This window comes from Trachurus trachurus (genome assembly GCF_905171665.1).
Source record: "Trachurus trachurus genome assembly, chromosome: 4".
NCBI classification, from domain to species: Eukaryota; Metazoa; Chordata; class Actinopteri; order Carangiformes; family Carangidae; genus Trachurus; species Trachurus trachurus.
The window spans coordinates 23539023-23683201 of NC_139898.1; the positions used below are offsets into that span (position 1 = coordinate 23539023).

Below are 144179 nucleotides of genomic sequence, written 5' to 3' on the forward strand. Positions count from 1 at the left end.
TTGCAGTAAATTGTCCATATCATCTCTATGAATGAGTCACCCGCCCTCAAATCACCTGGGAGGAGGAACAGGAACATTGCATTTTGGTTACCTGCAGCAAGCGACACTGGAAAGTTTTAAGGTGAAGAAGACAGAGTGTGAGATAGAAGACAATACTCTCCTCATCCTGGGAAAAAAAAGAAGATATGCCCCAATCAAATGGAAATCCTCTCTGTTAAATAAACAATATCAGCAAAAAGAACACAAAAAGTTTGCTATTGGTTTAAAGCAGCAGATCAGTGCAGAGAGCCACTTTTAGAACAATGGAAATTCAACGCGATTATTAAACAGTTTTTCTACCAAACAGACGTGGAAGCATGCGTGTTGAACTAGAGGATCTCTGGGTGCAGCTCCCCTCGCAGACTGATGCATTACTTTTCATCCATCCATCTAATTATTCCCTCAGAAACCTGAAATTTGAAGATACAAAAGACCGTCCCTATCTGTCACTGAGCGCCATTGATCTTATTGAAAGAAAATGTGGGTGTAGAGGAAACCCAATATAACTCATGCCATTAAATTCCACGCAGCATTATTCACATACAGAATTGACAGATTTCTGTGAGACGTTTCTTTTAATCTTCAACTGTTGTTGAAGAAAAAGGGGGAGAAATCCCACACTCCAGGCATCTCTCCCTTTTCCATATTTGCAGTGAGGTTAACAAAAAAGGCTATTGAAGTAGGGAGAAAAAACACAAACCTACCTAACTTGTTGATTATTAACAATGGGGATGGGAAGGAAGACAGATGTGTTTCTTGTGTATCAGCAGTGTTTGAATTGTCAGTCTGAAATCAGCGCAGAAGCTTTTATCAAAGCAAAGTAAGCTGATCAATTCCAGATGCTCTCGCTGTCCATGCGAGTCGATCTGCAATACCATTTTTGTCAATAAATTCTCATGATATTCCCAATTACAGATGGTGTGTGTGCGCCATGGGATGTGTGGGTTCTCTGCATGCATACTATATGTGTGATAATAGCACGCAAGACTTTGTGTGGATCTGTGTGCGTATGACTCTGTGTTCAGGAGAATCCATTAAGCCTTAGCTGCCTCTGTCTCTCTCCACGCTCACACAAACTTACACTCCCTCAATGAATCCTCACACGTATATTTAAACTAAGTTGGAAAAAAAAACCCTCAGTGTTTTTGTTCTGTTGCAACTTAAGAATGCGTCTCCTGCAGCAGGTGAAAACAAGTTCATTTACCACAGCACGCAAGATTTGGAGATAAGAAACTTGTGGTTTTCCTCTCCATCTCAATCACATTCATATTTATACTGTTATACTTTTTTTTTTTATCTGACAGCTAATGTTCCCGGGATTTTACGAACAAATCATGATAAGCAAATAAAATATGATGCATTTTTAAATAGATTAAAATACCAAAGTGTATGTTTGGTATCTGACTACCAAACAGCAGCTCCATTTGTTGATGGAAACTGTGAGATGATTAACATGACAAAATGTTATTAATGATAGGCAGAAGTGTGGATTACCAACTAGGTAAATGCAATAAACTTTCTTGGGGTTGCAAAATCACTATATTCCTCAGTGATTGTAACATAAGGGGGAAATATTCACTACTTGACCACAACGTCAACTTCAAGAGAGGTTAAGCCAGTTTTGGCTCTTTTCAGTAAGATCATGTCCAGGTTGTACCCTCATATAATTTGCCCTGAATTATGACCATATATCTGGCTTTCTGGGCTCACATTTTGCCACCAATATATTTATGCATGTGTGTGTGAATGTGAGTATTGTTTTTAGAGGCTGCACTGGTAAATTGCATTATGTATTCAATTGCACAATGACAATAAAGTCTTATCTATCTAATGTTTTTTTTCTCTCAAATTGTTTATTGAGCTTTTTATATATTAACATAACCACAAGTACTACAATATTGGTCTACTAGTCCATACCCAAATAGTAGGCCTACATATGTCTTTGAATATTCTCATTGTTCTCTCTCTCTCTCTCAAATTGAATCATAGGCAACTGGACTTGTATTTGTCTAGGACAACACCACACCAGTGCAATGAATAGAAAACAGCACATATTACCGCCCTCCCCTGTAGAAGAAAATGAATAAATAAAATACCCCCAAATCACAATTATGGGAGTCGCACATTACAAGGTTGCAAGTACAGAGTCATGAGCAAGACACAAGGAAAGGGAAAGGGCCAAGGCTAGCCAAGGACAACAAAACTGAAAGATGTGGTGTGTCCAAATGCTATCTAATGTTTCTGGTAAATACTTGTCACCAAAATATTAGGCCTCATCATAACAAATCCACAGCACTGCATTTAGAAGTCAAAAGCTGTAAAGTGAATCTTTGGTGAAGACAACTTTGTCATTTGGGTTAAAATTAACTTTCACACTCACCATCACTCACTCTCTCTCTGTGAAATATAAGTTTTTCATGCACGTTCAATGGGAGTGAAAAAGATTTAAAAATGAGGGCTGTGTATGTTTGAGTTTCTCTGTTGAATCTCGCGGTATTTGACAGCTTCCCTCCACTCTTTGACACTTGGCCCCTCCTCTCTGCTGCTGCTCCGGGAATGCTGGGTTGTTGTTTACATTACTGGCACACGGGTCAGGAGTGTGGTGATGAAGGGGGGCGGTCGGGTCGGGGAGGCCTAGTGGTGGAAAGAAGAGAGAGACTTGTCTGAAAACACGTAGCTACTCATCTCGACTGGCTCCAGAAAGTTTTCAACTTCGCACTCCGTCTCGGCAGCAGCAGTACTGCCACGCAGGAAAAAAAAAGAGAGGCCCAGCCAGTGAGTCGACTTTACTTACAACAACAGCAACCTTGGAAAAAAGAAAAAAAAGGGAAAGTCAAAACAAAGACAACAACCGTAACCATAACCCATCAGGAGAAGAGGCGCAGCTCTCACCGTCAAGAAGGATTTAGCCTAGCAACGCTTCCACTTCCTGGTAAGACCTGACACAGCGTTAGCTCACTGTGACTTTATTAAACTCAAGCTACAGACAAGTTTTACCTTTTTATATGTATAAAAGGGAAAGAAAAAAACCTTAAACCTCCGTTTAATTTACAAAAGTGTGTCCTAGTTGTCGCTGGTAGTTGTTTGTTGTTCTTGAAAAAGTTTCTGCGAAGTTCGTTAGCTACATTAGCCTGCTAGCTTGCTGCTAACATGCTACATTGCTAAACTTTCACCTCCTCCAAAGTTTATTATGCCACCGTCACATTATGGTGTCAGTGTGCTAGAGAGACACTTAAAAGTCCTAAAGCAGCTTTGTAGTCTTCGTAACCCATAAACATCACAATACAGTGGAAAACAAGACGGTGGTTAAATGAAATTGCTACTTATTGATGCCATGCTACACTGATACATTGGAGTTACAGTAACACTATTGCATTTATTTAGCTAATTCTTAACAATTAACTTGCGTAACACGTCTCTTTACTTTGAATATGTTGGTTGATGACCTATTTCCATTATAGTGAATGTATTTGTGTGTTGCTTATAATTGTTTTTTTATTTATATAATTTAGAAGCTGCTACTTATTGATGCTACTTGCTACACTGATACATTTGAGTTACAGTACCACAATTAGCCTACTAATGCATGTAAGTTTTGTTATTGAAGTTTTTATTTATTTAAACGTATAAACAGACTGTTGTTTATAGTTACAAGACAACCAAGGGCCCATGGTAAATGCTCATATTTAAAACAACCAGCATAAACATTCAACAGTTATATCGATATCATTGCAGTCAGTCAAATCATCACAGTGTCATTACAGTATTACAAGCGAGAAAGCGGTCCCACGACTTCTTGAAGTTATTCACATCATCACTGATTCTAGCTAACATGTGTTCATATACAACCTTGTAAGTTTTATTCTTAACGATTAACTTGCAGAACATGACTCTTTACTTTGCATGTGTTTTTTTGATGGTTGATGTCTCTTTCCATTAGAGTGAAGGTAGGCTATTTGTGTGTGGCTTGTAATTGTTTTATATTTTTTATAGAAGTGGTTAAAGCAGAAGTAAGCGATCCGGTCATTTTGGCTAACTTCTTGTCAGCCATGGAGTTAGCAGTCCCCGCCCTCGTCCCTACGTCACCACATTCACGCGCATCCCTTGGCTGCACACACAGAGAGGACCGCCCCTTTATGCCGTTCTCTCTCCTCATTGGATAAAGGTTGTAGGATACAAGGAAAGTTTTCTCCTCGGCTCAGAGCAGAGTAGAGTGACTGACAGACCCGTGTTTCGGACCAAACACTCTATATAAGTGATTGCTGTCGGAAGATGTAACTATTTAAGACTTATATTAACACAAACATTCAGCTTACTTCTGCTTTAAAGTTCTCCATAGTGAACTATCTATAACTGCTACCATTAATAAACCTTACCTTAGGTTACTGAAATGAAATGCATTTCAGTCGATGTTGGTTACATCTTTTTTTATTTTGTGCAAACATGACGTGGAGTTTAGGGCTGTGATGTGTAAATGGACACATCAACAGACTCTGCCATCAAATCAACAGGTCTATGAAGTAGCTGGCCAAATTTGCTGCGTGTATCTGTGATGGTTTGTGTTATGTATGAAATGGATAATGTCCATAGGCCTTTTTAAGATGTTATTTTTGTGTAATTTTAATATTTCTTGGACTCAATAACAACAACAACAAGGAGAGAGGGAGAAAATGTGTACTGAACCACATTTGCTGAGGTTACGTAGCATGTGGCCAAGGTTCCCCTCTACTTGTATCTATATGATATTTTACCTCCACATCCCGAAACAAATTTGCCTACTACAACCACTAATGAAACTTCACAAGTGGAGAACAGGTCGGCCTACCTCGGTTATCAGCACACATTTCCACAATATCTACCAGGACAACGCTGTGTCCAGTTGAGTTTTCGGCCTCTCCCAAATAATCTTAAGGGCCTTGTTTTTTTTTGCCTGAATGGTGGAGCAAAAAGAAATCCCAACTAAATATATTTCCATTAAATATTCCTTTAATATTTAATGCCAATAATATTGGCAAATTTGAACATTTTCAATTTTCACCCTTATCAAGGAGTAATTAACAATAAATATGTTTAATAAATGAGTGATTAAAAAAATGAATCCATTATATGTTATCATTAATTAAAATCTAAAAGATTAAAGAGTTAAACCAAATATATGATTTAGTTTCACCATTTCAATGCCAGCCATAGATGTGGGAAATGTAGACACCAGGCCAGCTCTGTATTTCTCCTGAATTCTCAGACACAGTTCTTGCTACCGAACAAATGGGCCTTTGACATTAAGTAATTTTCAGCAGAAGTTGTGTCAGTGTGCTTTTCTAAATCATACAGTTAAATGTGTGCTGATCCTGACACATCTCTGGAAAAAAAACCCAATTGGCCTCAGTGTTGTTTCCAGCTGCCTTTTTTAGACTGTTGCACACAGTAAGAATTATAGCTCTGGAGGACAGAGTTTATTTGAAAGAGAACTACTGGTAGTTGTAAAGACATGGTTCATTTGAATGAAAAATAAATGTAGAAGTCTTCTTAGGGGGCCAAAGTTTGTCTTATGTGACTCACTGCTTTTTTTGTGAGTCAGAATGGTTATTGCAAAACCTTGTCACACTGATTGTACTCACAGTTGTGTTCGGACTTGAGTGGACCACTTTGCATTGTCTCATCTTTAACAATAACAATCATCGTAGTGATAATAATTGAAAAGAACAGAAAAATAAGTCCGTTCAGGTATTAAGAGCCGCGCCTCCCTGGCCTAAACATTTGTGGGTCACACAAAGGTTGAAAACAGTATCTCATGCCATGTTGCTGTCGCTGCCTATCACAGCCAAATATTTCAGGCGTCATACTATCACATTTGGCTACGCTGCAGAGAGATGATTCAGACAAGAGTTAGTGGGAACTGACATACCTTGTTGACCCAATTATTACTCACTTCTCTGTTGCCACATTCGATCATCGTCAAAGACAACAGGCTTGAGTGTGCCAGCATCATCAGGTGATGGAGATGAACACCGGCTGGCTCTGTGAAGTTGACTATCAAGGAATGTGTCATGAACCGGATGATCAGCGAACCGCTGCCAAATGTTTGTATCACTCTTTGTGGCGAGGGATTTCTGCCAGTATATCCCACTTTGAATTTCAGCTGATGAGAGGTGGATTATTTTTGACAGGCGTTGGCAAAACTTAACGATTTAGCCTTGTTCTAGTAGTAAGTGTAGCCAGAATAGGAAGTTGTTATAGCAGTGATGATCAGCAGTGTTTAGCCTGATTGAATGACAACTCCAGAAAATAGAAGTACTCAGAGATGTTGACATGAGGCTTCATCCCACTTGACTTTTTCCCATCACAAGTTATTTGACTTGATTAATAGAAGAGGCACTGATGATGCCGTTACTTCATGAGAAAGAAGTTGGATTTCTTGGAAGCACAGACAGGGCAAAGGCTGGTAAATATGTATATGTATAAGGTATACATATTTACCCCATATCTTATTTAGCCTGGGCTAAGATGCATCAATATTGGCCAAGGCCATACAGTTCACATCTTCTCTTGGTTTTAATGGGTTTCTGCTGCAAAGATATTCACAGAGAGACCTAACATGCTATTCATTGGTGTGGAGAAATCTGCCGTACCCACAGCAGTGATTTAGTGTAGTGGAATTTACCAAATCGCTCTATCCTGTGAGAGTTTCCTGTTTTAGCCCTGGAGCTGGCCCCTCTACTGGATTAAAGATCAGAGACATTTGTCATCTGACCACTGTAACAGTCATCTTGCCTTTGGGTTTTCACAAAGAACAAAAAAATGTTGGCTCTTTTTTTTTTTCTTTCACAAAGCATATTTGAAGGAAGACGCTTCCTTAGGCGATTTTTTGAGCTACATTAAACACTGTCTTTTGCATGATGTCAAAGACCTTGGCCAAGCGTTGTGCAGAAATGATGCTGGCAAAGGTAGCAGATCACTGCTCAGAATATAGGCTACTTATGTGCTCTGGCTTTGCAATTATTTGTTACATTATGGGATGATAAAATGCAAGAACATATAAAGAAAGAAAATACAAGCTAGATGCCCTCCCCAGAAGAATTCAGAATTGAGTCTTTCCTTTCCCGGCTCAGTTTGGTTAGGGTTTACAGTAAGGTCTTTGGCAGGGAGAGTGGGCTTTCTGAGCAGCTTCTTACCCTCCCTTCACACAGCCAGCCTGTCAATATTTTTCATATCCATCTCCCTTCTATCTTATGAAGGGTCACTGATGTTTTAAGCATTCAAATATCCTTGGAGGATGCCTTGCGGCTTCTCGCGTCACGTGAAAGTTCTCAATTTCACTGTGGCATTGATGCCTTTTCTCATCGGGCTCCATAGTGCTCTGGGGGGAAACAGACTACAAAGACATGCAAACACAAAAATTACTGACCTAAGACCCCTTTTAAAGTTTATGAAACGCTTACAGTGCCCCTTGGTCAGCTTATGTCATGACCACACAATATCAGTGGGTTATTTCCCTGCAAAGGGTGACTGAAAAGGTTTTATCCATGCTTATTTTTTCACAATGTGGTCTTCTCTCTGGCTCCTGCTCTGTGTACAGTATGTAATGGAGTTATGAACCTATTAAAAATAGTGGATTAATTAAAACACTAACATAAAAGGCATTTTCCCGTTTACACTAAAGAGCCTTTAAGCACTGAAAAAAAAGATTATTAAACAAAGAAGAAGAAATAAATAGCCTCATTATGCCTGCCTTTTCCAGTGCATACTGGAAAGGTTAAAACAAGGACTACTTAGAAATTATGTTACTATTATTAATATTATCATTTCTACACAGAAAACAAGTAGATACTTAATTAATTTTGACATGTTGATAAAAAATAGCATGCTGGTTACTGTTTGCATTATTTGGAGATACTGACTTGACCGAACAGACTCTGAAAATGAAGTATAATTATTATAAATCTGATACTGATTTGTTAAAGTACACTGAGTCTTATCTCATTTCACACCATCTAGCACATATTGTTATTTAAGAGTCAGCCTGTATTTGCTATTAGTGGGCTACCTACTCGTGTGTTATGCTGTAGATGTCTATCTTTGCCTTTAGTATATAGATGTGGCTGTAGGTTACTGCTTGTTGAGGAAGAAGCTGCAGTTTGTTGCCATCTGAACAAGGCTACCAAAGTCGTCTTGGCATATTGTGAACTACACTGGCAAGATCTGGCTCTTGAGCAGTATTTTCCTTTACTATTGGAGATCACTCTCCAATCGTCCCCTCTCCCACTCTATCTCTTTTGATTATCCACATGCAAAAATACAAGTCCCTCAGGATACAAATTCACTTTCACAGAATAATTACAAGATGCTGTATGCCACTGTAAACACCACATCAGTGACAGTGACAGTATGCATTTGTCATGAGATGAGACAAAAGCAGAATGAATTTGCACTCATGAACAGAATGAGAGAGGGAGATTTTTTTGTTGTTGTGTGTGTGTGTGTGTGTTGCTTGCTGACTGTGCTATGGGCGTTTGTTCCAGCCTCACCACAAATGAGCGTTAATGTTTCACACGGGATTTGCTCCAGAAGAGAGCAAATTTGTATGAGAGCATCTTGTTTTGACAGACTGTCTGTTTTACCCTCCCCCTTTTTCAGTGTGAAAAGCCAGGGACATTTTACTGTCTCTCTTGCACTTTTTTTTCCTCCTCTTTTTTTTACGTTCTGTTTTTTTTCCTGTGACGTCAGAAGTTGAACTTCAAGATAAGGTGCAGGGTTTATTAAGGCATTTTAAAAATCTGATCTCAGATTACTCTGGGTATACCAGCTGTTGGTGCACCTTGTCAATGCACAGTGTTGCAAACAACTGCACTGCTAAACTGCTCAAACAATAGTAGTTTCAATTAATGGTATTCACGTCGTCATTGTTCCTCTACTGGTGGAGAGATCAAACACAATGTTGTTTTGTCTCACTGCTGCTGTTCCTTGAAAACTGCAATAGACCACAATGTTTTGCTCGTGCTCTTCCTGTCAGTCCTTGTCACCGCATCTTGCAATGATCCAAACCAACACACTCACCAACAATTATTATACAGAGTACAGTATAATATCATTGGAAACTTTTAAAAGAAAAGATTGAGATGCAGACTGTATTTAATGCTGTTTTCTATTTAGCTGTATAATGTCAAACTTGGATTGGCTTATTTTAAAATAGATCAACTTTGTGAATACAACGTGCAGATGTATTATAAAGGAGAAATAAACATCAGTTTTTTTTTGTTACATGATTTGGATCACAGGAAAAACAAACTTCCTTCCATTCAATCCATATTCCTTTCGTTGTCAGTCTCTTTGTTTCATGCTGCCTCATTTCAGTGACGGGGACATCTTCCCCCCCTTCCTCCCCTCCTCTACTCTGTGTTTGTACCCTGACTCACAGCAGTCTCCCATCGGTCCCTCTGGCCTCTTGGTTTGGCCTGGGGCTTTGAGGTTGTGGTCAAGGCCTGGGGGCATGAAGAAGGGAGAGGGAGTCATAATGAGAAACTCCCCTCATGTCCCGCTGCTGCCGAACTTGTCCTCGAGCCCCTTTTGTCTTGCCTCCTCTCCACTTCCGTGCCACCCATCTCTGCTCCCCTTCCGGTATTATATCGCCACATGTCGTAGACCCTTGCTCCTTGCTCACCAGCCATCCTCTTCCCTATTCAGTTCTCACCACGTCTTGCCTTTTTCTCCAACCCCTCGGTCTCTGTGACTCCTCCGAGTCTGTCCCCCCATTGCCTCCGCTCTCCTCTCCTGGGGGTCCCCTCTCCCCAGGGCCTCCCCTCAGCCTCCTCTTCCCTGCCCAGCCTGGCCCTCTGTCAATGGGAGGCAGGCAGCCTGACTCCCTCAGAGCAGCAGGAAGCTGCAGCAGCAGGGGTTAGGCCTGTATGGCGCTGCCGGCTGGCTCTGTCAGAAGTCCTGCCAAGCCAAGGATGAGAGACCTTTGCCAGTGCGGTATTGGGGCACCGAATAAAAATATTTTACAGATGTCTGAAGGCAGGCATCAGGAGCCAGCAGAGGCTTTACTCAGGCCTAGAGCAGAGGTGTCTTTTAAGTACAAATGATGTGTGTGTTAATGTATTTGTCTGTATATATGATAAAGAAAATTTACCTTAAGTATGAAAGCAGGAGGAAAGGCGTAGTAAAAGGGTCCACAGGAGACGAGGCGCTTCAGGAAGTGGGCGTGTGGCAGGAGGTGGGAAGTCGTCGGGTCTGACTCTAGATTGGCTGGAGAGGGAGTGATTGATTTTGTTGGTTTGCCGTTCGAGGAGGACGAGGAATCTAACGCTACTGTACTGTGAATGCCTGGCTGGGTTCCCAACCATTTCTGGCTTGACAGTTTAACAGTGAATATTTAACATTGCGCCACACTGCGGGGCTTGGCTGTAAACAGCAGTCAGCAAGCAGCATAGAAGCAAAAGCCTGCGTGACGCTGGGCCTTGGTTGTGAAGCCCACCTAAAAACAACACATAAGCAGAAAGCACATCTTGAAGTTCTGATTTTAGAAAAAGGCAGATGGCATGGGCTGGTGGTGTCACACTGTAAAAAAACACCAGGATCCCCTGATGAAAGCAGCTCCCGCTTGCTTTGAACAGTGAGTCTGTCATGGTTGGTGTCTGCTGTGTGGCTCCAGGTCAAACTGTGATACGCAACTCCTGGAATTTGCGCTTTTTAAGTTTTTCATGTTCAAATCGTCTAAGGGGAAAAAACAGAGGGGGGAAAAACAGGAAGTCTCATTAATATTAATATTCTAATATGTGAAGGAGGCAGGGAAGACCTCTTTGGTTTAGCTGCTTTCAACCCCTGTTGTGGAGCTTTCTTCTCTCTCTTTCCGTCTCTCTTGCTCTCTTTCTTCCCCTCTGTCTGTATCTGTAATTTCAGTAACTGCTGTTTTCATTTACTGATTATTGCAAAGTCTATTCTGATACAGATGAGCCTCAACTCAGATTCCTGTATGATGCTGTGGTTTAAAAATATTTAGTAGATCACACTTTTTATGTGTAGAAGTATTGTCAAACCTTGGTGTTTATCGTTATATTATGTTGTATCTAACAAGACAGATGACTAATTGCTGAATGAATGACCTAAATGCCCACCTCAACTCAATCCTCGACACATTAAAAAAAAAAAATTATACACTTCCTAGAAAGTGAATTATAGTCCCTTTAGACCAGTGATGATGCTTGGGGTTGTGATCAGTTTTTGGATGTGTGGTAACTGGGGATGACAGTTATTTTTCATTACTGATCAGTCAGCAGATTTTTGTTTTTAATTAATCATATGATTTGGCAAAATGAAAAAATGCTACTTACAATTTCACAGAATCTTAGATGATGTCTTCAGATGTCTTGTTTTGTCCAACTCACAGTCCAAGAGATTCAGTTTATTGTTCTACATTTAGTAGATGAGCTGTAAATCCTGCTGTAGGAGGGCAGTAATGTTTCCCATAATGATTTGAAGAGGAAGGTTCTCATTGTTTGTGCTGCTGCTGATGACAGGGAGACCTGTGGCAAAGGTTATGATGTTTGAGTAAATGTAGATAAGAGATAAGAAAGAAACAAATTGATCTCATAATGTTGAGGATGGAGAGGGATGGATCTAATGACAGGACCCAGAGACCATGTATTGCGAGCTAGATTAAAGTCACTATCCACAAGGTTGTGAGATTTTATTATTTCTTGATTGAAGAGAAAAAAATTATGCAAGATTTTTTACCTCAATTAAACATCTTCAGAGTAATTGTGATGGTTAAATGAGTTGTTACATGGAGAATAGAGGCTCTCTGTCTTCTACTTAGCGCCTCTTGGCCAAAAACAAACCTTGCGAGATCAGCGCATCCGACTTGCTGTCCCAGCTCTCGTCTTGGCGGCACCACGACACAAACACACCCCGTGATCTGCAATCTCTTGTTTATGACAGAAAAGACACAAATATACACATCGTAAAACGTAGATGATATATAACATTATCCACCGCTCCATGGATTGCCTTGTCGCTGGCTTTGTTGAAAACAAATGCACATGGCCAGATGGAGGGAGGAGGGTTAGCAGAACAGCCAAAAACAGACTTGCTTAGTTCCCCATTTAACTGGGCCCTGAATGTTAGAAAAGTGGTAATTTATTGAGTTCATTTATTTGGGAGTCTACAACCAGCTGATAAGCATTGATATTCACTGGGAATTATGTTAAAATAAACAACGTGTTTGATATCAAGTCAAAGACATCTTTTATTTCGCTGTGGTCTTGAGAAGCCTCACTCGGACGTGATGAGTAGAAATGAGTCTGATTGGTGGAGGCTTACAGATGTTGGGGCGAATGCAGGGCAGGGTCCAGCCTCTGTGTGAGGGATGGTGGAACAGGTCTGACATCTCTCCTGAACTGCAAAGGGAAATCCCTGCAGGCACGGAGCAGAGAGGAGGGATAAGGGAGGAGGGCGAGAACGGAGAGAGGTGCGACCCCTAAGGGGTAACGTTATTCTCTGATCGTCAGCTCCTTACACACACACTCGCACACATACTGGGATGCTCTGTCGGTGTGCTGGCTGATGCACTCATGCAAAGACGGATGAGCGCCTGAGGAATAAAAATAAACACGCCTCTCATATGTTCATTTATGTGCCTGCCTATACGTGCATGTGCTGTGCTCATGAATTATACTTTATATACTTCTATAATAGTATGTTTCCAAACGTATATTTTTGTGGCCTTTGGCTTGTCCTCTTGGCCCAAGTTATCCGGAGTGAAACAGTAGAATAACCTTCATTTCTCACTTTCTCATCCCATTGCACAGAAATCAGACAAAAGAAACATTTCTGTCCCCAGAATATTGATAAATGGAGAAATGGGAAGGAAAGGAAAAAGAAGTCTGTCGATTTTATTTTCTCAAGTACCGGCTCGAAAGATGTCGACTGGCTTTTATATAGTCGTATTATACCTGATTTATTTTCAGTCCCAAATTTTTTCCTCAAAGGTACACCTACTCTTCAAGACAGAGCCATATGTCTAGAAATGAACAGTGCTTTCCTGTCTGCACCTCTGTTATTAATCATCCCACCGTTTCTGTTTTTCAAATTCCACATTCAAAAGTGTAAAAACAAAACCTTGAAGAAAACCTACTGCTTTGAGCTGCTGATTTCATTTTGCTTTGTACATTACATTATGTGGTCAATGTGAATTATGTCTGTGTGATTTGATTGTAAGACAGGATGCATTTTTACTACCGGAGTCAGCTGAAATAGTTATTGTCGGTTTCATAGTTAGGAGTCATCTTATATGGCAGTAAATAACAACATGGGTGTATACAAGCTCATGCAGCATCAAGACTGTGTTTGACCTCTGATTGCATAGCAGTGCTCTGGATCTGGTTAGAAGATCGTGTGTGTGCGTGTCTGTGTGTGTGTGTGTGTGTGTGTGTGTGTGTACGCGGCAGCCAGCAGGGCCCACCACAGAAGCCACAGCAGGCTGAAACCGAACCAGCGCCAGACCTGAGATTGATTTTTGTGGAGCCACATTCCCATGGGTCCACTATTAGTATGTGTTCAGTTTATGCGTTCAGTTCCACATTTATTTCTGAGCCGAGTTTGTGTGCATGACATTAATGTGTGGACCACACTTTGTGTTTTCGTATCTCTTTCTCTTCCAAGCGCCACGGTTGCACTCAGGTTGTTTTGTTCCGGGGTCTTGGATGTGTTTCCATTACCGACTGTGGAGATGCTGAGAGGTTGTGGTCCTGTTTCCCCCGTCCCCCCTTCAGTGTATACGAGAAGGCTCGGGCTCAGAAAAGCCCCAACACGAGCCCTTAGCCCTCACGTTAGCACTCAACTATGTAACGAGACATGCCTGGGAACTGCTCCTCTCACATTACTAATGATTTGGACATCTTGCTCTTGTCATTTCCTTTTAGACAAACTTCGATGCTGACGCAGGGTAACTGCTTCAAACTATCCAGGGAGAAGGGGAGGGGGGGGGGGGGACTGCTTGAAGGGAGTATGAGAGACTCCTGGTTTTTTTTTGTGGAGGGAAAATATACTACATTCACCAGATGTTTTTTAATGGTTGTTTCATAGATGAGAAACTCAAATGACAGGCCTCATCATCTCCAAACAACACAGAGATGGGTCAGCAATTGCAGCTTTGACATCGTTGTCCTAGAACTCAGTCACAGCATGAGCTGCATGCAAGGTAGCTTTGTAGTCTCCCCGAATAAACCCATTATACTGTAATTTCTAGTGTAAACAACACATGACACATGAAGTCTTTCATGGCCTTTGCGTGTTCAGCTAAATTATTTATTCGCTGGTGCACTACAAAAGATTCAAGTTTCTATAATCGTTAGTAGTTTACTTTTACGAAATGTTCAATTCACATGAGCCACGTCAAGCTGCCTCCTTCTTCTTCGCTGCTTTATAGATATTGCCAGAAGACAAAGACGACTAATGTCATTTCAGACTCTGAATGCTCCTCATATGAAGATGATGCTCTCATCTGTTGACTCCTGTTAGCGTGATCAGGAGGTTAGGCTTCAGAAAAAACAGCTAAAGACCGCGATGAAAACCAGGCTCGCACTTGAAATGCAGTGTAAAACAATCCTCTATTTAGTGCATGACAAAGAAATAGAAAAAAATAGAGCAGGGCATTCCCTTATTTTGTTTTTTTGTGAAATTTCCTCATTTGTCCCCGTGTTGTGTCTCTGTTTCTCTGTCCCATGTTTGTTTTATTCACTATAAGCCCTCTAGCCTCGCAGACAAACAAAGCCCCCGCCCTGCGGTACCGAATGTCACATCTGATATCGTGGTGCCAGAGGTGATGAAGCTAATTTAGTGGTCAGTCAGTGACATGGTTAACAAAAAAGCCCTTATTGGTCCTGGAGCACTGGGAGCTCTGCTCTGCTCTGCACTGCTCTGTTTTGCATTGTGAAAGACCACGAGTTGTTGCCACAGGGCACTAATGCAACATACAGACTTGGGATGTTCGTCATGCTGTGGTGTGTAAATCTGGGTGTGGATGTTCAGTCCAAATGTTTAAATGAACTGAGTTATGTGCATTGAAACATTTAAATAACTTCTTTTTAGGCTTGTCACGATATACCAGTGAATTTTCACGATTCTCAATACTCATTCGATACCACGATAAAAATGAAAATACAAAACGCATGTACATGCTACTTTATTGAAAAACTATTTCACATCAAACCTTCAAGTATTTGCTTCAACAACTTCTCAAATTGCACAGAAGTTAAAGAGCAGGCAGTAACATAAAATTAAGAACGGTGTTTAAATGGTAAATATGGCTCAACACAAACAGAAAGTAATGTAGTCATCACTGTGTCCTTCAAGTAGTTAAACAAGAGAGCTGTTGTTCTCCCTAATGAACTTTTAGGGTCTTTTCACACATACTGGTGCGACCGAGGGTAGACCATTTTTCAGCTCGTATAGTTTACGTTCACACACGTTTGTTTTCACTCTGGTCCAAACGCCGCTCCACGTTTCCATGATGACTGACTGGAAAAAGAGGCCGGGTACGTCATGTTTACATGACTCAATCAAACTTGTGGCGTACACCAGGCCAGACGGACTGCACCAGAGTTCGACTGTAGCCCCTTCAGACTCACGCGTCCGTGCTGCCCCTCATTCGACTCAAAAGTTGTATATCCGTTATTCACGGTACTGAGGAAAAAGCAGGTACCGACGTATTTTTTTGCGTATTGACATCAAGTTGGTAGCGAAGTATCGGTTCTCATGACAACCCTTCTTTTAATAATCCGATGTAAACAGTCATTCTTGTTTCCAGCTATGTTTTACTGATGGCTTGTGGATCGTTAGTTGATCACTTCATAGAAGCTTTATGGTCTAATATTGTAATATTGCTTTTCTTGGCTTGATATTTAATATATGGGCCGTTGGATGACAATGAATTCAATTAATTCAAATCATTCTTGTTCATGAACAGTAATTATTTACAGCTTTACACCTGTGTCTGTTCTAACACCCAAAAGACGTCCTGCTAATCTATTTACTGCCAGAAACTTGAAGTACATCCATTATTACACTGTTTTTACAGCGGGAGATGGGGGGGTTGGTGGGACAAACTTGTCTTACCCATTGAGTCCCTCTCTTACATCCCGAAAACGTATGGCATCGTTTACAGCTAGATCAGCCAGCCCAAATGAAGTGCTCTTGATTTTCTTTCACATATAATTATGCATTCAGTTTCTATTTAAACCGAGGTGTGATGGTGATATGGCATTTTGAAGGGGCTGTGAATTCAGTGAGGATGTGCAAGCATAGGGCCAAACCCCCAGGGTCCCCTCTCCTGCACGCCTGGGGGGGTTCTCTCCTTCACACAGCCTGCTCCGTCACTCACTGAGCTGGTTTCTGAGGGATCACACAGCTGTCTTAAATGCAGCTCTGTCTTTGCATACTTTACCCACACGGTTTTTGTCTTTCCTTACACAGTCAGCAATTTGTCAGTATACCTTGTTTATTCTCAGTGATTGACAGTATGAATTGGTTTCACTAAGGAATAAAGGGGGGGGGGGACTAAAAAAGAGAGAGGGGTAGTGTGTGGCTGGTGGTCTTTTTTGCGACTGTTACCATGGCTGTCTCACTCTTCTTTTATCATTGAAATTGGAGTTTATCTTTTACAAGCTTGAGTGGAATGTTTTTGTTTTTCAAGTGATTATTAGCATCCTCCTTGGCTGCCGTCTCGGGCTGATGAAATGAGCACATCAAACGGCGCTGTGCACTAACGAAGCGGTGCGGGCTGGCTGGCTGGCTGGCTCCTGCCTTTTGCTGTAAGGCACCTGCTGAAGTGACAGGCTGGCAACAAAGGGTCCCTTTGCCACAAGAGAGTCGTCAGTGCCGGTGCGGAGCGGGCAGGACAATAGAGCAAGAGAGGTGGCCTGGGCTTTCAGCCACGTGCCAGCTTGTGTCGACAAAACACAGGAGCAACAGAGCACGGACGGAGGGGAAGGGGATGGGGATGGAGGGGAGAGGGGAGGAGAGTGGCTGACACCTGCATGTGCTTGAGTTCCTTTCTCATTGGTGGTGGACGTCTTTACTATACATAGCGGCTGAGGATGCAAAACGAAAATTTGAGATACAAATGTGCAGGTGTGCATGTACAGATGAAGACAGAGGAGAGTCCATGGTTGTTAATGGGATTAGTGGTTCATGGAAGGTCAGATGATGTGTTTATTTTTTATTTTCCAAGGGGCTGCAGTAGGTGAAATGTACACGCACCAGAGCAGAGCACTGTGCTAGTTTGTTTAGGTTATGGGGGGAATAAATCAATTTAGGCCTCACATGAAGCCCATCCTATTTGTGCTGCGCTATTTACTTCTGGAGTGAAATAATCATTAGCCTATAAAAATGTGTGTGAAAGTGAAAAATGTAAAGAAGCGCTATAAATAGTTGGCAAGCAGCATTATGGATCACTGGCCTTGTAGAGTCCCAATGGACCTCATGGTTTTCTTTGTCTTAATTCCCTTTTTTCTTATCATTTTGTTCTCTTGCATTTGCTAGAGAGGCTGAAGCATACACACACACACATATATATGTAAATACACAGCAGAATCATCACAGAATTAATTCATTAACCTGTTCCTTGGTGGTGTGAACTCTGTTATACCAAACCAAAGTCACAAACACATCAATGCACATCCCTTACTTCTGAGTTGCAATAAACCAACTGGGCTGCTACATCAACCGGTTTAAGTTAGTTGTAGAGGCAACATGTCAGCGTCTGTTTGCCAGTTTGTAACAAGTAAATGCAATTAAAACAGCCAGATGTTGATGTCATTTTGTTTTTCAGTGCATATCTTAATTAGAGTTATTCAATAACCAATTTCAGGAAAGCCGTATCACGAAATGTTTGCTTATCTTCTGTTAATAAACCACAACAGTAGCTTCAGTGTTATTAGAGCTTTTGTACAACATTGACATCTGCATTGGCCTCACATCCTTTTTTTTTTTTTTTCTGTAGTTGGAAAAGCCTAAAAAGCTGCATTTAGTTTGATCAGATGCATTGATTTGTACATTACGCTTCCAACATACTGAGAAAACTAGACATGTACATACTTTGTGCAGTCAGTCAGAAGGCACCCGGTCATTAATCCAGCCATGTTCTGCCTGTTGAATAATGGATCCTGTTTGATGTCCCTGTTGTTGTTTGGGGCGTCTATCTTGACTATTTGAGATTCTGTAATATTCTCATGGCGACTTGCTCCCTGATTAACTTTGTGCTTTTGTAGCCAGATTTGTGGAGACGGGAAAAGTCTAAATGGTCTGACTCTGTAGTGTGTTTGGCTGGCTTTGCAAAGCCTATTTTCAAAGCTTTCTCCTTTATCTTCATGTTGTGTTTTTTTTTCTCTTTTAGATTTAGAGACAATAAAGTTTCCTCTCTTCATTTCCTATTCCATCAAGTCTTGTACCGTCTTACTCAAAGTCCTCAAAGACTGGCTCACATGCTGAGGTGTAATTGGTCCTCTCCCACTCTCAGCCTCTCTCTCGGCTCTTGGTCCAACGAACGCGAGTGCTCGCACATTTGGGCTAATGATTTTGAATAGTGATTAAAATGAATTGGAGAGTGCGCCCGCTTCTGTAGTATCCAGACCCCTCCATCATTAGTGGATCTCTTTCTCTCTCTTCCGCTTTTTCTGTTTCTGTATCATCAGTGTTAGTCAAGCAGGGGTTTGTAGACGAGGCCTGGGGTGGGCTTTCATGAACACAGACTCAAAGATTTCTCCACTTCTTGTAATCATGGACACCACTCTTCTAGCACTTTTTACTGTCATCTTCTGGCTTCTCAAAGGTGCCTTTGATTCCCTCACATCCTACACCCAGGCCGGATAGTGTCACATTATATTTTTCCTCTCTCCTTTTTAAGTACCCCCCCCCACACCCCCCACTCCTCACCCCCTTCCTTGCCCTTCTCTTTTCTCTCTTCCTCAGACCCTGGCTCATCAAGCGTGCGTTCATATTTATTGTCCTCGATCGGGAGCTGATTTAGCACTCTTCTTTTTGGGACCGCTTAATTCCAGGACCCATCCCCTTTACTTCCCCCCTCCCTCCCACTTTGCCTTGATCCACCTTTTTTATAATCGTCTCCCGCTCTTTGTTTTTCCCTCTTCTCCTGTTTTAAATGAATAATGCAGAAGGGAGGAAATGGGGATTAAAGAGGAGCTAAAGCCAGTGCCAACTTCTGTGGTGCACAGCTCCACACCGTCTCTCACATGACCAGGAGCACATCAGGGCTAACAAGCTTCTTTTTTTCCTCTCTCCTGGCATTTTTTCTCAGTTCTGCATCTGTCTTACTCTGTCCTACCTCATCCCTGCTGTGCCCTACTCCCACTCAGTTTTTGCCCCAGTTGACTGAAGATATGCTCTTTCATATCCAAGTTAGATGACTTGTTGTCCACCGTGTTTGCGAAAATCCAACTTGTGCATAGTGTATTGATAGGTTGAACACTGTGAATGGCTTTTTCCAGGTGAATGCTTCAGTTTAATAGTATGTCTTGAAGAGAAGTCAAATTCTAACAACCAACTCCAATTTAATCCAATTAAATCCACTTTTAATTGATTAATAATTCAATCACTCTGGGAGATGTCACCAACTTTATGAATGTACAATACTAATGTGTGTCACAGCAAAAAAAATGATTTTAGGAGAGTAAAGTCAGGCTTCATGGAGATGCTGCTCAAGCAGGAGAAACAACATTTATAAGTTTGATGTGTGCTGAAAGTGTAAGAAGAAAGAAAGCTGAAAAATTGCTGAATAGTCTTGTTTTTCTTTCCTCCTCCTGCTCTGCCTCACTCTGTTTCTGCCTTCCTTCGTGTATCATATAATTACCTACGTGTGATTGGGCCTGCTGTGAGGATGTCGGGCTGGAGTCTCACATTAGATGGAGCGCAGTGAGAAAATATTGTTTGTTTACACTGAGTGGTTGGTGGTCTGGATGGGAGAGTTTTTTTTCTTCTTCTTTTTCCTCAACAGAAAAACAACCATCAGTTTGTCTGAGAGAAAAATGGGGTTCTTGGTAGCTCACTCACTCGATGTGCTGTCGATCTCCACAATTTTTTATCCGCAAAATTAATTCTGTATTCATACTTGCTGAACTAACTGTAATGGAAGAGTGGTTATAGATCATTTGTTCAACTTTTTAACAAAGCAATATGATGAGTCTAAGATCTTCACTTCACAGCTGTGAGATCACTGAAACATCTAGATCTAGTCTAATCTGAGACTTTAAATGTATACTTTATAATTTTAGGTACACACACTATCTTCATATTCTGTGTTCCCATATTTTTTTTAGGTTTATTTGCAGCTGTCCTACACCAAAGCTCCACACAAGCATCTATGAATAGTTAGGGGATTTAGCTTTTAGCTGCTGCTGCCCCTGTTGCTGCCAAAATCTGCAGCCAGCCAGCCAACCAGCCACCGTTTCTCGTCCTCATGACAGAAATACAGGCTGACTGGTACCTTAAGTTTCCACTGCTGTTTGTGCCAAGCAAATGTTTTGGAAGTCAAAAATTCCCTCCTGTGTTGACGACAGGACCTTTTGTTGGGCAGAAACAATGGGAGAAACAGTGATGTGGGAGTTGCAGCGAGAGTCATTCAGGGAGATTTAGAGTTAATTTGATGAAAGTTTTAGTTTTCATGTGTTTGTTGGATTGTTCCACTCACTAGGACAAGGCTTTGCTTTTTGTTTGGTTGCACATTACTTGAACTGTGTGGAAATGGGAGCCTCGATAGTGTGACTTTGCCCCGTTTACTCCACTTGATTGAGTTAGCTTCGTTAGCGGTGCCATTTGTTGGTGTGCGTTAATCTAACATGGCAGTCTTAATTGATCTCGTTAATGTGGGACGTGGGAGGCGAAAGAACGTCGGGGACCTCAGATGCCTCCTGGTTATTTTGACACGTAGACAGTCAGAAACAATAGAGGGTTAGGGAGAGGAGTGAGGGTGCCAGCCCCGATGTAACAAAACACACGGCTGAAGTGCAAAGAATCACAACAAGAGACAGGAGGGCTGGCTGGCTGGCTGGCTGGCTGGCTGGCTGGGGAACTTGTAAGTCCCCTGTGACACCAAAATCTAAATACCACAACACCCAGTCAGTCAGCCTCTTTCTAATAAGCCCCACTTTTACCTGGTATTTAGTTCCTTGTAACCAGGATGTTTCCAGATTATCTTAATAGGCCCTAAATATTAAAGTTGAAGTTCATATTTATTTATTCATGAGGGATACAGTTTTACCCATTTTATAAATAAACCTTAAAGAGACCCTGAGAAGTTTGCTTTTGGTTATAAAAGAGTCTCATATTAATGTGGATGAATCTATGTTGCCCACAGTTGTTTATGTGTCCATTTTCGTTAAATACATTGTTTTGTCTTTATAGTTAGTTTGATGTTATTATTTAGTGGTTGACTCGCTCAGCATTTCCTGGTTTCCTGGTTTCCCGGACGCTGCCCGGCGGGTCATGGGAATAACGCCGCAGCCGCCATTTTTGGTTAATGAAAACATTCTTGGCAAATGCTTTTGCTTTTGTCTGTCTTGCGCCGGTCCAAGAATTTCACTGTGCGCGCGGAGGCTCATGGGAAATGTAGTGTGAAAACACTTACGCTTTCCGAAACTCCTCGTAGTCCCTTTAAATATGAAGACAAATATTTGGCCGTCAGGTTACAGTTCATCACTAGTGTTCTGTAATGCTCTCTGTTTGTGTTGCTCAGTCAGAGACAACCTGTGTAGATATGCGCGATAACTATTGGTACAGATAATTGTCGGCAAGTACATAATGACATTTCTAGAACCAATTCTTATCAGCTGACATTTCCTTGGTTTTGCAGATTTTCAGTCCGTTTGCCCCCTGAGTTGATTTGAAACAATAGTAAATGTTAATTTTTGGAGAGTCATAATAACTGTTCTTGTTTTTGTTGTGATGACAGTAGTGATATTGGTTATAGGCAGAGGCAAACTATAAATTATAGTTTATATATAATAATATAATTATAATAATGTTTAATCATCTTTACTCACTCGCCTCTCTTTACCTCAGTTGTGTAAACTATTAAAATGTTATTGACATCGGTTATGAGAAGCGGTAAGTTATCTGTATTGGTGGAAAAAGGAGTTATCGTGCATCCCTAGTAGATATGTATGTAAGTAAGGAGAACTGTTTTTTGTGATACTACTACTCACTTTTAATGCGTTATGTACATTATGTCGGTAGCACTCTGAGGGACACTAAAGGTAGCTTGAAATATCCTTACATTGGTGCTGTCATGGAAATGGTCAAAAAGTCATCATCATGAGTGGCAGTGTTACAGTTAAGCCCTGAAAGTCATGGGTTTTTAATTATTTGTCTTTGTTTAAAAAGTCAAGAATGAGGAGTAAAAGATTCTGGGTGGGATATTTAACTGTGTTTTTCTAGTTTGCCTCTTTTGCCTCCAGTGGTGGATGCTTTTAAATCCTCATTATTTTGTAGACTCCCTTTTTTTTTTAAATATCTGAATTGATTTAAACTTGTGTGAAACAAGCTTTTAATGTAAATTTCAGGAAATAATATTCCCAATATAGTCAGTGCAATCCCTGGAGAACTAGTGTTGTGCAAACACTTATTTTCATGATCTTCAAAGCTCACACGAAGGCCAGTGAACCCCCTGAAAGAAAAGCTGAACTAATCTAAAATAAACAATCACAGTATCGTTACAATACTTGCTTGCTCATGCGCACACATTGTATGTCATCTTACATACACATGAAAGCCCACACGCACACACGTACTTACAGCACCATTTATTTATCTATTTACCGCGGGTGTCTAATTAGCATTATTAACCTTAGGTGAATGGAGGCTCCTTTAGTGCAGCTCTCCTTGTACCAGGGGATTTTTAATTGGCCTGGGAGGTTTGAGGTGACAGAAACAAGACACTGTCTGTTCCTGACACACATATATGACACACCGACTGGCCTCCTTCAGTCTGGTGGAAAAAACGTGTGAATGTCCCACTGTGTATTGTGTCCTTTTACCCTTGTATGGAACTTAAATGTGTATTTCTCAATTTCTACATGCATGTACAGTGCTCTTGTAATTAGAAACATCACATGTAGGCAACAGATAGTAGCAGAATCGGTAAATCCCTTAACCAGAATCTGAATTGGCTAAATCAGCCATATGTTATGTTAGTAGTCCTTGGTCATTTCTCTCCCTCCTCCTGACTGAGTTTAAATAAGCAAGCTCTGGACTTTTTTTCCCTACCTCTGTCGATAGCTTCAGCTTGTTATTGCTTCACACAGCGTTAGCTATTTCCATTTTCTCCGCAGGCACCTACTGCGTGCGCAGGTGCATACGGCTGCATGTGCGTACACACACACACACACACACACACACACACACACACACACACACACACACACACACACACACACACACACACACACACACACACACACACACACACACACACACACACACACACACACACACACACACTCACACGTACACACACGCTCGCCCAAACATCACAGCAGATTCATGCACGCACATTTCTTTAACTTAATTTTGTATACATGAAAACAGTGTAGCTCGCATACAGTATGTATTTGCTTGCGTGTGGCATAGTTGCTGTTATGCATGCATTGTATCATGTGTAAATTATGGGTAAGTTGGTGTTAATTGTTGGATCATGTAACCACCTGATGTGAATTACAGTATGCACTGGAAAGGATCCTGGAGCATCTGTCAGAGTCTGAGCTCTTCCCACATATATGAGCTGAGAGGAGACTCTAAAATCATAAGCTAATTGCATGTGTGAAAATAATTTTTGCATCATACTTTTTTTTTTTTCTCTCCAAAGATTTGTGTGAATTATTCATTCAGGTAACATTTCATATTATGGCACTGTCTGTTTTAAGTGCGGTGATAAGCCAAGCAACTGCTGGTGGAGATTCTTATGCAATTAGCTTGCTTCTAGGCTACATGCCAGAACATGCAATTATACAGCACCATGGCATACACTCATACCCAACACACTCACCTCTGTGTGGCCTATATTTTCTCAGTAAACAGAAAATGAAGTAGAACGGCTTAAATGCCGGTATAACCAGTAATTCCCAGGAAAGGCTCCTTGGAGAAATGCCAAGGAAATACAGAGCGGCATTATCTCTGCTTTGTTCAGATTAATATCGCTGCCTGCCATAGCTGTGCCATGCTGCAACTTGAGAAAGGACCCAGACAAAGAGTGTCAAATCCACAGGCGTTAACACGAGATCCAGTTCAGCTGTAACTGGACACTGCAGCAGCAACCAGCTCTCAGTAGTTTGGTGCTGAACAACAAACAACAAACATTTGGCCAGTTGACTGAGGTCATTATTTTCTGCTCTAATGTGTTACAGTATGAATGTTCTTTTTAGTTTGAGGGTTTTGTCTGATGGTCAGCGTTGAGTCGGCTAACCAGAAGTTCGATTTTTTTTTTGTCTTCTTGTTTCTTAGAGGTGTGAAGGATCAAGCTCCTGACACCATGGATATGGACACGCAGCCACAAGGACAGCAAGCAGCTGTGCCAGTGTTTCAACCCCAGGTAAACACACACACACATGAACAGAAGCCAAACTGCAGACTAACTAAAATGCCATACAAAGTAAGGTAATTAAAATTTGTCAGCTGCTGGATATCTTGTCATACCTTTGATACTGAGGTAAATCTCAATATTCAAGATGCAGTCAGCTTAATGTCTATAAATAGTTTCTGAATGTAATGTAAATGTACATAATCATCGTGATATATAGAAGAAAAAAACCCCAGAAAATGCTGTGATAAAAGATTTTACCCGTGATCACACCTAGTGTTGTGTGCTTCCTGTCAAAGTATAATAATAAAGATGGTTGGGGTTACAGGTTGTTTCCCTGTAGATAATTGACAAGAGGGGGTATTCAATAATAAATGACGACATATCCCTTTATCCATTCATTGTTACCATACATTCTGATAAATAAATATTCTGTATGCCCCCCCCCCCCCCCCCCCCCCCCCCCCCCCCGCATCAGTCGAGAGATGTGCGTTTCAGTCCAAACATCCTTCACACCGCTGTGGCCTGCGTGTGAGATAGACAGCGGTGGATGAATGTTGAGTTGTTTCTATTGATCAGAGCTCTGGAGGCTGGCAGAGCCCGGCCTCCCCGCATGCTTCTCCTGGTTCAATACAACTCAGGTTTGCTCCGTGCAGATCTGGTCATTGTTGGATTTTAATACCGCCCTCCAACATCAGGCCCATTGATTTCTCTCCAGAAGGATGTTTTTGCCTCCATAACTATTGAATAAACTTTAAACAAAGAGGATCATCCATATGCCCCAGAGTAAAAATTTTTTCTCCTTTTTTTTTTTTTTTTTGAGAAAGAAACAACACTAAAAATAGGCCTATACTCTCAGTTGTTGTTTTTCTTGCGTTTGCAAGGGCACTGCAACATTAACACTGGAATTGCCAAGGGGGTTAATTTATTCTAAGATTTGTAATTGCAAAATTAAGGATAATTGGGTTGCACACAGAGAAAGTCAGATAAAAGCTCTAATGATTAATTTGACTTAGGCAGCGCACCCCCACGCGTACACACACACACACACACACACACACACACACACACACACACACACACACACACACACACACACACACACACACACACACTGGATCTTCTGCTGATCTCCCAACAGTTGATTATGTGTTATTGTTCGGGCTTAATGATTTCTCTCTCTCTGTTTTTCAATCTATTTCTAGCAGTTTACATCAGCGCTAATTCCAGTCCTACTTTTTTGTGTTGAGGATATTGGAAGCGCAGTGAACTTTCTCTGTGGCATCATCATGTTTTTTATTTTCTTTCTTTTTCTCCACTCTCACAGAGCACGTCTGAACTGATTTCACATTTAGTGAGAGATGGAGACAGAGAGTCAGTTAGTATATGTAGATGGCTGTCTAGCCTGCATCCAGATGGGTGTCTTTCAACAAGTCCTCTATCTGTTTCACACTTTCCCAAGGTTCAGTCTGCTTGGCAGCACAGGGGGGAAAAAATCCCACCAGCCTCCTCCTGAAGAAATCTGAATTGTATATGTGATGAAGGATATTCTGTATCGCTTGCAATATCATTTCTCTTGGTTCCCGGAGGTATGATGCATATGCATTAGGTAAACGAGATGAGCTGGTAAGATGTGCATTTTTAATGGCGCATTTGCTCTTTGAGTGAGTGGGAGGGTTGGCGAGGAGGAGGCCCCCTCAGATCGGATTTTGATCGTCACTGCAGAGTTTGACAGACACGGATCTGTCTGCGAGCGCTGAGACAAGGCGGCGCGGTAGCGGAGCAGATTGAGAGGAGAGGAGCGAGAAGCACCTTTGGGGTGAATCCTGCTGGTTTGACTGCCTGGCTGCCTCAGTGGCTGACTGGCTGAGGATGAATATTGCATGGTGCCGTGCTCAAGGGGGCTGGTGACTGGTGAGGGTGGGAGAGAGCCCCCCTCCTCCCTCCTCCTCCCTCCTTCCCCCCACTTCTTACCAGTTGCTGTTTCTGCCTCTCTGTGTATCTCTCCCTGTCGCTCTTGGAGGCTACTGCCACAATAATATGACTAATTTTGTAAACATCGTTTACGTATGAAAACGATTTATGTCCACAGAGTTGTGGGGTTGTTGTGGTGGAGATCCTTATCCGTACTAAAGCATTTGAACAATAAGAGCAGAAATCTCTTCTTCGTTCTGTTTTGGTCAGAAACACCTGATTATAGGGCTGGGTATCGCTACGAATCGATTCAAATCCGATTCACCAGATCCCGATTCGATTCAATATCGATTAATTTACAGTAAAATACCAATTTCGCATGGTTATTAAAGAGATTTTCACAGAACTAATGCTAATTGTACAAAGATCGGACCGTATGACTTTTGCTTTTACCGCGCTATACCGTCATGCATGCACGCTTGTCTGTGTGTGTGAACGACAATAACGGAGAAAGAACGCTATGTGGAGATGAATGAACGAAACGGTATTGCGTTGGTCGAGCCAAAAGTAAAAAAATCTATTTGTGGCGGACATAATTTATTCGTGGTGGGCCGCCACAAATAAATTATTGTATGGGAAACACTGCATACACTCGGAAACACTGCATACACTCATAAACACTGCATACACTCATAAACACAGCTTCGTGCATGGTGTGATCAAGTGTTACACTGTTTCCTCTGTCAGTTGCAAGATGATTAAGTACAGGACTGACATAGCTTTTTTCTTGCATCCAAATTTTCCTTTTCTGTGTTTCTCCTGTTCCTCGCTCATTTTGAGGATGTGGTGGATGTGGTGGATGCAGAGCCTGCCTGATACTCAACAGCAACAAACTCTGTGTATCCAAGACCTAAGTGGAGACCTGTGGAGTCAGTTAGCCCTGTTGCCTGTCCTGTGATTCGCACGCTCTCATCGTGATCCGTGTTATGCATGAACATGCTAAATGAGCACTTTCATCGAACATGTTGATCTTTTGGTGAACGGTGAACTGACCGTGTTGGTGTCCTGTTTGTGTGAGGCCTTGGCCGAACAGCTGATCAGAAGTGGTGAAGACCAGGGAAATGAAGGTTTTAGCTGCCTGTGTGTGATGGAGGGTTAGCGATGGATGCATAGGAGAAGGTTTTTTTCTGACAAAGAATAAGACAAAAAAAAGATGAAATGATTGAGTTCTTTTTTTTTAGGACTTTGAACTTAGCTCAAAATTCAAGATTGTGAGTTCATTTTAGTAATTTGTGCGAAATGAACTCAGAGCTGGTCCTTGTAAAGAGTGAACTTGCATGACACTGAAGATGCTGAACTATACATTGTGCAGCCATATTAAGTATATTGATGACATTCGAAATAAGTATTCACAGGCCCCTCGGCTGCCACAGTTAAGGTACCATCCCTGAACATACAGTACTGTATGTCCCCAGGTTTGAATCTGGTTCTCATTTTTCTACTCCTGGACTTCTAATTTCTGCCATTTGCGCCAAAAAACGTGGCCACAGAGTTCAAATTTAGGTGCTGCTTCAGTGTGGACAATCCTGCCAAACTGGAGAGATGCTGTTTCAGATTGTGCTGGCTCTGTGTGGACCTGTTTCTGCCTCCCTCCCCTGTCTCTCTCCATGGGAGACAGCACCTCTCTGCCGCCGCTGGCCTTTCTGTGGCAGCCGTTGGCACTGCTGGGCTGTCACATCACACCCTCTTCCCTCTGCTGCTTGTCTTCCCCCCCCTCTCTCTCACCCTCTCTCCCTCTCCCTGTCTACTGCATCCCCTCTTCCACTCTCCATGTGTCTTGTCAGTTGTGTTTGGCAATGGTGTCATTATCGGGCAGCCCGTATCACACTTCCTTCGATGAGCTGTCTGTCTGCTCTCTCTGTCTCTCTCTCCCTCCCTCTCTCTTTCTCTCTCTCTCTCTCTCTCTCTTTCAATCCCCCTGCTAGTCAGTTGCCCATGGCGGTTGTGTGTCACCTTTATACCCAAGACATGCTGTCCCTCACAGACGTTACCCATAATGCTTTGCACGGCTGCCACTTAATCTCCATCCTTTGCAGCTTGTGTCCACGACCAACCAGAATGATGTGAGTGAAAAGAGAAAGCAGCACACCACATGGCACAACTCAGAGATAGGTCAAGGAAAAGATGAAGGAAGTCCATATCATGACAATCATAATTTAAGGAGATATCAATAATTGATCATTGATATGTTGTATCAGCCTGGAGTTAAGTGATCGGCTCTAACATCTGGCATGTCGCCCATGTCGCCCTATGGTGTTACAGTCCTCTGAGAATTTTTCAATCATTTAGATAAGAGAAGTTATTAAATGAGAAAATGTAAAAAATAACGTTAATTTCCGGTAAATAATTAGCAATATTTAGCTTTAAGTTGACTGCAGAATTGTTTTTAATTCCTTAACCGGGTGACTTTACCTCACATGCCCAGTTTATCTTCTTCTATTTCTAAATGAAGAACTGATTCATGCCACGCTTTTATGTACACAATATCTTTTCTTATAAAAAAGGTCCACTGAGCAACGCTTCGTCTTTTAACTCAACCAGTTTATTAAAAATAACCATGAATAGTTAAGTTTAGATTCTTACAAGACATAATCTGTTTGACCCTCCCAGATTTGTTCAGACACTGACCCTGCATCATTCAGGGTCATTCCTCTGTGACTTCCCTCGTGTGTGTGTGTGTTTGTCAGGGCTTTGTGTTTCAGCTGGGAGCTCCTGATTGTGTGACACCCGTGTGCGGCAGATGAGACGGCCTGTCAGTCAGCTGTGGCCTGGCTGCCCTTTGAAGGCCAGGCCAGGGGGCGAAGAGGTGCCGCAAATGGCCTGTGAAGTTTACATACACTGCCCACTGCTAAACAGATTAGCTCTAATGAAGTGTCTAATGCCGGGGCCGCTGGCTGACATAATCCTGCCTGGCAGCCCGGCCCCTTGGCTGCCAAAAAAGCCGCCCTCCCTCCAGCCCTCTCTCCTGCCCTCGCACGGCCTCTGCTGCCACCCAGGGCGACTCCACACGGGGAGGTGCCCACTGTTAATCATGCCGGACAGTGTGCGATCTGACATGCAAATGTAGGTCATTGCATATGTAAATGTGTGATTACGGGGCTGGCATGCCAGGACACATTAGCGAGACTGTGCTCTCAGCAGGCGGTTGTCACAGCGCTTTAGAGGCTCATGCTAACATTTGTCAAGCTACCACGCAGCGAATGAAAGCAATGCCCTCTTGTCCTCTCTCTCTCTCTCTCTTTTTCTCTCTCTCTCTGCCTCTCTCTCTGATCTATATGCCTCAAACCATCCATCCTCCTGCATCACTGCACAGATGCAGGACGGACATTATATTAACATAAACCATTGCACAATATGGCCACTGTTTCAATATGACACACCTTGCGGATATTTGTGTAGGTTTAGGCGTTTAACATCTCTGTAATGTAACTTTAGTTTATTGTGAAACCCTCAGTGGAACAAAACGTCATATCTAAGCTTTATTAGCGGTAGTTTTTTTTTACAATGGTCGTTTGCAGCTACAGTAACGTTGAACAATGGGTTGTGGAGCAGAGTGTCATGCTCGCTGTCAGACTGACTCTCAGACAGCTCAGGATGATGGCGGTGTCATGCTGAAAAATGCACACACCTCTGCCGTGTTAATTGGACAGGGCATCTCGTTGGCTCACACCCCTTCTTTTGAACCTGTCAACTTTATAGAAGAAAAAAAGATTAATGTTTAAATTGGTTCCTTACTCTGTCCTCAGCCCTGACCTATGGAATAATTTCATTATCAATCGATATTTTTCAAACAAAAATACTTAGTTACTTCTCCAATAGGTCACATGAAAAGAATTAAATCAGTTTTATGTCACTTCAAACTGAATATTTCGGGGTTTACACTTGTTGGCTCGCGATTTGAAGATTTCACCTTTGTCTCTCTCTTGACATTTTGTGCCAGTGTTTTGCTTTACTCTGTGTTTTGCTTGGGCGTAATCGTTCATTTTCCACTGAATTAAAATCTCGTCGTCTGCCTTGGGAGAGAGCAGGCAGCCGAGGGAATCCTGTATCGCCTCCGGTTCGCTCGTGGTAATTCTGTCAAACCGAAACACAAGTGGAGTGCACAAGTGATGACACTCTCTTCTTGTGTGTTTTTAGTGGTTAGGAGATTAATTTTTGACCTTCTCCCCCTCTTCGTATTCCTTCCGTCTGTCCTAAGTCGCTTGCCCCTGAGCTGCTCCCAGAGCTGCACTGGCAGAAGCGCCGGTGACATGTGGCATTCTGATATCTGTCACCTTCTGTTTGCTCCCGCCAACGCCTTGTACAAGTTTACCAAAAGGCTGGAAAGGTCATGCAGCCTGCTCTGTGTGTTTTTTTTCACACATCATATCCAAGGGGCTCATTCTGTTTTATTTTGAGTGTTTTTTTTGTTTTTTTTCCTCCTGAAATTGTGGACGGTGAGTGTTGCAGCTTGCTCAGCCAATCCTGTGGTGAGGAATCTTGTAGACTGTGGTCTGGTGCCAGGAGATAACTTTGTAAACTTCAGTGGATTCCTGTGGACTTGCTGACTTTAGGGACGACAGTGTGCCGTGCGTGACACAAAGTCTTAGTATTAGCCTGCCCAGCAGATGTAAGCTGTTGGGTTTGATTTATTACATAGGATACATTGTCAATCTACATGTAAAAGTAAGATTGAGAAATGCATATAATCAGAAGTAAATATCTGGAGCTAGTTTGGCAGACACGTAAAGTTAGATCAGGTAAACTGTTGACTCACTTCTTGTAATTTTAGACTTGCAAACCTCCAGGTATTTTTTGGTTAGCTATGTAAATAAAAGAAAATCAGTATTTTCCTCCCTTCTTGAGCTTTTACCGAGGAGATCTGGCGCTGCAGTTAAAAGTGTACACATTCCTCAAGACCTTTCACAGCGTGACACATCAGCCTAATGCCAGTCAAATCACCAGAAGCCCAGAGCAGCCTCTCAGCAAAACAAACTACACAAGCTAGGCCCCACCACAGTTTCACCCACACCTTTCAGCCCGCATCCTTTGGCTTTCTCGGTAATGTGGAGCAGTTGCACTGCAATGGCAAATGTGTAGTTACCACAAAATGTCTGTAAATTGTTCTTTTTTTTTTTACCTAACTGTGCATGTTTGAACACAGATGTGTGTGTGTTTGTGTCTGGATGTTGATACGAGTTGATTTTTCTCTTTCAGAAACCGCTGCAGCCAGATATGGGCCACAATTCACTGGCAAACTTCCAGATCGAGAAGAAGATTGGTCGTGGGCAGTTCAGTGAGGTTTACCGGGCGAGATACCTGCTAGACAACACATCAGTGGCCCTGAAGAAAGTTCAAGTAAGGCACAGGGAATGAGTCACTTCAGATACCAAGAACATCCAGTGCTTTTCAGTGGAAGTGAAATGTTAAACTATGATTGCGTCAGGTGATGCTATGTTCACCTAAGTCTGTCACCTGGCCGAAGTGTGGAAGTTCACAGTGACAGGCAGTTTAGCTCTGGGGATTAATCGCACTCACACAGGATAATGTGCTCGAGCATAAAGTTATAAATCTACATACTGATATGGCTGATGCATAAGAAAGCCCAAGGAAACATTATGAAACAGAAATAAGCAAGAGAAATTAAAGAATGCTAATTGCTATAAGCACCCTGATAGTGAGGACCACCAGAACTGCACATGACCATAAGGGGACAATATCACTTTTTGAAGGCTCTTTAACATATATTTGGGTGTCTGTCTTGCCTTCCGGACCCCAAAATGTGGGAATTGACAAGAAGAGGCGGGGCGGGTGAGCAGTGGCTCATTTGCATTTAAAGGGACAGGCACTGGAACCAGCTGTTCTGAACAGGGTTGACAGTTTTTAAGCGGATGAAAAGTGCTGTGATGTTTGATCCTTGGGGTATTTTGACCGAAGCATGTCACGGACACCTGGGAACTACTGTATTTTCCGGACTATAAGTCGCATCGGTCTATAAGTCACATTTATTTTTGAAACATTTAATTAATAGCCGGGTCTCATATAATGGCCGGGGCTTTGTTTACATGAACAAATAAAGGCCGGCACCAAATAGCCTTGACGCCAGAGTCTCCAAACCAGAAACGTTTGTAACAACACCGGGAAAAGTTGCTATATTTGTCACTAGTCGCTTTTGACAAAAAAAAGGTCGCCAAGAGGGGTTGGAAAGTCGGCAGATTTAGCGAGAAAGTCAGAGTCAGTTTATTTGCCATTTGTGGAAGGAAACCACATTGGAAAAGGGTTTGCCACACTGTTGCCACACTGTACGGCGTCATAGATGACACGGCATATATTTTTGATATATAAGTCGCTTCTAAATTTAGGTCGCATGGCCAGCCAAACTACTAAAAAAAGCGCAACTTACAGTCCGGAAAATACGGTATTTTAATTTGTGGAGAAGGGGCATAAAATGTCTCCTTTAAAACATGCATCATGTATATTTTCTGTTGTGGGATTAAGTACAATAATCCTGTGTAGGTAAATCTTCCTTCACAGTGTCTCTGCAGTCTCCCTCTGCAGTTCTCATGGTGAATGTGTACATCCATCTACAGATAGATCCACACACACAATATTCACTGACTTATACACACACACAAAACTAGGAGGGTATGCTGCTCTGGTTGAGTTTGTATACACACACACACCATATACAGTGATGTGTGTGTTACTCAGATGTGAAACACCTGTAGTCACTCCAACGCCACCCTCTAGATAACAGCAACCATGTTTTCTGTTAAGTGTTTTTTTTTCCTGTTTTCTCTACATCTCTCCATCTTCCCATTTCTTGAATATGTCATAACACCCCTCTCTGTCCTCTCTCTCCCCCCCTCCCCCCCTTTGATCTCTTGATAGATATTCGACTTGATGGATGCCAAAGCTCGGCAAGATTGCATCAAAGAGATAGATCTCCTTAAGGTAAAGAACCAGAGAAGAGTGAGACGGCGTCATGCGCTGCGCTCTGTTCTCTTAAGGTGCCTCAGCTGAGACCTTCCACCACAGGAAAACAATTGATCTGCACCAGGCATCTTGGATTTCTGTTGCTGTGTGTGTGTGTGTGTGTGTGTGTGGGCACATGCACGGGTATGCACGCTGCCTTGCATGGTTATGAATGCGGAAGGGGTGTTTGTGTATTTGTGCACACAAGTTAAAAAAAAAAGTGAATGATTGTGTGTGTGTGTGTGTGTGTGTGTGTGTGACTTTACAGTATGTGTGTATTGTGTAGGAGTGTTACATCCCCCCAGGCTCACATTGACTCTTTTTTTTCTAAATGCCAAAACTATTGTTTTTTATCTTTTTGTAATGTTTAAAGCCGGGCAACAGAGCATCAGCATGGAAATTTAGCAGCCTCCCTCATGTGTCTCTTGATGTTTTACCTCCTCCCTTTCCTCATTCTTCTTTTACTTTTTTCAATGAAGAGGTTTAATTTTTTTTCAAACTACCTTAAATGTGTGTCAGCCAGACTGCTCTCAAATACTAACGAACAACTAATGACAGCTTCAATATTTCCCCCTGTCTGCAAAACTGTAGATGTGTGTGTTTGCGGGTTGATTGTGTGCATTCATGCATCCCTGGTAGTGTTTCCCTCCATACAATGCGGCCTCCTCTCTGTGTGCGTGCGTGTGTGTGTGCACTGCAGGCAGTTTTGTGCACTATACATACACATTAAGAGAGAACAAGAAAACAAAACCAATTAGTTTGTGCCACTCAAACACTTCACTAAAGCTCCTGGGGCTCTTTGGGCCAATCAAAGACAACAATACTCAGATGCAGGCGAGACCCTGTAGAGAGCTGTAATCTGAGTAGCAGATCAGTGACTTGATGGCACGAGACAGCAGAGTTTGCCGGGGTCTACATCTCTGACCCCCTAAGAGGAGGGCACACGGGTCACGGCGAGGTTAAATGTCACACTCTGCCAGGTGACAACATTTTTTTCCATTCCCTTTGTTCATATCCTCTTGTTTTTTCCTCCCTCACTACATGGATCCTCATCCTCTATACTGCTCCCTTCTGCTCGTTCCCAACTCTTTCTATCTCTTATTCGCCCAGTTGTTATGTAGCTCCATCCATCCCTCCTCCTATCCTTCTTCCCTGCCTTGTTTTTCACCCCTCAGAGCTTTTTGTTCCCTTTTTCATCCTGTAAACTGATTGCTAGTGAACATGGAAGTTATGCCTGGCCCTGTGCTACCCAGCCAGCCTAATAATAAAAGGGCTATGAGAGAGAGAGAGACGGTCCTTCTGCCTTTATCCCCACAAGACAGGCCAACAGGAGACACAGCCAAATCAGAATAATGAGAGGCACACTGGCATGGGCCGACTGGAATGACACACATATTTGTGCATGGTCACACGCATGCATGTGCGCGTGAAAACCACACACACACACACACAGTCACAGCCTTTCAACAGTCGGCCTATTTGTTTGTTTGTCTGTCTGTGTTTATGTCTGCTCATTCATCTGTATTTTCCTTTTCTGGCATGATGATTTCAACTTGAGAATCTCACTTCTTCTCACTCGGTCCCTTTGTCTAAATCTGCGCTGACGGGAAGGTTGGTTGCAGAAATAGCCCGCTCCCTGCCAATCTGCTAGTTTCACCATTCTTGAAATCCCACAGCTGTGTATTCCTCTCTCGCTTGTGGTTACTATCAAGACTGGATTGTATTCTGAAGACTAATGATCTGCCCTAATTAGCAGTGAAGAGCTGTAATGATGTCTGTGTGCTTGCTTCTCTGTGTCTTGTGCGTTATGTTTTGTGTTGTGTTGTGTAGAAATGTGTGGTGCGTGCGTCTGCGTGCATGTCTGGGTTCTGCATCTGATTAGATTATACCAGCGGTTTTACTGACAAGACAGAGGACTGGCAGCAACCAGCTTCATTTAACCTGATACACACACACACACACACACACACATAGACACACTACAAATTCACTTTAATCTTAAAGTCTCTTCATGACCAATATACTTCTTTTTGCAAGTTTAATACGTATTTAGTTTCTCTTCCAGTGGACAAACAACCCCAAATTATGAATCTACTCATTTTCTTACTGAGTGCAGTGAGTTGTACCAATATGGCGTGCAACACAGGGTATTCATTTCTGCAGACGTTGGGCATCAGGGACGGCTCCTACAGCATCTGCCTCAGTTCTCAACTATTGCTCCCATTTCTTCAGCTGCTTTATGAACACAATATAATTTATTATCCTGGTTAATTTTGTGTCATCAGATCGAATTAGTCGGCGTGTTGTTCTCCATTGCAACACATCACCAGCTCACCAAATATACCACATAGTCTTGCATGATTAAGTGATTACACACACTGGTGGGTCTCAGCCAGCATGTGTAATTACATAATCAAGCAAGACTCTATGTGATATTTCCCAATGAGTGATTGTTGTGTTGCAGTTGGCTCCCATCCATCATTTACATAAACATCTGCATGTGAACACATCTCTTCATTTCTCCGTATCCTCCGCCTGAGGTTCAAGTTGTGGAAGTGGAGTGGGTCGGGATGGGGATGGGGATGGGGATGGGGGGGGGTTGGAGGAGGGGACTTGTCATCACTCCCTGGCTGTGCTTCCAGTGTGGAGCCGCGCAGAACTGCCACTCTCAGCCAAAAATACATCTGGCAAGAGAGAGGGCAAGGCAGGGTGAAGGAAAGATGGAGACACGAGGAAAGAGGGGAAGGGGGGGGAGAGAATGAGAAGAAGAAGAAGAAGAGGATTGTGGAGGGCTGTAGAGACGGAGTGGAGAGTGTAGTGTAGCGTAGTGTACTGTACTCTGCTCTCTCCTTCTCCCTCTTCTCTGCATCATCCAGAGCATGAACATTTCTTTAATCACAGCAGAGAAAGCAGAGCGGAGCCGAGTGGAGGACGCCTGTCACACCGCTCCGTCTGCTTGCATCACCGCCCCCCCCCACCACCACCACACACACACACACACACACTGACACACACACACCCCTCCTCAACACCGCCACGCTGCACAGCTCCATGTCTCCAGCTCTCCACATATCACTGTTTCTCTGCCTTATCCCTCCCCCCTTTCTCTAACTCTCTTCACCTTCTCCCTCTCGTACTCTTTTTTTTTTTTTTACCCTCCTCACCTTTGTTCTCTTTCCTCTACCTCCTCACCCTGCCCTGTCTCCATCATTCCCTTTGCTTGTCTGTGTCACTGTGTCATTTGTTTCTTTCCCTTCATTGCGCCTCCTTCCCTCCCTCCCTCCCTCCACCTCCCCCTCTCCTCTTGTTGCTCTGGATGGATAGAGACTTTTTGCTTACTACAGGGAATGCTGTTTCTGACTTATTGACCAACCAACAGGAAGGAATCTCAGCCAGAGAGGAGCCTGGGCTGCTTGTTTTTCTGACTGCCAGTCATGTCAGGCTGTCAGGCGTGTGTGTGTGTGTGTGTGTGTGTGTGTGTGTGCGCGCATGTACATGCGTCTGGGTGTGTGTGTCTCACACATGGGCTGTTGTCATCACAGACAGAGGGGTTGTTGTGACATTTCACCCAGCTTTGTCACACTTGAGGACAAAACCGTCTCATTAGATCCACACTTACCAAATACGGATTCCAAATACCAAATAGGTTTTTATTTTTAATTAGTTGTGGAAGTATAGTTCATCGCACAACTCACGACATTAACTTTTAATATTTATAAACTGTTACACGGTTTTTGTTATTCTGTATATCTATATTCTATAGCTTTGACAAGGAAGGATTTTCACTCTTGGGTTCGGTAGCGTGATACTCTTAATATGATAAGTGTCACCAACGTGTCTTGTGTTTGCTTGTTCTTAATCTGTCTCTCTCTCTCTCTCTCTCTCTCTCTCTCTCTCTCTCCAACAGCAATTGAACCATCCCAATGTGATAAAGTACCATGCATCTTTTATTGAGGACAATGAGCTAAACATAGTCCTGGAGTTAGCGGATGCTGGGGACCTCTCACGTATGATCAAGGTAAGGAATCCAGCACAACAGCTGCCCAGCAAGCTCACACTCCTGTTCAGGCAGAGAGAAGAGCAGTCGATATGTTCATAGAGTTATGAAAAACAGAAAAACAGACATTTAAGGACACGGATGAAAACTTTCAAAAATATGCAGATATTTAGCTTATCAGATATTTACTCTATGATGAGGGCTAATTCTAAAGGCCGGCTTTGGTTTTACAGATTGTATAAGACACTCATTATTATTGTGTAAATTATTTTGCACATTATTATGCAAATGTAATTCCCTACTTACACTGTCTTTACACCATTTCAGTTTAATACTCAACATGTTCACACCCAGTCACAGCAGTCAGAGATTTAGTGATCACAAAAAAATGAAAGCCCCTGGATAGGTGATAGTCCTCTGTACATTAATATGAAGTTTAATAAATAGATAACTGATTTAATACATGCTGTGGCCTTCTGAGATAATGTCTCAGACTTATCAGACAGGATCAGAAAGTAATGCAAGTATGAGAGCAACAAGCTGCTGACATGGTCCTTTGCAACCGAAGGACTGATGGCAGGGGGTCTGTGGTTTGTGGATTTTGACTACCTGGACACTGAGTCAGTCTGAATCATCCATTCCACAATGAAACCAAAAACCCACTAATATAAGACCTCCTGCAGCCGTCTTTAATCCCAATAGTCTGCGGCGACGTGCCTCAACTGTGAGAGGGAAGTTGTTAAAAATCAAGCTATGATTAATTATCATAAAGCACCAGCATGTGTTGTATCTGTGGGTTTGTGAACAAAAACTGAGCATAACTTATCTGGCTTTAATCTTAAATTGTCCTCGTATCTTTTACATATTAAATCTTGACGTGTCATTCGTGGAACATTTTAATGAAACATTCGGGAAAACGGGAGGTTTTAATTGTTTTTTTGGGGGGTATATTGTCATTTTCACCCAAATACTGGCCACATGTCTGGAAAAAAAAAAAGATGAAGTCACTTCATTGGTTTTAACCAGTAAGATCAACATTTAAACTGAATGTAGAGTCTAACCACTTAACTGTAATCATATGTTTAGTAGAAATAAGCATATAATATGGAGCTTTGATCCACATAGGTGTGTAAAGTTGACCTCAATCTATTAGCTCTTTACAGCTGGGATGTTGTTGTTGAAAATGGAGCAGAAGAAGGAGCAGGGTTGGAAGCGGTTATATCCCAGGCTCACCCTGTTATTCGTTTTTGAGTTCGACCAAATCCCGAGTTATTATAAAAACCTGCCAGTATAGCAAATTAGTGGTGTGCATGTAAAAAGCCTGGTCTTCTCCCATGCATAAATGATGCGGCAGCGTTGTATCGGCACAGCTCGACAAGCTGTTTGCAGTCATACTCAGCAGCTCCACATTCGCATAGCTCAACACAGCAAATTAGGAGAGGCGAGGATTAGCGGTACAAGAGAGTGAACATGGCAGGCTCGGCACACACACATTCACACACGCTGATATATATCCCGTACAGACAGACACACACACACACTTAACACACACTGAATTCATACATACATATGCCATACTGGGGTAAGCAAATGTGCAGACACAACCATGGAAACACAGTCTCACACATGTTCACAGATGCACTTTACAAAGATGTAACATGGCAGCCCCGAAGAGGTAAGATAACAAACCACACAGCGCATCACTGCTACTGTATGTTAGCTAAGCTACCGAGGATGCTGGGAGCATTCAGACTGTTTCTTCTCCTTATGGCTGCTGACAACACACACAGACACACACAGACACACACACACACACACATATGTACACGCCCCTCCTCTCCACCATTTGTCTCCCGCACAGTTTTAAATGATTTGTTTTCCTAACGTAACAGTGGCAGTCCAGAGGTGCATGCCAGGGCTTAGCCCCCACTTCTTCAACTGTAATGTGAAGTAAACACATTCGTACAGTGCTCCATATGTAAAACAGAACCCCCCCCCCCCCACCCCTCTCGATGCATGAATTTAACATTTTTTATTCTTTTTGATTTTTCCTCTTCCATGCAGCTCTCTCCTCCTTTCTCTCTTTCTCCCTCATTCTCTATTACTCTCTCTCTCTCTCTCTGACCATCTTGGAATTCAAATGAAATCAAATGGTCCTTGATTTGCATGCACTTACAGAATATTGCATGTGCAGTGTTTGCTGTTAAAGGCATGGAGAAGAGGGTGGTGGTGGTGGTGGTGGTGGTGGTGTTGGTGGGCGTCTATGTGCTCCCCCATTGACATCAAACAGTCCTCTGATATGGAAATGGGAGGGCAAGGGGAAGAATGGCTCCTCACTGACGCTTTGTTTGGATGTAGGCCAAGGTCTATCCCTCCCTCTCTCCATCTTTCTCAATCGCTCTCTCTCGCACACCTTTCTTCGTTTTCTGTATCTCTTACCTACGGTGTTCCCTTCACTTCATTCCATTTCTCTACTATTTGCTCTCACCCCATCCATCTCCCTCTCTGCCTTTGTTTTTTTTTTCTCTTTCTGTCTCCCTTGTTCTTTCTCACATTGTTTTTTAGGCTCCTAGACCAGAATTTGTAACAGTCCTGTCCTTTCTCCTCCTTGACCCTTGACCTCACTGAAGACAATGGGTTATTCTGTGTTTTTTTTTTTTTTTTACTCTGACGGACAAACCCACCTCTCCCTCTACTATATATCCAACCTTAATGTGGTGCAGTAAATATTGCAGGCTCATTATGAGAACACCCTGGAGAGAGGTAGTATAGGCTGCAACAGCAAAAGTAGAAAGGAGATTCCACACAAGGACTCTGCATATTTTCCAACACTTTCTCAAAATCATAGTTGTAGCAACAGTAGTTGTAGAGCCACAAATCTTGAAAATACATGCATATACATACATAGGTAGTTACCCTGTAGTATACCATTAATGTTATATATTAAATAAATGTCAAGGAGGTAATTTGCTTGAATAATATTGCAGCACTTGTTGATTTCATAGGTCTGATTTATATACTGTTGATGCCCTAGAAACGTTCACTTACTGTACGGTTGGTTTTAATAAGTTTTTCTAGGAAATAGTCTTTGCTAAGTGCTGTAATTGTAATTGCCATGTGTAAGACTCCCAATGCGAGCTGGATTAGGTCCAGGCCTTTCTTTCCTGCAAAACAGATCCACAAGCACATCCCATAAAAAAATCCCCTGGTAGCCATATTTCTTACATCCTCTCAGCCTTATACATTGCTGTCTGAGGAGGAGTCCCTATCATCAGTTGTTGATGTTAGTCATGGTGGATCAATAAGCCATTATGTCTAAGCTGAAGCTGCTGTCATCACTGCAGCTTTTTTCTGGAGAGGGACCAGAGTCTTGATGATCCAGAACGACTCACTCAGTCCTCCAAAATATAAGATATATATATAAATAAATAAATAAACTGGAAAACAACTGGAGCCACTGTGCCACTGAGAGCTCTACTTAACAAAAGAGCTGTGTGCCAGATGGGAGAGTTTTTGGAAGGTACCACAAATTTCTTCTCTCTGTTCCTGAGAGGGCATGTGCTTTTCATTGAAGGCCATAGAGAAAATGAGACGGAGCTCGGTTAGGCAAGGGGACCGACCGAGAGGAGAGTGGTCTGGGTTGCATTAGGAGTGGAGTCACTGTGCTAGGGACTGAAGCCGGGAAGGATGGATGCTGTATAAACACACGCAGACATAAACACGTTGCTACCATCTTAAAATTGTATTCCGTGCCACACAAGACCTTTTCCCATCTCTATTAAAATATTTTATGTGTTCCCTCTTTCAGGTATGCTAATGCTACTTTGATTTTCTGTGTGTGTGCCTGTGTGTGTGTGTGTTTGTGTGTGTGCGTGCGCTTGCATTTACTTTGCAGCACTTTAAGAAGCAGAGGAGACTTATCCCAGAGAGAACAGTGTGGAAGTACTTCGTCCAACTCTGCAGTGCGCTTGAACATATGCACTCCCGGAGAGTCATGCACAGAGGTAGTGTTAATGCACACACACACTCTCTCTCTCACATATATTAATACATAGATGGACTTGTTTTAGCTTGCTTATTGACGGTTTAAGAAAATTTAGAATACAGAATAAATTGAGTTCGTAGAATCTGATAAATCTGGATCAGTTCGCTCTTATAAATCGAGCCACCGTGAATGTTCTGAGAACATTTTAGAGACGTAACGGGTGATACAAACAAGTTGGAGAGATTTTTTTTTACAAATGCCGCAACTACTCACATCTGTTCTCAGCCCCTATGAAAGAAAAGCAGTGACATGAAACCAGTGGTTACTTTCCTAGAAAATGAAGTTTGAGCAAATCATGTGCTAAATGTCTCAAAGCATGTGTCCAATCATGGACTCTTAAATCACACAGTGTGTTGTAATTCTTCGAAAACTCACTGAACTGTGAACCAATTCATACAAACAATTTAATGCATGTTCAGAAACGTAGGTGTGTATTAAACCTCTACTGGGACGAGGGTGGTCCCATTGTCCTGTAGATTTGCCTTTAACAGGACATCATAAAGCAAATGTGATGTTTTTCCTCAATGCATTGTGATACAGCAGTGGAAAAACCTTGGCAAAAACTGAAGTTACTTGTGTGTGATGGATTATCTGTCTCCTACAATTTAAGTCTGTGTTAATTTTTAATAGCATAACAAATTGCACTGAAACCAGTGGATGTCTGTGGAGTGGGAACTAAAGTAAAGAAGTTGCATTGAATTGTTTTTTTGGCATTATTAAGATTACACACAACTCCTGCTATGGAGAGTAAGTTATGCAAGACTTCGAGCCTGGTCGTCTGAAGCCTCTAAAGAGTAAAGACAGAAAACTAAGTCAGTATTTCACATTGGATTTTCTTTAGTGTGATTGACCTTGTTGCATATGACAGAGGGCTTAAGTGTAGGTGCTAAACAACACATAGACCAGAGAACACAGTGTTTATGGCCCCACATGCTTTCAATAGGGCCAAGTCAAACCAAGCCCTGGATTCATGTACATGAGCTGTTGCACTCACTCACACTCACACACACACACACACACATCTACAGGTGATGTACTTCCGTCGGACTGACTCTGATTAGGGCACAGGGACACTAATGAACCCTGAGCTATGAGTTTTAACGACCACTTAACAGAGACCGCCTTTTCAAAAGCCGCTTACAATTATACGGCAGCAGTAAATTTCAAAGGCTGATGCGGATCACATTAACGTTACTTGCGTACTAGAAAAAGCAATATAAATGGTTTTCTAATGCCCACATTAACTGAAATGAATATTTTCATATCACATGCTCCTTCTGAAATTCTGAAATTTGGTATTGAGGGCAGGAATCTGAGTTAAATTCAACAATTTCATAGGTAGCCCCTCTTCTCTGGTTCACCTTTTCTGACGCTTTCTGACTTTTTCGTCTCCAGATATCAAGCCAGCCAATGTATTCATCACAGCCACAGGAGTAGTGAAACTAGGAGACCTGGGACTGGGACGATTCTTCAGCTCCAAAACAACCGCTGCTCATTCGCTAGGTAATTTAAAAGTCTACGACACAAGCATGCACACACGCACTCACACACATGCACACACACAAACACTCAGTGGCCCCCAGTAATCGCCCAATGTTGGATGTGTTTCATTAGGCATGTTGAGCCCAGAGCCATGTGTCATGTGGTCATGCTGCCTGGCCACGGCTGTGCCCGTTCTCTTCAGAAGCCACTTAGCCACTTCCTGTTGCCTTGACCTTTAACCCTAACGAGATGAAGACTGGGCAGAGGCAGTCGAAACACAGCTCTGATTGTGACTGAGTGCCATAAAACAAGCCGGCCAACTTTACAATCTGGGTTATTGTCTGCGTTGATGGGTGTGTTTGTCACTTGTAGGAAATAAAATCTTGTAACACTCTTTAATTCATTCAGAAAAATTGAGAATTGTAGCCCAGAATCACCACAAAAAGGGAGACGAACAAAAAAGGTTTTCTAAACCTGAGACTGGACAAACTGACAAACTGAATGCAAACACATGTTTACATTTTTTTAATACCAGGCATATAATGACTTTGGGGATTACAGTTTAAATCTTTAAGAATCAGGGCCATAACTTTAAGAAAAGAGCAAAATGACACCGTGTTTCAAAAGAAATAGATGAGAAATTTCTACCACCTCAAGCTTTGTCTTGTCAGTAAAAACCTGTAGCTTCTGCCACTTCACAGGAGGCAGTGGTTTTAACACAAATACATTCACTCACATACACACATCTACCTCACTTCAAGGGTGTCATGGTGTTTAAAACACAAGCTCACCCTCTTATCATTTTGTTAACAGTGTGTTCCTATCAGCCTTTCCCCACTGTGCTGTATTTCCTACACCTTCCTGTTGATTTAACATAAGAGAGCATGATGGGTATATTCTAATGATAGAGAAGAGAGAAATGTATCAAAAACCACTTTCTAGAAATTCATATAGTAAAAAAGTTATCAGTAAATTACATATTCTGCTCTTTGCGTTTTTTTTTTAAGCCATTAAAATAATACTTTGCTGAAGGTGTAACCTTAAATCCAGTCTTGAGAATGACTTTATGAAGATACAGGAAATGCTGAAGATGAAGATTGTCAATGAGAGCGGTGTCAGTGAAAAGTCTGTTGGATGTCAGCAAAGACAACACAAATCATCCAGTGTCTCACAAGAATTTTTCAATGTCATTGGATTAAAAAACAAAACAAAAAATCAAATCCTTTCTTTAAAAAAAACCCGAATCAGTTATTTCTCTCACCTCTGTTTTGGTCAAACTGGCAGTAGCACAATCACAAAATCAAACAGGGATTTCTTGCTGCCTGTTGTTGAAATTACAGTAGAAATGACACAAAATGAATAAAATGAGAATAATAGTCTTGAGATTTTGTATTGTACTGTAGCAAGTAGTCACTGCGGATCATTCTAGTGGAGATAGCTCTACTTGTTGAGTTTATTGAAGGTGCTATCCAACATCCCATCAGGAATTTCAGCTGCTTCATAGGTTTGAAAATGTAAAAACAGACAAATATAAATGCTGTCATTCACACTGTCTCGCTTCCCTATGTCAAGCTGGTATTACCACAAACGGCTATGCTATAATCCTCCGCCCCTGTTTAGCAGATGCCCAGCCTTTGAGAAAGTGTGAATCACATGATCAGGTCAACAGAAGCCCCATCAACTCGGCAGCCTGCAGTGCCAGCAGAGCAGGGTGAAAAGCATTGGTGATTGCTCATTAAACGTTGAGTCCACAGCACCCTCTTTAGGCTGACGGAGGATAGGCAGCCCCACAAGCAGAGGGGTCAACTGGAATACTCCTGTCATTAACCCAAAGCAATTAGAACGGCAATGTTAATCTACACATGTGTGTAATATTCCCTCCAGCGCAGTGTGAATGCTTGTCATAATTATATTTGTTTTATATTGATACAGTTGATTTTGAACAATTACACAAGCTCATAAGGGCAAATGAGCATATTTTGTGTGCATATTAGATGTTTTTAAATGATTAAACATCCAATGCCAACTTGGTTTTCTTCTAGTAATATTATAAGTGTATGAGTGTGTTAGTACTGTAGAAACTGATGGTGTCCCCAGGTTTGCATGACCTAACGACAAGAGATTCAGAGGGCGTCATTCATTCCACCCTCTGTCTCTGCCGTTCCCCTTGACATTTCACACAGTTAGTTTCAAACAGCAGATCTCCTCTCTTTTTTTTTCTTTGTCACCTTTTCTTCTCTCCTGTTGCTGTTTCGCTATCTCACTCATCCTCATTTCCCCCTTCCTTCTGTCCCTCGCTCTGGTGCCTTGACTTTTAGCCAGAAAGGAAGACAAAGGTGAAGGAGAGAGAAGGTGTGAGAAAACTGGAGTTGGAGAATAGCAGACGGCACACACAGTGTGAGAGTGAGGGGAAGGAGGAGAAGGCAATATGTCAGAGAAAGAAAGGAGCACAAGAAATAGAAGAATGGGTGACAAAGAAACAGAAAAAGAAAGGCAGAGTGTGCCAGGTGCGAGAGAAGAGAATGTGACAGAGTGACAGAAAAAAAGAGGAGAAAAAAGAAAGCAGAGAGAAAGGAAAAAAGTTTGGAGGAGCAGAGTAAGAGGAGAAAATATGACAATGTGACAGAAAAAAATGGAGAAAAAGGAACGCAAGAGTGAGAGAGAGGGATGGAAAGAAAGAATATGAGGTAGAGTTCTGTGTGTATACGCGTGTATGTGTGTGTGCATGTGTGCGCTTGCACGTCCAATCGCGTGCCAGCGTGGGTCTGTAATGAGCCGAGCCACCCAGCTGAACAGAGGAGCAGGGTGGTGGAGCTGAGATGGAGGTCCAGGCATACAGCCTGTCAGGCTAGGCTTTCAACTCAGCTGCTCAGCAGCCTGCAGTCACACACACACCGTTTTTTTTTTGTCTCTTACGCACTTTTGCACACACTAACAGACACAGACTCTTTGTCTTCTATACAGTTGTAAATCGAGATGCACATCCATATGGACTTGAATGTACACACACACATGCGCAGAAGCAGATAGTTATTCACATAGATGACCAACATACATGCACACCAACACACACACACACCCACAAAAACTCACATATACTACATCCACGCTCTGGGACCTAAGACAAAAATACACACAGGCATGCAAAAGACACCCACTGCACACTGTGTGCTCTCTGGTACAGGGAAGGGTATGCGGGGTTATGGCGAGAGTTGCATTAAAGAGAAAAAGAACAAAAGAGCGGTAGTATGAGGAAAAGCTGATGCAATCATTAGAGAAATGAGAGACTAGCCAATTGGCAGTAATAAGTAGTATAATATACCTGCAATTAACACCTGTAATGTGAAAGGTGTTAACGATGAGTACCGAGGGAAAGAGAGGAAAAGGGAGAAGGAGAGCGAACAAGGCTGAAGCAGAAAGACTTTACAGAGGCCGTTATTGGAAATAACCATGACTGCTTCAACATATATATATATATATTAAGACGTGATAATCTTATAAAGGCAAGCGAGCATGTTGTGAAACGAAGAGGGGTAGGCGCAGAGGGTGAGAGGCGCAGGTGGTGAGGACTCAGCAGGACCCATGGCAAACCTCGCAAAAACATGGTGGGGGATATGATAGGATATAGAGAATGTCCTCTGACTTTGAGATCGAGTCCGTTCAGGCCGTGCTCCCACCTACAAGTTTATGTCTTTCGTCTTAAAACACAATAGAGCGACTGGTTTCTGAGAAATCCAATCATCTCCTCTGAGATTCCACTACAGTCTAATTCCCTGTTTAGGACCTGGAAATGTAAAACTGATAATAGCATTAGATTAGAGAGTGGCTTACACCTTTGATGAGTACTCTCCAAGAAATACTTAAGTGTGTTCATATGGCTTGTTAAAAGGAAATCATGGCAAAGGTCTGTGCAATCAAACCAATAATTCATTAAACAGACACAGGTTTGGGTTCATTTAATGGTACATTCAGCAGGGACTTAGAAGAGTGGGCTCTTTATGCTGGATAGCATCTCACCTCCTATACAACAACGCTTACCCTGTTACACAGAGAATAAAGTGTTGTCATAGCCATTCACAATAATGGAAATCAATCCCAACATGACTTTCAATTTATTTGCATGAATAAGTAATGTGCCCTTAATTTAGCATGCTGAAGGAGCCTGAGCCCATCGCTGCTGCTTTTTTTATGCAACTATTAGCATAAGAGAGGCTGATTCTTTTTAATCAACTAATAATGAATGTTAGGGGAGCTTGTTCAGACCGCGCCATGAGACCTCACAGCTCTCTCACACACACATATGCACACACACACACAAAACCACAGTACCAACCTGATGACCAATTAAAACAGCAATCCCTAGTCCCCTGTTTATTCCTCTACGTGCTCTCTCTTGCTTCTGCCTGTGCAGATGCTGATTATTTTTGGAATGACAGGTAACACTTCATTATTCAAAACCGCACATTTAAGATAAAAGCGTGTTTTCTCAACCCAATTAGATGTGCACCAAAATTAAAAGTGCTAGCTTTCATTACAGTTCCCATAGACTTCAAATCTAATATCCCCCTCTGTAATAGTTTTATTAATTGCAATTACATCAGTTGAGTTTCCTCCGACCTGTTAATGTGCAGAATGGCTCTGGAGAGTTTGTGTGTGCGTGCGTGTGCGCGTGCATGCACAACTGAATACATGTGAGAAGTGTGTGCGAGTGTGCAATTATGGCTTTTTCCTTCCATTTTCCTGCAAGCAGACTTTTCTCCTGAGTTCTTTCCATTTGAGAGCTGTTTTCACCTTAACTCACTGCAACTGCTGTGCATATATAGTGAACTCAACAGCTACCAGTTGCTGTCTATAGAAACTGTTTCTCATTCCTGTACATTGTATTAGTATAGGGGATTTGAAATCATAAAAACAACACATGTGTTTAAAGAAATAGCTATTTAAGATTTAAATGCACTAATTCCTTCATTGGTCTGTTTTTTATTTATTTATTTTTTATAAATATGTACACCCTCACCTTTAGAGCACGAAACATTTCAAACAATAAATAAATTAGTTTAAGAATTTGTTTCTCTTAATGTCACAGCAGTTGAAATATTCAGTACTTAATTACTGTAATATTTAAGACAGATATGCTACAGTTCAGAGTCACTGTTATTTCAATGAACCCTCCATTCAAACGTTTGCTCAAGAGGATTTGGAGCGAGCAGAGTCTTAAGAGTTGCTCAGTGCAGGTTGAAGGGCTTGGTAAAATTTCCATGCTTTAACCATATGTGATTAATATAAAACCTCTGCTGGACGTGCATGATAGACTTTTACATGGGAAATCACAATAAACAGAAAGCAAATGAAAAAAAGCAGCCGGTCACATTCGGCTAAGAAAGCAGCGAATATCCGTAAGCTTCCAGCGGTGTGTTATGGATGTGATGTTGAGCTGTGGTTCGTCTCTGTGTCCAGTTGGGTGAAGATCTGATTCTTTGGAGGTCTGCCAGTCCCCATGGCAGCTTGGGATTCTTGAGTTTCAAAACCAGAACCAGAAACCGGGCAACTTTTAAGGCTCCGCCGCTGCTCCCTGGGCGTATTCACCGACTACTGTTTCAGATCATTACCAAGCCCCACTAATCAAAACTGAGTCATGTATATTTTATGTACATGACTATGTCTGCTGTGCATATGTATGCAACATTGTGGTGCTCACACAGTTGCATGCACTGTATGTGTGTACATGGTGACATCTAACCTTATTAAATGTTGTCTTTCTTACAATTAACAGAAGTAGTCTGTGTTTAAGTTTCCCTCTCCATGCTCTTGCTAAAATATGGAGAGTATTGCAACCTCTGAGTGTGTCACAGTTTGAGTCTACACCTCCGCTGCTCACCTGTGTCTCTGCACTGTGTCAGTGACGTTGATGAACTGGGGAAGCATGCATGGGTTTGCAATGCAAAATGTTAGCACTCACTCTCTCTTTTTGTCCTGTTCTCATTTTCTGCCTCTGTCTATCTCCTTCTGTCCTTTTCCCTCTCTCCTCCACCTCTCCTCCCCCTCCCTCTGTATTCCAGTGGGTACTCCTTACTACATGTCACCGGAGAGGATACATGAAAACGGATACAACTTCAAATCTGACATCTGGTCGCTAGGATGCCTGCTGTACGAGGTAAACTATGGGAATATGTGCACACTCTGTCACCCTGCAGTCGACTGTGGGAGTGACGTGAAAACACAGTGGCTGAGACACACACATAAACAAACCATCCCCAATCCCACATGTAATAAAGTACTGTAAGGAAATATATACAAATAATTACACTTACCCACATTATGATGCAAGATTTATAACGGGTCTCACGACGCATGCAAACTATGACCACTCTTTTACGACAGATAATAAGAATAAATCTAAATATTTCTTTACCTCTTACCCCATTTGCTCCTCGCTTCTTTGCCTGTGGCTTGGCAGCGCTGAAGCCTTAAGACTCCTCGAGTTAAAGTATTTCAGCCAAGGAACCTGCTAAACGTTGAAAAGCTGGCGAGTGAAGGGAACTGACATGGCCATGTGTTTTAGATAAAGCCGCCCAGTGACACTGACTAGTTTGATTAGTCAGGAGCAAAACACCACAGGGCGGTGGACCACACCGAGCGGAGACGAGCCCTGGAGGAGCGCACAGCAGAGGGAACAAAGGGGAAAGAGAGAGAGAGAGAGGAGCTGAACAATGGTAGACATGAGTGATAGCAGTCAATCTGATTTTGCACCTTGCCAACCTTCACGTGCGCTGAATACAAACAGACAGGCACAAATTCAGAGACACACTCTCGGCCAAGGAAACGCTTACTTTTCCCCCTCCCCTCCCCTCCCCTCCTCTCCTCTCTTCTCTCCCAACTCCCCTGAGTTTGCTGATCACTTGGGCTGCATTTCAACGCACCAGTGACTGCACCTTCTCCACAGTGCCTCAGGCATAGAGGTGGAGAGATAACGCAAGGAAGAAGTTTGAGCTCGGCTTGCAGGTCATGGTTGCTCAGAGACCACAGTCCTTCATGCTAATTAGTTCCCCACAATGCACCGCGGTAATGTGCGGCTGTGGTTGGCTGGGAGCGGTGGGGGCTGTAGGTCACATTCTGTTTTTGTCCTTTTTTTTTTTATATGTGTGTTGTACGTGTGCGTTTACACGGAAAGATGCTACTTTTACTATTAATAAAAAACAGATTGCTGGGTTATATTGCTCTTTTTGCATAGTTTTGTGTAGGTATCATAATTACCAGCCACACAAGCACTGGGCTGTTTAGTTTGATTAAGGTTGCTTTGATGTGGTTAATGTTGTCAGGATGACTTGGGTTTAGTTTTCATTGAAGCAGGCTCAGGCATTTTGATTAAGATTTAGTCAAAAGTTAACAGTGGTATCAATTTCCATACATTTGGACACAGTTTTTTTCTCATTTACAAACTTTCATCAAACAATTGGTTTGATTGTTATCGAAGAATGTGTCCATGGTGATTCTTTGGATTTCTTTAAGCAAGCTGTTCATTTTTGAAATTGTCGTAGTACTACATGTGCAGCCTGACTGAGCATTGATCGTTTCACAGCTCCAGTTGGGGTACAACACATTGATCTTTTCTACCTTTCACCCTTAGGAGAGCTGCTAGGGGTCACAATCTAGACTTAAACACTGAGAAAGTGAGATGGGGACCAGAGATGAGGCGAAGGAAGGAGGAGAGCAAGAGAGCAGAAGTGAAAAGATAGAGGGAGACCTACTGCTCCCCCGAGGAGGTCAAAAGATGGGGGAATAAAGATGTAAGGGGAAAAAAAGTTTAGGAATCTGTTGTATATAGGAACAATATAGGAAGCCAGAGAAGGGTAAGGGCATAGGCAGTGCAAGTCTTTAGAGGGATTGAAAAGGCAGAGGAGATGGAAGGCTTGAGAGATGGAGAGAGCAAGTGGGGGGAAGAGAAATGGAAAGGGAAAATAACAAATAGCAAGAGCAGGGTTATAGATTGCTGGAGCGAAGAGAAAGATGGGGGGGGGGTGTTCATTCAGAGAGAAAGTACTGCAGGTACAAGAGCAGAGACAGAACTCCAACCATCAGGTCAAGGTGAGCCATGCAAGCAGCCTGTGGAGATAAAGATTTTACAACCTTATTGTTACCAGAGGAGTGCTCACCACGTCATGCATATTCTCTTTGAAGAACAGACCCCTTGCCTTCCAACTTCTTGGTAAGAGGGCTCCACAGTACATTCGGTGTCAGGAAACTTACCTCTTTCTCTCCCAAACTCTCTCTTTCACTCCTCTTTGCTCTGTTCTCATCCCCTCTGCTACGTTCCCCTCCGTATGCCTCCCTTTTCCTCACTTAACCTTCAGGCATAAGAAATTCACATAGAAATCCACGCCTCATCCCTTTGGTACTCATTGATTTCACTCTGGACATACAGAAGGGGCTGAGGTTTTGTGTGTTGAGGTTTCTTCTTGTGTGTGTGTGTGTGTGTGCGTACATCCATGATTATGTGTGCTTGTATCCAAGGGAGTTTGGTTCCTTATGTGTGAAACTGCTCCATTTGAGAGAGGCTGCATTTTTCATCCACGTGCCCGGGGGGTTCAGTTAGGGTCCGAAGGGTCCATCTGTCAATACCTGGTCATTGTATCTGCGTCTATCTTCATCTCCCATTCTGTTTGATCCTTTTCTCCCCGTGTCCAAACTCATTACATCACCAGACCTTGCCCTGTGCCCCCTCACCTAAACCCCTTCTCAATGTGGTGAAAGAGGGATGCTGCACTCATCAGGGTCGTCTCCTCGGGTGACATGGAAAAGTAACAAAAGGGGGGGGGGGGGGGGGGGGGGTTTGGTCACATGCCAGTCAATGAGATCGTGCTCTCTCCGTTTGCTCCCAGTCAAAACCACTTCATATCTACATGAGTAATTCTCACGCACTTGCTCACTGTGCACACACACACACTCTTTGGTCTCCCGCTTGTGCAGATGTGTTGTGGTTGTGTAAGGGGTTAGCAGAGGAGGAGAATATATTGAAAAACTTTACAGGAATGCGTCTCCTTCCTGTATGGAGCTCAGCCATCCATACCTCTGACTGTGCCCATGTCTCGTGCTTCCTGCCTCATTCCTGTTCCTCCCCGCTTGTTTTGCTGTTGGTTTTATGAGGCCTCGAGAAAATGCAGGGTTCTCAGAGGCTGGCATTTGCATGTGATGAGTTGCCCCTGTGGCTAGTTTTCTGTATGGTTTTGAAAGCGAGTTTTTTTTTTTTTTTGCCAACAGAGACTGGATAACCTTAAACCTTTTTTATACTGTGGGTCTTTTTTTTATTGACACGTCAACTCGGCACACATGTTCCTCATACCAATTTCAATGTCAGACTGCAACTTATCCAATATAAAACATTGTCCATTTACCTTCTACAGTACCTGATCTTTTCACTATTCTGTACATTGTTGTACACATTGATCCCTAACCTGTCAGTCCATGCTCTTCTCCTAATCCCAAAGAAACTCTTATATTGGGCTTAAAGCAGTAATAACATCTAGAAATAGAACATCTATCTCTGTTGGGCCTTTTTCATGACTGTTTCTTAAAATCTTCAAACTGTAAAGTAAATATTTAAAGGCCTCTTTTATTATTTTGGTAAATACACTTTTTTCTTTTCTTTTGAGTTAAATGAGATCACCAAGACTGCTCTCATATATGTCCTTAAAATATGCACTAAAAACATGTAAAACCCCAAATGAAATTATGTACCTTGTTGTAACTGGTGATGTTTAGAGAGGCTGGTGGACAGACTTTGCCACCTTTGGATGGAGCTAACCCAGCTGTTAACTCCTGTTTGAGTCTAAGATAAACGGGTGGTAGCTTCATATTTATCTGACAGATAGACCACTATCAATCTTTCAGTCTTTTAACTCAAAAGCATATTTCCCCTGCATGTTAAATTTTTCCTTCAGATTTCAACACTTCAAATACCAACATTCAGTTTAGACGGGGACATTAGATTATAAGACACTTTTTTTTCAATCAGTTTTCCTCAAAAGTTCAGCTCCCTAGAACAATCTGGTCCTTTTAGCTCAAGGATCTCTTCTTCTTCTTCTTCTTCTTGTCCTTTCTTCATCCCATCTTCGCTTTTTAGTGTGTTAGAAGTCGAGGGGTGATGACTCCACTGGGTGTAGGTATATTTTTAATGACTGTCCCTACACTGTGACTTATTGCCTTGATTAATATATCATCATAAAGCCACATGAAGGACCAGTGAGAACATAAAAAAGTCATGCTTTCCTCACTTTTACAGTAATATGTGTGTGTGTGTGTGTGTGTGTGTGAGAGAGAGAGAGAGAGAGAGAGAGAGAGAGAGAGAGAGAGAGAGATAGAGAGAGCGGGGAAGAGAGGGCAGAAGAGAAAATACACAAAATATACATGTGTTTTTTCTTGTGTGTATTAACATTTAGGTGTTTATTTTGATGTGGCATATGCCTATAATTGTATGTATGTTTATAAATGAGTAAGCGAGAACTTGTGAGGAGCCCTTTGGTCCCAGGCTGCAGGGCTCCAGGGATGGGGTGGTGGAGGTGGTGGTGGTGGAAGGAGAAGACGAGAGCCTCTCGCAGCTCTTTTTAATTGGTGTACAGGGAGAGAAACTGGAGAGAGAGAGAGAGAGAGAGAGAGCTGGATTAGTGTTAATCAAACTGGAAGACCCCAACCAGACATTTTACATGGACAGAGATGCTGGCTTTACATGCCTGGGCTGAGGAGGGCACAACCTGGCCAGCCGAGGATGAGCCCAGGAACAAAGGAGTGTGTGTGTGTGTGTGTGTGTGTGTGAGGGGATGTGCGTGTGCTCTGCCACCAGCAGCTCACACCCCTCAGACAGACAGCAGGCATGCGTGTGCATTGTATGTCTTTCGAATATCAATGAACCATACACACACACACACAGTCTCACATTCACACACCAGGGACCCAGAGGTCAGAGAGTGAGTCAATCATCTAACCCACTGCGACGACACAGCCTGAAAAAAACCTGTGTGTGTGTGTGGGCATGCATCTTTATGCTTGTATGTGTGTATGTGTGTACATATATGTAGGTGTGTGTGTGTGTGTGTGTGTGTGTGTGTGAGAGAGAGAGAGAGCAGGGGGCCGGCAGCTGTCAGGGGCTAGGAGCAGCAGGCACTAATGAAGCAGATGAATAGTGCAAAAACTCCCAAATACAAACAGGACAGTTGACATTTTTCATCTGTCAAAAGCAGAAGATGCATGAAAATACGATGGGGTCTTGTTTAACCCCTTGCCTCCTGGTGTCTGTAACTGGCTGGTTTTCTCCCTTCTCTGTCTGTTTCTGTCTCCCCCTCTTTTTCTCCTACTTACTGAGATATTTCTCTTTTTTTTTCTCCAAAGCACTAACTAGCCCTTACAGACACTGCAAACATACATAATACCACCTACTTAGTAGTTACAGTATATGCACATTTCTTATGAAGTAGTTAAGATTGTTTTTCCACATGGCTCTTTCTAAGACATCGAAGTATAAACATTTACAGCAAGGAGTCAGCATTTTTTTTTTTTTTTTTTTTGCAGACATGGACACTGAACTGACTCACTCCCCTTTGAAAGAAAGCCAGTGAGGTCTGAGTTTGTTTTTCCCTCTCTGAGTCCACCTGACACTGCCGTCTAATTTTTGCATTTATAGAGTGATAAGTGTGTCTTGCTGGAAAGTGATTAGTTTCTGGAATAAAGTGCAAAAAGGCAGCAGTGAATGACCAATTAGTTGGTGATTTAATTGCTGGAGGTTAAGTTCAACTTCTAATTATTGTATTATTGCTGTAGCTGTTGTTAGTTAATAAAGGTCAGTCACTTACAGGGAAAGGGAAAGTACTTGCATTTCCTTTGGGATCAATAAAGTTATCTCTGAGTCCAAGTCTAAAAAGTCCAGTCATTTCTTCCACCTTATCAAGAACACACTATATCACCAGTGTGGATTCAATTAAAGTTTATTTTATTTTTAAACTGGCTCTGTTCCTGTGGATATACCATATAGGTTCATTCAGGTTTATTTTTTAGAGTGTACCATTACTTCACACACGTCTGTATCTGCCTTTGTCTCTTAATCTCTGTACAATCAAATCTGAAATCTTAGTTTATAAGATATGAGGCTTTGTTACTAATGGAAGTGCATCATTGCTGACACACACAGGAATATGCATTTCCACCACACATCTCATCACTGTCAACCACCTGCTGTGCCAGTCTCAGAAGTAATCGTCACAGCAGTGGGAGAAGGGCGTTCAAGGAGAAAGAAAGAGAAAGAGAGGGAGATCCTCCTCACTCAATGTTCACGTGTTTTTATTTGGATTAATGTGATTGAGTGATTAAAAAGAGCAGATGAGTGAGAAGTAGTAGTGTCGAACCTACTGTGGTTCACGTGGCTGACATCATCTGACTTGTCACTGGAAGCTGGCGCGGAAACTCTGAAAATCTGCTGGATGGGGAACAAAAGCTTTTCTTCTGGGGCAGTGTCAGTGTGTTACACTCGTATAGCAACAAGTGGCAAATTGAAAAATCCTTCCAATATTTTTCCCATACAAGTAGTTCTTGTGGCTTTATAGACGAGCCAATGCAAAGAAACTGCCCAATAACATTTTCGAATTATTCTGCCAGCCGTATCTTTAAACCGTAACCTGTTTATGTCCTGCTATAAAAACGATTGTATACTAGAAGACAGCTTCTGTTATTCTACACCTTTTCCCCTTACGGTCCTATTTATACACAAGTATTTTCTTTGTTGTCTGATATTGGGGAAGATGGCGCATTCACACCAACCTGCTGTATTCTGTATGGAGTGATTCCATTTGGATTCATATGTGGAGATGTTGTTCTCATCTACGTTCACACTACCAATTAACAGGCTGTCAAACACATACCTTCCACTGTCCAATGATAGTGCAAGAAAAACTTTAAAAAAAACAAGTTAAAATAATATTGAACAATTATTTTGCCCATGATGATAACCTTGTGGTGTTGTTTTGTTTATCCTGTCTTTTTATAGCAATGTTCTTAGTCCAATTTGCCACCATTCCTGTGATCAATCAACACACCCAAAGCTGAAATAACCGTCACCAAGACCGCATTCAAGTTGGGAATGTGTCGCATCTCATCTGTGAGCAAAGCAGAAGCTGAGCATGAGCACTCACTGATTGTCCGTTAATAGATCTGGATCCTTCATATGTCCTGGAATTTACAGAGATGTAAAACAACTTTTTAAAAGTTAACCTCTGTCTTATAACTGGTCCATTTCCAGGGCATGAAAGTGGAATTTAACTTCTGTGCTCGCTGCCCAGATACAGTCGGACCCAAAGCTCTAAGACCATTTTCCCATTCTGTTCATTTCTGCAGTCTTTTGTGTCGAACAGTCAAGCACAGAAATACTTAAATAGGAACTATGCAGGATTATTAGCTTAACTATGCTACATTTGTACCTTCATGAAACGGCTTCAGAGTAATAGTGATCGTTATATAAATGACTCGTAAATTATCACAGGGAGAACGGAGGCTCTCTGCCTTCCTCATAACGTCTCTTGGCTGAAAACCAACCTTGAAAGATCAGAGCCTCCGACCCGGTGTCCCAGCTTCTGTCTAATGCCGCACCACGGCACAAACCCTTAACCTCTTGTTTATGACAGATAAGACTACACAAATATACATCGTAACATCGAATATGATATATAACGTTAGGTACCGCTCTATTGATTGATTTCTCGCCAGCTTTGTTGTAAACAAATGCACATGGCCAGAGGAGGGTTAGCAAAACAGAGGAAAAGCAACCGGACTTGCATAGTTCCCCCCTAATTTAATCTCTTTTGTTATCATGTTAGACACAGGATGCAACAAGGTTGCTGTGTAATGATCTAATATCTAACATCTCCTATCATCATCATCATCATGGTTATCAGTTGAACCATTTGACCCAACACAAGTGTAACATGTTTTTTATTTTGGGAGAGAGTTTGAGTGTGCTGTCTGCTGTAGGCTTCACCTTGGATTTTAACAACAGGAAGTGAGCCAGTCACTAAGCCTGGCAAAAATGGCATGGTATATTTTCTACCCTCAGAGAGGCAAGAGGGATTCTTCACCTATTTCCACTCACCAGCAAAAGTCTCCTCATCCTCTCCACGCTTCCTTACCGTTCCCATTTGCCCTCCCTCTGCTCTGCCTGCTTGCATTTGTTTTGGAGAGGATACAGTTTTCTCGCTGCTCCAGCAAACTGAAAAATTCTCTCCCATCGCATCCCCACACCCCAACTCCTAGCATACTTTTCCTTTCTCAGATCTTTGTTTCCTCTCATTTTCATCTCTTAAGTTTTTCGAGGCAGTGCAGCAGAAAGGGCCAGCAAACTAGAGGGGTACACATAAGCTAAGGGAAGCTTTTATGGATTTTTGTGTTTTGGTTCACTTGAATTTCAGACCAAAAAAATACATACATGACTGTGTAGTGTGTACTGATTTAATATGCACACACAGCTTTACACATATTGACTTGTTGTCTTGCGTTATCTGTCTTCTCATACCCAATCCATTTTTAATCGCATATCTCGGTAGCAGTAAACTGTGTAGGATCTATGTTTACCATACTGTATTTCTCATGTACATGTAGCACCTGTTGAGAATTTGATTGACTGTTTCAAGCTGTCTCATACCTTGTCCTCTTGTCCTTTCCTCCTTTGCTGTCTCCCTCTCCCTTTTTTCTCCCCTATCTTTATATTTCAGATGGCAGCCCTACAGAGCCCGTTCTATGGGGATAAGATGAACCTTTACTCCCTTTGTAAGAAGATAGAACAGTGTGACTACCCCCCTCTTCCTTCAGATCACTACTCAGAGGAGGTGAGTACTGTCTCAGCTGCTTTTTACTGCAATAGTTCAGTGTCGCTCCTTTAAAAGAAGCAGTAGAAATATTTAACCTTTTTAAGCGCACTACTATTTTAGGCAACAGTGGCCAGTCCCTGTTTCTTCTTGCCAGTTCGCTGATTTTTACTTGTTCTGACTATTGAAGTTATTTTTTATATGTAAGAGTAATCCACCCAACTGTCTGAGCTATGATATTACTCTGTGATCAAAAGACCAGCTATGATTTTTACCGTTTGAAAATTAAATGCGCATATCAAAAGCATCTGGCCATGCTTCAGAGTGGGGTGAAACTAAATGGGCTGGAGTGTCATGTTTCCCTGACTAAATGTTAAATCATCTGCTGTAATTCTGCGTAGATTTATCCATGCACAAAAATGTAATATAGTCGGGCTGTGGTTAAAATTGCGTTATTGCTGATTGCTGGTGACGTGTATGAATGCGCATGGCTTTGTGTTGCATGCATGCCCTCTTTGTGTGGGTGGCAATTTTTTTGTTTTGCATTTCTACCTCTTTTTCTTAAATATATTAAGTCAAATGTGCACATAGACACACACACACAAAAACTCAAAAACTCTGGCTCATGCACATAAACTGCAGGTATTGCATTCAGGCACCACCGTCATTGTCACTGTAAAGCTTTGCAAGTAATTGCATTTGCTTGATTACAGTTACCACAATGAGTCATCCCTTGACATCTCATCTGTTTAAAAACATTGCTTAAGTTTTGCATGTTTCTCCTTTCACCAAAAATGCAATTACAGTTGCATCTAACAAATATTTTCATTATTGATTCATCTGTTTACTCGTCAAGTCTATCAAATTTCAGATTATAGAGGGAGAATGCTTAGCCCACTGTTCCACATTTTTCACTCTCCAAAAAACAGTCAAAAACCCATTTTAACCCTTAACCCTAACCCATCAGTTACAGTAGTTCAGTTTTTTTCACTGTAACAATCAATCTATGATTAATCAGTATCATTGCAGAATACATATCTGTCCATAAACCAATTAATTTAATTAAATAGTTGGTTTTGTTTTTAGCTATGACTGACATCAACTTCTGAACATGACAACGATTTTTTTTGCAAACATGCTGTTGTGTTTAAGACTTTGTAATAGCTTGTTTCCAGACTGGACATGGTTTTAAAAATGAATTTAGTCTGCACAGTACAGAAATCCATCAGAGGACGGTTTAATAAACTAGCTTGAAATGTGCAGTGTTACTTTGCACATCAAGGAAGCATTCGTTTTCATTACATTTAAGTTACTTTTTATGGTAAATGAATAGTAGTAAATGGCAGCAAAGCATGAAAGTGCTCATCCTATTGTGTCTGTATCAATGCCTTTCACTCCACTTATCAGTGTATGTGATGGTCCACAGTGGCTAATTTCCAAGTGGCTATCCTTATTCATGTCTCTGTAGTCACATACTAAGCCCTGCTGAGCCAGGCTGGTATTATGCTGTGGTATTTACTTCATTAGGCTGATGGGGGCTAATTGTTGGGTGTTTCAAGCCTATCTGGTGTCTATGTGTCTATGTGTGTGTTTTTATATGCAAGAGCAATTGTGCAAGTGTATATTTGTTGCAAGAGCTCCCTCTCCACACACACATACACACACACACACCATGCTGAGCTTCTGCGTTGCCCCACATGTCACCCCCATCCAGGAGAAAGGGAGACAAAGCGAAAGAGAGAGGGAATGATAGAGCGAGAGACAGGGCGATGGAGAGATGGAGATGAGGGGGGAGCCTGCAGCGCCTGTCTGGATGTAAACAATGCTCCTGAAGGATCGGCAGCAAACTGTCAGCTGCTCATCTTTGTTGTGTCATTTAACCATCTCCATCTATGCTTCCCCCCCACGCCTCCTTTCACTAGCTCCCACTCCCCCCGCCCGCCCCCCTCCCCACTCCACCTGACACTCCCCCACCCTGCTCGCCATGCAAAGAAGCGCATGAATATTTTACATATCTGCATCTCTTCTTCCCCCCTCCATCTCCATTCTGTGGGACTAATTCTCAGACTGTCTGAATTTGCATCTTTCTCTCACTTTCTCACTCACACACACACACACACATACACATACACACACACACAGCGGCTGACAAGAACCCGTCCATGCCGGTGCCATGCAACAGCGGCCGTCGGTAGACGGTTACCATAGCGACCTTGCGTAGATGTTATGTTTTTTTTTCTTTCCTCTCCATCTTTTATTCTCTTCTTTTTTTTTAATGATGGTGGTGGCTGTTCCGCCTGCGAGCCTGTCTATCTATCTGCTCCAATCAGCCGCTTCGCTCGGCTTCAAGTGTAAGTGCTGTCTCCGGATGGCAATGGAGTGGCAGCAGTGTGTGTGTGCGCGCGCTTGCGGGTGGATGTGCATGTGTGGGCTCGGCTAAAAGTGAATTCAGCAGACCAATAAGTGATTAGCACACTAACCCTGCCTCACGTCTACGTCTCAGCCCGGTTACCTGTTGCTTTATTGATGCTATTATGGAACAAGCACATCGAGAGAGCCAATGAAAGACGAGCAGGCCTGTGTTCGCAGGGATTTGTTCATTCCTGGAGCTGTTCTTTAAGAATCAGTGTCACCATAGTGTCATTGACTTTGTTATTTCTCTCTTTACCTTCCAACCAACACCCCTCCTATCCCTCTCACCAGCTGAGGAACTTGGTAGATATGTGCATCAACCCCGACCCGGAGAAGAGGCCGGACATCACCTATGTGTACGACATTGCCAAACACATGCAGAACCTCACACAGGGCAGCTAAACCTTGAGTTACACACACTACAGCTTGTGGAGCTCCTCCCACCCTCCCCTTTGCTTTTCATGCTGGACTTGTACACATCTATCAGCTTTTATACTATACCTTACTCCAGAGTTTAGTTCCTTGTGGTAAAAAGTATGTTTAACAGAATTTTATTTCCAAGGGGACGGTACAGTCTGTTACATGACTGACACCCAAACTTTTTCTGCCCTCCGGTAAAAACCATAAAGATAATGTATTTTTTCTCCAGATGGACCTCCCATTCCTTACACATGTTACAACGCTGAAAATATTTGTGTTGTAACACACTGATATAGTTTTAAAATATGTGTCCAGTGTATTTCTGCCTCTAGTAGATACTGTTAAAGCAGATGTACTGGAAAATTGTAAAAATCAGCAAATGGGTTGTAATTGTAGGTGTTATCTTCTTGCCTTAAAACTGTAAATCCACACACAAATACTATTAGAAATGACCTTCTAGGCCTCATGTGACCTCTGGTCAGCTAATGGCACAAAAAAGATGATAAATGTCTAAAACAACGGTAACATTGGAGTGAGGTGAATTTCACTCAATGGCAGCAAAACTGGGAGACGTACCAAAGTGTTATTGATGATTGAAGTGTTGTTGTGTTGCACTTTTTTATCCTGGTAACAGAAGGGTGGCAGGGTGATCATGTCTAATGAATGTATTAGAAAAGGAAGGATCATCTAAAGGGAAGACTAGAGAAGTACTGGGGGGAGAACGTCTCCACTAATGTCTCCACAACACTTTGAATGTAAGTCATTTTGACACGTATGTATTGTGTTTGGAAAAATCCAGAATGTCTCTTTTTTTTATTTGACAGCCTAGAAGGAGCGGTAGAGGCTGTAACAAAAGCAGTTTTACATCTGCTGTTTACCTTAGTCACTGACACCAAAATATCTCCACCTTGGTTCATTTCAAGAAAGATATACTTCTATTACATAGTGTACGATTTTTTTTTTGTAAATCTGGTAAAAACTCAATGAAGTCATGGGGAAAAAAACCTTAAACTTAAAACACAGAGTTCTCCATCATGGTCCAGTGGATCCATTTGACCCACCAGAACATTAAACTGTAGACAAAATGTTTTGATTGTTGCTGTGTAAGTTTGCAGTGTATGTGCCTTGTTAAATAACATATGCTAAAGAGATAGCAGATCAATATGTTGTGTACCGTCCATGTCATGAGTTAAATCACAGCATGCATACATAATCTCTGTCCTCAGCTGCAATACCAAAGGAGACACCAAAGAGAAAGCCACACACAGAGCAGTTGTGTGTGTGTTTTTTATGGTATATTTTCTGAAAAGTAAATGAAAGACTTGTACTGAAAAAAACAACAACAAACAAACAAGCACCAATGGGACTCATTTAGTTTTACTGTACATATTCAAGAAGTTCCTATAGTTTTAATACTGGGTGTTAGTGACCCTTTATTAACTTGGAGGGTGGGAATGGTGATATGATTTTTTTTAAAACAGTGAATAGGTTTACACCAGTGGGTCACAAGTGACCGACTACCACTGTTTTACATAACGACAATGATGCCACATGGAAGGTATACGTAAACAATAATTGATAACGCTTTATTTTAGTGTCTTATGAATTGTCTTTTAACATTATCAAATTGCCTGTTAACTTTGCAGCTCCATTATTGTACATGTACGTCCATGAACTCCATGTTGTTGTTCTCTTTTTAATTAACATTTAATATTATTAACATGTTAAATACAAAATCAAAGCTTATTGGTGTAAGAAAACGTAAGTTATTTTGTTATGGTTAACAGAATATTTTGATAGTGTGTTCCTGCTTGTTAAATGTCTGAGACGTGCAAATACAGTGTTTGCAATTTTTGTTTGCGATTGTACACCTTGTCCTGAATTTTGTTCCTCCATATTGCTTCTCTACCCCAATGCAGTAAAACTTTAAAAAAAAAAAAAAAAATTATCTAAATTTTTCATCATTTGTTTACCCTTCATCTCTATGCTGTCTGAACAAGCACTTCTTTATGGCACCAAAACCTTTCAGTATTCTCTTGTAATTACAAGGGGGGCAATTGCTTTAAGGCACTTTCTTTGTATTGTAGTTTCTATACAGAATTCCCTGAGGAAATTGGTTGAATTCACAATCAATAAATTCACCAGTGGTTTAGCAAAACGGTCTCTAAACCGCACAATGTCTTGTAAGCACATTTAACTATAGCAACTGGTGCTTTTGTATTGGCCTAAAAATACATTTATGATGATAACCTTTCACAAAGTACGATGGACAGTTATGATGTTTTTTTTTTCCTTCCTTTTTTTTGTAAATCCGCGGGACGGGGGATGTTAAAGACACACAGTGCTAAGTCACTTTAAGAATTATGGCTATGTCTTGATAAGGAGTTTGTTTGTCTTCATGTAACATAACATAGCTATACTATGCCCCAGCCTTTTACCTTGACTTAAATACTTTACAGCACATTCTCTGAAGTTGGTATCGAAGAGTCCAGATGTTTTCCATAAAAAAAAAAAATATTGACAATATTTATTGTTCTGTACGTTCAGCTGTTTTCTGAACATTTCATGTCAAATTAAAGACCATCACCACATATACCTTGTATGCTAACTAAATGCAATAAAGCTTTCAAATTTCTTTTGGACATTAGCGTGATTGCTTGGATCTCAGATCTTAATGTGTGTCACATCTTATCATTCAAACATTTTTCAGTCACATCAGATTGAAAAAAATTAGTTTTTCCCTCCATATACAGTAATGCAATTTTGTTCCTATGATTTTCCTTGGCTTAAGAAAGGGATGAGAACCTCATTGTCTCACACTAGTGATACTAGAGGCTCCATAGAAAAAAACTGGTGAAAGTAAAAAAAGAAAAGAAAGCTCAGTCGAAGTGTTAACAGCTGAGAGTTGACAGCAAATTAATCAGCATCAGCTTGAAGTGTGGTTGAGATTTGGTTGGTTTAATTTTATTTCATGAAAGTTAGAAACAATAAAGGTCAAAGGTCAAGAAGTAATCAAGCTCCAACCTGTTAGAATATAAACTTCAAAGCAACAGAAATATTCAAAGTGAGAAAAAATACTAAAGAGACCATAGAAACTCAAGTTATTTCAAACAATTTTAGTCAATAACAACAAATTAATTAAAAGTTTTAAAATATAGATGCTTGCTATATACTGAACACCATTTTTTAAGATTATTTTTTAGCTTTTCAGGTCTTCATTTGAGATAAACAGTTAGAGAGCAACAGGAAATCATGCAGCAAAGGGACCATGAGTTGGATTCAAGCTCCACGTGGTACATGATGGCACTGAAGTGCTCCCCTATGTATTGAACATCTTGATTACTAAGCAGAGGAAATAATTAATGATGTGGTTTGCAGCTCCATCAGGATTTTCTTCATCAGAAACCTTTGTTATGGTACATTTTCATAAACTACAATGAAAACAGGAAGTACTGCAACTTAGTATTTGTCAAAAATTATAGTATTACATACTTCTAAACAATTTAATACACAATAGATTTTTTTTGTGTCTTTTCATAGCTGCTCATTACTGTATTTCGTTACAGTGTTTTGTAAATGTTGTTAATATATCAATACAGTACTCAGGATCAATAACATGATGTAATAATTATTAGCTGAAATATCAGTCATCATTTGTAGTCACTAAATGTTAATGTCGTTTGTTGCTTATAGTTAAAGTAATTTATAGGAAAGATAGGAAACCTAAAGTCTACTCACTTGCTGTTGATGCCACCATGTCTCCACTCATGTCACTGTGGAGAAAATAGTAAAGACTGACTAAAGAATTACACAGACATAAAATAAAACAAGGAATCAAATTTTGCAACAAAAATCCCTCATGTTGTGAAACAAATCTTATGCAAAGCATTTTATTTTGACAATGATGAAAAAATATGTGGTCACAATGAGACAGTGGAAGTTAGGAAGAAGATTAGAATTGAAATCAGCCTCTTCTCTGAACTTTATGCACTTCTTCATGTAAATCATGTTTGATGATGTAGTAGCTATATGAGTTGTGGTTTATTGCAGAGATGGGGACTCAACTTGGACTGGAGTCTACTTGAGTCGCTGTTTTGATGACTTTTGACTTGAGACTCGACTTTGAAGGTAAAGACTCGGGACAGCCCTCTGTCTCCTCAGACTCAGGCTCAGACCCAGACCCAGTCACTCCTCACTCAGTTAAACTCCTACTCCACTTGGCAAAAACGCTTTGTGGTGTCTTGTGATGACATTGACCATGAAGCTTTTCATATAGGCTCTCACGTCCATTTATTCATGCATTGAAAAACAAATAAACTGCCGTAAGAGGAGGCTGACAGACAAAAAACTGTAATTGAGTAACTTAAATATTGTTTGAAAACTGAGTAAATGAAGTAAATATGGTTTCAAATGAACATGTATTAAAATTGAGTCAAACAGTAAATTATGTAGGTAATAATAATTTAACAATTGAGTTAATGAAGTAAGGGTTTTAAGCAAATTAAGTGAGCGTGATTTTAAAATTGAGCAACTGTAAGTTAAAGTCAGTAGTAAATGAAGTAAATATAGCTTAAAAACCATTCATGACATAAATGTGGTAAATATGGTCAATTCAGTGTCATATTTAATACCATTATTTGACAGGTACCAATATCTTGTTTTCTCTCTTCAACCCACCAGATAAGATTACAGTAATAAGGTGACTTTTTGACTTGACTTGTCTAAGAAAAAGTGACTTGTGACTTACTTGAGTCTTGTACCGGGCTGATCGTAATGCTGATTTCTGTAAAACAACTCAAGACTTTATTTTTCTCCCCAAATACTGGAATAGTTTCGAATCTCTTTGCTCTTGAATGTTTCATACAAATATGTACTATTCATTAGTAACTTCATATTCATCATGTATGTACAGCATGCTGTGTACTTTAAATTAAATAAAATAGTCTTTTTATGTTATACTGTAGATTGACATGATCAAATTGGTGGAGAAACTCCCACACACTTTATTCTCACTCTCACACAAGTGAGAAGAAAGTGTGTGGGAGTTTCTCTAGTTTGACGTTGCTCTCCTCCTCCTCCGATTCACCTTTCTGACTACCGGTGTGCAAAAAGCTTTTCACTATTTGTTTGACATGATAAAATCAGCTGATTTTGCTGGGTACTTGTGTAAAACAAAACAGTAACAGACACAAACAGATATACAGTATGCAGTAATTCTTACTGAGACTTTCTCCGCTTCACGATTTTGTAGATGACGAAGATCAGAGCCACAGTTGTGACGATGATGAAAAAGACAGTGACACCAATGACAGCTTTGTCGTTGTCTGTAAAATGATAATACAAGTAAATAAAACAGGTGTCATTTAGGACACAATGACTGGATATGGATGTGGGAAGAATAATCTGAACAAAATGTGTCAAATGATTTAATTTTAACAATGTTAAGATAATTTGTGGTTTTAATTACAATAATACATACAGAAAGTTGTAATGTCCTTTTCAACAGGGTCACTTTCAAGTTTGCTATTGAAAACAGTCACCTGGAAAGACAGAGAATCCCTTTATCAGTTTTAACAGCATATGAACAAATATTAAGAATAAAGTGGTGATTTACTAATGAAACTAAGAAGGAAGATTTCACAAACCTGCACTTTGTAAGTCGTAGAATAACTCAGGTCTTTGAATTGAAATTGGCACTTGTGATTTTCTTTCTTTTCAACTTTATTACCCAGAAGAAGTTTTGCTCTGAATTTATTTTTTCCCATGGGTCCATTAAAACGTCCATGATATTGACAGGATATGTCAATTACATTGTGCTCTGGTTGTTTTGTTAACACTTCATGTTGAATAGGTTCAGGTTCTGTAAGAATGTGAAGAAAAACATAATAAACTTCAGATACAATAATGTATACATATTCATAAAGAGAGTGATATTTTCATTAATTTGAACCACAAATGAAAAAAAACATAGGCTATATATATCTACTGGACAGTGATGAACAAACCAGTTGGGACTGACTGAATATGGAAAATGTGTACAGTGTCACAGAGATTAACAGAAAAAAACCCTGATGTTGGAACTTAAAGTTTTGAGTTTGTAGTTTTTCTATATTTCTGGTACATATTGTGAACACAGTCCCATCTTCACTAATCTATTGAATAACATAGTGTGTGTATGGATTTTTTGAGGGGTGGGGAGTTTGAATTGAAGTGCAAATTTTATAATGACAATCAATAATTCTAAATTCATTTAGAATAATAATATCATCCATCAGTGTCTCAATTACTAATAAAAGTATGAAAATAGTTACATACAGTGTCAAAGCTGTTTGGTGCACAGATACTTTTACTGACACATGAGTAACTCCATTTTTGACATGTACTGTATGTGCAGCACAGACTTTGACTTAGAACAGTTTTTGTGTTACAGATTCACATTATAAAATCAGTTGTGATTCACTTTGTTGGTTACTTACTTCCAATACCAGTTGTTTCCCTCAATGGAGTTTGTGTGGCACCCCTCTCCAGGCCTTTGTAACGGGGACGGACTTTACAGGTGTAATCAGTGAATGGTTTCAGTCCAGTGACATCACATGTTCCTCCTGGTTGAAGGTTGCGATGTGTAACTGCACCTAAGGTTCACAGGCCGTTTGTTTTGTTGTTTTACATAGCAAGACAACAACATCAAGTGTTTATAAAAACAGCTGATTGTTGTGTATTGGTCAAGTTGCCCTGACAACAGAAAAGACTTCAACCAGTGAATATCTTCTGCACATCACTTGTAAATCACCAGTTCTGTCTCTAAAAGTTACTGATAGGAAATCAGACTGGAACAATTAACATGTGGAAACTGAAACCTTTCTTTTCCAGTGATTTGATACAATCACTGAATTATTTCTGAATTATTTTTTGAATCCTCTTCAACAAACAGTGAATGATGATGTATGATCTGATCTCATTTACACCTACGAACAATGAACATGTTGAAGTGTTGGTCTGCAGCCCTGTAGCTCCATGAATGAGTCAAATGTCCAAATTATATTTTAGTATCAAGATAAACTGAATCTCCAACAGCTACTACAAATGAATTCCTGTTAAAATAATAATAAACAAGCTGAGAGTTCATTAAATTATTTTACTTACTGTTTTTCTGGTTTCCGGTTGGCTCACACCTACAGTCGTATGAAAGGTTACCAGGGACAGGTTGACACTTCTGACTGGTTGTGGTCCACTCGAAGTGAAGAGATGTATTGGTTTTGCTCTGCAGTCTGTTACTTATTGTAAAATCTGTAGGAACATCAGACATGTGTAACAGACTTGAGTACTGGTGATTCACAGTAATTCACTCCACAGTATCTGAGGATAAAAACTTGGGATGAAGTGAACGTCAACATACCACAGTCAATCCTGACATAAACAGCAGTTGTGTTTGTTATGGTGATGTTGTTGTTGTCGTCCTTGATCTGACCAGTACAGCTGTAGTCTGTGAAAGGCTCCAGCTCAGACTCCTTCTTAGGCTCATGGTCTTTGCCTCTTTCTGAGGAGACATGAGGATGACAGCATTTCTTCAGTAACTGGTATTTATACATCAGAGATGATCAGTATCTTTTATGATCAGGTGGAAATTGGATACAATCAGAAAAATGTGAATAACAGTTTTAGAACTGATTCACTGAGACCACAGAGTAAGACCTCACATTCAAACTGAGAGACAATTCAGATTTCCTCAGGTTTCAAGTGAAGCAGGAAAAGGCAGGTTGAAATGTTTCTGTTTCTATGTAAATCCATGTCTAATACTGGTGACACTCAAAGTCTCTCTACTTCTAGTTTCATCACTTACCCCAGCAGGTGTAATCAATGGAGAGGCCTTTACAGTTTGGAGGTAATTTTGTTTTTATTTTTTCATGAAGTTTAGTGGGAGCAATCTGAGTTATTTTAACTTCCTTTAAGAAATCTGTGGAGAAATGAAAGAGTTAACAAACACAAAACATGATGGATCATCAAGGTCTAAAGAACATGCATTTCAAAATAAAATAGACTCTTTTAATACATACCGACAGGGATGTTTGTGTTGAGGTTAAAGGCAGAATTGGAACAGTTTCCTGGTGTGAAGGTTGTAGTAAAGCCGGAACAAATGTCATCGTAATCAGGTTCGATGACACAGATTGTTTTGTTACACTGCACATCGGGAAACTTATTTGTTGTTGGTTGTAAAGAGCTGATGTCCCAGTCACTCCTGTAACAAACATGACCAGGGCTGCAGCTGATGTCTTGTGTGATGTCTTCTTTACCTGAAATACACAAGTACAAACAAATGTCTCGACATTTTTTCCACACAGTTTCAATTCTTAAAAGAAAGTGAAATACATGACAACAACATGTATCATTTTGAACTCACTAATAATGTCAGTTGTCGTAGTTTTATCTCCAACGTGGCTACAGGTTTTTTCTCCACCAGCACCACGATATGTCACATCATGCTCATATTCAGTACAGGGCTTCAGGTGTTTGATTTGATGTGATGAGCTTTGACTGGAGTGCTGGACATAGATCCATTTTCCTGGTTGGCCTTGTTCCTCTAAGTTTATGGTGTAGTCACCATGGTTAGAGCTGGTAATGTCAATCTGGAAGCCAAACTTGATGGTTGCTACAGTGTAAGAACCTGCAGACAACATCAGTTGTTAGTGTTAGTTAAGTGTAAAACTGTAAATCATTGTATACACATACTGTCACTGTATTCTATGTAAAGTTTAAAAAAAAGAGACATTAGCGATGGATATAAATAAATTAACTACTAAGTGTTGTAAAACAAACTGTAAAGTGGGCGATCTTTCAAACTGATACTCACATGTTGGAGGTGCTGGAGCAGGAGGATGCATTTAAAAGAAATTAGAAAAGAGTAAAACAAACATTAATATTTGTTTATGTTTCAAGAATTATTAGTACCTGACCTGTGATCTCTGAGTGACTAGTAACCCAAACCCCAGCAGTGCTGCCGTCACTGTCCCCTGTTACCCCCTGTCACACTCACATGAATAAAATAATCTGAACATAATCCTTTATAATAAATGAGGACTTTCCAACCTTGGGCGGTAGTAGACACTCAGGTCAGTATTGCCTGATGTGATGCTAGGATCAGGATTTTATCATGTAGCGCTGGCATAGTTATAATATATACACATTTATACACAAATACACATTATAAACATGAAGTCAGGCCCAACACAATCACAACAGTCCTTCATACAACATCATGAATCCTGATTCCTCACATTACAAAGCTGATGCTGATGCTCATTTTTCATTCCCCTCATTTGCGTCGACCACACATCAGTTTAAAAAAGCAAAAGGAATTAAAGCCGCAAGCGTCTATGGCGGGCCCTCGCTCCATGCCACTCGGCATCCCCGCTACCCCCGGGCCGCTCTTCGAAACCCCCACTCGCCACCGGACGCGGGCGGCTGCGTCGAGGGCGGTCCCCTCGTCGAACACGTGAAGTGTCGAGCAAATCGGACAACGTACGATGGAGTTACGGCAGGTTTACGGTTTGTCCACCAGGGGGCGGTGACGGGATGTGGGCCGTTGCGTCCGGGGTCATTACCTCATCACACATGTGAAGTTTTGAGCAGATCGGACAATGTCGATGCAAAACACGACATTTCCTGTGTCCACAAGGGGGCGACTTGAGTGACGTATGAAATTAATATGTCAGATCGTTCAGGGTCACGTCATCATCATGTCCAGCAAGTTTGAAGCTGCTGCGATCAAATCTGTGGGCGCGATAGCATTTAAACCTTTTTAGCTGAATTGCGGAACTTGGCCGTGCCCTAGCACCCATGCCGTTTGACGTAGAGAAAAGCTTTTAATAATGTTTGACCAGCTTGGTCTCTTGATGATCTGTAGCGAATATGAAGTCAATCGGGCAAAATCCGTAGGAGGAGGCAGTTCACGGTGGAGCGCTATTCCTGTCACAACCACAAGGGGGCCATTAGCCGTAGCTTCATAGCGTTCATGAAATAGCTTCACCAACTTGTTCGGCATGTTTTAGAAGTGGAATGAAGTTGATGGGGTCAACGATGTATTTTTAATGAATTTTAGCGCACTTCCTGTTACCACCGGGGGGCGCTATGAGTGACGTATGAAAGTAATATGTCGGATCGTTCAGGGTCACGCCCTCATCATGTGCACCAAGTTTGAAGCCGCTGCAATCAAATCTGTGGGCGTGATAGCATTGTAAACTTCTTAGCTGAATTCGGGAACTTGGCCGTGCGCTAGCAGCCACGCCCTTTGACCTACACACCTGCGGAGCACAAGCCGTAATCAGCTTAGTCTGGAGATGTTCTGTACCCAATTTGAAGTGAATCGGGCGAACTCCCTCGGAGGAGTTTGTTTTGCGTCAAAGAAATGCTAACCAAAATGGCCGACTTCCTGTTGGGTTTAGGGCGTGGCTCCAATTCAATTTTTTGTATGTTTGGGTATGATACAGGTGTGTGTCGAGTTTCGTATGTGTACGGCAAAGTAAGCGAAATTTGTCTATGGAGAATTTCGGAAAAACTTCAAGGGGGCGCTATAGAGGCATTTTGCCACGCCCATGGGAAACGACTCTATCCGCTGAAAGAGCTCGGCATTCTTGACCTGTGGATGAAATTTCGTGAGGACACGACTTCGTTAAAGCCACGAAAAAGGCAAACGTAATTGGACGAAAAAAAATCGTCAGTCGCCGCGGCGGCACACGGACGCCGTTCGTCGTATCTTCACAGCGTTCATAATGTAGCTTCAGCAACTGGTTCCGCATGTATTAGAAGTGGAATGAAGTTGATCGGGTGAAGTATGGATTTTTAATGAATTTTTGCGTACTTCCTGTTACCACCGGGGGGCGCTATGAGCCAGGTAGGAAGTCGATACATCAAAACGTTCAGGGCGGAGCCAACGTCATGTCCTTTGAATTTCAAGTGGCTACGACGAAGTATGTGCGCGTGAAAGGCAAACGTAATTTAAATTGGGAAGATACACATTCGCCGCGGCGGCACACGGACGCCGTTGCTCGTAGGGTCAAAGCGTTCATGATGTAGCTTCACCATCCGGGTCTGCATGTATTAGAAGTGGAACAAAGTCGATTTGGTCAACTATGTATTTTTAACTCATTGGCTGCCATTGACGTCTATAGACGTCAATCTAATTACAACCGTTCACTGCCATTGACGTCGATAGACGTCAATTGCGTTTTTCAACGGGAGGGGCTGGAGGACGGTCTGGCGGAGCTTGTCCATCAATATCAGGCTTGTAAACTAGTGTAATGACGTGTAGGTGCCCTGTAGGCCCTGTAGGTGGCAGCAGTGCCCTCTTTGGATGAGAGATCAGCATTGATTATGAGAAGAAGAAGCGAGATGACAAGAGATATGCTAAAGAAACTTATGCACGGAGCCTATGTGTTCCGCACGTCGGCACATTATGTACCGTGTGTGTCGCGGTAGTTCGGAAAGGAAGAGGGTCGCGATCGTGAGAAAACGACGGAGATCATTGAAAAAGACACCGACGCTGGACACCGGCGATCAAGCCGGGCCGAGCGGCCGGTGAGAGCAGCAGCTGACGGTGCGTCACCACAGACCAGAGCCCAGCTCAACTGACGGCTCGGTGGACGTGACCCGAGCGATTCCGTCCGGATCAACCAGGAGCAGCAGAGACCCGTCCCCACGCTCCAGAAAGACATGAAGGTAATAATATAATACATCAATGGTAAAAATAATAAAATAAACTAACTTGCTAGCGAGCTAACTTTTACTGCTTAGAGAAGGGCGGATCGCTTTGATCGGAAAGGTTAAAAAAAACAAAAAAACTCCACATCACACTTGACTACGTCTAAGAGATGTATTTTTATGGTAATTCTATATATTTCTATAATTTACAGGTGGTGGATCGAGCAGTGGTCGACCATGGGGCAGAGGTCATGTGACAGCTACAAACGTACAAAAAAGTGAATGCATTTTTACTGATATTTGTAAATAAATTATTATTTTGCCATCAAAAGTCCTTTCTCAGTGTTGTTTTTGTTGTTTTATAGAAGGAGAACACTGTTTTATGTGTGAGGTGTCACTAAAGCAAAAAATATCAACGTCAAAGTCACTGTTCTGCTTGACATGTTTCTTTCCACAAAAAGCTTGTTTTCTCAGTGTTTTGGTCAAAAACTGCTGTTTTTGGCGAAACCAGCCTACGTTCTACTGCTGTTTACAAAAGAACGGAAAAAGGTAGAAACAAACTTTTTTTTCCTATTGAACAAAGAGAGTCTACTCTTTCTCTTGGTAGTTTCGGTGTTTATATAGTCATAGAACACAATATTCTGTGGGTCTTATAAGATCGTTCAAAATGCTCTAAAACGGCTGGCAGTATGGGGCTCTCTGATCTGAAAATGGCTGGCAGCCAATGAGTTAACGAATTTTTGTACGTTTCCTGTTACCACCGGGGGGCGCTATGAGCGACGTAGGCAAATAATATGTCGGATCGTTCAGGGTCTCTCCATAGATTTTTGCACCAAGTTTGAAGCGTCTACGATCAAGTATGTGGGCATGAGAGCCGTTCGTATTTACATGGCAAGCACCGAAACAGTCGCCAAACTTCGGGGCACGCCAGAGGCCAAGCCCTTTGAGCTACAGACCTGCGGAGCACAAGTTAAGCTCAGCTAGGTCTGACGATGTTCTCTACCCAATTTGGAGCCGATCGGGCGTAACCCCTAGGACGAGTTCGTTTTGCGTAAACCAACTTTGAAGCAAAATGGCCGACTTCCTGTTGGGTTTTGGGCTTCGCTATAAGAGGATTTTGTGTTCAGCTTGTATTGATAAATATGTGTGGCGATTTTGGTCTGCTTTCGGTAACGTCAATTTTTTCCCTATGGGTTTTTGGCAAAAGTGTAGGGGGCGCTATTTAGCCATTTGGCCACGCCCAAATGCGACGCTGGCAAAATATCAAATTTTTCGCGAAGCCCCACGAGGCGACAAAGTTTCGTTCGTTTCTCGGCATGTTAAGGGGGCGAAATTCGCGATTATATGTTCGGGAGAATAATAATAACTAGAAAATTTCCTCTCGGGAAATTTTGAATGGGCCACGGCTACTGCCGATTTTGCCATCTCTGTCAACATGGGAATCAAACCCACGATCTTAAGGTCAAGACAGAGCTGATCAGACAGACACATGATCATCTTTCTATAAGCACTGATATGGAGGAGTAACCACATTAGGTTACCTGTGTGTGTGTGTGTGTGTGTGTGTGTGTGTGTGTGTGTGTGTGTGTGTGTGTGTGTGTGTGTGTGTGTGTGTGTTTATCTTGTGTAATAGGGCCAGGACTCAATTAAAACAATTAATCTAATTAATTAGAGGCTTTGTAATTAATTAATCGCAATTAATTGCATTTTAATCGCATATAAATATTTGACCTGAGAACAGTGAGAAGCATTTTTTTCACATGGATTTTAGTATACCATTGAATGACTGAATAGCTTAAGCAACAAAACATTGTTTTTTTTTTCAAGGTGGTACTTAACCAAGACCAACATGCAAATTATCGATTAATTCATTAATCGATATTTGATACAGATTTAAATGGTCTTTCCTGCCAATACACTATGATGATTACTGTAGTATTTAACTAGGCTACATAAATCACAGTAGCATAAACTGATTTGTTGAACGGACCAGGTGATGGGCTGACTGGTCCTGTCTAACTTCTGTGTACTGGGTGCCATTGTGCAGGGTGTTAAGGCAGCCTTCCTCCACTGCAGTCCCTATGGTCCTGGACCCTCTGGCTGGTGGGGTGGGCTGCTTTCAGCTGGGGGGGACTCTATCAGCTGCTCCCATGAGAGGCATTTGACGCATTTGACACCAACAAGGTTTAACTTTAAAACCAGATTAAATCATGGTTTAAGTTTAAATTCTGTTGCACGTTAACTGTGTTTTAATCACATGAAGGTGTGTGTGTGTGTTTGTGTGTGTGTGTGTGTGTGACTGTAATCACATGAAGCTGGCTCTAGAGTCTGTGTGTGTGTGTGTGACTGACTTGACACATAGTTAGTTAGTAGCTGCATCCTGTGTCAGTCTGATTTAGCTGTGTCGGTGTTTATAAACATTTAAACGAGCGCCAGGTGGATTGTTTATGAAGTTAACGAGCTCTGGCCTGAGGATCAAAGAGGTTACCACGGCGATAGGGGCCCCCGCAGGCTGAGACAGACAGAAACGTGGAGAAAAAGAGCCATTTTCTGCCTCTGCACCGGTCTCACATTTAGGCTTAGCATTACAAAACGGTAACTCCTATCAGAACAAAACACAGATCAACGTTGCTCTAAGGACTTACTGAAAATGTTGGTACGATTTGGTGTTTCTACAGTAAATATTTTGGCGACGCTGGCAGTTTTAAAACAACAGGCCGTTCTGCTTCTCTCAGAAAATATTTGTATTGGACTCAATGAGGAGCAGAGACAGACGTGGCCGCACTTAGAGGCTCAGAGTTTAAATTCTGTAAGTCTCTCTGATATTTTGAGCAGATGATAAGAGAGATAACAAGTTTGTCTTACAAATTCTGAAAAAATTATGTGTGTAGAGTGTAAATTGTGGCCGGGCCGAGTTTGGAAAGAGAAAAAATCTGGAGTTTTTCTGGCATCTCTCCCACTCTAACCGATGATGTCACGCACTCTGACACGAACATTCCGTCCAATACACACCCATTATAATCTCATAATTTCTCCAAAAATGATCATGGTCATTGAACAGGGATTGATCAAAAACTATATGACCTATCAAAACGTGGAGTAATACGCCAATACACAAGACTTGTGTCTACTGTTTAAAGTTTAAATGGAGTCTCTAGGTGAAAGTATGCCTGAGCAGTAGACGTTTGTTAAGCTCCAATGATTGGTCTTTTTCGCTCTTTTTTTTCTCCGCCCGTCCCATTGACTTACATGCAAAATTTTGCGTAGTTTTTCGCGACTTACGTCGCGAATTATTCGTACACTGTTGAGAAAAGTAATAGCCCACCGATCCCGATCAGGACGCACGTTTTGATATATAATATGTCCTCGAGTTGCAGGACTAGTAGCGAATCGAAAAAGTGTCCGGAAGATGAAGGAGAACAAGAAAAAACATTTCCAAGAATGGAAATGGTGTGAATGCTGAAAGCAGCTGAACGCTATTGCTGAAGCAATGCTGAATAAGCTGAAGAAATCATTGAAACAAAGTTGAATTAGCTGAAGAACTGTTGAAAAAGTCTAACGTTGAAGCTGAAACATATAACTTGAAGATTAATGCCTTTTTAACCCTTTAACAGTTTCTGTATCCTGGGGGATACAGACATTTGGCAGGCTGTGGGGGGGAGGGGCATTAAGTATCTGAACTTAATATCATGAGAAAGTCTTAAGGGGGGATGGGTCAAATACCCAGGTCATGTGACTTTATGGCAGCATTCAAAACTAAATTGATACTTTTATGTCAAACTCCAAAATGGCCACCTACGTGGACAGAGACACTAGACATAAGTAAAGTGTTTTGGTTTTTCTTGTTAATTACATTATGGGGGGATTTGTTTTTGAAATTATTGCTCTTTAAGGATCATTTTATGTATTCTAGTTGAAAAATAATAAATAACATGAACACAACTTTGATAAACAGGCATTGAATGTCTGTATCCTGGGGGATACGTTGTCCAGATAGGGGTATGTAAACAGGCATAATCACTCTCAGATATACTTATGTTTGGAAGCCTAAACTCTACAGATAATCAATAATATAAAGGTGTTAAAGGTTGAAAATGGAATATTACTAGAATCCCACCATCTATTGATCAAGACAGGCAACAAATAATTAGAAAAGGGAGCGAACGACAGTAAAAGAGGGAGGATGTTCAGGTCATGATTAGAGTAGTATAGTGAATTCTTATGTAAAAGATCCAGTGATACATACAGCATGTGTCTGCAACAAAACATGATGTGTTGTGGGGCGGTGTTTAGCTCAGTGTGGAGGCTATAGTCCTAATTGCAGGCGACCTCGGTTTGAATCCCGCGCCAAGTGGTCCTATCCTCCACATACACACTCGCACACACACAGAGCCACAAAGAGTGGCTGATTAATTGCTTATAATATGTTTTAAAAGTTCAGAAATGAAATATTTGATAAATTGGTAAATGGCAAATTTATACCCTAAACGGGCAATGTATCTTGGGAGATACAAACTCTAAAATGAAAAATAAAGGTCATATTTTGAAAAAAATCATAAAATTGTGTTATTCTACCCTAGAAACATTAGAAAATAACATTTTTTTATTTTTCCAAAATTTTGATATATGCTTGCCCATTTAAGGGTTAAGGACGAAAAGCAGTAGAAATGTTAAAAAAAGGTCGAAGAAAATGCAAAAATCCTGCATGTTGAAGATGTTTAACAGTTGAAGAGTTGCTAGCCACAGAAAGGAAAACTGATGAACCAGCAGTAACATAGCTGAAGCAACAAGTGAGAATAGATTAAAAAGAAGGAACATGTAAGCAGGAAGCTGAATGACATGACATGGTGGAAAAAATCCTGAATTGTAAGTTTTTTATTGTAAGTTTTTTTTATTAGTTTTTTTTATTGTATTAAGTGTAATAAATGTGTTTTTAGTCTAAAAGCAGTAGACATGTTGAAAAGGCAGAGGAATGTGTTTGAAAATCCTGCATTATTAAGTCTAACAGTTGAGGAGTCTGCAGTCAGCTGCAAAAAGCACTGCTACAGAAAACAGATAAACAAGTGCTAACATGGCTAAAGTAATAAGTGAAAATAGATTTAACAAATGGAACCTGTAAGAAGGAGGTTTATTTTGTATGAAATGATGGAAATTACTTAAATTGTTGAAGATTAGCATGAAGAAATTGAAAAGCTGAAGTCTACTCAAATATATTTAAAAATGATAGCATGAAAACATTGTTGGACTATTACTAATATAGATTAAACAATATGTAGGTGGTTGGAAATTATTTGAATTGTTGAAGATTGTGGTGAAAGAAAAATTAACATTTAAGTACACTCAAATTACTCTAATAAGTTATAAAGAAACAGCTTGAAAACATTTGTTATATAAATGTTAATAAAGATGAGGCAATGTCTAAAGAGTAGAACTTGTAACGAGGAGGCTGAATGACACGAAATGCAGGAAAATACCTGAATTGTTAAAGATAGGTGTAAAAAGAAAGGGTAAAGATATATAGGCTATACATTAACAAATTAAAAATGTGAAACTCCTAAAATGGTCGAGTCTGAATTGTTGGAATTAATGAGAAAAGGTAAAATCCTTCAAAGTAAAATGTAAGGGTTAAAGAGGTCGAAAAGTCTAAAGCCAGGACATGAAGAAGCTCCAAATCCTGAAATCTCCATTACCAGAACAAACTGAAATGTGTGTAGACAAATAACTTTTTAGATATGTTTAGAAATTCCCCTCAAAGATATGAAATCATTGAGAGGCTGATTAATGAGCGGTAAACCGGTGTGTGGAAAGGAGACAGAAGCAAGCTTTTTGTGTGCATGTGTGTGCATGTGTGTGTTTGTGTCTGTCTAGCTGTCTGTGTGTGTGTGTGTCTCTCTCTCTGTGTCTGCACCACACAGAGCAGAACAGTGAGATTTGAGCTCGGTGCAGCTCCCGAACAACAGCCTCTGAAAAGAGAACCGTACCTCTTATCAGAGTGTGGTAGAGACTGGCTGGTTCAAAAGACCTTCCTGAGCGTGGTGATGTGCATTAAATGTTTGTAGGGCAAAAACTTTTCTCACAGTCGCAGGTAAGATTAGGAGGTCATTTCTGCTTTTCTCCGAAAATCAGTGCCTACTTTTGAATGGGAGTCAATGAGAGGAAGAGAGGGAACTGGCTGCACTTAGAGGCTCCCAGTTTAAATTGTGTAAGTCTCTCTGGTTTTTTGAGCACATGAAGAGATCGAGGATGAGCGTGTCTACAAACGTGGCGGAAATTATGTGTGTACAGTGTAATTTGTGGCCGTGCTGACAGGTTAGAGAGAAAATGTGAGAGGATTTTTAGACCCTCTGTCACTCTAACTGCCAAAGTCACCACTCTAGCTCTGAAAATTCCGTGCCATTGACTTCCATGTTAAATTGGAATTTTGTCAAAAAATTATCATGAACAGTTGAAGGGTACTGATCAATAATGGTAGAAGATATGAAAAAGTTGAATTAACGGTGAATACTTGAAAGTTTTGTGAACGTTTTAAAAGTGGAATGATGTCTGTGGGTGAAAGTATGTTGAAGCAGTTGAAGTTCAAAGAAGGAGAAGATTTGAAGAGTTTGAAGACTGTTTCAATGTATTCCTATGGGGAAAAAATTTCAATAAAGTTTGAATATTTTAAAAAGTATAAATAGTTGAAAAGAGAAAAATCATAGCCTAAATGTCCTGAAAAAGCCGGACGTTTTGATATATGAATTGTTGAAATGGCACAAAGTATGAAGGACTAGTTAAACAGCGAAAAACGGCAGAAGAACCCAGAACTAGAAAAAACATTTCCAAGAATGGAAATGGTGTGAATGCTGAAAGCAGCTGAACGCTATTGCTGAAGCAATGCTGAATAAGCTGAAGAAATCATTGAAACAAAGTTGAATTAGCTGAAGAACTGTTGAAAAAGTCTAACATTGAAGCTGAAACATATAACTTGAAGATTAATGCCTTTTTAAGGACGAAAAGCAGTAGAAATGTTAAAAAAAGGTAGAAGAAAATGCAAAAATCCTGCATGTTGAAGATGTTTAACAGTTGAAGAGTTGAAATCTGCAGCTAGCCACAGAAAGGAAAACTGATGAACCAGCAGTAACATAGCTGAAGCAACAAGTGAGAATAGATGAAAAAGAAGGAACATGTAAGCAGGAAGCTGAATGACATGACATGGTGGAAAAAATCCTGAATTGTAAGTTTTTTATTGTAATTTTTTTTTATTAGTTTTTTTATTGTATTAAGTGTAATAAATGTGTTTTTAGTCTAAAAGCAGTCGACATGTTGAAAAGGCAGAGTAATGTGTTGGAAAATCCTGCATTATTAAGTCTAACAGTTGAGGAGTCTGCAGTCAGCTGCAAAAAGCACTGCTACAGAAAACAGATAAACAAGTGCTAACATGGCTAAAGTAATAAGTGAAAATAGATTAACAAATGGAACCTGTAAGAAGGAGGTTTATTTTGTATGAAATGATTGGAAATTACTTAAATTGTTGAAGATTAGCATGAAGAAATTGAAAAGCTGAAGTCTACTCAAATATATTTAAAAATGATAGCATGAAAACATTGTTGGACTATTACTAAATAGATTAAACAATATGTAGGTGGTTGGAAATTATTTGAATTGTTGAAGATTGTGGTGAAAGAAAAATTAACATTTAAGTACACTCAAATTACTCTAATAAGTTATAAAGAAACAGCTTGAAAACATTTGTTATATAAATGTTAATAAAGATGAGGCAATGTCTAAAGAGTAGAACTTGTAACGAGGAGGCTGAATGACACGAAATGCAGGAAAATACCTGAATTGTTAAAGATAGGTGTAAAAAGAAAGGGTAAAGATATATAGGCTATACATTAACAAATTAAAAATGTGAAACTCCTAAAATGGTCGAGTCTGAATTGTTGGAATTAATGAGAAAAGGTAAAATCCTTCAAAGTAAAATGTAAGGGTTAAAGAGGTGGAAAAGTCTAAAGCCAGGACATGAAGAAGCTCCAAATCCTGAAATCTCCATTACCTGAACAAACTGAAATGTGTGTAGACAAATAACTTTTTAGATATGTTTAGAAATTTCCCTCAAAGATATGAAATCATTGAGAGGCTGATTAATGAGCTGTAAACCGGTGTGTGGAAAGGAGACAGAAGCAAGCTTTTTGTGTGCATGTGTGTGTCTGTGTGTTTGTGTCTGTCTAGCTGTCTGTGTGTGTGTGTGTGTGTGTGTGTGTGTCTCTCTCTCTCTGTGTCTGCACCACACAGAGCAGAGCAGTGAGATTTGAGCTCGGTGCAGCTGGACTACAGACAGAGTTGTGGAGGAGAGAGGTTGAGACTTTGATGAATGTGAGATTTTTCAATGATGCTTAAAAAAAGAAGAAAATAGTATAAATGAGCCACAACAAGTACGTAGAGGACTTTTTTGTGACCTGTGACTATTTTTTGGTGAATTAAAATGAATTAAAAAGCACTTAACAGCAAGTTACAAAGTTGAGCTCCTTCTCCTGCTGCTGTGAAAAAAATGCATTGGGCTGAATGAGAGCAGAGAGCTCCCTGGCTGCATTTAAAAAATATTTTTAAATTATTCTCTGAGTCTGTGCATTTTTGGCGGCATTGTGAGACAGAAGACAAGCGTGGCTACAAACTGTTTCCAAAATCATGAGTGTAGAGTGTCATTTGTAGCTTTGCTGGCAATTTCAGAAGAAAAGTTCCAGTCGCTTTTTTGGATCTGCTGCACTCTACGATGACGTCACAAAGGATTTATCTCAAAAACGGTACAAGCTATGAAAAAGTTGTAAATACAGGATGATTACATTAGAAGTTTGTCTACAGCTCAGAATTTGAATGAAGTCTCTAGCTGAAAGTATGTGGACACTTTAAAGGCTGAAAGAAGTAAGAAGATTTGAAGAGTTTCAAGACTGTTCCAATGCATTCTCTATGGGGAAAAAAAAATCAGAAATAGTTGAATATTGCAAAAAGTATGAATAGTTGAAAAGAGAAAAGACATAGCACACCTGTCCCGAAAAGGCTGAACATTTTGATATTTGAATTGTTGAAATAGCACAAAGTATGAAGGACTAGTTAAATGCCGAAGAAAGGCAGAAAATGGCCGAACTGAATAACAATATTGTGAATGCTTCCAGCATTCACACTAATAATAATAAGAAAAAATCCACACAATAACAGATATTAAGCTTATCTGAGGCATTTACACAGTTAGTAGCCTAATTCTATGCAGCACATTCAGTTTTGCTGCAGCGACTGTGTTGCTTTTTGCCTGGATTTGATCTTTCCGCTCTTCATATTGCTGCAGAATTATTGTCTGCTCCTTGTAAGTGAAATACTCTGCTCTGCTGCTGCAGCTGCTGTCAGACGTGTCCATGTTTGTGATTGGTCAGTTGCTGCAAACTCCACCCCTTTCATGTGCACACACTCATACCTAGACTGGAAAACCGTGGGTTGACTTACTGAGGTGATAACCACTGTTGTGTGACCGTTTAGCCTGATTGTGTTTGATAGGTTAAACTGAGTAACTGGAAGATACCCTGGGTATGTTGAACCTGCTTCGTAGTACAGGCCTCAGGTGAGGTTTTGCTTTGAGAGTCTGTTTGGGTGCTGGTATTGTTTATGGGAGTAGGATCAGGGCTGCAGGGTGAAGAGTGTGCTAGAGGTCACCTTCAGGTTGGAATACTTCACTGCCAACAGTCTCTGAGTGACTAGTAAGCCATATGCTAATTCTGTCTTTCTCTAAGTTGCAATTTAACAATTTAATGGGAACAGAGAACAAAAAACATTAAAGCAGAAGTAAGCGATCCGGTCGTTTCGGCTAATGCTGCGTTCCAGGCAGGCTTTTGAAACCGTAAATTACAGCTTCAAGTCACACGACTTTGTAGCGTTCCAGGCAACCCACTCGTGTTTTTCCGACCGGTTTTACCTGTGAAAGTCACTATAACGGCCACTCGTAACTTACGACCCGTGAACTCGTACCAGATCGAACTGGTACGACTTCACAGGTCGGAAAAACGGGGGTTACGGGTTGCCTTTAACGCACCATAACAGTCCTCGTCCCTACGTCACCACATTCAGGCGCATCCCTTGGCTGCACACACAGCCCTGCATGCCGTTCTCTCTCCTCATTGGATAAAAATTGTAGGATACGAGAAAAGTTTTCTCCTCGGCTCAGAGTAGAGCAGAGGGACTGACAGACCCGTGTTTCGGTCCAAACACTCTATGTAAGTGATTGCTGTCGGAAGATATAACTATTTAAGTCTTATATTAGCACAAAAATATCACTTACTTCTACTTTAATGTACAGTATGTTCATATGATGCAATTTGATGACAGTGAAAACACATAGTAAATGCAAATATTTTATGACTTACCTCCGGGGTTTTGCCCAGCAATAATCGGACCTGAAGTGAATTTTAACAATTAAATTAAAATGTAGAATGACAATACATAATACCAAATAAATTAATTCAAAGTGAAAACAGCAAAGTCTTGAGGCTCCCGAGACCTGTCACAGCTAGAAATTAGAGCAGTTTGCAAAAAAGGGGTTGTAGAGAGGGGACGATGAAAGGTTATTCACTTGTTTTTTCTCTTTTTACTGAATGCGATGCAGGGTTTCTAGATGTATACGCTGTGAATCTCATCAGTGGTTGCAGGTTCTGGGTTCACCACATCCTAAAACTCACATCTGGTCTGAATTCATGTGAACAAGAACACGTTTACAATCTACCTATTTACATTACTTTAAATGGTGGGAACCTTCACTTTACACCACCAGCAGTGACTTACAGTTTTTCTACATCATTCACCTGTCTGTTTTAAGAAATCAAAAATGGAGTTATCTCTGAATTTCTTGGGGGAAAATAACAGCGACTGTTAATACACTAGCTTGGTGAAACTGAGCTTTCTTTTAAGTCCTTTCAGTGCATAATTTCATTCCATAAAAACACTTCCCACATTATCTGATTGTATACAGTATGTGTGTAGGCTATTTCTTTCTGTTTTCTTTATAGTGAACATTAATAACACAAGGCCAGGCATGTTATTATTTATGAGGAGCCAATGAAATTTAGTTCTTGTCCATTTCTAGATGTGACAACACAATTTCATACAATTCAATTATTTCCTTATTTTATTTTTTAGTATCTTTAGATGTTCACCTCTGCTGCCAGTGCAAACATACACTGTGTTTTATTTTGTGCAATATCTACAGCTATTTGATACTGTATGCATTCGCCTGTTAGTAACATCATCTATGAAGAAATTATTAAATCGTTCTGAGTAAAGTAAGAATAAAAGGAAAGACCCAGATTTGGAGCACACATTTATTTAGATAAAATTTAAAAACGCAGATTAAACTTCTTCTAAATTAATGCGTGCCCCGGTCATGTAAATTGGCTCCGGAGTCAGTGGAGTTCTCAACTGGCTGGGCCAGCCCGACTGGACGTGCCGGGTTTAGGTCGAAAACATACAAATAACTCAGTCAGGGTCACGGTCACGGTTTAGCCACAGGCTTAATTTTTGTTTTTTGGGGGGGCACGTTCAGGTAGAGAATTAATGTTTGTTAGTCCGGCTTCAACACCCGTGGGTCAGACCACATCAGTTCTTGATTTTCAGGCCGGTTGAGAACTCTCAAAGCAACTTCAAAACTGTTCAAAGAGGCGATTGTGCGCTTTGAGAGGTTTTGTACATTCACAAGAACTTTCACAAAAAATAGAAATTGACCTAGCTTCTTGTTACTTGTCACTTGCATTTGCCTCAACAAACTGAGACTATCTTTTATTTGTTAAAACCTGTAGCCAGACCCAGCCAGGAAAAGGGATCATCTATTTGAGACTCGGCTTTTATTTGAGAAATTATGGTAGACTGATTTCAACCTAAACATTCTACTTTTAAATTGGCAAGCAAAGTGTTTTTTTCTTTTGATGAAAGATCGCTGCTCTTTTTAAAAACTCTTCTTGTGGAGAAGTGATGTGCTCTGATGAAAGTTATTTCAGTTGTTAGATCTCGTTGAACTGAACATACTTGTCGAAGACAACGCTATCATCTGTCAATTAACTGACTTCACAAAGATGTCCTTTAAATCAACATTGAACATAGTTACTCACCTTTGGTCAAAGTGATGATCCCGGTCCAGAGCAGCAGGATCCTGAGTCCATAGAGATCTGCCATTTACAGGAGTTGTGTGTGGACTCGCAACGTACACTCCAGTCTACAGAAATTTTAACTATTGTATGATTTATTGTTGCACCTTGACTTGTTCTTGACAGCTACAAACCTCACCTCAGTAAGTTTGGCTGATATCACACCCAGAATCTATCTATTACTTTGGCGTCAGGAAGTTTAGTTCCTGCTTTCTGGCACCGGAAGTCTATTGTTATCTTAACCTCACATCTGTTTTTACATTGTTGCTGTCTTTACATTTCCCCATTAGTCAGTTTGTTACTTTGTTCTGTCCATGCCGTTGTAATTTGACTTTTTTAATCAGAAGTGTCTGTCATATGACGGTTTTTAGACACATGAATAGTGCATTGTTAGTTTCCTGAACTAATGTCAAATTACAAAATTACTGATATGTTGAAACTAGGGCAGTAGGTTGATTCAAATATTTAATTGTCAATAATTGTATGATTGTTCTTATGTAACAATAAATAAATCGCACACATAATTTTCTGTTCTACATTTACCTTAAGAGGGGTGTTTTTCAACTGTTTAACACTCTTATCAACAGGGGAGTGGACAAAGATGTTTGCTTTATGCAAATGTATGACTATTATTATTTTTGTAGCAACCCGAAACAAGGACAAATACTGACCAGAATATTCTCTGGAATATCCTCTGAATTACAGTCTTGGGGGAAAATAACATCAACAGTTAACCTATAGACTGAACTTTCTTTTAAGTCCTTTCAGTGCATACGACAACTTTTTACATGTGTGTAGGCTATTTCTTTCTGTTGTCTTTACAGTGAACATATTATTAATAACACAAGGCCAGACCTGTTAATATTTATGAGGAGCAAATGAAATTTAGTTCTAGTCAACACAATTTTATACTATTCAATTACTTCCTTATTTGATTTTTTAATACATCTGTAGATGTTCACCTCTGCTGCCTAATGCAAACCTACATTATGGTTTATTTTGTGTAATATCTACAGCTAGTTCATATGCATTTGCATGTTAGTAACATCATCTATGAAGACAATACAGCATTTTACATCAAAGCTCAGGTTCAGTCCAGGATGTTTCAGAGCTGCATTTAGCTGTGGTTAATGCACTTCTGAAAACATCTAACCAGTCTGTTTCCAACCTGCACATTAAGACGGTTTTGCACCAATGAAGTTTGATCAAGTTTGTACTGAGTAAGAATAGTTTCTCAGATTCTCAGTCAGATTTCTATGAAAGTAATACTGACCTGAAAATATACATAAGTTAAGTTATACCAACACATATTCAATATTTGAAAATTAAAACAGTTCAGCACATGAGATCTAGTTCCAGCCCAGCCTGTATCATGGGGACCAGCACGTTAGCAGCAGCTTTGGGTTTGATGTGTGATATGTGTTGATGATGATGAAAACTACAATAGGGCTGCCCACGACCAAAGATTTTCTTGGTCGACCAATAGTCGTCATTTATCGCAATTAGACTACTCTCACTGTAATCCCCATGAAATCTATCTATTAATTAGGGCCTTGGGGCAAACGCACTGAGGCACTATTGTTATGGTGTGGATTTTTTCTGTTAAATAAAATGCAATTCTGTTCATATGAAAGAGTCAACAGCAAATTAATCAGCATCAACTTTAAGTGTGGTTGAGATTTAGTTGGTTTAATTTTATTTCACAAGAGTTGGAAACAAACAGAAAATACAAAATGATCAAGTTCCAGTTACAATATCAACTTCAAAGTCACAGAAATATTCAGAGTGAATAAAAATACCATAGAGACCATAGATATTCAAGTATCGTCATTTCCGGACTATAAGCCTGCGGTCTATACAACGATGCGGCTAATTTATAGATTTTTACTGGCTAACGTCCTCTGGGGGGCGCTCTAGCAGGAAGCGCAAGTGAAACAGACATGTGTTTACTGTCGTGTTGGTGCTGTGTTGATGCTGTGCCAGCGCCGTACTGCCGATTTTCAGGCACAGTTTGAAAAAAAGCATAAGCAGGATTTCTCCCACTGGCTATGCTACATTTTTACCTTAATTAAAAAGCTCTGGAGTAATTGTGATTTAACTACATGACTTGTGACTTGTTATGAGTGAGAATGGAGGCTCTCTGTCTTCACCTGGTGTCTCACGGCTGAAAACCAACTTTGTAACATCAGTGTAGCTACCTGGACGCTGCCCTGGTGTCCCAGCTCTTGTCTCTGCACCCCGCGACACAAACACACTCCGTAACCCGTAATGTTTTGTTCATGACGGTTAAGACTACACAAACACACACGCCGTAACATCATATATGTTATGTAACGTTATCCACCGCTCCGTATTGATTTTTCGCCGGCTTCGTTGTCAACAAATGCACATGGCTAAGAGGAGCATAACCAAAACAGCTGAAAAGCGAGCGGACTTGCATAGTTCCACACATCTTCCGTGTAGGCTTGGCTACTGTCTTTCTGTGTAAATATCTCATGTTACAACATGAAAAACCTGCGGCTTATATTCAACTGCAGCCTATATATGTACAAAATTTATTTTCTTTTCAAATTTAGCTGGTGCGGCTTATATTCAGGTGTGCTCAATAGTCCGGAATTAACGGTAACATCAAACACAGTTATGGAGATTTTAGCCTATAACAACAAGTTAATGAAAAGTTTTAAATTAAAGACACACGCTTTATACTGAGCACTATTTCATGAAGATCAAAATTTGGCTTTTCAGGTCTTCATTTGAGATAAACAGTTAGAGAGCAACAGGAAATCATGGGAGAGAGTGGGGCAACAACAGCAAAGGGCCATGAATTGGATTCAAACTCTAAATGGGATGAGGCACTGAAGTGCTCCCCTATATACTAAACATCTTGTAAGCAGAGGAAATAATTAATGATGTGGTTTGCAGCTCCATCTGGATTTTCTTCATCAGAAATCTTTGTTATGGTGTCCTCCAAGTTGGTACATTTTCATAAACTACAACAAAAACCCAACAGGAAATACTGCATGTTAGTGTTTGTCAAAGATTATAGCATTACATACTTCTAAACAATTTAATACACAATACACACATGTCTTTTTTTTTAAGCTGCTGATCACTGTAGTTTGCCACAGTGCGTATACGTTTTGTAATATCTCAATACAGCACTCAGGATCAATAACATGATGAATAATTATTATTATATTATATAATTATTAGCTAAAATATCAGCCATCATTTGTAGCCACTAAATGTTAATGTTGTTTGTTGCTTATAGTCAAAGTAATTTATAGGAAAGATAGGAAACCTAAAGTCTACTCACTTGCTGTTGATGCCATCATGTCTCCACTCATGTCACTGTGGAGAAAATAGTAAAAGACTGACTTTAAAGAATTACACTGATGTACACTACAGTACAATAAAACAAGGAAAGGAAAAGAGGAATATACAGTATTTAATTGCTTACGGAATCAAAAATCCCTCATCTTGTGAAACAAATCTTATACAGTATGTGAAACAAAGCATTTTATTTTTGATAATGATGAAAGAAAAAATATAGTCACAATGTGACAGTGGAAGTTATGAAGATTAGAATTGAAATCAGCCTCTTCTCTGAACTTTATGCACTTCTTCATGTAAATTATGTTTGATGATGTAGCAGCTACAGTATGTATGATACTGATGGTGAAGATCAGAAAATCAGTGGAAGAGTTGTGGTTGATTGCAGAGATGGGGACTCAACTTGGACTGGAGTCTACTTGAGTCGCTGTTTCGATGACTTTTGACTTGACTTGACAAAAGAGAAAAGACTTGAGACTGGATTTGGAAGGTAAAGACTCGGGACTCGGGACGGCCCTCTGTCTCCTCAGACTCAGGCTGCTGCAGCTGAACTCACCTCAGACCCAGTCACTCCTCACTCGCCAAAATCAAACTCCGCTGGGCAAAAACACTTACGTGGTGTGACTAACTCTTGTGATGATATTGAATATGAGGCTTTTCATAGGCTCTCAAGCCACACGTCCATTTTTTCATGCATTGAAAAACAAATAAAGTGCTGAAAAAGTTAGCACTGCATCAGTACTGTAAGAGGAGGCTGACAGACAAAAAACTGTAATGAAGTAACTAAATATTGTTTGAAAACTGAGTAAATGAAGTAAATATGGTTTCAAATGAAATGAACATGTATTAAAATGGAGTCAAACAGTAAATTATGGTAATAAGGTGACCTGAGTTAATTTGATTTGACTTGCCAAAGAAAAAATGACTTGAGACTTACTTGAGACTTGTACCGGGTTGATTGTAATGCTGATTTCTGTAAAACAACTCAAGACTTTACTTTTCTCCCCAAATACTGGAATAGTTTCAAATCTCTTTATTCTTGAGTGTTTCATACAAATATGTACTATTCATTAGTAACTTCATATTCATCATGTATGTACAGCATACTGTATACATCAAATTAAAATAAAATAATATTTTTATGTTATAGACTGACATGATCAAACTGGTGGAGAAACTCCCACACACTTTCTTCTCACAAAAAAAGAAAAAGTTTCAAGTCAGAAGAAAGTGTGCAGGAGTTTCTCTACCAGTTTGACGTTGCTCTCCTCTGTGTGCAAAAAGCTTTTCATTGACATGATAAAATCAGCTGACTTTGCTGGGTACTTGTGTAAAACAAAACAGTTACAGACACAAACGGATATATGCAGTAATTCTTACTGAGACTTTCTCCGCTTCCCGATTTTGTAGATGACGAAGATCAGAGGTGTGAGGATGATGAGAAAGATAAGGAATCCAATGACAGCTTTGTCGTTGTCTGTAAAATGATAATAAAAGTAAATAAAACAGATCGCATTTGTGTTAAGGACACAATGACTGGATATGGATGTGTGAAGAATAAGTCTGAACAAAACGTGTCAAATGATTTAATTTTAACAATGTGAAGATAATTTGCAGCCTGACAAGCCAGTCTATATGTTCAAACTGCCGCTGCCGCTAGGGTGCGTCTAGATTTCTAGGCTAGATAATTTGTGGTTTTATTTACAATAGTACATACAGAAAGTTGTAACTGTCCTTTCAGCAGGTTCACTTTCAAGTTGGCTGTTGAAAACAGTCACCTGGAAAGACAGAGAATCCCTTTATCATTTTTAGCAGCATATGAACAAATTTGAAGAATAAAGTGGTGATTTACTAATGAAACTAAAAAGGAAGATTTCACAAACCTGCACTTTATAAGTTGTAGAATAACTCAGGTCTTTGAATTCAAACTGGCACTTGTGATTTTCTTTCTTTTCAACTTTATTACCCAGAAGAAGTTTTGCTCTGAATTTATTTTTTCCCTCGGGTCCATTAAAACGTCCAGAATATTTACAGGATATGTCAATTACATTGTGCTCTGGTTGTTTTGTTAACACATCATGTGGAATACTGTCCGGTTCTGTAGGAATGTGAAGAAAAACATAATAAACTTCAGATACAATAATGTATACATATTCGCAGAGAGAGTGATATTTTCATTAGTTTGAACCACAAATGAAAAAAAAAACACTGCATAGTTTTAACAATATAAATGTAAATACTATTATGTTGTACTTTTCCTGTGCAATTTATTTCATTACTTTCATGACTGTATGAGAAAACAGAATAGTTATTTCGAAAAATTGCTGACGCCTGGTGATTATTGAATTCTTGTTGATTCATCGTTTACCTTGAGGGTTTATTCTAACTAAATAAACTTGAATGTTTCCTAGTAAATGATCAATGTACCACTCTTTAGACTCTATATTGGACAGTGATGAACAAACAGGTCGGGACTGACTGAAGATGGTAGATTTCTACAGTGTCACAGAGAATAACAGAAAATAACTACTGACGTTTAGTTCCGACGTGTAGTTTTTCTGTATTTCTGGTACATATTGTGTACACAGTTCCTACGTCACTCATTTATTGAATAACTTTATAATATTTAATTTAAGTAATAGCATTGAGAGTGTGATTAATTTTTAAAGTGCACATTTCATAATCATAATCGGTAATTCTACATTCACTTAGAATTACAATAAGCTATCACAAGTGTCTTAATTAATAATAAAATTGTAAAAAATATAATTATAAAATCAAATAGTTACATACAGTGTCAAAGCTATTTGGTTCTTGTTGTTTCACACAGATACTTTTACTGACACATGAGTAACTCCATTTTTGACATGTACTGTATGTGTAGCACAGACTTTGACTGAGAACAGTTTTTGTGTTACAGATTCACATTATAAAATCAGCTGTGATCACTTTGTTGGTTACTTACTTCCAATACCAGTTGTTTCCCTCAATTCAGTTTGTGTGGCATCCCTCTGAATGCCTTTGTAATAGGGACGGACTTTACAGGTGTAATCAGTGAATGGATTCAGTCCAGTGACATCACATCTTCTTCCTGGTCGAAGGTAGCTGAGTGTCCCTGGACCTACTGTAAGGTTCACAGGCCGTTAGTTTGTTTTGTTGTTTTACATACAGCAACACAACAACATCAAGGGTTTAGAAAACAGCTGATTGTTGTTTATTGGTCAAGTTGCCCTGACAACAGAAAATACTTCAATCAGTGAATATCTTCTGCACATCACTTGTAGATCACCAGTTCTGTCTCTGAAAGTTACAATGTACTGATAGAAAATCAGACTGGGACAATTAACATGTGGAAACCGAAAACTTTCTTTCCCAGTGATTTGATACAATCACTGGATTATTTCTTTGTCAAATTATATGTTAATTTTTTGAATCCTCTTCAACAAACGGTGTATGATCTGATCTCATTTACAACTACTAACAATGAACATGTTGAAGTGTTGGTCTGGAGCACTGTAGCTCCATGAATGAGTCAGATATTCAAAGTATATTTTAGTATCAAGATACAGAATCTTCAACAGCTACTACAAATTAATTCCTGTTAAAATAATAATAATAAAAAAGCGTTCAAAAAGAGTTCATTAAATGATTTTACTTACTGTGACCGGTTGGCTCACACCTGCAGTCATATGAAAGGTTATCAGGGACAGGGTGACACTTCTGACTGGTTGTGTCCCAGGTGAAGTGAAGAGATGTATTGGTTTTGTCCTGCAGTCTGTTACTTATTTCAAAATCTGTAGGAACATCAGACATGTGTAACAGACTTGAGTACTGGTGTTTCACAGTAATTCACTCCATAGTATCTGAGGAGGATGTGAGTGAACATCAACGTACCACAGTCAATCCTGACATGAACACTTGTGTTTTTTATTGTGTTGTTTTTGTCGTCCTTGATCTGACCAGTACAGTTGTAGTCTGTGAAAGGCTCCAGCTCAGACTCCTTCTTAGGCTCATGGTCTTTGCCACTTTCTGAGGAGACATGAGGATGACAGCATTTCTTCAGTAACTGGTATTTATACCTCAAAGCTGACAAGTGTCTTTTATGATCAGGTGGAAATTGGACTAAATCAGAAAAATGTAAATAACTGTTTTAGAACTGATTCACTGAGACCACAGAGTAAGACCTCAGCTTCAAACTGAAATGTTTCTGTTTCTATGTAAATCCATGTCTAATACTGGTGACACTCAAAGTCTCTCTACTTCTAGTTTCATCACTTACCCAAGCAGGTGTAATCAATAGAGAGGCCTTTACAGTTTGGAGGAAACTTTGTTGTTATATTTGCAGGGAGTTCAGTGGGAGCAGTCGGAGTTATTTTAACTCCCTTCAAGAAATCTGTGGAGAAATGAAAGAGTTAAAAAACACAAAACATGATGGACCAAGGTCAAAGAACATGCATTTCAAAATAAAATAGACTATTTTTTACATACCGACAGGGATGCTTGTGGTGAGGTTGAAGGAAGAATCGGGACAGTTTCCAGATGTGAACTTTGTAGTTAAGTCTGAACAAATGTCATCGTAATCAGGTTTGACACAGAATGTTTTATCATCACATCGCACATCGGGACTCTTATTTGGTGTTGACTGTAAAGAGGTGAGGTCCCAGTCACTCCTGTAACAAACATGACCAGGGCTGCAGCTGATGTCTTGCCTGACGTCTTCTTTACCTGAAACACACAAGTGATGCACAAATGTCTCCACTTTTTACCCACACAGTTTCAATTCTTAAAAGAAAGTGACAACAGCATGAATCATTTTTACTCACTAATGCCAGTTGTCGTAGTTTTATCTTCAACGTGGCTACAGGTTATTTCTCCATCAACACCACGATATGTCACATCGTGCTCATATTCAGTACAGGGCTTCAGGTGTTTGATTTGATGTGAGCTTTGATTGAAAAGCTGGACAGTGATTCCTTCTCCTGGTTGGCCTTGTTCCTTTAAGTTTATGGTGTAGTTACCAGAGGCAGAGCTGGTAATGTCGATCTGGAAGCCAAACTTGATGGTTGCTACAGTGTAAGAACCTGCACACAACATCAGTTGTTACAGTAGTGGTTGTTAAGTGTAAAACTATAAATCGTTGTATAAACATACTGTCACTGCGTTCTAATTAAAGTAAAAATAATAGTCCCTGGCACTGGATATAAATAAATTAACTACAAGTGTTGGAAAACAAATTGTAAAGTGAATGATCTTTCAAACTGATACTCACATGTTGGAGGTTCTGGAGCAGGAGGATGCATTTAAAAGAAATTAGAAAAGAGTAAAAAAAAACATTAATATTTGTTTATGTTTCAAGAATCATTTAGTACCTGTGATCTCTGAGTGACTAGTAACCCAAACCTCAGCAGTGCTGCTGTCACTGTCCCCTGTTTACACTCACATGAATAAAATAATCTGAACATTATCCTTTATAATAAATGAGGAAGTTCCAACCTTGGGTGGTGGTGTTGGTGGTGGTGGTGGTGGTGGTGGTGGGAGGCTGGATGACTGCAGGTGGGGTCATGCTTTGAGAGTCTGTTTGGGTGCTGGGATTGTTTGTGGGAGTAGGAGGAGCGGCTGCAGGATGGAGAGCATGCTAGAGGTCACCTTCAGGTAGCAATAACTTCACAGCCAACAGTCTTACCTGACGTGATGCTACCATGAACTACCATATCAGGATTTTATCATGTCGCACTAGCATAGTTACAGTACAAACATATTATAAACATTACCAGAGGGATTAGTTAGGTTCGGGGTGGTGTTTGGTGCAGTGCGTGGAAGCGTGAGGCCAGTTGGTTGGGGGTCTGAAGTCACGGCGGTAGCTGCCGTGATGATTGGAAGTGAGGACTTGACAGATTCGTGGGGTGCTGGAGGAGGAGTGGGTGTGGTGCTTGGAGATGTGTTGGTTGAATTCTCTGCTTCCCGAGAAGAAGAAGTCAGGGCAAACACAGTATTGCTACATTCCCCTCATTTGCGTCGACCACACATCAGTTTAACAAAGCAAAAGGAAAAAGGAGTGATTGCAAAAAGAAAGTCGCACAAGGCAAGAAGCAGAGATCTATACTCAGAGGAAGTTAGACAGTGTTCAGCTGGATGTGTTGAGTACAACTCACAGCGAGTGGAAAATAAAGCAGGTTGAGCATTAGTGGAGAGTTGTGACAAGATTTCCTGTTTTTTGACTAAAGCCTTTGTCTCTCTCTCTCTCAGTGGCAACACACTGCAAGGTTATCTCAAGGTGAGCATGGTGATAGTGGTGAGAGGTGCACTGACTTGTCTTAGTTTCTGTGAGTCAGTACACAATCTAATCACTAATCATAACTCTTTGTAGCTCTCACATAGAAATTAACAGTGAGCATACAAACAAAAACTGATCCTTCTAATGATTTATCTTTTTTTTTTTTAGTATATTTTTTTTGGCGTTTTTTGCCTTTATTTGATAGCACAGTATAGATAGAGAGGAAAGGGGGAGGCAGAGAGAGGGGGAATGACATGCAGGAAAGGTCTGCCCGACGCGGGATTCGAACCGGGGACGCCTGCGTTGAGGACTGTAGCCTCTACATAGGGCGGCCGCCTTAACCACTGTGCCATGCACCACCCCTAATAATTTATCTTTAACCTACTGGATAATCAGTGACTTATTTTTTTTTCTAATGATGAAAAGAGGAGAATGAAGTTGTAGAGAATTGTTCAATGCATCTAAATACCATTTCAGCAGATCTAAAGTCCAATGATACAACCTGAACAAGCTGTTAATAAAGGAGCAAACCACACAGCCTGAACACTTCCTCACTCACAGACACACAGGAGGGAAATACAGTTCATCATAAAAACAAGCAATTGATTATCATGTGACTTATTTAATATTAAGCTTATGATCTGAGGCATTTAAACAGTTAGTAGCCTAATTCTCTGCAGCACATTCAGCTTTGCTGCAGCGACTGTGTTGCTTTTTTCCTGGATTTAATCGTTCAGCTCTTCATAATTCTGCAGAATTACTGTCTGCTCCTTGTAAGTGAAATACTCTGCTCTGCTGCTGCAGCTGCTGTCAGACGTGTCCATGTTTGTGATTGGTCAGTTGCTGCAAACTCCACCCCTTTCATGTGCACACGCTCATACCTAGACTGGAAAACCGTGGGTTGACTTACTGAGTTGATAACCACTGTTGTGTGACCGTTCAGCCTGATTGTGTTTGATAGGTTAACTGGTAACTGGAAGATACCCTGGGTATGTTGAACCTGCTTCGTAGTACAGGCCTCAGGTGAGGTTTTGCTTTGAGAGTCTGTTTGGGTGCTGGTATTGTTTATGGGAGTAGGATCAGGACTGCAGGGTGAAGAGTGTGCTAGAGGTCACCTTCAGGTTGGAATACTTAACTGCCAACAGTCTCTGAGTGACTAGTAACCCATAAGCTAATTCTGTCTTTCTCTAAGTTGCAATTTAACAATTTAATGGGAACAGAGAACAAAAAATATTAATGTACAGTATGTTCATATGATTGCAACGATGATTCAGTTTGATGACAGTGAAAAGACAAAGTAAATGCATATATTTTATGACTTACCTCCGGGGTTTTGCCCAGCAATAATCGGACCTGAAGTGAATTTTAATAAGATAACAATTAAATTAACATATAGAATGACAATACATAATACCAAATTAATGAATTAATTAAACGTGAAAACAGCAAAGTCTTGAGGCTCCTGAGACCCGTCACAGCTAGAAATTAGAGCAAGTTGCAAAAAAGGGGTTGTAGAGAGGGGACGATGAAAGGTTATTCACATGTTTTTCCTCTTTTAACTGAATGCGATGCATGGTTTCTAGATGCATACGCTGTGTATCTCATCAGTGGTTGCAGCTTCTGTGTTCACCACATCCTAAAACTCACGTCTGATAAATTCATATGAACAAGAACACGTACAAATTACATTACTTTAAATGGTGGGAACCTTCCCTTTACACCAGCAGCAGTGGCTTACAGTTTTTCTACATCATTCGCCTGTCTGTTTTAAGAAATTAAAAACAGAGTTATCTCTGAATTTCATGTATTTATTGGAACCATTTCAAAGAGTGTGAGTCTTTGGGGGAAAATAACAGCGACTGTTAATACATATACTAGCTTGGTGAAACTGAGCTTTCTTTTAAGTCCTTTCAGTGTATAATTTCATTCCATAAAAACACTTCCCACAGTATCTGATTTTACATGGGTAGGCTATTTCTTTCTGTTTTCTTTATAGAGAACATATTATAACACAAGGCCAGACATGTTATTATTTATGACGAGCAAATGAAATTTAGTCAGTTTCTAGATGTGACAAGACAATTTCATACTATTCAATTATTTCCTTATTTTATTTTTTAGTATCTGTAGATGTTCACCTCTGCTGCCTAATGCAATGTTTTATTTTGTGTAATTTGCCTGTTAGTAACATCATCTATAAAGACAATATAGCATTTTACATCAAAGCACAAGTTCAGTTCAGGATGTTTCAGAGCTGCATTTAGCTGTGGTTAACACACCTCTGAAAACATGTAACCAGTCTTTCCAACCCGCACATTAATACGGTTTGGCGCCAACAAAGTTTAATCAAGTTTGAACTGAGTAAGAATAGTTTCCTCAGATTCACAGATTATCTGTCAGATTTCTATGAAAGTAATACTGACCTGAAAATATACATAAGTTAAGTTATACCAACACATGTTCAATATTTGAAAACTAAAACAGTTCAGCAGATGAGATCTAGTTCCAGCCCAGCCTGTATCATGGGGACCAGCACGTTAGCAGCAGCTTTGGGTTTGATGTGTGACATGTGTTCATGATGATGAAAACCATAAAAGTGACAACCAAAGTGTTCCTTATTTACTCCTTCATCTGTAAATTCTCGCTACTGCAGCATAATGCAAATCCACAATGTCTCAGTTGACAATATTTACAGCTGCTCCACATGCATTCTCCTAATAGTAATATCATCTCATCAGTCAATACAGTGTTTCTTATATAAGCTCTACAATTTAGAAGCTGAGCTTCATTCAGCTGTGGTTAACAACAAAGTCTGATTAAATGTAAGATGACATCGAATCAGAGTTGATTAATAATCAAATGTCAATACCGATTAAATGTCAGTACATGTATATACAGTATGTATATGTTTAATATTACCAAAGATTGATCTGGTTAGACTAATCAGAAATCCCAACTGGTGAATAAAACAAAGACCTCAATAAAAGGGAAAATGTCTCTCACTGTGATCCCCATGAAATCTATCTATTATTATTGTTACGCAATCAAAGTTAATATATGAAATATTAAAAAATGAATTTGTCAAAAATAAAAATAGAGCATGAAGAACACTAAAAGCAACAGTAAACAGTGTAGAGATGAAAAGGCTGAAAAGAAGATACAATTTCAAGAGATGAGAAAACATTTCATTTCGGGTGTTGAAGCCCAGATCCAACGCGACCGGACTTACGAGCATTAATTCTCAGCCTGAACGCGGGCAAAAAAAACAGGAACCCCGTGGTCCAACCCAACCTAAGTTATTTGTATAAGTTTTTAACTTGACTGAGCGCATCTGGTCGCGTTGTTCAGCCCGGCCTGTTGAGAACTCTGACTGCTCCAAGGAAAGAGCAAGAGCATGGATCTGCCTCTTTCCTTTTATTCTTACTCTTTAAAATATAATAAATAAGAATAGAATGATTTGATAATATTTTCCATCTTTGCTGAGCACAAGATTTGTTCAAAATTGAATAAAAGCCTGTCCCATATAGACACCTTTCTCTAATATACGTAAGCCGGGTCAGTTCGACAGTTGAAGCAAATAAAAGCACAGGCTTCTATTTGAGAATTTACGGTATGTTTGATTTAAAACCTTTGGAGTGCAAAGACTTATCACAATACACAGAATAATTCACAACTATATTAGATTACATCACTGACACCGTAAATTCTCAAATTCTTCTTTTTCTTTACAGTATTTGCTTCAACTGCCGAACTGATCCGGTTTATATTGGAGACAGGCGTCTACATAGGACAGGCTTTTATTTAATGTTGAACAAATGTTATGCTTAGCAAATATGGAAAAATACTATCAAATCATTATATTCTTACTGTTTAAAAATAAGAATGAAAGGAACGTCCCAGATTTGTAGCACACATTCATTTAGATAAAATTTAAAAACGCATATTAAACTTCCTCTAAATTAATGCGTGCTCTAGCCATAGACTGTAAATTGGCTCTGGAGTCAGTCGGAGTTCTCAACGGGCCTGGCCAGCCCGACTGGACGTGCCGGATTTGGGTGGAAAACATATACAAATAACTCTAGTCAGGGTCGAGCCACAGGCTTAATTTTTTCGGGGGGTGGCCACGTTCAGGTATATATAATTAATGCTTGTGAGTCGAAGACAACGCTATCATCTGTCAATTAACCCACATCACAAAGATGTCCTTTAAATCAACATTGAATATAGTTACTTACTGTTGGTCAAAGTGATGATCCCGGTCCAGAGCAGCAGGATCCTGAGTCCATAGAGACCTGCCATTGTGGCCTCCCAACGTACACTTTGGTCCAGTCTAGAAACTCCTCTAACTATTCTATGATTCAGTGTTGCACCTTGACTTGTTCTTGACAGTTACAAACCCCCCCTCTCTGAGTTTGGCTGATATCAAACCCAGAATCTATCTATTACTTTGACGACAGGAAGTTTAGTTCCTGCTTTCTGGCACCAGAAGTCTTTTGCTATCTTAACCTCACATTTATTTTTACTTTGTTGTTGTCTTCACACTTCCCCACTAGTCAGTTTGTTACTTTGTTCTCTTCATGCTGTTGTAATTTGACTTTTTTAATCAGAAGTGTCTGTCATATGATGGTTTTTAGACACATGATTAGTGCATTGTTAGTTTCCAAACTAATGTTGAATTACAAAATAGCTGATATATTAAGTATCCGAGGGATGTTTTTCAAGTAATACTCTTATCAACAGGGAAGTGGACAAATATAGTATGTTTGCTTTATGCAAAGTATGATTATTATTATTTTTGCAACAATCCGAATCAAGGACAAATACTGTCCAGAATATTCTCCAGAATAACTTGTGACGTGGATTGGTTGTACAGTTGTCCATTTGTCGCCATTGCAAACTATCCAGCATGGTCTGCTTAAGCCAAGGGAGAGGAGGGCTCTCTGCATCAGCTCTGTGTTTGGCCAGCATGTGGTTTTTGAGACTCAACGTCCTCTGGTGGTGACTGGGTGTTTTCAAACATACTGGTGCAGACCAAAGCTGTGCACTAGATGTGAAAATGGCACATTGTTTGATCTAAACACTTTGTGTGTGAAAACACACATCGACAGCAAATGCAAATAACTTTGGTCTTGTCGAAAGAACTGTCTGGCAGGGATTTGATGCTGAACTTATTATTCAGAGGACATGTTTCTTCATCAGTTTCTGAGATTAGTTTCTAATTTCCATCCTACAGTGGCCGAGAAAGGTCACAACACATGCAAACACCTGCAAATTCAGAAATCACTTTCATCGATTTCACAACACGTGCGCTGCAAATGCCAAAACACCTGCATATTCAGGAAACACATACAAACTCTGTAATTTTCTTTTATGCTGGTGCTCAGTCAAGGCACTGGGCTGAAACATCAAGTATCCTGATACTGCTGTTCCTGGGCCGCCTCTAAAAGGCAAAGTTGATGCCACATTTCACCAGCTATAACATTGGGCCAGACCCACCAGAACTGAGCTTGGCCTCATTCATATCAAATCATACCGCATCAGTAAGCTGCTGGTAAATGTCACAATTAACGTTATTACGTATTTGGTAAACACATCTCTAACAGCCTTAAAGCATTGCTGGCCATCGGAACATTATTCTGAAAAGGACTTGGGAGTAGATCAAAACAAAGCATAAAAACTCATTTCATTTGGTAAATTGGACCTTTTAATTAACGTTACATGGGCTACAATAAAGCTGGAAGCTGATGCCACAATCATCAAGTTGCTGTGTTAGAATTTAGCAGGGACAAATGGAAGAAATATACTCTTCCGCAGTAAAGGGCCCCTCTGGACCCCGGGCTGGGGGAGTACCGCCTTCCCAGTCCCTGCTAAAGCCCTGCCACTGTTGGGGCTCTTATTTCAACGGGGTTATCTATGAAAGGGCATGTCATTTTTTCCCGAATAGGTGATTGGACAGTGGGTGAAGCCTTTTATTGGATTCCGATCAATCCTAAACGCCACCCTGACCCGGAGCAGGTAAGCTAGATTCAGTCTATCATTCAGTTCTAAGATTTATCACGGGTGATAAATATGATACTCACCACTGTGTTTTGTATGGAAAAGTTGGTTGGCCTTCTCTTGAGGAAAGGCGCACGAGGCACTGGTTTTTATATATTTTTAAGGCTCTTACAGGCAAATTACCACTGTATGTAGCAAATATGTTGGAATGGAACTCTGGTACTTACAGGACCCGTTCGGCTAAACTACTGCTACTCAAAGTTCCTCGAGTCTTTACGAGTATTGGCAAGACTGCTTTTTGTTATGATGCCCCTAGCTCTTGGAACGCGTTACAGCACATCCTGAGATTGGACGCGCTCCCTTCACTCAGTGAGTTTAGGTACTTGGTCATGAATAACTGTGTTTCCATTTGTAACTGTTTCAGATGATTGTGTTTCTTGTTTCTTGTTAAGTGTATATTGGTTGTAATCACTTCAAATGACTGTAACCACTGTCAATATTTTTAACTGCGTTGTAAACTCGACGACATTGAAAATGAGGGCAACCTCAATGTCTCTCGAGAATAAATAAAGGTAAAAAATAAAATTAAAAAAAAATTTAAAAAAAGCTGTCCAGAGTAAGTTTCCATGGTAACTTACCTTGATAATAATGAATTCAACTTTGTTAACCCCGAAGTTACCTCACGAAGCTGGCAATTCTGCTACGTGATGCAGGCCTCTGCTGTTTCAAGGATACTAGCTGTTTTTTTTTTTAGTTTTAGTTTAGTTCTTCTTATTGCCTGTTCATTCAGCTTCGGCAGGGGTGATGTGCCATCTTATAATGTTACAGAAAACCCTGCATATGTTTGTGGTCCTTGTGTTCCTACACTAGAGAACTTGTTCTTCTTATCAACCAAACATGCTGCTCTCTCTCTGACATCTTCACTCGGGCTGATTTTTAAATACCACCGGTATTACGTCACTGGATGTTGCTTATATTCTCCATTCATATTGCTACAACACTATATATATCGTATATCTTATATCGTATTTCAACTTTTTTTTTCTTGCCCTCCATATAATGCAGTTTTGTTCACGTGATCTCATTGCCCCGCACATACTGCTAGTGATACCAGTGGCTACAGGAGTGATTACAGGGAGATGGAATCGCCTGCTAGGCATTGCTGCCGGTCGCACCTCCTCCGGTGCCCACGGGTCAGCTGCAGGGTCATCAGCCAGGAACCACCAATCACCAACGTTTGCTCCTTTAATCCTGGAACGTCTCCTGGTGGTGGAGCAGTGACAGGGACGTCTCCCTGCCACCCCCTGCAGCTGATAGGTGTTCCCCCCTGTGGCTGTTGTTGGGGTTAGTTGTTCTTTCCCCAGCACTTGTCCTTCCTCCTTAACCAGAGCCAAAAGCTTCCTTTCTCAGCCTCCTCTGCCAGCTCTTTGGTTGCCTTCTTCAGGTTCCCTTCTGTCACTCCTGCGTCCCTCAGAAGGCGTGTGGTTGACTGCCCCACATAGCCTCGGCATCCAACTTCCACTGGATAGATGGTGGTCTTCCAGCCAGCCATCCGGCACTCATCAGCCAACTCTGAGTACTTGGCCTTTTTTCGTTTGTAGGCAGCCTCGATCCCCTCCTCCGGTGGTACCATGAGCTCAATGAGAGCAGGGATTTTGTAGCCACCTGTAGCGTCCCTGGGAGAGCGTGATCTCACAGCCTGACAGGATGTGCTGGAGGTTTGCATTAGGGGTGTTGCAGAGTGTGCAGCATTCCTCGCTCCCGAACCACTGGTGAAGGTTCAGAGGACAGGGAAGCATGTCATATGTTGCACGAATGAGGAAGCTGAGCCTTGCCTGCGGGATCTTCCAAAGGTCTGTCCAACTGATGTTTCGGTTGATGACTCCTTCCCAGATTGTCAAGCTTCCTTGTCGGCCCTGTGACAAGGCCTTGATCTTATAGCGCTCTTGCTCTATCCTCGTCACCTCTGCCACCACCATTTCCTTCCTCTCTTTGCGGTTGGCTTTGGACCAGAACCGTGGTGCTTCTCCCCACCCTAGGCCTGCCCTTCCTGCCTGGACTCTGCCAACAATCTCTTGGTGTTGCAAGCGACTGATGGCTCTGTCGACCTAGTTTGGGTATTTCACTTCCGGCCTGTTGGAATCTTGATGTTTGCATTCCTTACAGCCTGGTCGGTGGACTCTCTTAACTCAAGAACAAGCCTGGTCTTTTCCTGCTTGTAGCCCAAACTGATGGATTGGAGCGGAAGTTGGAGGGTGTTCCTTCCAAACAGGCCCGTTTCAGAGAGGCATCGTGGCAGCCCCAACCACTGTCTGATGAATGAGTTGGCCTTTCCATCCATCTTACTTGTGGTGGATGAGGGGGGTAGCTCCAGACTTTGTACTTACCTGGGAGTTGGCTTTGGTCGATCTTTGCCAGGCCAAGAGCTGTTTCAACACGGTTCTCCCCATCTGTTTGTCCGAAAGCTCTGCCGTGTACTGCCTCCCAAGGCTTTTTATGGGTTGCTCAGAAAGTGGGATTTTCTCTCCCCCTACGATGAAGGTGGTGCTGTTGTTTCTGACTCCTCTTCTGAGAGACAGGCTCCGTGATTTTGCGGGCTTAATCCTCATTCGAGCCCACGACATCAGCTCGTCGATCCTTTTCAGCAGTCTTGATGTACATGCTGCGGTCTGAAGGAGGCTTGTGACGTCGTCCATGTACGTCCTCAGTGGGGATAGTCTCTTCCCAGCTGGGAGCCTGATCCCTCCGATCATCTGTCTTGCACAGATGAGGATCACCTCAAATGTTGCCACAAACAGGATGGGAGAGATGGCACAGCCCATAGCGATACCTACCTCCAACTGTTGCCATCTGGTGGTGAAATCTTGGAGAGCAAAGCACATCTGCAGGTTGTTGAAGTAGGATGCAACCATACATACGTGCATACATAGAATGAATTGGAAATATTTAATGATTGGAGCACCCTTGATACATAACTATTTCCTGATACTGGTTGGCAAATGGATACAATTGTGAGGTGGCAGTTCAAGTTTCAAAAGATGTTATGTTTTCAGTTGCAAATTGTGAATCTTTCATTATTGAGTATTCACTTGCCCAATCATGAGTTATGTTTTTACAGTTATAAGTGTATTCATTTTATTGTGATCAGTCATAAAAATATAAAATGGAAATGGAAAAACAAACAAACCTGTGAAACCACATTTGTAACATTAATGGTCAGACCGGGTTTAGAATATGTTAAGGCAATACAGGGGGATTTTAAGACCCTTTTTTTGAAATACAAATACAATATATTCTGCCAGCTATAACATTGAATATGTTGGTGAACTTTTGACAGCTTTTTACCATCATACCCATAACCTCAGAGTCAATCTTGGTTTGCTGTTGACTCTAAAGAGAAGGCTTAGTAAAATTAATGTTTACCCTATCCTATTTCATCAAAATTTCACACTTAGGCATGGTTATGAATTGTAGTCTGTGACATTAAAGGGATCAATGCCAAATTTTAAAATTAGGTTTGTCAAGTAAGACACAACTAATTGTAATACATACAGTACTGAACAAGTTAAGAATTTTAATTGATGACTTGGGATACAGGTCCACCAGGCTGTTGTCCAATAGGATGCCTCAAATGACGCCGAGTAGATTCAGGTACAGCAATGTAAACTATGATGGCAAAAGAAAAAAGGAAATGAACTTATTGGGTACAGATCAAAATAATAAAGCACTTACGATACAGAACGGATATGCCCAGGTTATTTCACTGTATTGCTCTAATGCAGAATTTTAAATGATTTTATTAATCTGCCAGGCATTTTAGGTATAACATTATAACATTATAGTGATGTAACAGATAAGATATCCCTTCAAAATTTGTATCAGATAAATGTGGTGAATGTGGTGTGACATACATGAACAAAAAACAGGAAACCTTCAGTCCTCTTACCTGCCGTTGTTGCATATATCACATCACTCACCCTGTGGAGAAAATATATAGTAAAGAACAAATATATATATATTTACGTTGTTGTTATTATTGCCATTCAGAATGCATACCATAGGGCAGAGGGTGTTGTTATGACGCTATGTAAAGTCCTTTGAGACAGACTGTTTGTAAAAATGGGCTATACAAATAAAATTGCCTTGCCTAGTTTATCATACAGTGTTTATTAAGTGTATTTAAAGATATCAACAAATGTATCAAACTGATCCAGAAGAAGAGGTGCAAAAGAATATTTACTTTCTGTGCATCAGAAGGTAGATCTTGTAGACCAAGGTCGCAGAAGCGATGTTAATGGCAGCAATGATGTTGATGATGATGATGAGTACTACAGTATTATTTCCAGCAAGAGCTTGGCCACCATCTTCTAACAATGATAATAACAGAGGAATATTACAGGTGGTACAGGTTCCTGTTTTAAAGGGACTACGAGGAGTTTTGGAAAGCGTGTTTTCACATGGGACCGGCGCAAGACAGACAAAAGCGAAAACATTTGCCAAGAATGTTTTCATTAATCAAGAATGAAAGTCGGAGGTTCGAAGACGATCAGATACCGTCGTAGTTCCGACCATAAATGGCGATTCGGCGGCATTATTCCCATGACCCGCCGGGCAGCGTCCGTGAAACCGAAAGTAGGAAATGCTGGGCGAGCCGACCACTAAATAATATTAACAAAATAACTATGAAGACAAAACAATATATTTATCGAAAATGGACCCATTAACAAGTGTGGGTAACGTAGATTCATCCACATTAATGAGACTCTTTTACAGTATAACCAAAAGCAAACTCCTCGGGGTCTCTGTAATGACATAAAAAAAGAAGCCAAACTGTGTCTAAGAACAAATGTTTAATTAATTAAAATGACCTAATTGAACAACACATACCCAGAGTGGCAACATGAATTGTCAGGGGAATGCTCTCAAAGTGTCCATTAAAAGCAGTCACCTACAACAGAAAGACAGTATAGCACACATTAAGATATGAGGGAAATAGTGGTGATGGCAGTATTTCAAAATAAAAAGTAGGACCATACACAAACCTGCACTCTGTAGTTTGTAGAGTAATTCAGATCAGTGAATTTAAATTGGCAAGATTTCGCTTTAATTTCCTTCATGTAAGCAAGGCGTGCTATGTATAACCTCTCGGGGCCGTTAAAGGGTCTTGAATGATGACAGCTTACTACAATCACATTAGACTTTGTAGGGTATGCCATTAGGTGAGTAATATCTTTTGGTACTGTAAGAAAAGGAGAAAAGACATTCTTTCACTATCACACTCTGCTTATTACTGGTTAGATTACAATCTTGCTATGACAGCAGTTGATTTATATTAGTTTGTTACTGTATGGCTCTGTTTTATTTTTTACATTGTTTTTGGGTCCACATTCCCCTTATCCTGACAATAGTGTTTCCATAATGTCAGTTTCTCTATTTGTGTGCAAAAAAGGAGAGTATGCACACTTGGATCAGATGCAAGTTTCAGTTTCTTTAATAGACCAAGCTTTCGGTCAAAAGACCTTCATCAGGGTAAGAGGGTTTTGGAAGAAAACATGACCTTTCTAACACTTAAACAAATGTTGAGTACAAATACTGAGGGGATGAGTACGTGTGTTTGTGTGTGTAACCAACACTGTCTGACACAGTCCAATACAACCTAGAAGGTTCAGGTTTTATTAAAACTGTATGAAAAAAGTGTTGATTTAACTGCATGTGCATAGGGTGTTCTGCATACTGCTGACAGACATTCCTATTACTTTGTCCACCCCTTCAAATCAGTGAGTATAATCTAATTATCACACACCTCTGTGTGTTTGTGTTGTGGTTAAGCTGAATAGAAGATGCAGCCTACAAAATGATCAGTCCAATCAACACCTGATCAACAGTCTCTCAAAAATCAAAAGAGAACATTAAACTTCTAGGTTGATTTACTGGAGTACTGTAATATTATATTGATTATCTATATTAGTTTAATAAACTAAACCGACCTGGGTGTAGTGAGAATATAGTCTATATAGTTTGATAGTGGAGACTGGTTGTGAAATTATCTGCATTTATATTAAAAAATGTGTGTATGCGCAGCACATCAATTCAGTGAATATATAGCCAAAATATTCTTTTTTTGATTACACAGTCAGCTGTACTTATTCTATTGGTTATTTACTTCCAATCCCAGTTGTTTCTGTAACTCGAGCTGGAGTGGAAGCTCTCTTGTTGTAGATGGGTTGGACTTCACAGGTGTAAGAGGAGAACGGTTCAAGTCCAGTAATCTGGCATGTTGCTCCGGATGTTTGTTGTTCTGCTGTAGCTGAAGCAAGTTTTTATTAGTTGTCATATCTGTTTAGGATGTAACTTAAGTGAATTAAAATGATCTTACAAGCCTATAATGTAGTATATTATCAAATCAAGTTGTGTTTTGTGTTTGTAACTCAATATCAAAGGTTACACTAAAATGTAATTGAAAAATTATAAATCAAGTGGCCCTGTTTGAGAATCTCCAGAGATCTCCCCAAAGTACACCCCTGTAATGACAAAAGAGTGAAACTAATAAATGTACTTACTCATATGATTGGGATAGGGGAAAGTAAAGCCACAACTGCAGGCATATGAAAGATTCTGAAGATCATGAAGGACTTGTTGACACTTCTGGCTGGTTGTGTTCCAACTCAAATCAATAGACGTATTGGTCACCCCTATCTTTGTGTAATTTACTGTAAAATCTGTTGGAACATCAGACATGTGTAACAGACTTGAGTATTGGTGCTTCACAATAACTAACTCCACAGTATGAGGATAAAAGCTTTCATTTCATTCAGGTGAAGTGAGCATCAACATACCACAGTCAATCCTGACTTGGACAGCAGTTGTGGTTTTCAGAGTGGTATGCTTGTCCTCGATCTGACCAGTACAGTTGTAGTCTGTGAAAGGCTCCAGCTCAGACTCCTTCTTAGGCTCATGGTCTTTGTCACTTTCTGAGGAGACATGAGGATGACAGCATTTGGTATTTATACCTCAGAGCTGATCAGTATCTTTTGTGATCAGGTGAAAATTGGACTAATTCAGAAAAATGTAAATAACAGTTTTAGAACTGATTCACTGAGACCAGAGAGTAAGACCTCAGCTTCAAACTGAGAGACAATTCAGATTTCCTCAAGTAAAGCAGGAAAAGCAGGTTGAAATCTTCTGTAAATTCATGTCTAATACTGGTGACACTCATAGTCTCTCTACTTCTAGTTTCATCACTTACCCCAGCAGGTGTAATCAATAGAGAGGCCTTTACAGTTTGGAGGTAATTCTGTTTCTATTTTTGCAGGAAGTTTAGTGGGAGCAGTCGGAGTTATTTCAACTCCATTCAAGAAATCTGTGGAAGAATAAATAAACAAACATAAAATCTGAACGCCAATCTAAAACACATGCATCTTTTCAAAATCAAACCAGTCCATATTCATACATACCAACAGGGATGCTTGTGGTGAGGCTAAAATACTTTCCACGGTTTTCTGATATGAACCTTGTAGTAAAGTCTGAACAAATGTCGTCATAACCAGGTTTGACACAGAATGTTTTATTATCACATCGCACATCAGGACTCTTATCTGGTGTTGACTGTAAAGAGGTGATGTCCCAGTCACTCCTGTAACAGACATGACCAGGGCTGCAGCTGATGTCTTGTCTGACGTCTTCTTTACCTGGAACACACAAGTGATGCACAAATGTCTCCAATTTTTATACACTGTCTCATTTCTTCACTATAAAGAAAGTAAGATACTTGAGAACAACACGTTTTATTTTTGCTCACTAATATCAGCTGTTCTAGTTTTATCCCCAACGTGGCTACAGGTTTTTTCTTCACCAGCACCATCATATGTCACATCGTGCTCATATTCAGTACAGGGCTTCAGGTGTTTGATTTGATGTGATGAGCTTTGACTGGAGTGCTGGACAGTGATCCTTTCTCCTGGTTGGTCTTGTTCCTTCAACTTTATGGTGTAGTCAACATGGTTAGAGCTGGAAAAGATTTTCATGGAGGTGTTGAACTCCCTCCTGTTTGTTAAAACAGGACTTGATTCAGAAACTCTTTGTACTGTATTATGTACGCAACATTAAATCATCCATCAGTTTTATTGAGCAATAACAGGAAATGTCCTAGGTTCAATAAAACGTATTCAACAAAAGACAAAATTAAAGCCACATAAAGAACGAAAACTATGAAAGAGCAGCAGTACTTACACTGTGGAGGTGAGGAAGCTAAAAACAAATACAATTTCATGGGAACAGAAAATAATTAAAAAAGGTTAATGTTTGTTCATCTGATTAAAAAAATGTGGATGTGATAAAAAAAAAAACACATAATATAGTAAATGCATATATTTTATGACCTACCTGTCACTCTTTGCTCAGCAATAATTTGACCTGAAGTGAATTTAAATAAAATAATGATTAGATTAAAATGTAGAATAACAATATATAATACCAAATAAATAAATTCAAAGTAAAAGCAGCAAAGTCTTGAGGCTCCCAAGACCTGTCACAGCTAGAAACTAGAGTAAGTTGCAAAAGAGGGTTGTAATGAGAGGTTATTCACATGCAATGTTTTTCTCTTTTTACTGAATGTGATGCAGGCTGTTTAGATGCGTCTAGGTCACCACATCCTAAACCTCACGTCTGGTGAATTCATGTAAACAAGAACAATCTTCCTATTTGCATTAAACTTTCCATTACTTAAATTGACAGGAACCTTCACTTTACATCACCACCATCCTTTTCTACATCATTCGCATGTCTGTTTTAAGGAAATAATAATATCTTCTTTATCTCAGAATTTCACGTACAGTATTTATTCCAACCATTTCAAAGAGAGTGCGTCTTGGAGGAAAATAACATTTCACCTAATCTTTTAAAAACCCTACTCTTCCGTATACTAACTGGAAGACAGTTTTCCTGAAATTTTATTCCATCAGAACACTTGGTCTGGCCCACTAATACCATAATAACCTATACTGTATGAGAACACAAAAATGTTTCCTTTGTTTTAGTGCAAAAAAAGTACAGGTACATTGTTAAGATGTTTTCAGTTAATACACGATCCTTTTACTAAACATTATGAAAAACCTGACATTTTTTGAGAAAAATACATGCAAGCATATACTGTAAGTAATTTTTCATTTAACATTTAATTTCTGAAATGAACTAATTTATAACCTAAAACATTTTAAAGTACAATGCACATTTTCACTTGTTGGAAATATTTATATTATTATTATATATTATATGTAGTGTTGCACCGATACCGATACTAGTATCGGTAGGGGGCCCGATACCGCACTAAAATGCTGGCATCGGTATCGGCGAGTACTAACAAATGACGCACCGATGCCATTTACTGATAACTAATATGAACGCTGCGCCTTGTGTCTTCTCTCGCCCGACACTCACTGCTGTATGATCACAGTGTTCAGTGCATGCCAAGCCAAGTAAGGATGTAAACAATTAAATTAATTGCAGTTAATCAATCCTTTTCTAGGTGTTTTTTGTGAAATGTAAACAAGCAAAGCCGACATAAAGTAGCGGGATCTCTATTTAAATGTGCAGCAGACCCTCATTGGACCCTCAACATTATTTAAAGGTTAAATAACGCGTTACTTAAACATTTTTACCAGGTAGGCAATAAAAAAGTTCTACTGGATTATAGTATTAGAAGAAAAAAAGCTCTTATATATATTTTTTTCCAAACGGTGTGGTATCGGTACGGTATCGGTATCGGCCGATACTGCACAGCCGGGAATCGGAATCGGTATCGGGAGCCAAAAAATGGTATCGGTGCAACACTAATTATATGCAACACCATCTCTTTTCATTTGTAATATTTTTGGAAGCAAGCACAAAGACACATTTCACTGCACATTGTTCTATGTACAGTATAATTGTGCATTTAAAAAATCCTATCTCATCTAATCTTATCTTCATATAAACCTACAGCATGTCGTTCTTTTGACAGTATTTACAGCTGCTACATGCATTTGCCTAGTAACATTGTATTGCCAGAGATTGATCTTGTGATCTTGTGAATCCAAAATTAAAACAAAGAACCTCAAAAAAAAAAAAAAATCTGTCATGGTGATCCCCATAAAATCTATCCATTAGTATTGTTGAGCAATAAAAGTAAAAAGAAAAGAAAAGAAAAAAAGCAAGAAGAACACATACTGTAGAGGTGAAAATCTAAAAAATAAAATAGAATTTCAAGCGATGAATAAACATTTCAAAAACACATTAATATATGAAGATAAATAACACACAGCAAGGAGACTGTCCTGGTGCAAGTAAGTGGTAAAAATTAAAAGGCCGTCCAATGCTGATGGGTCCGAGGCACTCTGAGGTGTTGTTAAAAATCCTTTATTTTACAGGGATCAATGCGTTCGACTGAAGCAGTCTTCATCAGGATCTGGACCAACTGATTTGCACAGGTGTGCAAAACCTCAGAGTGCCTCGGACCCATCAGTATTGAACTGGCTTTTAATTTTTACCACTTACTTGCACCAGGACAGTCTCCTTGCTGTGTGTTTTTTATCTTCAGCTTTTTTCATCCTGTGTCCTTGAAGAGCACCTGAGCGGTTCATTCACTCTCACTCAGGGCAGCACTCACATTTCTTCTGTTCAAACACATTAATATATGTTTAATTTAAAACCTTTTTCAAATTTTTGAAATGCACAGAAAAAAAATCTTTAGATTACATCACTGACAAAAATTGTTAACTCGACCAATTTCAACCAAAACATTTTACTTTTTATGTGGCAAGGAAGTGTGTTTTTCTTTTGACGATAGGCTACTGTATATTACTCCTTGTTTCAAAAACTCTTACGTATTGTGCAGAGGTGATGTGCTCTGATGAAAGTAACTTCAGTTGTTAGATCTCTGATGAACTGAAAATGTATACTTGTCGAAGACAATGCTATATAACTTCCTACGGAAATACACATATGCATGACATCTTTCCTTACATTATATAATAATTCTCTCATAAACCATTTGCAGACACCAAAAAACATCTGTCAATTAACTCACTTCATAAAGATGTCCTTTAAATCAACATTGAACATAGTTACTCACTGTTGGTCAAACTGATGATCCCGGTCCAGAGCAGCAGGATCCTGAGTCCATAGAGACCTGCCATTTACAAGAGTTGTGTGTGGACTCACAACGTACACTTTGGTCCAGTCTACAGAAACTCCTCTAACTCTATCGTATGTTTTATCGTTGCACCTTAGTGAGTTTGGTTGATATCACACCCAGAATCTACCTATTACTTTGGTGACAGGAAGTTTAGTTTCTTCTACACACAGGAAGTTTTCCGTTATCTTAACCTCACATCTGTTTTTGCTTTTCTGTCGTTACATATCCTCATCAGTCAGTTTGTGAATTTGCTCTGTCCATGCAGTTGTAATTTGACTTTTTTTTTTGTTTGTTTTACCAGAAGTGTCTGTTATTTGAAAATTTTAGACACGTTAAGTGCATTGTTAGTTTTCCAAACCAATGTTAAATCACAAACTAGCTGAAATATTGAAACATTGTCAAAAGTCTGCAACTGATGCTGTTTTTACTTTTCTCTTTTGTAAGTGTTGTTTGTAAGAGAATGTGACTGAATCCCTCTCAGATCCAAAGGTTGGTTCATGTCTAAACTTTGCTTTTTATTTGTGAGCAGTTACAGATTGGCAGCTGAGAGTTGTCAGTAAATTGATCAACAACAGTGTGGTTGAGATTTAGTTGGTGTAACTTTATTTCACAAAGGTCTAATGAGGGTTAGAAACATCATTCAGAAACGGTCACTTTCCAACATGTTACAATATTGACGCTCAAGCAACAGACATGTAAAAACAAAGTGATGAAAACAACATAGACTTTAATCAGTCACATCAAACATAGTAAAGGAGATTTTAAGCTAATAACAAGTTAATGAAAAGTAAAAAAAAAAAAAATAATAATAATAATCAACTGCAAAACACTGGCTATATACTGAACACATTTATCGAAGATTGATTTTAGACTTTAGTCAGTCACTTCAAACAGTAAAAGGACATTTTAATTAATAACAAAAGGTTAATGAAAAGTTTTATAATAAATTCTCAAGTGCAAAACACTGGCTACATACAGTGCTGAACACATTTATCAAAGATTAATGATTAATTGATTGATTAATAAGCGACAGGAAATCAGGGGAGTGAGTGGGGCAACAACACACAGCTAAGGGCCAAAGTGTTGCCCTATACTGAACATCTTAGGGCTGTTTCCACTGCAGGAACTTCAAGGTAATTTTATGGGGTTGGGGCCGTCGGTGTGTGTCTCCATAGCAGGAACCGTCCTCGAAGGACCATTTCTTGGAACGTTTACGGGGGCTAAGCATGTCCCTGTCTCAGGGTAGGTACTCAGAGCAGCCCAGATGGAGCTTGAGGTTTACACTCGGTGCTGATTGGGTATACTCATAGCGAGATATGACGCCAATAGAAAGAAGCAGCATTTGTCAGTTCAACAGAAGAAGAGCATTTGTAGAGAGCGTCTACACTGAACAACAAGTCAACAACAAGAAGAGCAGTCGAAGAAAAAGTAAAAGATGATAGGTGGACGGACGAATACGTGATTACGCGTCGATGTAAATTACGTCACCTCAAGAGTCAGACAGGTCCCACTCTGCAGTGGAGACACAGCGGCCGACAGGACAGAGTGAGAGGAACGTACCTGTAAAGTTCCTGCCCCCTATTTTTACCTGGAACTTCCTCAGTGGAAACGCAGCTCTAACTAAGCAGAGTAAAGAGTTAATGATCCTGATTGCAGCTCGTGGGGATGAGCGCAACCCAGTGGCAGCTCATTTCAAAAAAGCTGGCCACAACATTAGTTCTCTTCGTTATGTGGGCATCGAACGAGTGGAGAAACCACCCAGAGGTGGCAACCACGAGCGCTTGCTTCTGCAACGAGAGGCTTATCACATCTATGCTTTGAATACTCTGTCGCCTAATGGCTTAAACGAAGAGTTTGACATTAAACCATTCCTTTGAATGGGTTTTGATAGCTATTCTCTGGTAACATTTTGATTACTGTAACTGTTCTTCTATAATGTCGAAATAGTTCTTTATATAATATATAATTTTTTTTTTTATAAAATATATATTTTTCTATATCTTTCTACATATATTTTCTCTATTGATCTTCTCTATATTAGCGTACATATATTTTTGTATCTCTTGTTACTGATTGCCTCGTGTTTAGTCTGATAATATTGTGGTTATGTGTAGACTATATGTGGGTCTCATTTCATTGCACGGATTTTTGATGTACACAATCCATGATATGTCTTTTGATGTTTTAATTCTTTCAGGCCTGATATCTTGAACAGTGACCTGTATATGGATTGTTATGTAAACATGTGTTGTTGTAATTACTTTGATTATGCTGGGAGGGCAACAGGTGATATTAATTACTGGCATCCTCCCCCTATTTATGTGCCCCACCCCCCTACACATCAGATGACCTGATGAAGACCCAAGTGGTCGAAACGTTGTCCTTACAATAAATTCTTGGGAGCTCGATTATAGCAGTTGTGCGGACATCGTTTGTTTTTTCTATCCTGATTGCAGCTCCATCAGGGTTTTCTTCATCAGCAATCTTTTTTATGACGTCCTCCAGGAGTTGGTACATTTACATAAACTAAAAACCCAACAGGATATACTGCAAGTTAGTATTTGTTCAACATTGTATCACAGTATTCTTCTAAAATAAACCTAAAGTGTACTCACTTGTTGTTGATGTCATCATGCCTTCATTCATGTCACTGTGGAGAAAATAGTGAGGACTGACTTTAAAGAATTACACTGATATATAATATAACATGGAAAATAACATACAACATATTTGATAGATTAGAAAATCTTGTTATCAGTAAAAACAACTAATTTCATATCATGAATTAACTCTGTCACATGACATATTATTATATCAGTAAATTATTCAGAAAAACAAACAAACAATTGTTACAATGTAACAGACAAAGTTATGAAGAAGATTAGAAACAAAAGGATCTTTACTTTCTGGACTTTCTGCACTTCTTAACGTAGATCACCAGAGACACCACATCAAGTATGATGATGCTGATGATGGTGATTAAAACAAGATGAGCTGAAGGATAATCTGTATAACAGAAGAATATCAATGCCTTACAATGTAGAGAAATAAGTTGGTGTATACTGAATGGCTGTATAAGATGATATTATTGTAGATAGATTATCGTTTATTATAAATATTGATGTTTTTATGAGGGATCAATTTGCTTTCTAATGATCATTATTAGGGATGGGCAACGATTTTCGAATATTCGAATAGTCGTTCAATTAAAAAGAGAGGGGTAGAGAAAGAGAGAGAGAGTGCAGGGCCAGCTCTATCCATTTTGGTGCCCTAGGCGAGATTACAGTACTCCCAGGCCCCCCCTCCCCAACAATGATCATAATGATCACAACGATAACATAGCAGTGTATCTGTATGTCCCCTCTGACCCTGAGATACAGAACTTGCACAACAATCAGTAAAATTTCATTGAGTAAATCCTGGCCTGGGTGAAGACATGAAAAAAATTTGTCTCTCTACAATCATGAAAACAACCTGTTGTGGTGCTTGAAATGGGAATGTGAAAGTCTTGGCTTCACAAAAGCAGTGGAATATACTGTATGAAATAAGTGTAGAAAACAAGTTAAAATGAAATTTTTTGAAATCTCTTTTTGAGCATAAATGTTATCTGTCATTCTATTTTCACCAAATGTCTCTAATTTGAGATAAAATAAGCTAAATAAATATTGACTTCACATTAAAGCCGATATCAGCTTCACGGCCGTTTCGGCTAATGCTGCGTTCAAGGCAGGCTTTTGAAACCGTAAGTTACAGCTTCAAGTCACAACTACGACTTGGTAGCGTTCCAGGTAACCCGTAGCTCGTGTTTTTACCATCCTGTTGTCTGTGAAAGTTCCCTATAACGGCCACTCGTAACTTCCGACCCGTGAACTCGTACCAGATCGAACTGGTATGACTTCACAGGAAGGAAAAACACAAAGTACGAGTTTCTTTGAACGCACCATGAGTTAGCAGCCCCCGCCCTTGTCAGGCATCAATTGGTCCTCGTGCTACGTCACCACATTCACGCGCATCCCTTAGTCCATGAGCCAGACCACCAATCGCAATCGAAAGGGTGGGCAAATTCTTGTTGCTATTTTATTATTCCTATATATGTCCAGATTATTAATTGGTATGATAACCTTCGCACAAGAGTAGCTTAACAATATTTATCATGCATTCACTATTTTGACCATAAAAATGCCATATACACCAATTATGGCCATTCTCCGATGTTGCACATTTCATAATTTGTGTGCCACTACTGATGATTTAGAGTGCCTTTGCAGTTGCAGAAAGGCCCTGCAGATAATATTTGTTTGCACCACTAGTTGGCGCTAATTCCACTGGGTGCATGAGGGAGCGAGGGGGAAAATCAGCTTTAATACTGCTGTTAGCAGGAAGTAGCAGAGGACTTTTGTGAAATCATATTATAGGCCTTTTCAGAGAGTATAAACAAATACAGGTGTTACCAAGGATACTAATTAAGGCTCCATTCCATTTAGTGTACCAAAGCGTTTTCTAATGAGCCACACCTGTCTTTGTTTATACTCTCTGAAAAGGTCTATACAGGGAACATTTTTAATGGTTTATATATACATCCAAGGTTAAGAAGGCTAAGATGTAGTGAGTAAAGATGACATTAACATTATAGCATGTTACATCCATAGGTTTAGGGTTATTTAGGGGGAACTGGGGCATTGTTCATTAGGCTGACTGCAGAGACGAAGAAACTGTTCTTGTGGTGTGAGGTCCTGGTCCGGATGGACCGGAGCCTTTTGCCAGAGGGGTGGGACTGGAAGAGTTTGTGTCCAGGGTGAGAGGGGTCATCAGCAATTCTGGCTCTGGTCTCCGGGTCCTGGAGATGTACAGCTCTTGAAGAGATGGGAGGCTGCAGCCGATCATCCTCTGGGCAGAGTGAATGACACGCTGCAGTTTGGCCTTGTCTCTGGCTGTAGCTGCAGCACACCAGACTGTCATGGAGGATGTGAGGATGGATTCAATGGTGGCAGTGTAGAAGTTCGCCAGCATCTTCACAGGGAGGTGAAACTTCTTCAGCTGCAGCAGGAAGTATAGCCTATCCTCTGCTGAGGCTTCTTGGTGAGGGAGCTGATGTTCTGCTCCCATTTGAGCTCCTGGGAGATGGTGGTGCCCAGGAAGAAGAAGGACTCAACCAGGGTCACTGTAGAGTCACTGAGGATAACAGGGGAGAGGGCAGCTTGGTCCTTTCTGAAGTCCACTATCATCTCCACTGTCTTCAGAGCGTTGAGCTCCAGGTTGTTCATGCTGCACCATGACACCAGAGGGTCCGTCTCGCTCCTGTAGGCCGACTCGTCCCCATCAGAAATGAGGCCGATGAGGGTGGTGTCAGCAAATTTCAGGAGCTTGACAGACTGGTGTCCAGATGTGCAGCTGTTGGTGTACAGGGAGAACAGCAGAGGAGAAAGGACGCAACCTTGAGGGGATCCAGTGCTGATGGTCCGGGTGTCAGAGACATGCTTCCCCAGCCTCACGAACTACCGTCTGTCAGTCAGGAAGTCCGTAATCCACCTGCACATGGAGTCAGGCACGTTAAGCTGGGAGAGCTTGTCACGGAGCAGAGCTGGGATGATCGTATTGAAGGCAGAGCTGAAGTCCACAAACTGTATCCTGGCGTAGGATCCTGGGGAGTCCAGGTGCTAGTGGAGGGCCATGTTTACAGCGTCATCTACAGATCTGTTAGCTTGTAGGTGAGCTGTAATGTCTTTAAGGTGGGTCAAGACGAGGCGCTCAAAAGTCTTCATGACCACAGAAGTCAGAGCAACGGGTCTGTAGTCATTAAGGCCTGTGATCCTTGTCTTTTTGGGAACTGGAACAATGGCTGAGGCCTTGAAGCAAGCTGGCAAATGACAGGTCTCCAGTGAGGTGTTAAAAATGTGTGTGAACACCGGAGACAGCTGATTGGCTCAGTGCTTCAGGGTGGAGGGGGAGACTTATACCCCTTTCCCACTGGCCAAAAAAACAGTTTAAACCCACAAACGCACCGACCCGCGTCAACCCGGGACGTCTGTCCGACTACCCATTTCTCCGACCATACATTTCTTTATTTTTGCGTCCATTAGTCCGACCTCCCATTTCTCCGACTTAAGTAGCCCTAACCCTCAACCTTACCCTAAACCTAACCTTAACACTGTAGAATGGGTAGTCGGAGAAATGAGCCGTCGGACTTTTCAGTCGGACTGATGTATGCTCCCCCGTCGACCTGCGTCAAATGACTCGGCAAGCGACGCGGGTTAAAATCGCCTTCAATCGGCTTGGCTCTGATCGGCTTGCAGTGGGAACACCAGACCCGGCTCAACCCGCTAATTTATGTGATGACATTGGGCGTTACGTGACGCCACATCATCGCACCAGTCGCGTCTCACGTAGGCTACCAAAACAAAGCTCTGCTTGCATTCAAGACTGGGATTTAAAGATCAAAGATCACTGACCAAAAAAGATTGAAAAAAAAAGAAGCGACAGTCTGTTTAACTGACATGTTGTGCCGCGGACGTCCATCATAAGGCGGCCGCGGCAGACTCGCTGTCCTCCGTGGCGGGCGGCTGGGGCATGACACGGTGTTTCTCACACTGCGAATGAAAGCGGGGCGACTGGTTTATGCGGGGGTTAGACAGACAGACCCCGGCTCATTTTGGTCAATGGGAAAGGAGCCAAATGCCGATTGTTAGCGGGTCGACCCGTATTTAAAAAACCTGCGTCGACCCGCTGATGTTAGTAGGAAAACGGCTAGAGTTTGGGCCTGCAGCTTTGCACGGGTTCAGCCGTTTAAACAGTCTCTTCACCTCTCCTTCTTTGATTTGATTTGATTTGTATGATGGAGAGAGGCGTGAGAGGTGTGGGGGAGGGTGGCACTTGGGTGTGGGGCTGTGTAGGTGATCCAGGTGTGGAGGAGCTGTTGCTGATTGATAGCTGGTGGTCGGAGGTGTGGGGGATATCAGGTATGTCCCATTGTCTTTCAAAGCGGCAGTAGAACTCGTTCAGGCTGTTGGCCAGGCGTAGGTCGTTGACAGAGGGACACTTGAAATACTGTACTGGCAGTATGCTCCACATTATTTGTGACAGAAGGAGCAAGCTCTTTAGTTGATTTTAATTGTGTAAAAAAATATTTGTTTGTTCTTGTTATTGCATGAAAAGTAAAACACTCTAAAAAGGTTGGCTATTTCATGTGTATGTTCTAATTTTTATCACATTTTCATTCACATATTCCTGAGGTGAGTCTATTATTATTACAGTAGGGTCTTGATAAAAGGGAAAAACATCCTTGAAGTGATTTAGGCACCCTGAGTGGTCAACAAACAGCATAATACCGAACAAGCGCTATACACAGTTTTCAAGTTTCCACTCTACCGGTCCACCTATTCAACACATGATAACCACCACTAAGCTACCTGTTTGCAATGGTTATCATGCCAAACTGTTCACTAGAGATGTCTACCAAGTCAAAAAAACAAACTAGAAATTGCCCACCCGTTCGATTGCGGGAGGCCAATTTTGGGGTCTTGGCTCATGGACTACCTTGGCTGCACACACAGCCCTTCATGCCGTTCTCTCTCCTCATTGGATAACACTTGTATCCCACAAGGAAAATTTTCCCCTCGGGTTACAGCAGAGCAGAGGGACGGAGAGACTCGTGTTTAGGCTGAAATACTTCATGTAAGTGATTGCTGACGGAAAATAGGACTATTTAGGACTTATATTAACAAAAACATTCCACTGATATCTGCTTTAAATTTCAAACTTCGGGGCAGTGCGTGGCGCAATGGTTAAGACGGCCGCCCCATGTAGAGGCTACAGTCCTCAACGCAGGTGTCCCCGGTTCGAATCCCGCGTCGGGCAGACCTTTCCTGCATGTCATTCCCCCTCTCTCTGCCTCCCCCTTTCCTGTCTATCTATACTGTATGCTGTCAAATAAAGGCAATAACGCCCAAAAAATATACTTAAAAAGAAAAAAAAAAGTCAAACTTCATGAGATGTGTGTAGCCCTAAATGAGAAATTAGCTTTTTTTTCTCCAACTAAACAGACAAAATTCGATTAATATTTGAATAATACCCTGCGATTATCGAATAGCAGTTTTGCTTGAAATGCCCATCCCTAATCGTTATTCAATGTCATTTATCAAAATAGACAAACAGGAATTAAAAATCCTATCATTTAATATGATGATAAAGAACATCGAAAGGCGTTTGAATAGTAATTGTGAGTGAATGAGTCGGTATTTAGCTGAAGTTTGATTCTATTCCAAATTGAAATATCCCAGTCGTGACTGTTTTCTTGTACAAGACCTTAGAGTCATTGTAGGTCACATCAGTTTTCTCCCAAAGAAGTTTAAAGCTGTTTGATCCTTAGTGTCTCACACATACACTTTACTGACATACTGTATTTAACATATACAGTACAGCACATACTTTCAGTGAAGATGCTCAGGGTTGTCTTTTTGTGTTAGACATTTACAGTATCCACCTTTTTCCGAACGTCAAAAACGTAGCCTGTTTTGCCGGTTTTGCTCTTCCGGTGGAATTTTATGTTTATGTTTCCATGGTTTCAGTAGTCGCGGTAAATGCAATTAATTTTTTTTTTTTCTTTTTCCAATGAAAATCTGTAAAACGCATGGATCATCACACCAGCTTTTAACAATGGATATCACACAAATTGACATCCGTGTTAAAAGCCAGCGTTAATAGATCCATGCGTTTACCGCAACTATGACAACGACTGAAAACCATGGAAACGTAACTGTACAATTCCACCAAACCGGCAAAACCGACTTCCGGGTTTGCCCATAGATGACGTTCGGAAACTTGTGGATAGTGTCAGTTGTGACCATGTTGGAACTTACCTCCACCGTAACGTAGGTAACTGGTGCCAATTCTAGTTGTGGTGTCTTTGTAAAAGAGATAGACTGCACAGTCACGTACGTTGACTTCAGTCAAATGACACGTTCCTCCTGATGGATGTTTCTGAGCTGTAACAGTAACTGATGTTCACAGGCTGTTAGTTTGTTTTGTTATATTTCATAACAACAAGATACAATATTAAAGGTATATACAACAGCTTTTGTTTTTTTTCCAATCAATCAGTGATATTATCTATTCATCACTGGTCGATCACCAACTTTGTCCCTCCAGGTTAAAACTATCGTGCACCTTATGTGACAGTGGGAGATCAGACTGGAACAATTAACATGTGAGAACTTTTTCCAGTGCCTTAATACAGTCACAGTGTTATTTCTGTGTCATATTTCATGTTAGGTTTTTAAAATCCTCTTCAACAAACTGCAATTTCATATAAAGGCTGGTACAGGAACTCCTACTAATGAATCATTGTTAAAATATTTTTTACAAAAGAACTTGTGAAGGTAATCTAAATAATTTTACTTACTGTGTCGGCGCTCATAACCATACGTATCACAACTACAGTTGTATGAAAGTTTCTCAAGCTCATGAAGGACAGATGGACACTTGACACTTGTTGTGTTCCAGCTGAACTCCGTTCCTGTGTTGGTTAGACGTTTCGTTGTGGTGATCACTTTAAAATCTGTAGGAACATCAGACATGTGTAACAGACTTGAGTACTGGTGATTCACAGTAATTCACTCCACAGTATCTTGAGGAGGATGTGAGTGAACATCAACGTACCACAGTCAATCCTGACATGAACAGCGCTTGTGGTTTTTATTGTGTTGTTGTTGTCGTCCTTGATCTGACCAGTACAGCTGTAGTCTGTGAAAGGCTCCAGCTCAGACTCCTTCTTAGGCTCATGGTCTTTGCCACTTTCTGAGGAGACATGAGGATGACAGCATTTCATCTGGTATTTATACATCAGAGCTGATCAGCACAGACCAGGCTGCAGAAACAAATTGGGGGGGGGGGGGGGTTACTGTACATATTTTCAGGAGGACACAGATTTCATTATCATTCAGCATTACAAGTTTCAAAAGGGCTCCCCAACTGACTTTTCCACTAGTTGTGCACCACATGATTTGCTTGTAGGACCTATGTACCTTTTATAAACAGACTGCAGTGTTATCGCTGCATCATAGATGAATCTGGCCATTTTATTTGGCACCATGTTTAGAGTTTCTAACAGGCTACTTTGCACAACGCTATGTGTCACTACGTTATAACATGGCTCTCACACTACAACCAGAGTTAGAGAGTGAGCTCGGTGTGTCTGTGTCAACACCTGCTCTTTGTTCACAGTGGGATCAGACTGACTGAGACAGTGTGGCACAAAAATTTCAACAACACAGAACAGGCGAGGACCAAACCAGTCAACTGAATGATGATCATGCAATTATACATCCATGTGTAGGTACATGTAGATATATAGATATATACTTTATTGTCCCTGTGGGGGAAAATTCGGCCTGGACTCAATGCTGCCAGACCCTTCAACCACATACACACAAAATACACAATAGAGGGCACACAATAAGAATTTAAAAAAAAGACACAATACAATCATAAAAGTTGTAGTGCTGTTGTGCTATTTTAGACTCCTATTGAGAAAACCAAGTGACAGAGTTCTTGTACCGGTTTAATCTGGACCGCTGAGCTCGGTATCGCCTGCCTGATGGTAACAGCTCATACTGTGAGTGTAGAATATGGGATGGGTCCTCCAGGATTGTCTTCACCTCTTTCAGCACATACAGAGACTGCAGACTGTAATGAACTTTAAGGCCAATTATTTTCATAGCTGTTTGAACCAGGTGTAGTAGCTTTAATTTATCTGAAACAGGGAAGCCCCCAAACCACACAATCATCCCATATCTGATTACACTCTCTAAAACAGCCTGATAAAACAAAAACATAATTCTCTGTCCAACTCGCTGTTCTATCTTTTGTGATTTAGTGAAAATTGAGCTCAATCAGAAAAAAGTAAATAACTGTTTTGAACTGATTCACTGAGACCACAGAGTAAGACCTCTCCCTCAAACTGAAAGACAATTCAGATTGCAGATTTCAGAAGTAAAACAGGAAAAGGGAGGTTGAAATGTCCACCTCAGGGATGCACAATACATTTTTCACAAGGGCCAAAATATGTCAAGCCAAGGGGCCCAAAACATTGAGGGTGACACTGAAAACACTGAAAAATAAACATCCTGCCATGCTAAGAAGAGCTAAGGTGTGAGAGAGTGAGAAAGACAGAGAGAGAGACACTGTCAATTTGTGACTTTTAGTATTGCCATTGTCCAGTAAAATAAAACAAAACTGATCAGTCCAGTCAGATTTGAACTGATCATTTTCCTAATCAACGTTACATTTTTTGTGTAGGCCATGTTAGTTAACGTTATTATTTGTCTAATTTACTTGGATATTTTATTCAAGTAGCAGGTGACACTCAAAGTCTCTCTACTTCTAGTTTCATCACTTACCCCAGCAGGTGTAATCAATAGAGAGGCCTTTACAGTTTGGAGGAAACTTTGTTTCTATTTTTGCAGGAAGTTTAGTGGGAGCAGTCGGAGTTATTTCAGCTCCATTCAAGAAATCTGTGGAAAAATAAATTAACAAACACAAAATCTGAACTTCAATCTGCATGCTTTTCAAAATCAAAGCAGTCCATATTCATACATACCAACAGGGATGCTTGTGCTCAAGGTAAAAAACTTTCCACAGTTTTCTGATATGAACTTTGTAGTAAAGTCTGAACAAATGTCGTCATAACCAGGTTTGACACAGAATGTTTTATCATCACATCGCACATCAGGACTCTTATTTGGTGTTGGCTGTAAAGAGGTGAGGTCCCAGTCACTCCTGTAACAGACATGACCAGGGCTGCAGCTGACGTCTTGTCTGATGTCTTCTTTACCTGAAACACACAAGTGATGCACAAATGTCTCCCCATTTAACACACTGTTTAATTTCTTAAATTAAAACAGAGGAAGATACATGACAACAACCTGAATCATTTTTACTCACTAATGTCAGTTGTCGTAGTTTTATCTCCCACGTGGCTACAGGTTTTTTCTTCACCGGCATCATCAAGATATGTCACATAATGCTCATATTCAGTACCGGGGAATCAGGTGTTTGATTTGATGTGATGAACTTTGACTGGAGTGCTGGACAGTGATTCTTTCTCCTGGTTGGTCTTGTTCCTTCAAGTTTATGGTGTAGTCACCATGGTTAGAGCTGGTAATGTCAATCTGTAAGCCAAACTTGATGGTTGCTACAGTGTAAGAACCTGCAGACAATATCAGCGGAGATAAGAAAATATTATCCACAATGTGACATTTACAATCTTGGATGGTTTTTCATGGGGATGCTGAACTTCCTCATGTTTGTCAATCCATTCAGAAACTCCCTGTTCTATCCAATTTTATATTATGCTTTGACTTGATTTGTTACAGGAAAGCCTCCATTGAATCTTATTAAGTAGTTACCAGAGCAAGAACCTCCATAAAAAGGATACATTTTCTAACATGATACCTATCAAAATCCATCAGCAATAACAGGAAATGAATAAGATTCAATGTAATATTAAAAAGACAGACAATTCATGAAAACAGCCGTACTTACACTGTGGAGGTGAGGATGCTAAAAACCAATACAATTTAATGGGAACAGAAAACAGAAAAACATTAATGTTTGTTTATATGATAAACAATATAATATAAAACAATTATATGATAAACAATATGATGACTGTGAAAATGATATTGTAAATGCATATATTACCTGTGACCCTTTGCCCATCAGTAGTCTGCCCTGAAGTGAATTTTAATAGGATAACAATTAAATTAAACTGTGTGAAGTATATAAAATGAATGACAATACAAACTAGAAAGAGCATTTCCTAACGGGAAAATGCAAGTGAATGCTGAAAGCCATTGCTGAAGCCATGCTAAATTAGCAGTAGAAATTGACAAGCAAACACAGGAATGGCATGTAACACAAACAACAAAGGCAGGAATCAAACCCAGGTCCTCATGATTGGCAGCCCGGCAAACTAACCTCTCAACCACAGAGAAGATAAAACACTTTAAAGGGCCCATATTATGCAAAATCCACTTTCTACAGGTTTTGTAGTGGTCCTATGTGTTCCCGTGGCCTTTCTATGAGGCCTGGAGGTGAAAAAAGTCTGTTCACTCCCTTAATTGATTGCTACACTTTTTTTTGAGATTGTGGGCCCTAGTTTGCTGGCGCAGCGCAGGTGGCGCAAGGTAGCGCAGCCGGTCTAATGCAAGTTTCGACCAGCGCAGCCGAGCGCAAAGTCAGATTGGGAGATTTGTAGATCGCGCTGCGCTGAGATAGGCGTGGCCGCGCAGCAGGGGGAGGCGTCACAGATTCAGCTTGGTGCAGTGGAAGTTTCGTGGGAAAATGTCTCGCCGAGGTTGCGCTGAAAGCTCGCCACCTCCAACCAGGTCTATTCTCAGCGCAGGGCGGAGCGCAGCAGGTGCAGTGGAAGTTTGACTGACTGACCTGCAGTGCACACACGCCACCAAGACCTCACAGGCAGATCTCCACAGTTCCAGACACATTTCAATGCAATAAATATCCACAATAACCACTATTTAATGCAACTAATGGAATCAACACGTGAATTTATATCTATATAGATTGTCCCGTCACATCTGACGTCAGATCAAAGCAGAGATCAAAGGCTGTCGGCGCGTAAAGGAAACTCCACCTGAATTAACACAGCAGGGACGAATTGGCACTGAAAAGCAGCTGTGGATGTCCCAAGCAGGACTGAGGGTGGATGACTGCATGTCGCTGCCGTGTTGAGATACCACTCTGCCCTTGTGATGATCGCTTTATTTATTTACTTATTAATTCATTAGCGCATCAGGCAGCCGTAATGAAAAACAAAACACAAATCTTCATCTCTCTTAGTCCACCACAGCCTCGGTATCAGATAGTCAGTATATAGCCGTATACTCAGCATCTCTATCACAGAAAAAAAGAGAGAAAAAAAGAGACGGACAGAGAGAGAGAGAGAGAGAGAGAGAGAGAGAGCGCTGATTTCATCCGTTACGCATGGTGTTTGTTTATGTTGTATTATACCTCTCATCTTGCTTACAGGGTTTGAATAAATGTGAGTTTCTTTATTAGTTTATTAGTTGTTGTTTCTTTCATTGGGCAGGGGTTCTCAGTGTATCAGATCAAACCTGATTAAGGATATTTGTATTATTATTAGTAAACTCATTGTTGGTCACTCTGAGCTCGGACCTCCGGGGAAACAGCTGTTTCCTCCGGGGAGAGGTTCGGCCTCTGGCGTCGCTGTCTCCTCCGTCCAGTCCAAGTATAAAATGACAAACTTGCAGCGCGCATCGCCCTCCGCGCAGTTAAAGGTGAGGAGAGGAGCTCATTTGATTGGTGAAGATCTGACTCGGCTGTGTCAAACCCACTCCACGCCTTTCTCTCCTCCTCCTGTCTGCCTCCCGCCCTCTCTCCTCCCTCTTCGCCGTTTGCGCCGGTGGGAGGGACTAGGGGAGGGTTTACGCTGGTCTAAGTCTGACTGCGCGGCCCACGAATCTTGCGAAATGGACCTGGTCCAGCCCCGTTGGCGTGGCGAAGCTGCGCTGCACTTAGACTTCGCTCGGTCAACGAAACTAGGGCCCTGTGTCTCCAAACTTGACGTCAGGATGCGCTGAACTCAGGTGACTCCACCTCCCGGTACTTCCTTATACTCCCCCTGGGCCAGTCTGGAAAAACGTGAGCTCCGCCCGCTGACACTTCTCCGGAACAGCGACCCCCCCCCCCAAATCCACACACACACGCTCTCTCTCCCTGTCCGTCATTTGACATGAAGCGGTCGGCCTACGGGAGGAGCGGTCGGTACCGCGGCCGCCAGATGATCATTTTGAATCATTGACTGAAAAACAGCCGCCTGTCATTAAAAATGAAATCGCGGATCAGAGAATATTGGGATGATACCGCTTCTCATCAGCGCAGCGGTCCGACTCCTCATCACGGAATGAGAGACATCTGAACGAGGAAGTCTCCTCTCCCGGCGCAAAACCATGTCAATATTCTCATCAGTCCATACAACAGTGCACAGTTTGTGCTGCGCTCCTCAGTTTCACTTGTTTTTTTTATCTGACAGTTTCACACAAAACTTTCTGATGGTAGTAGGAGTCTCTCCATGTTTCTCCTTCTGCCACAGTAAAAAAAAAAAAGAAAGAAGAAACATTTACATTTTTTCAGACAAGATGCCAGTCTCAGAATTTTTTTATTTTTTCGGTAATCAATGCCCGACCCCTGTCCCAAGGTCAACACTGGCACATGTACCTGTAGTGAAAACCACACCCTCTCCCCGTGACAGGTGTGGAGTAGACGTGGTTTACACATCTAATTTGCATTTCAAGGTGCAGACACAGAAATGGCTCGTTCTCAGCAGAGCTCTGGAGAGCCACTTTTAGATTACTGAGATGTAGAGCTGCAGATTGATTTGGGGACAATACACTAGGAATACTATATGGTTGGACAACTTAGAACCATGTGAAATAGTTGAAAAACAGCATAATATGGGACCTTTAAAGCAGAAGTAGGTGATATATGTGTGTTAATATAAGTCTTAAATAGTTATATCTTCCGACAGCAATCACTTACATAGAGTGTTTGGTCTGAATCACGGGTCTCTCAGTCCCTCTGCTCTGCTCTGAGTCGAGGAGAAAACATTTATCGTATCCTACAGTTTTTATCCAATGAGGAGAGAGAACGGCATGCAGGGCTGTGTGTGCAGCCAAGGGACGCCGTGAATGTGGCGACGTAGGGACGAGGACTGTTATGGTGCGTTCAAGGAAACTCGTTTTTTTCCGACCTGTGAAGTCGTACCAGTTCGATCTGGTACATAGACTGTACAAAAAGACGTACTGGTACGATTTCACGGGTCGGAAGTTACGAGTGGCCGTTATAGTGACTTTCACCGGTAAAACAGGTCGGAAAAACACGAGTGGGTTGCCTGGAACGCTACAAAGTCGTAAGTTGTGACTTGAAGCTGTAATTTATGATTTCAAAAGCCTGCCTGGAACGCAGCATTAGCGAAAACGACCGGATCACTCACTTCTGCTTTAAGTTTTATACCATGATAAATCAAACACTGTCCGATGCAGCAGTAGTTTAAATAGTTTAAACAAGAAGCAAGTTATGAGAAATCAACCGAGAAAGACCGGGGGAATGATTCACTAACAAAGTTGCTGGGGCAAGATTCGAACCTGCAACCTTCAGGTCATCAGCCCAGTGTTCTAACCACTTGACTATAGTTGCATTCAATAAAAAGGGTAAAATAAACCCCTGTATAAGAGGCTCACTGACTTCTGCTTAAAAAAAAAAGGAAAGTGTAAATGAGCCACACCAAGTAAGTGGAGGACTTTTTTGTGACATGTGACTGTTTTTTGGTTAATTCAAACAAATACAGCAAATTACAAAGTTGAGCTCCTTCTACTCTGCTGTTAGAAAAATTGTACTGGGGTGAATGGCAGAGAGAGAGCACCCAGGCTGCATTTGAAAAAATATTTAAAATTATAATTAAGTCTCTTTGCGTTTTTGACCAGATTTTTAGCAAGAAGACAAGTGTAGCTACAAACTGTGGCAAATTCTTGTGTATAGAGTGTCATTTGTAGCTTTGGTGGCAGTTTCAGAAGAAAAGTTCCAGTCACTTTTTTGGCTTTCCTCCACTCTAACGATGATGTCACTCACTCTAACCAACGCAATACACACTCATTGAAAAGTGTGAAATTGGTCAGAAATGCACATGTGCTTTTAAAGGATTCATCTCCAAAACGGTACAGGGTACAAGATATGAAAAAGTTGTACACAGGTTGAATACAGTAGAAGTTTGTCTACAGCTCAGAATTTTAATGAAGCCTGTAGGTGAAAGTATGTAGAAGCAAATGTGGTTGCAGTAGGTGCAGTAGTTTCAGAGGTGCAGTAGTTTCAGAGTTTGAAACCTGTTCCAATGTAACAATTTGAATATTTAAAAAAGTATAAATAGTATGAAAAAGTTAAATAGTTCCGATAATGTCCAAGTATGAAGGACTATAAGCGGTCCGTAAAACGGCGGAAAGTATAAAGAAAATGGCGGAGAGGAACAACAATAGTGTGAATGCTGAAAGCATTCACACTAAATAGTTCATTAGTTAATTCAAAGTAAAAGCAGCAAAGTCTTGAGGGTCCTGAGACCTGTCACAGCTAGAAATTAGAGTACAGTAAGTTGCAAAAGAGGGTTGTAGTGGGGACTTTCTAGATGCGTACATTGAGTGTCTCATCAATGGTTGCAGCTTCTTGGTTCACCACATCCTAAATTTCACATCTGGTATGAATTCATGTGAAGAAAAACAATTTTTACATTACGTGGTGACAGGCACGTTTACTTCTCACCACCAACAAGAACTTAAAGTTCTTCTATGTACATCAATCACATGTCTGTTTTAAGAAAATTTAGTTTTTTGTGATTTTAATTATTTATTCTAACAATTTTAAAGAGTGTGAGTAAATCAGATTTTACGTGAATATCTATTGTCTTTACAGTGAACACGATAACACAAGGCCTTGCATGTTATTATTTCTGAGAAGCAAATTAAGTTCTGATTTAGTTCTAGTACGTTTCTAGATGTGACAACACAATTTCATAGTATTCAATTCTTTCCTTATTTTATTTTTTAGTAGGATCTGTAGATCTTTACCTCTGCTGCCTAATACAAACCATGTTTTATTTTGTGCAACATTTACAGCTATTACATATGCATTCGCCTTTTAGTAACATCATCTATAAAGACAATTAAGCATTTTACATCTAAGCTCAGGCTCAGTTCAGGATGTTTCAGAGCTGCATTTAGCTGTGGTTAATGCATGTCTGAGAATATCTAACCAGTCTTTTCCAACCTGCACATTAAGGCTGTTTTACACCAACAAAGTTTCATTAAGTTTGTGTTGAGTAAAAATAGATTTAAAACTAGACTAATCCCAATTTGTAAATTCAATTCAATTCCATTCAAAGAAAGCGACATAAAGAACACCAAAAGAATATAACAAAACACAGACTAAAGAGATGATGAAGCTAAAAACAAAATACAATTTAAGAGATCAGAAAACAAATTATAAAACATTTATGTTAGCCTTTATTAAAAGATTTTGAAGATATTTTGAGTTATTAAAATATATAGAGAACACAACTATATCATATTTGTATTGCATCTTTAATAAATGTAGCTTATAGGCTGAGTGTATCAAACTCATTTTTTTTTTCATATAAATAACAAGTTATTTATATAAAGTACATTATTAAGATGTTCAGTTGTGTACTGTATGTACAGTTAATTAACTATCGTTTTACAAAACATATTATGAACAGAATTTCAACATTCTGTAACATCAACAGAATTCTTTTGTAATTACAACAAACCCTCCGGTGGGCCGGTTTTGCCCTATTGGTGGTACGTTTGACAAATTTTTAAATCACTTTTTCTTCTTGGCCATTTTACTCCTTTTTGTGGAGAGGTGATGTGATCTGATAAAAGTGATTTAAAAAAAAAAGTAATACTGAACTGAAAATATACAGTGAGTGAAGTTTTAAAATTAAAATAGTTAAGCACATGAGATCTAGTTCAAGCCCAGCCTGTTTCATGGGGACCAGCACGTTAGCAGCAGCTTTAGTTTTGGTGTGATATGCATTGTTGAAGATAATGATGAAAACCATATAAGTGACGACCAAACTTTATAACTAATTTATAGGCATAATAACACATTTCATTGCACATAGTTCTATATGTAATTGCGTATGTGAATCATTTAGTATGTAAATCTTATCTTATCCAAATGCAAAGCCACAGTCTGTAATACTTTTGTACAATATTTTTGTTTCAACTGTGGAAATGACCCGGCTTATATTTGAGACAGATGTCTATATGGGACAGGCTTTGATTTAATTTTGAACAAATCTTATGCTCTGTAAAGATGGAAAATACAATCAAATAATTCTATACTTACTGTTTAAAAGAGTAAGAATAGAAGGAAATAGCACACATTAATTTAGAAGTTTAATCAGCACAGATTAAACTTCTTCTAAATAAATGCGTGCTCCGGCTGAAGACTGTATATATAGTAGGCTCCTGAGTCAGTTGGAGTTCTCAACGGGTCGGGACGCCTCGACTGGATGCACCAGGTTTGGGTCATAAACACATACAAATAACCCGGGTCTGACCACAGCCGGGCTTCCTTCTTTTTGGCCGCATTTGGACCGAGAATTGCTCGAGTCCAGCTGCGTCAGGTCTGAGCTTCAACACCCGCGGGTTGGACCGGGTCAGGTCTTAATTTTCAGGCCCGTTGAGAACTCTCGAAGCAGCTTAGAAAATGCTTAAACGGGCGATCGTGGGCTTTGAGAGGTTTTGTACATTCACAAGAACTTGCACAGAAAATAGAAATAGATCTGAGAATTTCAACCTAAACATTTTACTTTTAAAGTGGCAAGGAATGTGTGTTTTTTTTATGGTATATTACTCCTCTGTTCAAAACCTTTTATTTGAGCGGTGATGTGCTCTTGAGTTGTTAGATCTCTGTTGAACTGATGCTATATGTGTGAAATCACATTTACTACTGAAATATACATGTATGCATGACATCTTTCATTCTAATCATTCACTCATCAACCATTTACTGACACCAGAAAACATCTATCAATAACTCACTCTATAAAGATGTCCTTTAAATCAACATTGAACATAGTTACTCACTGTTGGTCAAACTGATGATCCCGGTCCAGAGCAGCAGGATTCTGAGTCCATAGAGACCTGCCATTTACAGGAGTTGTGTGTGGACTCACAACGTACACTTTGGTCCAGTCTACAGAAACTCCTCTAACTCTATCGTTTGTTTTATCGTTGACTTGTTCTACTGTAACTAAAAACCTCACCTCAATGAGCTTGGGTGATATCACACCCAGAATCTACCTATTACTTTGGTGACAGGAAGTTGAGTCTCTTCTACGCACAGGAAGTTTTCTGTTATCTTAACCTCACATCTGTTTTTTCCTTTCTGTCTTTACATATCCTCATTAGTGAGTTTGTTAATTTGCTCTGCCCATGCCGTTGTAATTTGACTTTTTTAAACAGAAGTGTCTGTTGTATGATGATTTTAGACACGATTAGTGCAGTTTTATTTTTCCAAACTAATGTTAAATCAAAATCTAGTTGAAATATTGAAACATTGTCAAAAGTCTGCAACTGTTGCTGCTGTTACGTTTCTCTTTTAATAATAATAATAATAAACTTTATGTATAGAGCAGTTTTCAAACATAAAAAATGTAGAACAAAGTGCTTTACATGTTTAAAAGCCGCCCCCAGCCCATGAAAACCCCACCCATACTCACTCGCTCACAAACACTTTTGTAAGTGTTTGTGAGCGAGTGAGTGAATCCCTCCCAGATCCAAAGGTTGGTTCACGTGTAAACTCTCGTTTTTATTTGTGAGCAGTTACAGATTGGCAGCTGAGAGTTGTCAGTAAATTGATCAGCAACAGTGAGGTTGAGATTTAGTTGGTGTAACTTTATTTCAAAGTTCAAATGAGGGTTAGAAACATCATTCAGAAACAGTCACTTTCCAACATGTTACAATATTGATGCCCAAGCAAAAGACATGTGTGGCGTCCCCAGGAAAACAAAGTGATGAAAACAACATAGACTTTAATCAGTCACATCAAACATAGTAAAGGAGATTTTAGCTAATAACAAGTTAATGAAAAGTTAAAAAAATAATAATAATCAACTGCAAAACACTCGCTATATACTGAACACATTTATCGAAGATTAATTTTGGGCTTTTCAGGCCTTCATTTGAGAGAGACAGTTACAGAGCGACAGGAAATCAGAGTGAGTGGGGCAACAACACACAGCGATGGGCCACGAGTTGGATTCAAACTCCACGTGGTACACGCTCAGTGGGATGAGCCACTGAAGTGTTACCCTATACACTGAACATCTTAGGGCTGTTTCCACTGCAGGAACTTCGAGGTCATTTTATGGGGCTGGAGACACAGCGGCCGACAGGACAGAGTGAGAGGAACGTACCTGTAAAGTTCCTGCCCCCTATTTTTACCTGGAACTTCCTCAGTGGAAACGCAGCTCTAACTAAGCAGAGTAAAGAGTTAATGATCCTGATTGCAGCTCCATCAGGGTTTTCTTCATCAGCAATCTTTTTTATGACGTCCTCCAGGAGTTGGTACATTTACATAAACTAAAAACCCAACAGGATATACTGCAAGTTAGTATTTGTTCAACATTGTATCACAGTATTCTTCTAAAATAAAGCTAAAGTGTACTCACTTGCTGTTGTTGTCATCATGCCTTCACTCATGTCACTGTGGAGAAAATAGTGAGGACCGACTTTAAAGAATTACACTGATACATTATATAACATGGAAAATAACATGCAACATATTTGATAGCTTAGAAAATATTGTTATCAGCAAAAACTAATTTCATATCATGAATTAACTCTATCACATTATTATATCTGTAAATTATTCAGAACAAAAGGGTCTTTACTTTCTGGACTTTCTGCACTTGTTAATGTAAATCATGTAGACCACCAGAGACACCACATCAAGTATGATGATGCTGATGGCGGCGAATAAGGCGACGAATTCTGGAAAAATATAACCTGTATAACAGAAGAATATCAATGCCTTACAACGTAGAGAAATTAGTTGGTGTATACTGAATGGCTGTATAAGATGATATTGAGTGATGCACTGGTTGTCCAGTGCATTTGCTTTTTTTTATTTTTTATTCTTGAAAGACAGAATGAGAAAATACAGTAATTAATTAGTAATATTATATACTATTCCAAATTGAAATATCCAAGTAGTGACTGTTTTCTTGTACAAGACCTTAGAGTCATTGTAGGTCACATCAGTTTTCTCCCAAAGAAGTTTTAAAACTGTTTGGTCCTTAGTGTCTCACACAGATACTTTCACTGACATATTCAACATATATATGCAGCACATACTTTCAGTGAAGATGCTCAGTGTTGTCTTTTTGTGTTAGAGTAATAGCCTACAGTATAGTGTCAGCTGTGACCATGTTGGAACTTACCTCCTCTGTTGTCACCTATGTTGTCACCTATGTAACCTCTGCCAATTCTAGTTGTGGTGTCTTTGTAAAAGAGATCGACTGCACAGTAACGTACATTGACATCAGTCAAATGACACGTTCCTCCCCACCGATGTTTCTGAGCTGTAACAGTAACTGAGGTTCACAGGCTGTTAGTTTGTTTTGTTATTTTGCATAACAACAAGATACAATATTAAAGGTATATACAACAGCTGTAGTTTTTATTTTCTCCAATCAATCAGTGATATTATCTATTCATCACTGGTCGATCACCAACTTTGTCCCTCCAGGTTAAAACTATTATGCACCTTATGTGACAGTAGGAGATCAGACTGGAACAATTAACATGTGAAAACTTTTTCCAGTGCCTTAATACAGTCACAGTGTTATTTCTGTGTCATAGTTCATGTCAGGTTTTTTAAATCGTCTTCAACAAACTGTAATTTCATATAAAGGCTGGTAAAGGAACTCCTACTAATGAATTATTGTTAAAATATTTTTTACAAAAGAACTTGTGAAGGTAATCTAAATAATTTTACTTACTGTGCAGGCGCTCATAACCATACGTATCACAACTACAGTTGTATGAAAGTTTCTCAAGCTCATGAAGGACAGATGGACACTTGACACTTATTGTGTTCCAGCTGAACTCCCTTCCTGTGTCGGTTACACGTTTCGTTGTGGTGATCACTTTAAAATCTGTAGGAACATCAGACATGTGTAACAGACTTGAGTACTGGTGATTCACAGTAATTCACTCCATAGTATCTGAGGAGGATGTGAGTGAACATCAACTTACCACAGTAAATCCTGACATGAACAGCAGTTGTGGTTTTTATTGTGTTGTTGTTGTCGTCGTTGATCTGACCAGTACAGCTGTAGTCTGTGAAAGGCTCCAGCTCAGACTCCTTCTTAGGCTCATGGTCTTTGCCACTTTCTGAGGAGACATGAGGATGACAGCATTTCATCTGGTGTTTATACATCAGAGCTGATCAGCACAGACCAGGCTGCAGAAACAAATTGGGGGGGGGGGGGTTACATATTTTCAGGAGGACACAGATTTCATTATCATTCAGCATTACAAGTTTCAAAAGGGCTCCCCAACTGACTTTTCCACTGGTTGTGCAGCTGCACCACATGATTTGCTTGTAGGACCTATGTACCTTTTATAAACAGACTGCAGTGTTATCGCTGCATCATAGATGAATCTGCCCATTTTATTTGGCACCATGTTTAGAGTTTCTAACAGGCTACTTTGCACAACGCTATGTGACACTACGTAATAACATGGCTCTCACACTACAACCAGAGTTAGAGAGTGAGCTCGGTGTGTCTGTGTCGACACCTGCTCTTTGTCCACAGTGGGATCAGACCGACTGAGACAGTGTGGCACAAACATTTCAACAACACAGAACAGGAGATGACCAAACCAGTCAACTGAATAATGATCATGCACTTATGCATCCATGTGTAGGTATATAAGTAGATAAATAGATATACTTTATTGTCCCTGTGGGGGAAAATTCGGCCTGGACTCAATGCTGCCAGACCCTTCAACCACATACAGTACACACAAAATACACAATAGAGGGCACACAATAAGAATTTAAAAAAAAGACACAATACAATCATAAAAGTTGTAGTGCTGTTGTGGTATTTTAGACTCCTATTCAGAACACCAAGTGACAGAGTTCTTGTACCGGTTTAATCTGGACCGCTGAGCTCGGTATCGCCTGCCTGATGGTAACAGCTCATACTGTGAGTGTAGAATATGGGATGGGTCCTCCAGGATTGTCTTCACCTCTTTCAGCACATACAGAGACTGCAGACTGTAATGAACTTTAAGGCCAATTATTTTCATAGCTGTTTGAACCAGGTGCAGTAGCTTTAATTTATCTGAAACAGGGAGGTTCCCAAACCACACAATCATCCCATACCTGATTACACTCTCTAAAACACCCTGATAAAACAAAAACATAATTCTCTGTCCAACTCGCCCTGTTCTATCTTTTGTGATTTAGTGAAAATTGAGCTCAATCAGAAAAAAGTAAATAACTGTTTTTGAACTGATTCACTGAGACCACAGAGTAAGACCTCTCCCTCAAACTGAAAGACAATTCAGATTGTCTCAGGTTTCAAGTAAAGCAGGATAGGGCAGATTGAAATGTCCACCTCAGGGATGCACAATAGGTATAGTTAGTATTGCTGTTGACTGACTGATCAGTCCAGTCAGATTTGAACTGATCATTTTCCTGATCAACGTTGCATTTTTTGTGCAGGCCATGTTAGTTAACGTTATTTATAACTTGCCTGGATATTTTATTTAAATGGCAGGTGACACATGACGTCGCTCTACTTCTAGTTTCATCACTTACCCCAGCAGGTGTAATCAATAGAGAGGCCTTTACAGTTTGGAGGTAATTTTGTTTCTATTTTTGCAGGAAGTTTAGTGGGAGCTGTCTGAGGGATTTTAACTTCCTTCAAGAAATCTGTGGAAAAATAAATAAACAAACACTGAATCTGAATGCCAATCTAAATCACATGCTTTTCAAAATCAAAGCAGACCATATTCATACATACCAACAGGGATGCTTGTGGTGAGGGTAAAAAACTTTCCACAGTTTTCTGATATGAACTTTGTAGTAAAGTCTGAACAAATGTCGTCATAACCAGGTTTGACACAGAATGTTTTATTATCACATCGCACATCAGGAATCTTATTTGGTGTTGACTGTAAAGAGGTGATGTCCCAGTCACTCCTGTAACAGACATGACCAGGGCTGCAGCTGATGTCTTGTCTGATGTCTTCTTTACCTGAAACACACAAGTGATGCACAAATGTCTCCAATTTTTTTCCACACTGTTTAATTTCTTAAATTAAAACAGAGGAAGATACATGACAACAACCTGAATCATTTTTACTCACTAATGTCAGTTGTCGTAGTTTTATCTCCCACGTGGCTACAGGTTTTTTCTTCACCGGCATCATCAAGATATGTCACATAATGCTCATATTCAGTACAGGGCTTCAGCTGTTTGATTTGGTGTGATGAACTTTGACTGGAGTGCTGGACAGTGATTTTTTCTCCAGTGTCTAATCGGTCTCCTTCGTTGATGTTTATGGTGTAGTCACCATGGTTAGAGCTGGTAATGTCAATCTGTAAGCCAAACTTGATGGTTGCTACAGTGTAAGAACCTGCAGACAACATCAGCAGAGAAAAGAAAATATTATCCACAATGTGACATACACACTTCCTCATGTTTGTCAATCCAGACATGATTCAGAAACTATGCAATTTTATATTATGCTTTGACTTGTTTTGTACTACTATGCACTGAAGTGTACCTCTCTCAATCTGTGTACTATACTGGGCTAGGGCTACAATGTACTATATTCTAATCATGCTATACTATGTATAGCATATCATTTTCAGTTACAGGAAAGCCTCCATTGAATCTTATTAAGTAGTTACCAGAGCAAGAACCTCCATAAAAAGGATACATTTTCTAACATGATACCTATTATAATCCACCAGCAATAACAGGAAATGAATAAGATTCAATTATATGTCATATTAAAAAGACAGACAACTCAAGCAATGTGAAGAACAAAATCTATGAAAACAGCAGTACTTACACTGTGGAGGTGAGGATGCTAAAAACAAATACAATTTCATGGGAACAGAAAACAAAAACATTAATGTTTGTTTACAGTATATGATTTAAACAATGTGATGAATGTGAAAATTATATAGTAAATGCATACATTACCTGTGACCCTTTGCCCATCAATAGTCTGCCCTGAAGTGAAGTTTAATAGGATAACAATTAAATTAAACTGTGTGAAGTATATAAAATGAATGACAATACAAATGGTTGCAGCTTCTGGGTTCACCACATCCTAAATTTCACATCTGGTATGAATTCATGTGAAGAAAAACAATTTTTACATTATGTGGTGACAGGAACGTTTACTTCTCACCGCCAACAAGAACTTAAAGTTCTTCTACATCAATCACATGTTTGTTTTAAGAAAATTTAGATTTCTGTGACTTAATTGATTTATTCTAACAATTTTAAAGAGTGTGAGTAAATCAGATGTTACGTGTGTATAAGCTAGTTCTTTACAGTGAACACGATAACACAAGGCCTTGCATCTTATTAATTCTGAGAAGCAAATGAAGTTCTGATTTAGTTCTAGTACGTTTCTAGATGTGACAACACAATTTCATAGTATTCAATTCTTTCCTTATTTTATTTTTTAGTATCTGTAGATGTTCACCTCTGCTGCCTAATGCAAACTTACAGCATGTTTTATTTTGTACAACATTTACAGCTATTACATATGCATTTTGCCTGTTAGTAACATCATCTATGAAGACAATACAGCATTTTACATCTAAGCTCATGTTCAGTTCAGGATGTTTCAGAGCTGCATTTAGCTGTGGTTAACGCATCTAACCAGTCCTTTCCTGCATGTTAAGGCTGTTTTACACCAACAAAGTTTCATTAAGTTTGTGTTGAGTAAAAATATATTTAAAACTAGACTAATCTCGAATTCCAATTTGTAAATTCAATTCAATTCAAAGAAAGCAACATAAAGAAAACCAAAAGAACAAAACACAGACTGAAGAGATGAAGAAGCTAAAAATCAAATGCAATTTAAGAGATCAGAAAACAATAAGTTAGCCTTTATTAACACATTTTGAAGATGTTTTGAGTTATTAAAATATATAGAGAACACAACTATATCATATTGCATCTTTAATAAATATAACTTATGAAATAGACCTTGCGTGTCAAACTCATTTTAGTTAAATAAATAATGAGTTATTTATATAAAGTACATTATTAAGATGTTTACAGTAGATGGAACTATACTTTTACAAAACATATTATTATTATATTGAACTGAATTTTAACATAACATAACATCAACAGAATTTTTTTGCAATTACAACAATAGCCTCCGGTGGGCCGGTTTTGCGCTATGCGCTACGTAAATCATTTTTTCGTCTTGGCCATTTTACTCCTTTTTTCAAAGACTTATATTATGGAGAGGTGATGTGGTCTGATAAAAGTAATTTAAAAAAAAGTAATACTGAACTGAAAATATGAGTGAAATTAAACTATCACATGTTCAGCATTTGAAAATTAAAATAGTTAAGCACATGAGATCTAGTTCAAGCCCAGCCTGTTTCATGGGGACCAGCACGTTAGCAGCAGCTTTAGTTTTGGTGTGATATGCATTGTTGAAGATAATGATGAAAACCATATAAGTGACGACCAAACTTTATAACTGTTACTTTTTTAAAGTATATATATTTTTGGCTTTTTATGCCTTTAATAGACAGTACAGTTGAGAGAGACAGGAAATGGAGAGGCAGAGAGAGAGGGAGGTAAGGGCTGCACTACACGGGCACCTGCTCAACCTACTGCGCCACTCGGTGCCCCTGTAACTGTTCCTTTATTTACTCCTACATCTGTGAATCTTCACCTATGCAGCCTAATTCTTTCAACATTTGCACATCGGCACACTTCGATTTAATCAACATAACTTAAAAAGAGATATCTGAGGCACTCTCTGTGTGAACAGTTAAAAAGCCTTTATTGCTATGGCTTGGTCATGTTAACCTTTAAAAAACTCATTACGGCTACACGGCTTCGTCAGGGAGTCAAACCAAAATATTGTAGTACTTATAGGCTATATTTATGCAACACTATATCTAATATTGTCATGTTTCATATAGATCTTATATTCTTATATTTTACACTGTTTCTTTTTGTTTTTATTATTTCTGGAAGTAGGCATAATTACACATTTCATTGCACATTGTTCCATGTGTAATTGTGAATGTGAATCATTTAGTAAGTGAATGTTATCTTATCCAAATGCAAATCTATAGTCTGTAATACTTTTGTACAATATTTTTGTTTCAACTGTCAAAATGACCCGGCTTAATTTTGAACAAATCTTATGCTCTGTAAAGATGGAAAATACAATCAAATAATTATATTCTTACTGTTTAAAAGTGTAAGAATAGAAGGGAATAGCACACATTAATTTATCTGAGTCAATTGGAGTTCTCAACAGGCCGGGACGCCTCAACTGGATGCTCCAGGTTTGGGTCGAAAACACATACAAATAACTCGGGTTGGACCACGGCCGGGCTTCCTTCTTCTTGGCCGCATTTGGACTGAGAATTAATGCTCACGAGTCCAGCTGTGTCAGTTCTGAGCTTCAACACAAGTGGGTTGGACCAGGTCAGGCCCGTTGAGAATTCTCAAAGCAGCTTAGAAAATGCTTAAATGGCCGATTGTGGGCTTTAAGAGGTTTTGTACATTCACAAGAACTTGCACAGAAAATAGAAATAGATCTGAGAATTTCAACCTAAACATTCTACTTTTAAAGTGACAAGGAATGTGTGTTTTCTTTTTATATATTACTCCTCTTTTCAAAGACTTTTATTTGAGAGGTTATGTGCTCTAATGAAAGTCATTTTAGTTGTTAGATCTCTATTGAACTGATGCTATACGTGTGAAATCACATTTACTACTGAAATATACATATGCATGACATCTTTCATTCTAATCATTCACTCATCAACCATTTACTGACACCAGAAAACATCTATCAATAACTCACTCTATAAAGATGTCCTTTAAATCAACATTGAACATAGTTACTCACTGTTGGTCAAACTGATGATCCCGGTCCAGAGCAGCAGGATCCTGAGTCCATAGAGACCTGCCATTTACAGGAGTTGTGTGTGGACTCACAACGTACACTTTGGTCCAGTCTACAGAAACTCCTCTAACTCTATCGTATGTTTTATCGTTGCACTTTGACTTGTTCTAACTAAAAACCTCACCTCAATGAGCTTGGGTGATATCACACCCAGAATCTACCTACTACTTTGGTGACAGGAAGTTGAGTCTCTTTGGCACACAGGAAGTTTTCTGTTATCTTAACCTCACAACCGTTTTTGCTTTTCTGTCTTTACATATCCTCATTAGTGAGTTTGTGAATTTGCTCTGTCTGTTATTTGAAGATTTTAGACACATATTAAGTGCATTGTTAGTTTTCCAAACTAATGTTAAATCACAAACTTGCTGAAATATATTTAAACATTGTCAAAAGTCTGCAACTGTGGCTGTTGTTACTTTTCTCTCTTGTAAGTGTTGTTTGTAAGAATGTGAGTGAATCCCTCTCAGATCCAAAGGTTTGTTCACGTCTAAACTTTGCTTTTTATTTGTGAGCAGTTACAAGTTTGGCAGCTGAGAGTTGTCAGTAAATTGATCAACAACAGTAAGGTTGAGATTAAGTTGGTGTAACTTTATTTCACAAAGTTCTAATGAGGGTTAGAAACATCATTCAGAAACGGTCACTTTCCAACAAGTTACAATATTGATGCCCAAGAAAAAGACATGTGAAAACAAAATGATGAAAACAACATAGACTTTAATCAGTTACAACAAAACATAGTAAAGGAGATTTTAGCTAATAACAAGTTAATGAAAAGTTAAAAAAATAAAATAAAAAATCAACTGCAAAACACTGGCTATATATTTAACACATTTATCGAAGATTATTTTTTGGCTTTTCAGGCCTTCATTTGAGAGAGACAGTTACAGAGCGACAGGAAATCAGAGGACTGAGTGGAGCAACAACACACAGCGATGGGCCACGAGTTGGATTCAAACTCCATGTGGTACACGCTCAGTGGGATGAGCCACTGAAGTGTTACCCTATATACTGAACATCTTAGGGCTGTTTCCACTGCAGGAACTTCGAGGTTATTTTATGGGGCTGGAGACACAGCGGCCGACAGGACAGAGTGAGAGGAACGTACCTGTAAAGTTCCTGCCCCCTATTTTTACCTGGAACTTCCTCAGTGGAAACGCAGCTCTAACTAAGCAGAGTAAAGAGTTAATGATCCTGATTGCAGCTCCATCAGGGTTTTCTTCATCAGCAATCTTTTTTATGACGTCCTCCAGGAGTTGGTACATTTACATAAACTAAAAACCCAACAGGATATACTGCAAGTTAGTATTTGTTCAACATTGTATCACAGTATTCTTCTAAAATAAACCTAAAGTGTACTCACTTGCTGTTGATGTCATCATGCCTTCACTCATGTCACTATGGAGAAAATGGTGAGGACCGACTTTAAAGAATAACACTGATACATAATATAACATGGAAAATAACATACAACATATTTGATAGATTAGAAAATATTGTTATCAGCAAAAACAACTAATTTCATATCATGATTTAACTCTGTCACATGACATATTATTCTATCAGTAAATTATTCAGAAAAACAAACAATTGTTACAATGTAACAAAGTTAAGAAGAAGATTAGAAACAAAAGGATCTTTACTTTCTGGACTTGTTAATGTAAATCATGTAGACCACCAGAGACACCACATCAAGTATGATGATGCTGATGATGCTGATGATGGCGATTAAGGGGGCAGGAAGACCTGAATAATAATAATCTGTATAACAGAAGAATATCAATGCCTTACAATGTAGAGAAATAAGTCTGTGTATACTGAATGGCTGTATAAGATGATATTGAGAGATGTACTGGTTGTCCAATGCATTTGCAGTTGTTTTTTTTTTTCATTCTTGAAAGACAGAATGAGAAAATACAGTAATTAATTTGTAAATTTGCTGATATTTATTTTACTTTAAGAAATCCAGCCTTTACAATTATTTAGTTAATTAACTCGGATGGTTTTAAAAAGATAACACCTTTTAGACAATCAAAAATTAGTAATCACTGAGCTAGTAATTATTACTGAGATAGTAATTACTCTCCAGGCTTCATATTCTACAGTGATGAACTAACAGGCTTCAGGACTGAGAGAAGCTGCTAGATTTCTACAGAGTCTCAGAGAATAACTACTGCTGCTGGAATTTAAAGTCTGAATTCCTGTTATGTACTGTGTGTGTGTGTGTGTGTGTGTGTGTGTGTGTGTGTGTGTGTGTGTGTGTGTGTGTGTGTGTGTGTGTGTGTGTGTGTGTGTGTGTGTGTGTGTGTGTGTGTGTAATACAGTAGATACATTATCGTTTATTATTAATATTGATGTTTTCATGAGGGTTCATGATCTGATGATCATTATTTAATGTCACTTATCAAAACAGACAAAAATCATATAATTGAATATGATGATAAAGAATATTGAAAGGCATTTGAATAGTAACTAGATAAAGTAGCATTTCCTAACGGAACATGCGTGTGAATGCTGAAAGCAGCTGCAGAATTAGCAAATAGTGCAAGCAGTGATCACCATTCAAATGGTTGACCAAGGTAGGTATCGAACCCACAACCTCATGGTCAGCAGACTTTCACTCTGCCTCTAGGCCACAGTGTACACACAGTTGCAGAGACTGTTGTCTGTTGATGAACTGCACTCTGTCTCGCTCTGAAGTTAACGAGCCCAAAGCTGTAGTTCCAGTGCAAATCAATCTTAGTGCAGTGGTATAAACAAGAAACATGTTAACACAAACCGAGATTGAAAGAGGTAAAGAGAATAGGTGGGGGCGCATATGCATTATCAAGTTTGATCATGTGACCAGACCAAGTGGTATTGGTTAAAGTTCAAAGTGGCTGACACACTAACAAGACTGCTCAGGTGGGATTTGAACCTGTGACCTTGTGGTTGAATGGCAGGAACCTTATCCACTAGGCCATTCCAACACTTCTGATGAAGTAGAGGTTGAGACTTTCATGAATGTGAGATTTTTCAATGATGCTTAAAAAAGCATTATAAATGAGCCATTAGAAGTTTGTCTACAAATCAGAATTTGAATGAAGTCTCTAGCAGAAAGTACGACATGAATGAGGCAGGAATCGAACCCATGACCTCATGATCAATAAACCTTTACTCTGCCACTTCGCCACAGAGAGCACACACATAAGCATGTTGCCATTGTAATGTCATGATGTGCTGCAAACGGTGGCAGAAGCAATTAATGCGTCTCTTAACGAACACCTGTAACCAATTGAGGGTGTGGGAGGGGAGCAGAATTCAACATAACATAAAAAGAGTGCTTCCCTTGGATTTGAACCAGTGACCTTGGGGTTGGCAAGCAGCCACCTTACCCACTGGACTACAGACAAAGTTGTGGACAAGAGAGGTTGAGACTTTGATGAATGTGAGATTTTTCAATGATGCTCAAAAGAAGCAGAAAATAGTATAAATGAGCCACAACAAGTAAGTAGAGGACTTTTTTGTGACCTGTGACTATTTTTGGGTGAATTAAAATGAACTAGATAAAGTATCATTTCCTAATGGAAATGCGTGTGACTGCTGAAAGCAGCTGAACGCTGTTGCAGAATTAGCAAATAGTGCAAGCAGTGATCACCATACAAGTGGTTGACCAAGGTCGGAATCGAACCCACAACCTCATGGTCATTAGACTTCCACTCTGCCTCTAGGCCACGGTGCACACACAGTTAACATCAAGAAAGCTTGAGAGTCAAGCTTGAATGACTTAGAATGAAAATTTCTGTGAATTTCAGGCTGAGAGCAGCAGTTTCAACATGAAGCAAGTTATCAGAAGTCAACAGAGGACAACTGGGAAAATAATTCACTATAATTGTTGTTGAGGCAAGATTTGAACCAGCAACCTTCAAGTCTCCAGACCAGCAAGCTAACCACTAGGCTACAGACAGAGACAGTATGTGAGGGGTAAAGAAAACCTTTGATAAGAGGATCACT

At 40.2% G+C, this 144179-nt stretch overlaps 1 protein-coding gene and 1 long non-coding RNA gene across 2 annotated transcripts; one reads left to right on the forward strand and one right to left on the reverse strand.

Annotated features, from left to right (window-relative positions):
- The first annotated feature begins 2595 nt into the window (after positions 1-2595).
- nek7 (NIMA-related kinase 7) lies at positions 2596-60950 on the forward strand. Its single transcript, XM_083969936.1, has 10 exons — positions 2596-2971; positions 24544-24631; positions 31790-31930; positions 33464-33526; positions 37455-37565; positions 41440-41548; positions 42985-43092; positions 49131-49225; positions 57819-57932; positions 60615-60950. The coding sequence occupies exons 2-10, from the start codon at positions 24572-24574 to the stop codon at positions 60723-60725; spliced, it is 912 nt and encodes a 303-aa protein (XP_083826062.1). The 5' UTR covers positions 2596-2971; positions 24544-24571; the 3' UTR covers positions 60726-60950.
- Positions 60951-89664: 28714 nt separating this feature from the next.
- On the reverse strand, positions 89665-91052 carry LOC310984292. The gene is made up of 3 exons (XR_014595299.1): positions 90897-91052; positions 89815-90029; positions 89665-89709 (listed from the first exon to the last, which is right to left on the reverse strand). It is a non-coding gene; the product is annotated as an uncharacterized lncRNA (long non-coding RNA).
- Positions 91053-144179: the final 53127 nt, after the last annotated feature.

What these genes read in the sequence shown, in the direction of transcription:
- nek7 (XM_083969936.1), top strand. Translation starts at nt 24,572, where the DNA reads ATGGATATGGACACGCAGCCACAAGGACAGCAAGCAGCTGTGCCAGTG. An exon ending in TGCCAGTGTTTCAACCCCAG is followed by an intron (nt 24,632 to 31,789) that starts GTAAACACACAC and finishes TTTCTCTTTCAG; the next exon opens with AAACCGCTGCAGCCAGATAT. An exon ending in AAGAGATAGATCTCCTTAAG is followed by an intron (nt 33,527 to 37,454) that starts GTAAAGAACCAG and finishes TCTCTCCAACAG; the next exon opens with CAATTGAACCATCCCAATGT.